This window comes from Lacerta agilis, chromosome 15 (genome assembly GCF_009819535.1).
Source record: "Lacerta agilis isolate rLacAgi1 chromosome 15, rLacAgi1.pri, whole genome shotgun sequence".
NCBI classification, from domain to species: Eukaryota; Metazoa; Chordata; class Lepidosauria; order Squamata; family Lacertidae; genus Lacerta; species Lacerta agilis.
The window spans coordinates 42,455,179-42,577,074 of record NC_046326.1 but is presented as its reverse complement, the minus strand read 5'-3'; the positions used below and the strand labels follow the sequence as shown (position 1 = coordinate 42,577,074).

Below are 121,896 nucleotides of genomic sequence, written 5' to 3'. Positions count from 1 at the left end.
GCTCTGCGAGGGGGCCTTTCCCCCCCCGAAACCCACCACCTAGGCTCGCCTTGGAAGGTCGTCGCTACAAACAGAAGCCAAGGGGCTGCCCCATATCCCAGCGATCCAATGCTGGCCCAGAATCCAAGGTTGGTGTAACGTTCCCGCTCCCCACCAGTTTCCAGAAGAAATTGAGCCAGCTTGGCAGAAAATGCATCGGGGACGTGGGGTGGAGACTGGCAACTCCCTGCTATTACTCCCCACCCCCCAGGTAAGAGGTAGGAAAGGAAAGGTGAGCTGGCTGTGCAAACGGAAGGTGCGCTAGCCACGTTCAAAGCGTTTGTGCCCAGGTCATTTTCCTTTCCTCATCCTTCCCCGTCCCTCTTTCCTTTTATGCTGCATCTATATATGTTGCACATAGACTCATAAGGTTGGGTGGGGTCCGAAGGATCATCTAGTTCAACCCCCTGCAATGTAGGTATCACGGCTATAATAAATTAAATTAAAATAAATTCTAATTAAATACATAAAAGCGCCATGCCAGCAGCAGAACTTGATGAGGGCTGGTGCATTGTGCCATGACAAGTGTGCGCGCATGTGTGCAATATCTAGGTTTCCCATGCAGAAGGGGAAAATAATTGGACTCTGGGCTTATGCGACGCTCTGTTTGGTGGGGAAACGGAATGAGCACAAACACTCCTGCAGGAAGGAATACTGTACCGTGGAAGCCGAGGGATACTTTGTGCTGACCTGCTGGACTTGGCAAGGGGCTAGTAGCCTTCAGTAGCCCTCTCCTCCTCCATGAATTTGTCCAGCCCTCTCTTAAAGCCATCCAGGTTGGTGGCCATCACTACTTCCAGTGGGAGGGAGTTCCACAGTTTAACCTTGTCCTGAATGTTCCAACATATATAGTGTGTAATGAAGCTGTGCACGGTTTGTGAGCTCCGTGTGGTGGCCTGCTCTGGATGCATTGGGACAGGTAAGGATCCGCCCCCTTGGGCCAAAAAAGAGGGGTATCTTTCTTCTGGATTTATGCGACACAGGAGGAGAACCGTTTCCCAGCCAGAGGGCAAATCTTCTTTTAAAACATCTGCACTGGTTGGCAGTTCATTTCTGGGCCCAATTCACGGTTCTCACATTGGTCTTTAAAGCCCTAAATGGCGCCTGCCCCAAGTAGCTGAAAGTCCACCTCCTTAGCCTACAGACCCTCTTGGGTGCTGAGATCAGCAGAGGAAACCCTCTGGGTGGCACCTTCGCCCTCAGAGGGTTGTGGGTGGCGGTGGCGGCGGCTCGGGGCAAGAGGGCCTTCTCTGTGGTGGCCCCTCAGGAACTCCCTCCCCGCAGAAGTGCAACTGGCACCTTACTTAGGCAGCTGTCGGCGACTGCTGAAGACGCACCTCTTTACCCTGGATTTTGACACCTGACGCCCATGTCTTTAGGACCCAGTTCTCCACATTTCCACGGCGGATTCCCCCCCCCTTTTAAAGTCCTCATGAAAATTCATCATGGTAGCCACATCTGGATATGCCATTTTGCCTCAAGCAAAACAGCTCCACAAAGCATCCCCCCCTTAACTCGATACAATGCCCATTTGCATGTTAATTTTTCTCATATATGCCCTGGCAGCTAGCATGCGGCCTTTGCCCAGGTGTGTACATCTATATATCTATATATGCATTTCTTGCACCCATTACTCATCTGATGGAACCGCCCTGTAAAATTCCGAGAAGTTTAAATTTTCGAAGGGCTGCTGTTGTTTTCCGTTCAAAAAGCATGAATTGTGTAGGTGTGCCCAGAGTCGAATTTCACCCCCCTCTGGAATAAACTGACTTTCTCCTTGTGCAGCCAGACACCTTTATCACCTACCTGGGCTCTGTTCCAGCCTTCTAGGGCGGGCTCCTCCTGGGCCACAATTGGCCCACCCTCCTCGTCCTCATTGACCTATAACCATCCCATAACCAGGCTTCTACAGCAGGTCTGGGAAACCTTTGCTTCCCCTCCCCAAGGCGCTGCCAAACTATAACTCCCATTTGCCCCCAGCAAGCACGGCTGATGGCCAGGGATTAAGGGAGTTGTAGTTCAGCAACATATGGGAAGCAAAGCTCCCCACACTTCCTGTAGGGCCTCCTTAGAGGGCAACATGGGAGGCAGAGTCTATGCCCCACTTGCTCAATCTCCCCCTCTGCCCCCCCAAAAGCGAAGACTCACAAGAAGACGTTGGTGGGCGTTAAACATCTCCCTCCCCTATTCATGTTACCTTCTCAATTTTTTAATTTTTTAAAAAAAGTCCTTGTAAAATTACTGTGTGATGTTTTGAACCTTGAGTTGCCGGTCCTACCATTTGGGGGCTTTTCATTTTTCACTTCTGGTAATCTCAGGGCCTGAAGCCAAATGGGTGGGCTAGCACCAGAGGCAAGAGGTTGGATCTGCAGTTCCTGCAAGGAGGGGGCAGGAAAATGCCCGCTCGGTGCAAACACCAGTCTGTGGAGGTGGAAGCACAGAGGAGGAAAGAGTTGGCATTTGAACGAAGTGAGGGCTTCAATGGCCACAGAGCCACCTCCAGTAAACCAAGGATGTGGAGTCGCCTCCAGTAAACCATGGCTGTGGAGCCACCTCCAGTAAACCATGGTAGTGGAGTCACCTCCAGTAAACCATGGCTGTGGAGCCGCTTCCAGTAAATTATGGTAGTGGAGCCCCCTCCAGTAAACCATGGCTGTGGAGACACTTCTAGTAAACCATGGCTGTGGCTGTGGAGTCACCTCCAGTAAACCATGGTAGTGGAGCTGCCTCCAGTAAACCATGGCTGCAGAGCCGCTTCCAGTAAACCATGGCTGTGGAGCCACCTCCAGTAAACCATGGCTGTGGAGCCACCTCCAGTAAACCATGGCTGTGGAGCCACCTCCAGTAAACCATGGCTGTGGAGCCCCCTCCAGTAAACCATGGCTGTGGAGCCACTTCCAGTAAACCATGGCTGCGGAGCCGCCTCCAGTAAACCATGGCTGCGGAGCCGCCTCCAGTAAACCATGGCTGCGGAGCCGCCTCCAGTAAACCATGGCCGTGGAGCCGCCTCCAGTAAACCATGGCTGTGGAGCCACTTCCAGTAAACCATGGCTGCGGAGCCGCCTCCAGTAAACCATGGCCGCGGAGCCGCCTCCAGTAAACCATGGCTGCGGAGCCGCCTCCAGTAAACCATGGCCGTGGAGCCACTTCCAGTAAACCATGGCTGCAGAGCCGCCTCCAGTAAACCATGGCTGTGGAGCCGCCTCCAGTAAACCATGGTTATAGCTAAGAATGAGACAGGGAGGTTCAAGAAAGTGGTGTTGAGGAAGGGATGGCATCCAATGCAGACTAGTTGGTGGCAGGATGTTTGGGGTGCAGCATGCTGCAGGGAGCACAGATTTTGCCCCTGTTCCAGTGCTAGGCTCTGAGGGTAGGGAAGCCTTGGAGTCGGGGAAGGGGGAAGGACAGAGAGAGAAAGTACGCCGGCTGCCAGGTCACACAGAACCCTGATGTTCCTCTCCCTCGGGAGGTCTGTCTGGAGGGCAGGGCGGGAGGTATTTACAAGTCCTTCTGGGTGTGGGTCAGCCAGCCACGGAGTCGGTCAGTCGTCGAAGGGAGGGCGGATCGTCGTAGGGCGGCTGCGGTGGTGGTTCCGGGAGCAGGGCCTGCCCCTCTGGCTTCCCCCTCTCGAGTGGCGCCTTCCCTAGATGGAGACTTCATACTCCCGGACCTCCTGGAGAGAAAGAAGCCTGCAAAGGGTTGGGCACTTGGATTGATGGCACAGAGGCAGGCCACCCACCCTTCCTCCCCGACACCAGGAAGTGGGACCCCAGGGCTGGGGGGGGGGGCAGAAAATCATAAGATGAATCCTGCAGGATCAGGCCAACACACTGTTCTCACAGTGGCCAACCAGGTGCCCCAATGGGAAGGCCAGCAGGTGGTATTGGAGCCCCAGAGCCCTCTCCCTTCCTGGGGTTTCCAGCAACTGGCATTCAGAAGCATTTCTGTCTCCGGAGTATATCTCCCCTTGTGGCTTGAATCCCTCCCCTCCTCCATGAATTTGCCTGACCCTCTTCCGGAGCCACCCAAGTCGGTGGCCATCCCTGCCTACTGTGGGAAGGAGTTCCGCCGGTTAACCCTGCCCCGCATGAAGAAGAGTTTCCGCATTTCTCCGCGCTCATCAAGGGAAGGGAGCTGGCACTTACTCCGGTCTCGTAGGTGGGGTTGTCGAAGGCCGAGTCCACCGTGATGTGGTCATAGGGCTGGGAGCCCGAGAGGGGCAGCTGCAGCGACGGCTTCCCTTGGTGCCTGGGGAGGCAGGGGGAGAGAGGCGTTCAGAACCAGGAAGGAGCCCCCTCCCACCCCGCGATGCAGCGTGTCCACACAGCCACAATAGCTCACCTGGAGATGAACAGGTAGACAGCGCCAAGGAGAAGTCCCACAGCGGCCACCGGCAGGAAGATGGCAAAAGCCACATTGCTGCCCTGCAGGGGGTCTCCGGCGGGGGCCACTTTGGCCACGGCTGGGGAGGGAAAGAGAAGTAGGCGGTCAGCGGGAGGGAATGGGGGCCAGCCGAGACTCTGTTCCCAGAGGGGGGAAAGGAGCATTGGTAGGTAGGGCCCTGATGGGACAGGTAAGGCAGAGAGCCCAATGGTAGGCGGAGCCAGAGCCCGTGATAGGCGGAGCCAGTTTTGTCCCCACCCTCTTCCTGTTCCTGGCTTATTTCTACAAGAGGCAACACTGAGACTGCAGAGGAGGATCAGGAAGCTGTCAGCCCCAGAGACTGGCAGGCAGCAAGAAGTCAGTTAGGTGGGAGATGCCTAGGGGTGGATATCGGATTAATTCATTTCTTTCTTTGCATTTTTCTTTTGTGTTCATACTGCAGCAGGTTAAGCTGAGACAGTGACTGGCCCAGGGTCACCCACAGTGTGCTTCACAGAAGAGCTTGGTCTCTCCCAGGTCCTCCTTTGACACTCTACTTACTGCCTCTTGGTGGGTTTTGCGCAAAGGGGCCAGCCTCTGCTGGCAAAGGAGCTGCGTAGGACCTGGGTGTAGGGAAGGGGCACAGGGGGCCAGCAAAGAGGTCTGTGGGCCGCTAAGAATATTGCCCTCGCTCTGGGGTGCAACGGTCTCCCTCCTTTCCCTTTGCAAAAAGAAGGCAACTCACCATCCAAGTTGCGATTGGTATAAAACTCATCGTAGGAGGCTGCAGAAGGAAGGCGGAGAGAGGGAGAGGGGTAAAGGGCAGAGTTAGGGGGCCATGTGCCACCCCTTTTCAACACCCACAACTGACTGCTAGACTACTGCAGGGAAGGGCAGCCCCAGCGACCCCCCTGCTCAGCTGCGCCACCCAGAGGGACTCACCTGCTTTGCAGAGTGGGGGGGAGCCGCTCCATTGGGAAGGGTGGCCGGGCACGCAGCGGAGGGTGGCGTCGCCCAGGAGGACGTAGCCCTTGGCACAGGAGAAGCGCAGGCTCGTCCCGGCCTGGTAGAGCCTTTTCTCGGGGTTCTGTGCCCCATGGTCAGGGCTTCCTGGGTTGTGGCAGGGCTCGTAGACCTCCGCTGAAAAGTGCAAAACTCCCGTTTGTTTCTTACATCCTCCGTGCCAGAAGAGCTCAAAGCATCTCTTCCCCTCCCCTCCCCTCCCCTCCCCCCCGGCCTTCCTGATTTTATCCTTCCAACAACCCTGCAAGGTAGGCTAGGCTGAGAGACCGCGATTGGCCCAAAGCCCACCCAGTGGGCTTTTGTGTGGCTGAGCAGGGATTCGAACCCTGGTCTCCCAGGTCCTAGTGTGACACCGAAACTATTACACCACATAATTGTAGCGTTGGAAGGGAGCCAAAGGGTCATCTAGTCCAACCCCCTACAATGCAGGAACTGCAGCTGAAGAACTGAAACACCACTGGCTTTCGGTGTGGGGACTTAGGACTTTGTACTGGGCTCCAGATTCTTTGAATAACGATAATTTAAAAAAAGATACTCCAAAACTGGTTACAAGGCGCCTATCCCCCTGGAAGCCAGATTAAAATGACAGAAATTTGCATATTATTATTTGCATAAATTAGCACGCCGGTCTATTCTCTTCCTTCCTTTCATTACGCAGGAGAGAAAGGGAAAAGAAAAGCGGAAATGGCACAGTGGAAGGAGATAACACATCCCACAGGTGCAGTGCCGGCGCAAAATTATTCACAAATTATATCCGGCGCTAGATACTCGAGGCTGCATTGTGGGTGAGCCTGTCTTTGCAACCAGATTAAAATGCACCCAGTGATATCTTCTGCACAGCAGTGGAAAGTTTCGTTGACAACAGCTGGTCCCAAATCTTGCTCGAGCCCTTGGGCCACATCCCCACCATGTCTTTAGACACTGTGATGCCACTTTAAACAACCATGGCTTCCCCCAAAGCATCCTGGGAATGGTAGCTTCTTCAGGGTGCTGAGAGTTGTTAGGAGGCCCCTAGTCCTCTCGCAGAACTACGGTTCCCGGAGTTCCCTGCGAACAGGGATTGGTTGTTTTAACCACTCTGGGAGCTGCAGCTCAGGGAGGAGAATAGGGGTCTCCTAACAACTCAGAGGGACCCAGGTGGTGCTGTGGGTTAAACCACAGAGCCTAGGACTTGCTGATCAGAAGGTCGGCGGTTCGAATCCCTGCCACGGGGTGAGCTCCCGTTGCTCGGTCGCAGCTCCTGCCCACATAGCAGTTTGAAAGCACGTCAAAGTGCAAGTAGATAAATAGGTACCGCTCCGGCGGGAAGGTAAATGGCGTTTCCGTGCTCTGCTCTGGTTCTCCAGAAGCGGCTTAGTCATGCTGGCCACATGACCCGGAAGCTGTACGCCGGCTCCCTCAGCCTATAGAGCGAGATGAGCGCCACAACCCCAGAGTTGTCCGCGACTGGACCTAACGGTCAAGGGATAACTCTCAGCACCTTTGGTTCCCAGGATTCTCTGGGAGAACCCATGACTCATTTTGCCTAAGCCATTGAAATGAATGGAGACGGTCTGCTACTAGCCCAGTGATGGAAGGAAGAAACAACCCCGACCAGAGAAGAATGGGGAACCAAGTTGACGGACTATGCCGAAAGAAGGGCAAAATGAACTGGGAAGCTTAGAAACCAAGAGGACAACAAGAAACTTTGAAAAAGAGTGGGGGAAAGTTTATGATCTCTTTACGAGAAAATTGTAAGCAGGCTAAAACATTAGCAGGATGCTTTAACCACACTTGTAAACTAACAGAAAGTATGGATAATTTGGAAGGATAAAACTTCGACAGTCTTGATATGCAGCTCTGAAGATTGCCATTAGGACCCATGGAAGGGATGGGGGGAAGTCAGGAGATTCAGAGTAATCTTGATATTTGTATTTTGTATTTTGTTGTTGTTGTATGTTTACATTTTAAAAAAAAATATCAAATACAAATATATATATATATATATATATATATATATATATATGTGTGTGTGTGTGTGTGTGTGTGTTTGATTTTTTTTTTAAATGTAAACATACAACATATATATATATATATATATATATATATATATATATATATATATATAAAGAGAGAGAGAAATTAATGGAGATGGCTGTTGTTGGTAGAGACAATGGAGTGTACCTCGAGGGTCTTTTAAGAGCCTATGAACATAAGATCCTATCAGATCAGGCAAAAAGGGTCCATTTAGTTCAGCATCCTATTCTCAAAGGGGCCAACCAGATGCCTCTTCTGGTAAACCCACAAGCAGGATCCGGGTGCAAGAGCAACTCTCCCCTCCTGGGGTTTCCAGCAACAGGGATCCAGAAGCATTTCTGCCTCCAACTGTGGAGGCAGAGCAGAGACACCCTGACTAGTGGCCATCGAGAGCCCTCTCCCCCTCTGTGAATTTGCCCAATCCTCACTTATAGCCATCTCATTGGTGGCTATTGCTGCCTCCTGTGGCAGGGAGTTCCACAGTTTGCACTGCATGAAGGACTTAGAATCATAGAATGGTAGCGTTGGAAGAGGCCGTGAGGGTCCTCTAGTCCAGCCTCCTGCGATTCAGGAATCTTTCACCCCTTGTGATGAAATTAATGGACCTTAAGTGAGTGATGCCTGCGAATTTCAGTGGCTCCAATTTTTTGCGGGGAGGGGAACCGAGCTGGGGGAGCCACGGAGACCCTGCACAGCTTACGAATGCACTTGGGGAGACGGTCGCTCCACTTCGGACCCCCAGCTTGCCGGTCGTGGCAGGTGATCTCGCCGCTGCCCGCCAGGATGTATCCCTTGTCGCAGATGAACTGGACGGTGGCGCCCACGGGGAACTTGTTCTCAGAAACCATGCGCCGGCTGTGGTCCACATCTCCTGGGTCCCGGCAGGTGGTCACTGGAGAGGGAGAGAATGGGGCACCGTGGTGGGTGGCGAAGGGGCGGGGTAGCTCAGCGGAGAGCTGCTGCTGGTTAGTGTCAGCAATGCGGAGCTCGAATGACCCATCTGATATAAGAGAATTTCCTGCTACAGGTGGGTAGCCGTGTTGGTCTGCCATAGTCGAAACAAAATAGAAAATTCTTTCCAGTAGCACCTTCGAGACCAACTGAGTTCGCACAAGAATGCTGATATCATCAAACTGGAAAGGGGAGAGAGTACCAAAAGTAAAAGAATGGCAATATAAATTTCAAGAGTATGTCGAGATGGCTCAGCTGACTAGTAGCTTGAGAGGAAATAATAGACAGGTATTTGTGAAAAAATGGGAGAGATATACAAAATACCTGCAAGGCATCCAAAATGGCATAAAGTCCGTGGTGGCTTTTGAATGATCCTGGAGGAAAATACTCTAAGTTAGAAAACGAAGCTGTGTTTGGGTTTGTAGAAGGTTTTGGAATTAAATAAAGGACAAATGAGAATGTTAAGTACTTTCACGAGCAGAAAAGGAATGCTTATCAGGAAAGACAGGAAGTCTATTTGTGTGTATATGTGTGTTTATTTAAGTATGAAATTAAGGTTTAGTTTAGGTTTATAACTTACGTTTAAGTCAAGAAGTAAAGAAGAATTGTAATGTTGGTGGGTGTGGGTGTGGGTGTGTATAAAATAACTGATCAGTTGTTTTATATAAGTTTTCATATGTTGTTAGGTGCTAATGTCTTCATTGGTGCTATTTTTGGTCGGTATTTCGTGTTATATCATTATTGTTTTGTTTTTTCTTTTCTGATTTTGTATTATTACTCTTTATATTCAGTATGACGAGTGTAAGTTTAAGTATTGTAAATAAAAAGTGGGGAAAAAAGAGTTCGCACACGAAAGCTCATACCAAGAACAAACTCAGTTGGTCTCTAAGGTGCTACTGGAAAGAATTTTCTATTTTGTTTCGAGAATTTCCTGCGTTTCTGTTTAAATCAGCCTTTGAACCACAAGGACTGGAATCGTGGCAGCATTTTGGGAGGGAGAACCATAGTTCAGGGCCAGAAGTTCCAAGGTCCGACAGCAGCATCTCAAGGTAGGGCTCGGGGGAACGGCTCCTTGCCCGAAACCCTCTTGGACAGCTGTTGCTGCCAGTCAGTGCGGACGCTACTGGGCTTGATGGAGCCACAACCTGACTCTGTATGAGGCAGCTTCCTTTGTCAACCATCAGCCAAAGCAAACTGGACCGAAACTATTTCGTTGCAAGGAGTCTTGTCGGCGTCAAGAAATGTCACTGGAAATTCGCAAAATTCAGCACCCCTGAAATCTCTTGCGCTTGGAAATAATTCCCAGGAGGGAGAGAAGGAATAGAATCCGCCAGGAAGCAGCAGCAGCATCACAAACTCCAGCAGGGGGAGCTCTTGCCTCAGCCAATTGCAAATTCCAATTCGGACACTTAAGAAGTCTTGTGTGCTCCTCCATAGCCAGGGGCATAGCAAGGTAAATTGGTACCCGGGGGCAAATTATTTTTTTTTGTCAACCCCCCCCCCCCCGGCATGGGAAGGTCAGGTGCAGAAAATTTCTTGTCAACCCTGACTGCCTCTCATGGATCACATCTCACACCAGCAAGCTTTGTGGCTGAGCAGGGATCTGAACCCTGGTTGTCCAGTTGCAGGATCTGGCCGCCCGCCTCCTTTGCACACACACACCCCCCGGCTCACCTTGCTGGCAGGAGGGCAGGTCCCCGCTCCACATCAGGTCCCAGTGGCACATCAGGAGCTCGGTGCCCACCAGCTCGTAGCCGGGGTAGCAGTGGTACGTGACCACGGTGCCGTGGACCAGCTCCGGGTGGGACATGGTCTTCCAGCCGTTGGGGATCTCGGGGAGCTCAGGGCAGGTGTCGTTCCGGGGAACCTCTGCAGGGAAAGAGGCCGGGAGCAGAGGTCAGGGGAAGATCCCAGAGCAGGGGGGCAGAGGGAGGGGGCCGAGGCCAGGCACTCTCCAGCCCACTCGGACCAGCGACAAGTGCAATGGCATCTTCATAGGAGTTGCATGTATGTATTTGCAGCAATTGTTTGTGTCCCTGTTGACCACAAAATATTTCCTTAACAAAAATGGAAATTTAGATATGATACTTACAGATTTTAAATGTATACACTTCCAACATGTTGTTTTTCTTAATTTTGTTTTTGATCTGAGGTGCATAATTTTGGTTTTGAGATTATTTAAGAAAAAAATATCTGCCATTTATTTATAGATACTCCCTGCACCCACTAATTTAATTGCATTTGATAACCTTTTAGCCAGAGATGTCTTAGTTACAGAAGATTGTGTGCTATACTATCCGACGTTTAGAAGACATATGAAGGCAGCCCTGTTTAGGGAAGTTTTAAATGACTGGTATTTTAATGTATTTTTCATCTTTTGTTGGAAGCTGCCCAGAGTGGCTGGGGAGGCCCAGCCAGATGGGAGGGGGAATGAATAAATAAATAAATAAATATTATTATTAAGTTGGAAGGGACCCCGAGGATCATCTAGTGACTAGTCCAACCCCGTGCAATGCAGGAATACACAGCTGTCCCTCACGGGGATCGAACCTGCAGCCTGGGCGTTATCAGCACCAAGCTCTAACCAAATGAGCTACATGCACCTCAACACATTCAGATTTATTGTTATTAATATTATTTTATATTTATTTATATCATTAAAAAAACAACTAAATAGCAAAAACATGAAAACAATCATCTATCTATCTATCTATCTATCTATCATCTATCTATCTATCGATCAAAAACATAATAGGAAGAACTTTCTGACAGTAGGGGCTATTTGACAGTGGGCCAAACTCCCTCAGGAGGTTGTGGAGGTTTCTAAGCAGAGGTTGGATGGCCACCTGCCGGGGATTTTTTAGCTGTGATTCCTGCATTTCAGGGGGGTTGGGCTAGATGACCCTTGAGTTCCCATCCAACTCTACAGATCTATGATTCTGTGAGAGCAAAGGCCTGTCTCAGGGGGGTGGCAAGGAGGAAGAACTTTGCCCACCTTGCCTCCTGCGGAAAGGTGGGGGGGGGCGAACACATGGTGGGCGGGGCCAGGTGTAAAAGTGGGTGGAGCAACGGACAGGATTCCTCCCTTTAGAATCACAGAATTGAGAGTTGGAGGGGACACCGAGAGTCATCTAGTCCAACCCCCAGCAATGCAGGAACCACAGCTAAGGTCCATTTGATATAGCTAAATTTTCTGGGAAGACTTCAACTTAGACAAGGTCTTGCAGCCTCCCTCAAGACAAGCTTTTGCTTTTCAACGGGCACCTCATTTATTGTGTATGCCAAGTTTTTATCCTTCTGCACGTTTCTGGTGCATATTTCATGCTTATATGATTCTGTAGTTGGTTGCCTTGTTAATAAATTTGAGTTTCTTAAATTGAGCGGCACACACAAGCCGAAGCGAATTGTATTTTCTCAATTTCTGAGGGTTATATCCAGAACAGACCAACTGGAATGAACGAACCTGGGAAACTCAGGTCCATTGGTTTCAGTGGGTCTACTCTGAGTAGGACCCAGTTGGATGCAATCCTGATTTCCATCTCCTTAATATGCCCCGTTCAAGAGAGAAACACACAGAGAGAAACAGAAGCCTGTTTTCCTTTTCTTTCCACAGCAGGGCAGCACCTCCCAAAATTTCAGGGGCTTCTGCACTTACCTGCGAAGTGGATGATGAAGCCGTGCTGATAGCCCAAGATGCTGCTCCCTGGATCTGACTGAAACTGGATGGTGACGTCAGCCATGGAGGTGTACAGCTTGAAGCGCCGGTGGGGGCCGGAATATTGGCCCAGGATCCGGGCCGTCAAGTCGTCCCCATCATAGAAAGTCAGCGCATCTCCTTTGCCAAGGCGTAACCTGAAAAAAAAATCGTACAATTGTAGGTTTGGAAGGGACCCTATAGGTCATCTAGTCCAACCCCCTACGATGCAGGAATTGCAAGATGGCGGGGGCAGCGGAGGGAGGTGCCGATTAAGAAAAGCGTGGCGGCTGCTCAATGACGGTGCAATCAGAACGCCAGATCTGCTGGAATGGGATCCGGCGGGCCTTATTTATATATTTACAGAAAAATTATATACTGCTTGATTGTGGAAAACTTCAACAATGATCAAAACATTCCAAAAAATCAAAATTAACCAAGAAGCGTACCAGCAAATGTCTGGGTAGGACTGCCTAACCAGAAAAGTTTTTAGCCAGCACCGAAAAGAGTACAGCAAAGACACTTCGCCTGATGTCAAGAGGCAGGGAGTTCCAAAGTTGTACTTGCCTCCACACTAAAAGAGTGAGTTCTTACAAATGCAGAACAGATGATAGGGCCGGCTAGTGATTGAGTATATGGGGTGAGGCAATCTCGCAGGTAAACGGCTCCCAAGTTATTAAGGCTTGGGGCGACCCAGTTGAGCCAATGCAACGTACAGAGGTACCTCGGTTTATGAACTTAATCCGTTCCGGAAGTCCGTTCTTAAACTGAAACCGTTCTTAAACCGAGGCACGCTTTCCCTAATGAGGCCTCCCACCGCCGATGCCCTTCCACCGTTCGCCTTCCATTCTTAGACCAAGGTAAAGTTTGCAAACCGGGACACTACTTCCGGTTTTGTGGAGTTCGTAAACTGAATCGTTCATAAACAGGACTGTTCTTAAAGCGAGGTACCAGTGTAGTGGTTAGAGCAGGGGTCAGCAAACATTTTCAGCTGTGGGCTGGTCCACTGTCCCTAAGACCTTGTGGGGGGCCGGACTATATTTTGAAAATAAAATAAAATGAAAGAATTCCTATGCCCCACAAATAACCCAGAGATGCATTTTAAATAAAAGCACACATTCTACTCATGTAAAAACATGCTGATTCCCTGAACGTCCGCGGGCCAGATTTAGAAGGGGACTGGGCCGCATCCAGCCCCTGGGCCTTAGTTTGAGACCCCTGGGTTAGAGTGTCAGACTAGGACCTGGGAGAGGCCAGGGTTCGAATCCCTGCTCCGCCAAGAAGCTCACTGTCTGACCTTGGCTCCCCTGGGCTCCCTTCCAGCTCGACAGCTCTAGGATTCCATGAAATGACGATCCTGACAGGGGCACAACTCACACTTGGACGTCTAGCATGATCCGCTTGTCCTCTTCCACATGGAGGCCCCAGATGCAGTCCTGGCCCTTCCCATAGGGCTCCGGCCAGTTGGGGGACAAAACCACGCCAGCGGCATCCGTGATCTCCCCACTGCACACGGCTGCAGGAAGAGGTGGGGAAAGAGATCAGTGGGCCGTGCCGGGGAGGGCAAACCATGAAGATGTCACGACTGCGGCCTTTGCAGGCTCGGGAGCTTCCTTGTGCCACTGATGCAAACAGGGCTTGCTATCGGTGCCAGACAGCAAGCAGGGGCATAGCAAAGGGGGGCGGGGGGCGGGCCGCCCTGGGTTCCATAATGGAGGGGGTGACAAATTATGAAGGATTTTTTTTTGAAAATGCCTGCTCCGAAGGTCTTATCTTACTATACTAGGGATTATATAGCTATATATGAAATTTCATGCATATCGGTTAATATCTTGACCCTCCTCCACCAAAATAGCTGTTCACTTGGCTGTTTTCCTATGTCGTGAAGGCTGAAATTTCAGTTCAGAGAACACTTACTGTTCCCAACCCTAACCCTGTGGAAAGCCATCTAATTAGACTTTAATTTGATTTTGAGATGTTTTTAGGAGGTAATTTAATTATTGTTTGATTTTATACCAATGTTATGTATCTGATGTTAGCCACCCTGAGCCCGACTTTGGCCGGGGAGGGCGGGATATAAATAAAAGTCTATTATTATTATTATTATTATTACTTGTTATTATTCCTTTGTAAGAAAATATGAAATAATGTAAAACCATTTTTTGCGGGGGGGGGGAATCAATGGGGGGGTTGACAAGAAATTTTCTGCACCAGGTACCACCTGATCTTCCCATGCCTGGGTGGGGGGGTGTGACAAATTTTTTTTTTGGCCCCCTGGTATCAATTTACCTTGCTACGCCCCTGACAGCAAGCCCTGCTTGGAAACGAACTACTAGGATTCCCCTTTAAGCCAGGGTTGCCATATTTCAAAAAGTGAAATTTTTGCTTTTTTGTGTGCAAAATTCTGTTTTTGAGCTACTTTTATGGAAATTCGCCAAAATATAGACATGAATTGAAAAATCGCAAAGAAGAGAGAAGTTTGTGATCTACTTTTAAGGAAAGTTGGCAAAAACTACACTCCCGACATGGGTTGCCATGCACCCGGATTTTCCCGGTCATTTTTGCCAATTTCCACCCGGACACTGCTTCCGACTGCAGTATCCCAGGTGTATCCAGGAAATTCCGGACCTATGGCAACCCTACTTTAAGCTCCTGGTTGTTCCTAACCCTTTGTAGGTTTCCAGTATGCCAGAGTAGGACAGGACGGAAATTTAGGGCATTTGTTTTATTTTACTGTTCTTTTGATTGATAAACCACTTAATTGCAACAGCCGCTAAGCGCTGTGACCTTGACCTCAACAATACAATAAAGGTCAAATATCGGTTTAGATTGATAAAGATCAGAAACAACATCAATATTGGTGGGCGCATTTTGTTCCGTTGCGTGTTTTGAAGCAAGGGTAGGAAAGCTTTCTAAGCTGGGGGCCGCATTCTCTTCTGAGCAGCCTCCCCAGGGCCGCGTGCCTGTTGTGGGAGGGGCCTGAGGCAAAAGGGGGTGGACCAAGAGAGGAAATACAGTCGTGACTTGGATCCTGAATGTCTTGGTACTCAGACGTTTTGGCTCCCAAACGCAACAAACCCGGAAGAGATTGTTCCGGTTTGCGAACGTCCTTTGGAACCCGAACGTCCGACGGGGCATCCACGGCTTCTGATTGGCTGCAGGGACTTCCTGCAGCCAATCAGAAGCTGTGCTTTGGTTTCCGAACATTTTGGAAGTTGAACGGACTTCCGGAACAGATTCTGTTCGACTTCCGAGGTACGTCCGTATTTACTTTCGTGTGGTAGGCTAGTTTCCGTGCTATTTATCCTGCATCCTCTGGGTCCACCCACGACTGGCCTGCGGCCCCCGGAAGCCGGCCAAAGCTTTCCAACACAGGGCACCCACCTCGGCAGGCCGGCTCTGTCTCGTTCCACTGGGGGTTGGTGGGGTCCACGCACTCGATGATGACGGAGCCTTGCTCCAGGGTGTACCCCGCCTCGCAGGCAAACTCCACGGTGGTGCCTACGGCGTACGTCCCATCGCTGGTGGTGAAGTTTCCGTACTTGACAAACGGCTCATAGCAGTGCCCGGGTTCAAAGGCTGGCATGGGGAAGAGCGGGAGCGAGGGCATCAGTTGGGGAGCCGGCGGCCCGGTTAAGATGACCGCAGCCAAATGGGCACCCCTGAGGTCTTCTGCAGGGACCCAGAAATCCTCCGCCCCTCCCCTCCCACTCGCTGCCCCCTTGGCCACGAGGCGCTGAGAGGGGTTGCCTTTCCCCTCCCCTGAAAAGCATATAGAGCTGAAGGAGGAAGTGGGAAAGAGCGGCTCTTTTTGCCACTTCCCCTTTCAGCCCTATGCGCATTTCTAGGCAGGGCCGTCTTGTCCATAGGGGCTGGTGGCGCGCCGTGCCAGGGCGCCGTGCCCCCCAGGGGTGCCCCCGTGAGCCCGGCGGCATACCGGGTGCCCCCTCCCCAACCTGTCCCCGCCCCCACGGGTGGGCAGGCGGGCTGAAAGCCAAACGCCCTCGCCTCCCGGAGCCCCAGCTGCAGCGCTGGAAGGGCGTGCAAAGCCCCGCTCCAGCGCCACGCCCCTCACCCCCTGTTCGCCCACCCCCCCTCCCGAGGAGCGGCCAGCACGGGAGGGAGGCGGACGGGGAGGTGGCACGCCGGGGGCGCAGAGGGATTGCCGCGCCACGGCAGCCAATCCCTCTAAAATGGCCCTGTTTCTAGGCTAAGATTAATTCTACCACGGCTGACTTTTACCCAAATCCCTCGGGAAAGCGAAGGGGTTGGGTGCCCTCTCTTGCTTTCTGTCTCTTGTGGGTGGGTGGGTGGGGGGAAGGGGACCGGCTGGAAATGTCGGTGCCCACAGCACTCCCCCCAAAAACCCTTGCGCCTAAAAAGTATGGCAGCCTAAAGCGGTGGTTCCCGATGCAGGTGTTAGCGTCCCCTGGGGGGCAGTGGGATTCCCTTACAGGGGCACTAAGAGGCAAGGGGGCAGCAGGGGGGGGGCACTGGAAGGTGCATAAGCCCACCGCCTGATACCACGGCCTCCAGTTATCCGCAAACCACTATTCTGAATAATGCATTTTTTTTTAATAGGGTGGGGGCACTGGGGGTGAGTTTATGGAATCCCTAAAAGTTTGGAAATAGCTGTCCTAAAGGAACGGGCCCAGTGCCTTGCCCCGTGTGCCCTCTGCCAACTCACCCTCGTAGCGCAGGGCCATGCCAGCTGCCACCCCGCTGCTGTCGGTGGTCAGCTCAATGAAGAAGCCCCTCGCGGTGCTGACCAGACCCTCGATGGGCAGGTACTCCACTTCGTACGAGTCGTACACGGGCGGAGCCTCAATATTGTTCCCGTTCCGGATTATTAGCCTGGGAGAGGGGAAAGGAAGTCTCTTAATCCCAGCACGCTTTTTAAAAAAAGGTCAGAATTGCAAAGTTTCATTAGCAAAGACCGACTAAACCAGGGGTCACCAAACTAAGGTCCAAGGGGCCGGATAAGGCCTGAGGGACTTGTTTATCTGGCCCGCGGCGACCCCCGCTGCCCACTCTTACTGGCATTGCGCTGCACAGCTGCCCACTTCTGGGTCGGAGGAGCACTGGAAATAGCTTCGGAGGAGGAGGCCTAGAAGTGCGCTGGAAATAGCGTGTGCGTACGTGTATGAGCGCACGCCCCCTGGCCTGGCGTGCAATTAGCGCTGGAGACACTGGCCCGAGGCGCGGTAAGTTTGCTGACCCCTGGACTAAAAACCTTAGGAAGAAGCGTCTGATGGGAAGAGCAGTTTGACGGCGGAAGGGTCTCCCTCGGAGAGTGGTAGACTCTCCTTCGCTGGAGGTTTTTAAGTTGAGAAGGCTGGCTGCCTGTGTGCCAGGGATCCTTTCGCTGTGTTTCTTGCATGACATGGGGTTGGACTAGATGACCCTTGGGGCAGGGGCAGACTTTGGACTTTCATAATTCTGTGGCACCCCGTGTCAGGCCAAAATTCAGTGTGTGTGTCCCCCCCCGCCACTCGCCTTCCGTTCTGCTCAACTGCGGCCATCACGCTGCCCTAAATCCACTTCTTTGTGGCATCCCTGCCCACTCTACAATCCTATTTTTCATCTGAGGTTCTTAAACAGAGATCAGATGGCCCCCTGCCAGCGATTCTTTAGGTGTGATTCCTGAATTCGCAGGGGGCTGGGCTAGATCAGTGGTTCCCAACCTTTTTTTGTCCATGCCCCACTTGGTAAAGTAAAGAGACCCCTGACTGTTAGGTCCAGTCACGGGCGACTCTTGGGTTGCGGCGCTCATCTCGCTTTACTGGCTGAGGGAGCCAGCATACAGCTTCCGGATCATGTGGCCAGCATGACTAAGCCGCTTCTGGCGAACCAGAGCAGCGCACGGAAATGCCATTTACCTTCCCGCCAAAGCGGTACCTATTTATCTACTTGCACTTTGACGTGCTTTTGAATTGCTAGGTTGGCAGGAGCAGGGACCGAGCAACGGGAGCTCACCCCGTCATTGCGGGAATTCGAACCAGCGACCTTCTGATCGGCAAGCCCTAAGCTCTGTGGTTTAACCCACAGCGCCACCTAAGCACCTCTAAAATCCTGATGCCCCACCCGACATATAATTCTTATTATTCAAAATGTGAACTCCTATTCACGTGGAGGAAGCCTAAAAAGACATTCACTGTTAATAACTCATTCTCGAACTGCCCCCCATAAAAATCAAATTGCCCCCCTGTGGGGTGTGTGCCCCATGTTGGGAACCACAGGGCTAGATGATCCTATATGAGCCTTTTCCTACTCTACAAGTTTATGAGTCCATAACCCCACCCAGGGTCAGGAACGGGGATTCAGCGTGAGATCAGCCCGGACGTCCTGGGAACAACTGCCCCATGACCCTGTCGCCCCCGAAAACTTGAGGTCACTCTCTTGCCAACCTGTCGTCATCCTCGGCCAAGGAGACCTTCTCAAAGTGGAGGTGCAGCCGCTGTCCCTGGGGGGCCTCCAGCAGCCAATGGCAGGTCAGGTTGTTGCTGTAGTTGGCAGGGTAGCCTGGCGAGATGATGCGCCCCGTCGTGGCATTCCGGATCACCCCGCCGCAAGACGCTGCGACGAGAAGGGACGTGTCAGTGGGGCGACAGGAAGGGCTATCAATTTATTTACTCACCCCCATCAACATTCCTTACCCGTCCTACACCGCAGGGTTGCAGGGCAGGTATGTAAAAATTGCAATATGAAAATTAACCAGAGGAGGCAGCCCTGAGCTAGAGGGTTCTGAGTCTCCTGCGGCGGCTGCCTCCATTTGCCCAACGGTAGGGAGAGGTGGGCTGGAGAAGCTTGCTGAGGTCAAATTCCCCTGCCAGTTCCCAAACCCACAAACTGCTCCCCCCCCTTCCTGTACCCTCTGGCGTTGCTCACCGACGCAGGTGGGCTCCCTGGCGCTCCAGAAGGGGTGGGTGGCATTGAGGCAGGTGAGGCAGTGCTGCCCCTGCAGCTGGTAGCCGGTGGCGCAGGAGAAGCAGGCGTGGCCGCCCGGGTGCACGCTGGTGACGGAGACCTCCCCGTAGGGTGGGCGCGTGGGGAACGCACAGCTGAGCAGGTAGGCTGGGGAAGGGAAAAGAGGCGAAGGGGAGAGTTGGGCTGTGTACATTTAAAACCCATTTAACACGTGCGCACATTCCCCAAGGACCCTGGGAACTATAGTTTGCTAAGGGAGCTTTGAAATGTAGCATTGTGAGAAGGCAAACTACAGTTCCCAGGATTCTTGGGCTGTGATTTAAATGTATGGCGGGTACGGAGTCACAGAGTGCAGATTACGGTGGATTTGCTACAAATTCCCCACTGAAAGAGAATCAGATTTGACAAGGGGCGGGTCTACATGTAGGGGGAAAAACACACTATAAATAAGTTGGAAATTAGATTATAACAAACGGGGGGGGGGGGAACCCTATGCAAAATTGCGTTTAAATATTTCCTGCTCTCTGGTGCCATCTGGTGTTGCATGTTTGTCGCACATTCAAATTGTTGTTCCTTGCTGAGTTCAAGGTGTGATGTCGTTTATTTATTAACTCAACTTATTTATTACAACTAATTTTTTACATTTGTATACCATCTTTCCCAAGGAACCTGAGGTGGTTTCCCCCTCCCCATTTCATCCCCTTAACAACCCTGCAAGGAAGGTTCAGCTGAGAGTTCAGCGGCTGGCCCCCAGAGTCACACCCAGGGAGCTTCCTGGCTGAGTGAGGATTCGAACCCTGGCCTCTTCCAGGTCCCCAGTTCTAACCACTATGCAACACTATTCATATAAATACTGTGTGCCTAAAAGGGCTCTCACACACCCCACCTCGGGAGGTGGTGGACTCTCCTTCCTTGGAGGTTTTTAAGCAGAGGTGGGATAGACACCTGACAGGGACCCTTTAGTTGCGATTCCTGTATTGCAGGGGGTTGGACTGGATGACCTTTGGGGGACCCCTCCCAACTCTATGAATTCTATGATTGGGGTGAACAAATGCAACATCCATACATCATGACAATAACTCCCAAAATACTAGACCGCTTTAAAACATAATATGAAATTATGTTGTGTGCGCGGGGAAATCCTTAAAGTGAAATTAAGAGGTAGAAGTCAGGGGAAAAGAGATCAGTGGTAAAAAGACAAGGTTTTTCTTTGCTAGCCAAATGGAGCAAAAGCTTAATCAGGAATTAGTCTGACACCTTTTTTATGCCCAGAGAATAAACAATAAATATATATTTTAAAAATACTGGGTGGTCTCTCAACCAAGTCCTCCTCAGAACAGGCCCATTGAGGTTCACAGATCCAAACTACTCGCGTCCATTCACTTCAATGGGTCTACTCTGAGTAAGGGTGGCATTGCATGTGACCCATTCCATTCATTCATACAGCTATTTAGAAAAGCATTTTTAGATGTTTATTTCTTTATCTACTTAAAAGTGATTTGCTGCAGATTGGCGCACAGGAAGGATTAAAGGAACAGATTTCTATTACACATATTTTCTACAGATTTTTTGGGGTAAAGGCTTTAAAAATTTAACTACTTAAAGTGATTTGCTGCTACAGATTTAAATATAAATCTATGTGTATTGGGAGGGGGGGCGTTGTTAAAGGAACATCATATTATATTTATACGTCTTTTTTTAAGGCTTTAAATATTTATTTCTAAATTCAAAGTGATTTAATGGAGATTTAAATGCAAAGCTATGTGTAATAGCACTAAGGAAATAAGCACATGAACACAGCCCTATCTGGGATCGATTTTGTCTCTGAATATGACGAACGGGTTCTATGTTGTGTGTCGGTTGTTCTTATTTATTCCACTTATTTATTACACCGATCTCCCATCTTTCATCTAAGGAACTCGCTGTTCTCATCTATTGCTTTTTAAAACAAATCTTCACAACAACCCTGCGAGGTAGGGTTGGCAGAGAGAAGGGGACAGGCCCAAGGTATTAGAAGGTGGAAATGCTCCTAACAGATTCCACTGGCCACATGTGCTGGAAGAAAGGGCACAGGCAGGGATCGATGCTAGCGGGGACGGTCTCAAATTTCAGCCCCGCGTGACCTCAAAATTCGGCTCCCGGCCACCAATCACCTTCCATCCGACATCACAGTGACATCACCCCCGAGGCTCTGCACCCGGGGCGGTTGAACCGGCCGCGCTCCCCGAAATCCGCCTCTGATGCCAATTGCGAGAAAGGGGGTTGTGTGTGTCTTGGGGGCTTCAGGTGTTGTGACGGGGTGTGTCAACATTGGCACCCTGTGGGGGGTGGGGGACAGGTATATATAAATATATATAATCTATCTTTCTCTCAATGCCAGCCCCCCTCCCCCGGTGCTCCTCGCAAATTACGTTAATTGCTGGGACCAATTATCTCCCCATTAAGCGAGTCTTTGGTGGGTGCCCGCTCTAACCTGCCAGCATCGGCGATTAGCTCCGACAGCGATTAGCGTGCTCCCAATTAGCTAATTGCGCTGCAGCTGCGAGGGGGGTGGGGAGGGAATCCTGGCGCTGCCACGGCACCCGGGCTGGTGGCGTGGGCGGGCTGGTGGAGCGGCCTGCGGATACACACGCGGGCGAGCATCGGGTGGTGGCAGAAGGCTCCCTGAATTTCCTCGTTTGCATCTGCCAACAGGGGGTGGGGGGCAGCAAGAAAGAGCACTCCAAGATTCCTGATGGGTATGTTTCCTGCTTCTCGTTCCCAGCATTTGCTGCTCAGGGAGGTAGACTGCCTCTTGGAATGGAGGCTCCATTGAAATTTATTTATTACCTTTCTGCACCACCTTGTCTTCCAAGGAGCTCAAGGTGGCACACGTGGCTCTCCTCCTCTCTATTTCATCCCCACAACAACCCTGCGAGGTAGGTTAGTGACTGGCCTGACGTCGAGCTTCATGGCCGAGTCGGGACTTGAACCCTGCCCTCCCAGGTCCTAGCCCAACACGTTAACCACGCAAGGCCGGGGAAAGTTCCCCCCTGCATTCATCTCTGGGGAAACCTTCCGGACAGGGCGGGGGCACATGCCAGGGGTGGGCGGGGCCAGAGGGGAAAGTGGGCGGGGCAATGCACATGTGTCTTTACCTCCAAAAATTCTGAGAGCCACTGGTTTAGAATAAAGCAGCTGCATGTCCCCCCCTAGTGGTAGGTGGGGGACCTGCGCACTCACCTTCGAACCGGAAATGAAAGGTCCCTGGGTTGGCGGGAGATGGGCTCTGGAAGCGCACCACGACCTGATTGGTTGGGCCGCGGATCACCTGCCCGCGCATCAGGAATGACTCGTTGGCCAGGGCAACGGGCTCTACGCCCCCCAGCGTCTCAACGTTGACTGTCTCTCCCTCTGCAAGGCTGATGTTCTGGACCTGCAGAGAAAGGGAGGGAGGGAGGAAGAGGGACTCTGAGGATGCACACACCCAGCTGCACTCACAGGGTACCACAGACTGAGCCACCTGTAAGGTCATCACAGAATCACCGAGTTGGAAGGGGGTCCCATGAGTCATCTAGTCCAACCCCCAGGAATTGCAGCGAGGGAAACCAGAGAACCTCTGCTTGGAAACCTCCGAGGAAGGAGAATCTACCACCTTCCCAAAGGGAGGCCATTCCGCTGTCCATCGGCTCTTTCCGCCAAATGATGTGGGTTCTTGTCTGCACGAGTCCCACCAGTGGTACGGTCAAACCTCGGTTTTCGCACGTCTCTCGGCTGCTGAACATTTCGGAAGCCGGATGCCGAAAACCCGGAAGTAAATGCTTCCGTTTTCAAACATGCCTCGGAAATCGAAGGGCTTCCCAGGCGTGTCTCTCAATTTCCCCCATTGAATTTGTTGACAGCCCTTTGATCCTCGGTTTTCAAACGTTTCAGAAGTCGAACGGACTTCCGGAATGGATTACGTGCGGAAACCGAGGTTCTGCTGCACAAAAAACAGGTGAACGGAGCCAGAACTGGGAAGTTGAGTATCCATTGAGTAGTAAATGCCTCTGAACAGCAGTAAGTGCAGAGAGTTTCTATTGTGCTCCTGCTTGTGGACAAGAGTTCCACAGTTTAACTACAGGCTGCTCTCTTTTTGTGTCCTGAATCCTTCCCACCCAACCTGGATATGCCATGAGAGATCGATCCTGGGACCTTCTGCATGCAAAACACTGAGCTGCAGCCCTTCTCATGAAAAGAAAGAGCCTAGTCCTCATGATTTTTTTTTAAAAGAAATGTTTTAAATAGGAATATAGGAAGCTGCCTTCTACCGACTGAGACCCATGGTCCATCTAACTCGATATTCCCTACACTGACTGGCAGCAGCTCCCCAAGATTTCAGACTGGGAGTATTTCCGAGCCCCGTCTGGAGATGCTGCCAGAGTTGAACCCGGGGCCTTTTGCATGCAAAGCATATTGTTCCCGGTTGCTGCCATGTCCTCCGGTGGCGACGGCTGCATAACTTATCTTGATAAACGAGTCACTGTTGCCGTCTCTCATTAAAGTGGTGATTGTATATTAATTACGGTAATTAAACGGAGCTGCTCGGTGATAAACGGCCAAAGTCAGGAGCCTCCTTGCACTAATTACACCAAAGGTGCCCAAGATGGATCGGCGGAAGAGCGAGTGTGCCGAGACGGAGAACGAGGGGCCAGATTGTAAGTGCCGGCTGGGCTGCGGCGGGACGGGAATCTCCCTCTCCATGAGGTCTAGCAGGATGCGGAGTGATTTATGGGAGGAGAGAGAAAGCCCTGGTGAGCACAGCTTGGATGTGGAGCAGGCAGTCGGCCACACACAAAGCAAAGAAATGTAGAATCAGAAGGAACCTAGAGGTCCTCTAGCCCACCCCAGCTAAACGCAGGATCTGTGAGGCAGATTGAGGAAAAAGGAATTTGGAGGAGTGGTTTTTTTAGGGGAAGAAGTGAGGTGATTAGAGCGCTGGACTTCTTCTTCTTCTTCTTCTTCTTCTTCTTCTTCTTCTTCTTCTTCTTCTTCTTCTTCTTCGTCTCCTTCGCTTTTATGTCCCACCTTTTCCTCGAAGGAGCTCTCCCTCTCCTCAAGGAATTTGCACAACAACCCTGTGAGGTAGTTACAGGTGGGTAGCCGTGTTGGTCTGCCATAGTCGAAACAAAATGTGCATTTTGAAGAAGTGTGCATGCACACGAAAGCTCATACCAAGAACAAACTCAGTTGGTCTCTAAGGTGCTACTGGAAAGAATTTTCTATTTTGTTTCGCCTGTGAGGTAGGTTAGGTCACACCCAGGAAGCTTCATGGCTGAGTGGGAAGGTCTGAGTTCTGGTCTCCCAGGAGAAATTAAAACCAAAAGGGCGATTAATTTCAAAAACCGTTTTTTGAAAAAAGTTTGCAAACTGATGGGAAGATGTGGAGAACTGTGAATATATATAGAGAGAGGGGGGGGGGCGGAGGAGGACCCAAGAAACTGAAATTGACCAATTCGCCTGTCCCTGGACATCACTGCTTTTGCTCTTTCTTTTTTAAAGCAACCCACCACAAGGGTCCCTCCCTCGCCAGGCCCAGGTCCTGGGTGCGGATTTCTCTTCCTACACTGCAAGACCGTTCCGTTCCCCAGAATGGCTCAAGGGGGTATAAGGGCAGTGTTTCAGGGAGTTGTTAATTTAGCTGCCAGGGAAGAAAAAGAGGGGAAAAAAGAAAATCTCACAGAGTCCCAATTTCACAGGTAGCTCCCCCTGCCCCCGGGGAATTTCAGAAGTCTTTTTTACACCTTGCTGAAGATGCTCGCGACACCCCCCCCCTGCCCTCCCCACCAGCTAATGCTACACTGGGGGACAGGCCCCCCCCAGTCCAGGCCGGAGGCAGTATCACGGCCGCAGGGCCCCCCGCCAGCACGTCCGCCCGAAAAACCTCCTTCCGCGTGGGCCTAATGAAGCCCCGGGGGACGAGACGCAGAGGGAGAAAGCAGGTATTGTCGAAATGTCGGCCAAATGCCACGTCTATCGATTTGACATTTGCTGCTGTTGCCTTTCGGGGCTGGCACGGCTGGCTGCATCCCTGAGACAAGATGTCTGTATTTGTAACGTGGCAGCCTGGGTCCCCTGTCTCTCCCCCCCCCCCCGTGTCCCCCCCCTCGCTTAATCCTGCAGGCAAGCAGAGAAGCTCCTCTGTCTGCCTGCCTCCTTCGTCGAGGGGATGAGGCTCTCTTACGGATGACGAAGGACAAAAATGTGGGGCTGAAGGAATCATCTAGTCCAACCCCTGCCATACCAGCCCCTTTGCTTGCCCGGATAGAGGCTGGTTTGTCTAAATATTGTGGAGAGGCAGAATTTACATTCGTCACTCCTAGTCCCACCTGCGTTGGGCATGTGGCCCCCCTAGAAGGGAATGCGGCCCCCAGGCTACAAAATGTTCCCCATCCTTGCTGGAGAATCTAAAAATATTCAAACACACCCTCCAAATCCATCCAGAATTTTGTCCTGAGTCTTGAGGACCAGTTTCTCCTAAAGGGTTCTCTGCAGACCGAAGTTTTCAGCCAGGAGCGGGTGTAATTCACACGGCATCGCTGAAGTTAACTCTTCATTCAAGGAAACAAGCCTAACAACTCATCCCAGTAAATCTCTCAGTTTTGGGGTCTGAAGGTCCCCGTCTTCCTACAGTTCCCAAAGTCTTTTCCTCCCCTGGGTCCTTCCCAAGAAATCTGAGACTATGCCTACATGCCACTCTCTGCTCTTCCCTCTTCACACCCCTTCTGGTCACAGGAGACCAGCGAAGAGGGGAGCTTGTCACAGTAAGAGGGGAGACCCCTTAATTTCTTCAGCACCCAGCCTCCACTCTTCCTCTTGGCTCCCCCCCTCCAGCCTCCGCTTCTGCCTCTGATTCTGCACTGCTCTCTGCCCCAGTTCTTCCTGCTTGCCAAACCCTGTTGCCTCTTCAGCTTCCGACACCTTCTCTTCCCAGTCCGCTCCCTCTTCTCCCTCTGACCACTCATTATCGTCCCACCACCCCTCCCCTGGCCCTTCTCCCCTTGGGGGTTCCCCGGCTGATGCCTTCCACCATTCCTCTGCATCCAACCAGGCCATGACAGCTACCAGGCTGGGTTTAACGACTCACCCGGATCTCGACGCCGTAACCAGGGTACACAGAGATGGTGTAGGTGCAGTCGAGGGTCCCCCCTTCGTACAGGATGCCAGAGGGGAGGGGAGAGGCCAGCGAGCCTTTGGGGCCAGTGAGGTTCCAGCTGCAAGGACCTATGGACAAAGAGGGCAAAATATTAATTAGATGACCTGAGTGCAAGAGAAACTCCCCCCTCCTGTGGTTTCTAGAAAATGGGTATTAAAAAGCATTGCTGCCTCCAGTCCTGGCTAGCAGCCCTTCATAGCCATCTCCTCCTCCTCCTCCTCCTCCTCCTCCTCCAGAAACTCGTCTCATCCTCTTTTGAAGCTATCTAGGTTGGCAACCAACACTGCCTCCAGTGGCAGGGAGTTCCACAGTCTAACTCTGTGCTACATGAAGGACCCAGCATTCGGTTTTATTGTCGGTCCATAAAACGTTGCAGGCTTTTTTTTTTTTTCATACGGCAGTTGCTCCATCCCCTTGATCATCTGAGGTGGGGGCAAAATCGTGCCCCCCTCCTCAACATAAACAGGCACCTGCTTCATACTGAGTCAATCCCACTGGTCCATTGAGCTCAGCACTACCCACACCGACTGGCAGCAACTCTCCAGGGTCTCAGGAAGAGAGGAGGGTCTCTTTCCCATCACCTGTGACCTGGTCGTTTTAACTGGAGATGCTTCTAGGTGGTTGCATAATCTGCCTTAATACTGAGTCAGACCCACTGGCCCGCCGAGATCAGTATTGTCCACACTGACCGGCAGCAGCTATCTCCAGCGTTTCAAGGCAGAGGGGTCTTATCCCAGCCCTGCATGGAGTTGTCAGTGGAGAATGAAGCTGGGAACTTCTGCATGTGAAGCAGTCACTCTCTCTACCAATCAGCTCCAGCTCCTCCATCTAAAGTTAAAAACAAGATTCCAGTCCTCAGGCTTCTGAATTAAGGGCTGCACACGAGGAGCACAGGAAGCTGCCATAAACTAGATCAGACCATTGTTCCATCTGGCTCAGTTGTCTACACTGACTGGCAGCAGCGGTTCTCCAGGGTTTCAGGCAGGGGACCGGGGATCTTTTGCAAAATAGATGCTCTAGCCACTGAGCTGCGCCCCGTCCTGATTTTCCAATCTCATTTCAACAGGAGTTGTGCAGGATAACTTTTCTGTAATAAGTTTTGTGTGTGTCTGTTTTGGGGTGTGAGTGCAGAATCCCATTTGCATTTCCTGCTTCAGGCCCCGAAACCTTCCTGGCCCAGCTCCAAGCAGGCCAGGCCACTTTTAACGTCAATCTCTCCCTGCTCCTTTCATTACAGAAAGAAAACGGGAAACCCAAGCCCTGCCTTCCGGCTATTTCCTACACTCCAATCCATAATTAATTCCATTGTTGTTCCCTAAACGGTTTCCCTGACAATTAAAACAGCATTCTTCCGGAGACCTGGGATGGCTGGGTCAAAGCCAAGCACTTTTAAAATTTAGGTAGCTCAGCTCCCCACAGCTCAGATCGAACGCCTGGCAGCATCGTAGATCTGAGCAACCTGGCCTCTCCGACTGAGCCAAAGCATCCGCTGGGGATATTTCAGGTCAAGGATCGGGGAACATTTGCAGCCCCATCGCCTCTCCCCATTGGCCATGCTGCTTCCTGGGAGCTGGGGTGTGTGTGTCTGGCAATATCTGGACCTGGGAGACCAGAGTTCGAATCTCTGCTTGGCCATGAGTGGGTGGGTGACCTTGGGCCAGCCTCTCCCTCCCTCCCTCCCTCATTTTCTTCTGCCCCAACCTACTTATTTGTGACACTTATTGTTAGGAGCGAGCCAGCAATAAATCACACGGAGTAAGTGAAGTTAACTCTTTACTACAAGAAACAGGATCTGCTCAGGAGTGCCAGGCCTAATGAGGGCAATGACTCTTCTTCAAATTGGAGACGGGGTCTGCATGAAGCCCTAAACGGCCTCGGCCCAGTATACCTGAAGGAACATCTCCACCCCCATCGTTCAACCAGGACACTGAGGTCCAGCTCCAAGGAGGGCCTTCTGAGGGTTCCCTCAATATGAGAGGTGAAGTTACAGGGAACCAGGCAGAGGGCCTTCTTGGTGGTGGCACCCGCCCTGTGGAACGCCCTCCCATCAGATGTCAAGGAAATAACTATCGGACTTTTAGAAGACACCGGAAGGCAGCCCTGTTTAGGGAAGTTTTTAATGTTTGACATTTTATCGTGTTTTTAATATACTGTTGGGAGCTGTCCAGAGTGGCTGGGGAAACCCAGACAGAGGGGCAGGATATAAATAATAAACTTAAAAAAAAAAACTTCCCTATACAGTCAAACCTCAGTAGCAGAATGTAATCCATTCCGGAAGCCTGTTCGACTTCCAAAACGTTTGGCAACCGAATCGCGGCTTCTGGTTGGTTGCAAGAGCTTCTTGCACTCAGTGAAAGCTGCGTCAGATGTTCGGCTTCTGAAAAACTTTCAAAAACTGGAGCATTTACTTCTGGGTTTTCGGCGTCCAGGAGCCGAATCATTTGAAAACGGAGCCATTCAGGAGCTGAGGTTTGACTGTACAGGATTGCTTTCAGACAGCTCAGGAGTCGAATAACTACAACATTTCTCCAACGAAAATAGGGGCATCCTAAGGAAAAGCGGGACATTCCGGCATCAAATCAGAAACCGGGACGGATTCTCTAAATCAGGGACGTCCCTGAAAAATAGGGTCGCTTGGAGGGTCTTCCTTTGGGGTTTCCCAGCTATTAACTCCCACCATTCCCCCGGGACCAACCAGTCTGTGACCCTTGCCCTCTTTGATTCCTCTCCTCCGCTGCGTCACCCACCTGCACCCAGAACGGACGTGATGACGGTGGTGGTCTTGATGGTGGTGGTGGAGGTCTCCTCCTCCTCGCCGGATACCCTCCTGGGCGTGGTCACTTCTGGTTGTGCGGTGGGGGCAGCCGCCGTGCCCGGGGTGCCGCTGGAAAACGCGTCAGTGGTGGCTGGGCCCGAGGCACCGAGACCGGTCTGGAAACCCAGCACAGGGGTGACCGGCGGCTGCGTGCGGCCGGATTTGGCCCACGGCACCAGCCGCCCCATGGCTGTGGTCAGGAGGTCTGTGGTGAAGGCCGGCTTGGCCATTTCGGGGGTCCTCTCCACGGCCTTCCCTTCGGCCTTCCCGCCCGCCAGGGTTGTGGGGGGCGGCGTGGTCATGGGCGGCGTGGTGGGCAGCCCAGTGGCGGCGTGGGAGAGAGCGGGGCGGCCGTCTTGGTCAGCCAGGTTGCTTGTGGGGGCTGGGCTGAGGTCTGCGTCCGGGAGGACGGGCCCAGGACCCATGAGGCCGGCAGCCAGGAAGGGAATCTGCCGGAGGTAATCTTTTTTGAGGAGGGGCTCGTGGAGAAAGTCGTCCAGGAGAGGGTGATGGTTGAGGAGCTTCAGGGTGGGCGCCGTGGTGACAAAGTGGGCCTCGCGCTCTGGCTCATCAGGGGTGGGGGGCACCGTGGGCTCCCCATCAGCCTCAGAGACCCCCGGCCTGTCGGGCTCCGCAGCAGAGAGTCCTGGGTGCGAGAGAGAGAGAGAGAGAGAGGAAGATCGCTGGTGAAGGTTACCCACTGCAATTGGCGCAAAAGCTACAGCTGTTGCTGACCTTGTTATTGTTATTGTTATTGTTACTGTTTCTGTTTATTTATATCCCGCCTTTCCCCCAAACAGGTAAGATACAAAACTATAAAGGAGAATGGTTAAAATGTGTAATAAAATCAAAACAAAATGAAAATCAAATCAATTGAAGTACAGATAGTAGAAACAGCACAGCACTATTAAAAGCCCTTTCCTTAAAAAACAACAACGGCCCATTCCCAAGGACCAGTTGGAATAAAGCCGATTTCACCAGCTAGCAGAAGAACGGCAAGGAGGGAGCCAGCCTGGCTTCTCTAGGCAGGGAGTTCCAAAGTTGCCTGGGAGCAGCCAACACCGAGACGTCTCTTGGTTACTTCAAAACTGGATTACTGCCATGGGATCTATGTGGATCTTTCCTTGCACCTGATTGGAACTCCCTGCCCAGAGGGGCCTCTTCTTCTTCTTCTTTTATCTATAGGCAAATTCAGTGCTTTTTCTGGGGGGAAGCAGGGGGACACATACCCCTAAACATTTTTGTGAATCTATGTTTGGCCTCATTTATGCTACCCGAGTTAGGAAGAGAGCAGAGAGAATTGTAGCAGATCCTTTACATCCCGGTCATCATCTGCTTGATTTACTTCCATCTGGACGTCGCTACAGGAGTTCATATACAAAATCGGCCAGGCACAAGAATAGTTTTTTCCCTTGTGCCATTAAATTGTTAAATTCATAGTTGTATAGCTGAAGGGGGGGGGGTAAATTATGGGTGGGGTTTCCTTGCTTCTTTGTATTGTGAGAGGAACAGTGTCTGTATGTTTACATTGCAATGTAGCTGAAACAAATTCCAAGTATGTTGGAAAATGTACTTGGCCAATAATAAATTATTCCTATTCCTATTCCTATTGAGGGGCAGTATTTCAATATGAGTAGTAAAATGAGAGTACGCCTAAACATTTTAAATTTTTTTTAAAAAAAGCACTGAGCAAATTTATACCCCTGCCTCTTCCCCTCTAAAAAAAAAAAACAGAGGCTGCAAAAGGGCAAAAAATGGGGGGGGGGAGACCCAGCAGCCATCTAATTATTTTGTGTGATTAGCAGAGCAGCAATTAAAAAAACCACATTGATTTTTAAAGCTAGGCCCAAAGGAAAAAAAAACTGACAGCAGAATCTCTCTTTCCGAAAAGCAGCAGGAATTATCAGCAAAAGTTTGCTGGGAAAAGTCGTACGGGTGTTTTTTATGGTGCCCCTTCAATCATCTTTCTTCCCAGGGAATATGAATAGCGAAGGAGGAGAAAGTCATTAAAAATGACAGCAGGGACCCCGATAGAGAGAGAGGGCAGCTTAAACACCCTGCAGAAGAGAAATCCACAGCTGGGTGGCACTGCAGCAATTGGCGGGGTGCGGGGTGGGGAGAACCTGAGGCCCAGGACTCAGATGCAGCCCCCCAGGACTCTCTCTCTCTGGTCTTGGGGACCCTCCCAAGGCCACAGCCCTCGCAAGGACCCTCTCCACCACCTCTTTGCATGTGTTTTTGCCAGGATAGACAGAGAGAAAGGAGGGATGTGCAAGAACCAGCTGGTGGTTTGGAAAGCAAACTGCTGCTCCGGCCATTTTTGCTCCTGGTTCCCCCCAAACCTGGCATGTGGTCCCCAAAAGGTCACTCAGAAGCAAATGGGGCCCTTGGGTGAAAAAGCCCCCCCCACCCCCAGCAGTGCAAAGGAAACCCCTCACCGACCACCTTTTGCAAGGCAGCAGTGGCGGGGGGAATGAAGGAGCCAATCTTATAGGGCGGGCCGACTCATATTCCGAAAACGACGTTCATATGTGGGTTGGTTTCTGAGGGAACGCAGGGGAAGAAGTCCTGGTTGTACAATGATGGGAGTTGTAGCATTGGGGCCTCTAGAGTCATCTAGTCCAACAATGCAGGAATCACAGCGAACAGAGACAGGTGGCATTTGCACTCTGCACATGCCCCCGGGCACACTTCTTCCAAGTCAAACTTATTATTGTTGTTGTTTAGTGTTTTTTTTTTTTAAGAAGTGGAGGGTGGGGTGTGTGGGAGCCACAAGCCAAGAATGTTATCTGCACGCTGCAGGCGTCAACCGGTTTAAGCAGGCAGGTCCCCCCGTGGGGCGCTTCGCCTCGGCACCCGCACATTATCTCCCCGCTAAGCCATGCACGCGGCGGCATTTAGGAGCTGTTAGGCTTATTGCTAGACTGCTTTCATTAGCCCGTAATGAGCCATCAAAAACGCCTCCCTGGTGGACTGGCCTCGTTCGGATGAATGGGGCAGGCGCCCGGGGAGAGCTGCGTGGCACCGTCACTCCAGACCGGAAGCCCCCCCCTTCTGCTGCAGATGGCGCAGTCGAGAAAGTTGGAGGGTACCCCCAGGGTCATCTAGTCCAACCCCCTGGAATCTCAGCACACGGTCCCTCCTCCAAGCTGAAACCGTAACAGACCCTGCTTAGCTTCACAAATGTGCCAGCAGTTTTATCGCGGCACCGTCAGTCTGTTCTCACAGTGGCTGACTGGATGCCCTTAATGGGAAACCGGCAAGCAGGATCCGGGCACAAGAGCCACACTCCCCTCCCTGTGATTTCCAGCAGATGGCCTTCGGAAGGATTGCTGCCTCCGACTGCGAACAGGGTGGTCTAGTGGTTAGAGTGTCAGTCTGGGACCTGTCACAGGTAGGTAGCCGTGTTGGTCTGCCATAGTCAAAACAAAATAAAATTAAAAAATTCCTTCCAGTAGCACCTTAGAGACCAACTAGAGACCAGGGTTCAAATCCCTCACTCGGTCATGAACCACATGGTGTGTAGTCATTCTCTCTCTCTCTATGTCTAACCTAACTCAGTGTGCATGCACACGGAAGCTCATACCAAGGTGTAGCTGAAGACTTGTGCATGCTTAGTTGGTCTCTAAGGTGCTACTGGAAGGAATTTTTTTTTTTTCTGTCTTGACTACCGAACAGAGGATTAAACGAGGAGGTTCAGAACCATGTGTGCTACCTCATGCTCCTTGGAGAAAAAGGTGGAATATGAATGAAATAAATCCATCCATCCAAGGACTCCATTCACCTCTGCAGCCTCCAGTTCTTCCTGTGTCAAAGTCTGGGCTGTAAAGGCCTCAAGAGCAGGGAGTTTTCTTCTTGGCAATTTATCAATTTTAAAGTGTTTTTTTGTTTTAACTTAGCCTACCCCAGGGTTAGGCAACCTAAGGCCCGTGGGCCAGATGCGGCCCAATCACCTTCTAAACCTGGCCCGTGGACAGTCCAGGAATCAGTGTGTTTTTACATGAGTAGAATGTGTCCTTTTATTTAAAATGCACCTCTGGGTTATTTGTGGAGCCTGCCTGGTGTTTTCACATGAGTAGAATGTGTCCTTTTATTTAAAATGCACCTCTGGGTTATTTGTGGGGCATAGGAATTCGTTCATTATTATTTTTTTCAAAATATAGTCCAGCCCACCACATGTTCTGAGGGATGGTGGACCGGCCCACGGCTGAAAAAGGTTCCTGACCCCTGGCCTACCCCATAATGGCCCAGGGCAGGTTAGGACAATGGAATCTACCACGATAAACCAAAACAAAAAAATTATAGTTATAAAACACACCCACCCACACCCAAAAACCCTCCTCCGAAATGGAACAGATTCAGCCAAGGAGATGGTTCCCACAAAACAAATTAGTTTAGCCATCAAAGGCTGGAGGACATAATGGTGTCTCCAGTAGATGCCGAAAGCTGTACAATGAAGGTGATCGATGCTCCTACGTTATGGAGAACATGCAGAGTGAAGGCGCTCTAAACATTATTATTAGTTCTGCTATTAACAACAACAATAATTACAATATAATTTTAGGGTGCAAATCTCAAGCTTCGCCTCTGTCACTCACCCGCTGCAAAATGGATCTCCTAAGTCTTGAGTTGTTGACTGACTGGAAAAAAAGCACCCAGCCTGCTCTTGTGCTTTTAAGGGTACCAGGATGGGCCTGAAGAATAATGGAATCACAGAATGGTAGAATTGGAAGGGACCTCTGAGGGTCATAGAATGATAGAGTTGGAAGAGACCCCAAGGGCCATCCAGTCCAACCCCCTGCCAAGCAGGAAACACCACCCAAGCATTCCTGACAGATGGCTGTCAAGCCTCTGCTTAAAGACCTCCAAAGAAGGAGACTCCACCACACTCCTTGGCAGCAAATCCCACTGTCAAACAGCTCTTACTGTCAGGAAGTTCTTCCTAATGTTTAGGTGGAATCTTCTTTCTTGTAGTTGGAATTCATTGCCCCGTGTCCGCTTCTCTGGAGCAGCAGAAAACAACCTTTCTCCCTCCTCTATATGACATCCTTTTATATATTTGAACATGGCTATCATATCCCCCCTTAACCTTCTCTTCTCCAGGCTAAACATAGCCAGCTCCCTAAGCCGTTCCTCATAAGGCATCGTTTCCAGGCCTTTGACCATTTTGGTTGCCCTCCTCTGGACCATCTAGTACAACCCTCTGCAATGCAAGGAACCGCAGCCAAAGAATCCCTGGCAGGTGGCCACCCAACCTCCCGTGAAGGAGAGGACGTCACCTTCCAAGGGACTCCCTTCCCTTGTCAAAAAGCTCAGAAGGTTCCTCCTAATGTTGTGCCAGCAACTCCTTCCTTGTACAGTGGCACCTTGGTTCTCAAACTTAATCCGTTCCAGAAGTCCGTTCCAAAACCAAAGCATTCCAAAACCAAGGCACGCTTTCCCATAGAAAGTAATGCAAAACGGATTAATCCGTTCCAGATTTTTAAAAACAACCCCTAAAATAGCAGTTTAACATGAATTTTACTATCTAACGAGACCAGTGATCCATAAAACGAAAGCAATAAACAATGTACTGCAGTCACACAATCAATCCATCAGTAGCTGAACTGGGTTCCACACAGTCACAAAAACAAAACGAAAAAGAGCCGCAAAAACAAAAAACGCAAAATAAACGGCAAAAATAGACGGGCCTCAGCGTAACACTCAAAACCGAAGTGCGGCACTCAAAACGGAGCACATTTGGCTTCTGGAAAAGGTTCGCAAACCGGAACACTTACTTCCAGGCAGTGCAGGATTTACGTATAAGCTAAACAAGCTATAGCTTAGGGCCCCACTCCCTTGGGGGCCCCAAAAAAATTTAAAGGGAAAAAAACTGGATGTACATTTCCAAAATATAAGATAAAAAACAAATAAAATAAAACCTACGTACAGCAACAGTGTTTGTGTGTTGTGTAGGCTCCTATGATGTAAGTCATGGGCCCCGCCTGCTAGCCTGCTCCCTGAAATATCACTGGTTTGCTCCTTTCTATATATAGGGTGCCGACATTCTGCATGGACTGGTTGCATGGCAACATGTGCAAATGGCTTTAGATACCTGTTAGGTCCATAAATTACCATATAGCATACATTCAACACAAAAAACAGCGACAATTTGTTGTTGACAAAGGACAGCTGGACCTATAAAGGGCCCCATTACCTTCAGGAGCTCCTTAGGGTCTCATCAAACCTAAAGTTTGCACCATCATCCATGTGACATCCTTCAGATATTTGAAGATTTGAAGATATTCTGAGTTAGGGATGGAATTGAAACTTGGTTTCAATTTGCACTGGGAGGGAAACCTACTTAATTAGCAACTTCTGAAGCGATAGGAATTGAAACTTCCCTCGCACTAAGTTAGGCAGGCAAAGATCTCTGAGAAATCGCTGGTCCCCTAACAAAGATGTGCAGCTTGTCCCTCACATCAGCCCCACTAACTGAGGACTGGAAGGTAGCAAACCAATTTTTAAAAAGAGATCTGGGGGGATCCAGGGAATTACAGACAGATTAGCTTAACGTCTATTCTGGGAAACTGATGGAAAGCCTTGTTAAGGATAAAATAATCACGCAAGAGGAAGAATAAGCCTTGCTAAAAAAGAAAAAGTAAAGTAAAGATAAAAAGAATTATCTATCTTTCTGAGATTTTAAATTCTTGAGATTTTAAATTTTGGAGGCTTAATTCATATTTTAAATTTGTATACTTAGAATCATAGAAGTGTAGGCTGGGAAGGGAACCAAGGGTCATCTAGTCCAACCCCCTGCAATGCATTTCAATTTTTGGGAGCCGCTTTGAGATCAACAGGGCAAAAAACGGGATATATATATAATATTTCAAAATTTGCACTTCTCCCGATTTTGAAATGCAGTTCTACAGCTGAGCAGTGTACAGAAATGCACATTCTACGGTTAAGGGTTCGTATAAATCCCCATATTAGTGTGTGTATTTCATATTAGTGAAAAACACACACAAAATGGCATCAAATTTGGGGAAATGTAAATATGAGGGGAAATATGCTTTGCAGATGCGGGCAGATCAGGCAAAAGTGGCTACAAAAATGTGTCTTATTGGGAGAAATCTGCGCCTAAATGCTGACGAATTTTCACGAGGACTTTTAAAAAAACAACGTATCACAAACTGATGCAGAGAGCCGACAACAGGCACCCAAAATGGGCAGGTTCGCTCATCTCTATTCAGAGTAGACCAATTGAAATTCATGGGGGTGGTGGTGGACTTTGCTCCATCCATTTGAATGGGCATGGCTCTGAGCCAAGCGTAGCTGCCTCCCGTCCAGCGTTTCTACCTGACAACCCCGTTTCCAAGAGAGACCCCCCCCCACAGCAGCCCCCGCAAGAGCCCAGTAAACCGCAGTCAGCTCTGAAGAGGCTTAATTGCCTCTTCAAAGGGGGAGCCGCAGTCGTAATTAATCCGCCTCGCATTAACTCTCGCTTTACATTCTAATTGGCAGTGGAATGCCATCTGGATCGGTGCCTGGATCCCTCACACCTGGGGAGGGACAGAGGAGGGAGATGACTCTAGTCTTGGGCAAGGAGGACAAAGGCACAGAGCAAAAAGTTCATTTAAGGGTCCCCCAGAGGCCATGGAGAGGGGTTTGCGGGCTGCCAGTAGGCCTGGCAAGAGTCCTGGTCTCCTTTGCGTCCAGCTGGCTTTTGAAGTGCATCTCATTCAGGGGTGCGGCCCTTTGGGTTTCTCTGCCAGGCCCTCGGCACATCTCCTGCCTAACCACACCCCCTCTCTCCAGGCCACGCCCTCACCACTCCTGCCTTGACGCCTCCTTATGTGTCGCTTGCCCAGCTGGCACCAGGGGCAAACGGGTCGACTGGGCATAATGCAACTTCTGATATTTCACAGTGGAACAGCCTGCCACAAGATGGCAGGGAGGCCGTTCAGTCACATCTGAGGGGCTGCAGCCCCCACCCCCCCAACCACAGCCAAACATTTATGGACCCTGAAACTCAGCGGCTACCACCGGCCAAGCGACTTTCCTTCCCTTCCTTGGAACCGAGGTCAGGGGGTCTCCTGGCAGCTGTGCTTCCTCCATTGCTGGGGGTTGGACTGGATGACCTTTGGGGATCCCCCTTCTGATTCCACAATTCTACGATTTCCCTCAGTGGAAGCTCCCCTGTTGCTAAATTTACGGGCGCCAGATTGCAGCTAAAGGAGCGACAGCAGGGTGGTTTAAAGCCGCAAAATTAAAGGGTGGGTGGAAACCGGCAACTTAGATTAGTGGCAGCCGCGATGTGGCACTGCCGTCACCCATGTTGGTGCCAGCCTTTGCCACGTGACGCCGGGTTGGGAGGGGGCCCCTCCGCCGCCGCTTAAAGAGGTTAACTTGCCCCCAGCATGGAGGGAATTATGTTTTAATAGAATCCATTTATTACACCATAAAAGTTAATGAGTTTATATGGAGAGGCACCAGGATTCCTTTTAAGGTTTTAATAGGGGATTAGCACGGCGTCCCAGACTCCAATGCCGCGTCGTTCGGCTCGTTAACCGTACACTCCCCACCCCCACCCCCTTTGATTCGTCAGCTCCAAAATACTTGTTTCTTTCCTCCGGGCACAGCACCCCACCAGCACCTCTGCCCACCCACCGGGGAAACCGAGGCACATGGCACAGGGTCAAAAAGGCTGCCCTCCAGATGTGGCTGGACTCCCAATGGCCACGGGTGGTGATGGACCGCAGGAACATCTGGAGAGACGCAGCCCTGCCTCATGCCTGGTCTAAAGCCGGAAAGCTGCAGCTTCTTGGTGAAAAGCCTGTCCCCACCCCACCCTGGATAGAATCCTTGAATCGTAGAGTTGGAAGGGACCCCCAAGGGTCATCGAGTCCAACCCCCTGCAATGCGGGAATCAAACCTAAGGTGTACACAAGAGCATATGTGTCAAATTCTGCACACCCCTCCCTTTAGAGACCATCTCCATTTAGTTGCTGTAGCAGATTACGTCAACCTGATTTCCTAACTATCCAGTCTGCGCTGTGGAGGCTGAGGCACTCTGCACATGCTCCTAAAGCACGCACTTTGCAAATTGGTTTGCAAATTCCCGCTCCTCCAGGGAGGAGCAGGGGAGCTTTTCCAGACCAAGGGCCACATTCCTTCCTGGTGGTGGGTGGTGGGGGGGGGGGGGCTCGAGGCAAAAATAGGCCGAGAAGCAAATGTAAAATTCGCCTTTCTACAGGTGGCTAGTTTATCCAGCCCCAATCCACCCTTCACCTAGGCAAGCAAAGAGGCAGAATTTAAGGCCCACTCCCAGTCCGGAAAGAACACTCAAGAAGGCAGGTGCAAATTAGGGTCAAATTAAGGGGGTGTGGCATGGGGAAGAGTCCCGAGGGCCAGACGGAGAGACCCCAAGAGCCACATTTGGCACATGGGTCTAAGGCTCTCCACCCCCTGGAATTCAAAAGCCTTCCTGGTTCAGACTCAGCTCTGGTTGTGGGCTTTGGGGACCCACAGACCTGCCCCCCCAGCTTTGCGAAAGGCTGATAGGAAGTGTGGGCATAAGCCCATGGGCAGGGGTCAGCTTCAGGGTTGGCAACCTTTCAAACCAGCCCATGTGCCCATGCCTAAAACTAGAACTTGCTGAATACAGGAAGATTCGGGACACATAACAGAAAGTTCTCCATGCAGTGCTGAGTTAAACCGTGGAACTCCCTCCCACTGGGGCAGTGATGGGCACCAACTGGGATGCCTTTTAAAGAGGGCTGGACCAATTCGTGGAGGAGGAGAGAGCTTTTAAGGTCTGCCAGCCACTGTGGCTCTGCCCTGCCCACACAGTTGGAGGCAGCAATGCTTCTGAATGCCAGTTTCTGGAAGCCATAGGAGTGGTGGGGGCTCCTCCTGTGCTCGCATCCTGCTTTCAGGTTTCCCTTTGGGGCATCTGGTCGGCCCCTGCGAGAACAGGATGCCGGACTAGACGGCCTGATCCAGCAGCCTGCTCTTACGTTCTTACGCCTTCAACGGCAGCTCCAATTTGCAGACACGGATTTGCAGCTCGATTCCCGCAGGTTGAATCCAGGGCACCAAAGGGTCTTCTGTTCCCTTGGCCAGCCCGCTTTCATTTCACACGCTGGATCCGGCTCTTCCCTGCAAGCTCCCCCACTCTGCAAACTCCCCGGCCCAGCCCTGCCATCTCTCTCCCCCCTCTCACCCTCCCGCCACCCTCTTTCTCGGATATAACTCTTTTCCTGCTGCTCTCTTGATGGCGCTGATAATGAGATGGAACTACCGAATGGGTACTTGCGTGCCGGCAAAACGGGTAAATAAATTGAAATACTAATAACGGCCCCATCAGGAGAGCGCAGCGCCGTGACCCAGATGAGTGTGGCAGAGGCGGCTGCGGAGGCTTCAAGGCCGCAGCGGGAATAAACACACACACACACACACACACATATAGATGCCAAACTCATGGCTTGCGAGACAGGCAATGCAGAAGGAGGGACAAGGCCAGGCTCGCTAGATCAAAGCAATATAAGAGAGGGAGAAAGAGGGGTTCGTTTGCCCCAGTCTCCTGCTTCCAACAGAGGACAGCCAGAACTCCTCCCTGCCTTCCCATTTGAGGAGGGCGCAAAATTTAGATACACTGCCTCTGAACATGGAGGCTTCGCTTATTTAGCCTCTGAGGTACACAGGGCGAGGGAAGGGCTCAGATCCACCAGCTGTTCATTGGGTTACTATGGTTAGGCCTTGCTAGACATGAGTTCCCTGCCTCTGCTCCGTTTGCCAGGAGAAGGACCCACCCGTAAGTTGCCACTGTAATCATTCTATTTCCCAACTGGATTAATACTGTCTGCTCTGATGGGCAGCTGCTCTCCAGGGTTTCAGGAAGAGAGTGGGAAGAACCTTTTAATTGCACGTGCCAAGAATTGAACCTGGGACCCTCTGCAGTGTAAAAAGCGTTTGCTGTATCACGGAACCGGAGCTCAAAAATAAAGAAAGATTCCGTTCCTCATGGTCCTGAATTAAGGGCTGTCTTAATCAGGAATCATAGAACCATCATTCTATGATTTCTGTTTAAGACAGCTCTTAATTCAGTGGGAAGGGACCGTGCGGGTCAACCCCCTGCAATAGGAACATAGGAATCTGCCTTATACTGAGGCAAACCATTGGGGTCCATCTAGCTCAGTACTGTCTGCCCTGACTGGCAGTGGCTGTCCAGGCAGGGAGTCCTTCCCAGCCCTGCCTGGGAGGTGCCAGTGATGGATTGAGCCCAGGATCTTCTGCATTCAAAACAGGGGCTTCACCACTGGTCTGTGGCCCTTCTCTCCTGGGGTTCCCAGAAACTGGTACTCAGAAGCTGGGCTGCCTCCAACCGTGGAGCCAGAGCTAAGTCATCCTGGCTGGTAGCCATCTCTCCCCCCCCCCCCCAGTGAATTTGTCTGATCGTGAAGAGTGCAGGATGGTTCTGCGTTGGGCTCTGCAGATCCCCCCATCGAGGTGTACATTAAGAAAGCAAACACGAGCTTCAGCGAGCTGGAATAATCATCTAGGTGCATTGTCTGTGGCTGGGGTGGGGTGGGGGGTGGGGGGTGAAAGCCTGGCAAAATGTGTGTGTGTGTTTGTGTGTGTGTGTGTGGAGAGAGAGAAGGGAGCCCTTCCGTGCAAAAAGAATCAATTTTGGCCAGAGGGATGAAGAAAGGAATGAATTAAAGAAACAGGCACAAGGAATCGATGAGGGAGAGGGCGGCGGGCCAGGGAGGAGGGGGGGAGGTATTATCCCACAGTCCTTGCGCCAAATTGGAACCAAAAAAATGCAAAACCCGCACACTAAATTGATGGTGACTTATCACGAGGAGTTATGAGAACAAATAGACGCCAAAACAGAGGCAGCTGAGCTTAAGATGTGCGAAATGTCTCTCTTTGGTCTAGATCCAAAGCTTTTGGCACCGGCAATTTCAGGGACTGCTTGGTGGTGGCTCATCCTCCTCTGACAGTTCCAAGGGTTCTTCATCAGCTATCCACCCAGAGGGCCCCTCCGTGCCAGATTTGGGGGTGCCCTGGCTGCCCCTTGGGGTCTCCGACCTGCAGGATGTGTGTGTTTCGTCTTCTGTGGGCCAGGTAAGGACTTGGTTTGACAGCTCTTCCCCCCCCCCCCCGCTGCTCTGCGCCCCTGTAGTTTTTTGCAGAGACGTCCCACAGCACTGAAGCAACCGTCGCGCCTGCAGGACAGCACGGAGGGAGCCAGCACCGCAGGGAGGTTAAATGAAAAGAGACATCTTCTCCGACAGGGTCATTAGTCATGTCAGGCGGCCCGGCACAGCCTTAGCAAAACAGTATTAGGTTTTAAATTGTGACACTAACAAACACCAGCTCAGGAGACAACGTTGCTCAGCATCTGTGCTCCCGGAAGGGCTGGAATCTGCTGCGAGGAGGAGACCGCTGTGTCTCTGCATGAGTGGCTGCTCCTTTAACCATGAGCAGAGGAAGCTGCCCCTAGCTGGGTCAAACGCTGGAGAGGCTGCCAGGAATTGAACCCAGGACCTTATGGAGGTGAAGCAGTTGCTCTAACACGTTGCTTCGGCCCTTTGCCCTGATCAATAAAGATTCTAGTCCTCATGGTTCTGGGAAAAAGAGATTGATTTCAATAGAAATATTGGAAGTTGCCTTATAATGAGTCAAACCACCGGTCCATCTAGCTCAATATTGTCTACACTGACTGGCAGCAGCTCTTCAGGGGCTCAGGCAGGGGACATTTCCGGCCCACAATAGAGGTGCTAGGGATTGAACCTGGGGGCTTCTGCATGCAAGGCAGATACATGCTCTGCCACTGAGCTACAGCCCTTCCCCTAAGAATAAGTTAAGATTCCAGACCTCATGGTTCTGAGTACAGAGTCAGGCCATTGGCCCATCTAGCTCAGTATTGTCTACATTGGCTCTGAGCTTTTTTACAGAAGGGCATAAGAAGACGCTGCTGGGTCAGGCCCATGGCCCATCTAGTCCAGCGTCCTGTTCTCAAAGAGTCATGAGGACTAGGAACTTGTTTCGTAGAAAACAAAAGTGAAGTTCTCTGAAAGCTGTAAAGGTAAAGGGACCCCTGACCGTTAGGTCCAGTCGCGGACGACTCTGGGGTTGCGGCGCTCATCTCGCGTTCCTGGCCGAGGGAGACGGCGTACAGCTTCCGGGTCATGTGGCCGGCATGACAATGCCACTTCTGGCGAACCAGAGCAGCGCACGGAAACACCGTTGACCTTCCCGCCAGAATTCTGTAGCTAGTGGCAAAGATAAGAATCTAAGCAGAGGCTGCTGGATCAGGCTAAAGGGGGCCTCTCTAGTTCAGCATCCTCTTCTTACAGTAACTGACCAGATGTCTATTTTGGGAAACCCACAAGCTTGAATTTTGAATGGTTGATTTTGAATTTTGAATGGTTGATTTTGAATTTTGAATTGCTGATTTTGAATTTTGAATGGTTGATTTTGAATTGTGAATTGTTGATTTTGAATTGTGAATTGCTGTGACCTGCCTTGAGACCTGCCGGCGAAGAGCAGACACTAATAGCAGTAGTAACCAATAATAAAAAATACCAGGTAGCAAACAATACCTGTGCGATGCCCGTGAGTTGCTGCCAGTCAGTGTAGACAATATTGGGGAGCAAAGTTTCCATTGCTCAAGTACATCCCCAAGGCTACCCTCCCTGGATGGTTGGGCTTTTGCTGGGTCAGGATCCTAGCTGTGCCCCCTCCCCAAATCAAGACACCCCCCCACAGCCCAGCTCCCTCCCTCTCCTTCCTCACTGTCGCTCTATAAGCCCCTCACTTATGGGGAAGGAGTTACAGCCAAGCGCCTTCCTGCTGGCATTTATGTGGCGCCTTTACACCCTGGAATTACGGCGGTTGTTGGCAGCTCCCGGGTACCCAAATGTGTGTGTGTGTGGGGGGGGGGGGAGGCAGCTCGTATATATTTTTTTATGACTTCGCGCTCTACTCAGCCAGCGCAGGAGATTAAATGTCACTTCAGCAGGCAAACAGCGCCGGTGTGGGCGAGGAACCGCGAGTTGTGCCAAGCGGGGATGTGGGCAAGCATGCCAAATCCATGCGCCAAAGGTCCTGGGCAGAGATGGGAAGCTGCAGAGAGGGTGCCTGAGCAGCCGAGATTGTCCCCCGCCCCACCTCCAGCCCCATCAGTGTGGGCAGCAGTTAACGCTTGGCATTGGTCGGGAAGGTCAGGCTAAAAATAAAAATAAATCACAATTACAGGATTGTGCCTGGTGCCGATTGGCAGCAGTAGGGCAGGAGGCAGGGAGCCCAACACTAGGTGGCGCCAGAGCCAATGGCAAGCAGAGCCAACACAGTCCAGCTTGGCTTGCTTGCTTGTTTTATATCCCACATAAGAAGAGCCAATGCTTCATTTAGTCCAGGATCTGCCAGGCTTTTGGCTTATTAAACAATCTATGGCCTTTTAAACTGGGAGGGGACTATGCCACTATGCTAAAAGATAAAACTTATCCATCCTTAAAGAAATCAGCCCTGAGTGCTCACTGGAAGGGCAGATCCTGAAGTTGAGGCTCCAGTACTTTGGCCACCTCATGAGAAGAGAAGACTCCCTGGAAAAGACCCTGATGTTGGGAAAGATGGAGGGCACAAGGAGAAGGGGACAACAGAGGGTGAGATGGTTGGACAGTGTTCTCGAAGCGACTGGCATGAGTTTGGCCAAACTGCGAGAGGCAGTGAAGGATAGGCGTGCCTGGCGTGCTCTGGTCCATGGGGTCACGAAGAGTCGGACACGACTGAACGACTGAACAACAACAAATGCTATGTATTTTGTGTGTTTTTATATTGTGAAGCGTCCTGTGATCCTCGGATGAAGTCTAGCACACACATTTAATTAATCATCGTCACCCCACCACCCTTTTCTCACAGTAGCTGACTATGCTGGCAAACCAGCAAGCAGGATTCTAGCCATCACAATCCCCCTCACCTCCTCCTTAAATTTGTCCACTCCTCTTTTAAAGACACCCAGGTTGGCGCCCATCGCTGCCTCCTGCGGCAGGGAGTTCCGCAGCTCCCCCCTTATATCTGTCCTGAATCGTTGAAGGTTCAGCAGCCTAGTTTGGTCTCCTTGCTCTGGGATGCCAAGGTGAGCCAGGAAGCCTCTCCGACACACGGGGAGGGGGGACCTTTGCCTGACAACCTCCCCCACCCAATCACCCATTTTTTTTTGCCTCGATTAATCCCAGCTTTGGCACTTTCATTTTTTTGGGGGGGGGGGAATTAAACAAACAAACAAACAAACACCCACATCTCCCGTTCCAGTGCAGGGGCATGTCAGGCGCCCGATTATGTGCCAACTTTGTTGAGGGGGCCTTTGTTAGTAACCCCCCACCCCACCCCTGGCGCCTGCAACCTTCCTTGTGCCTACTCATCACTGCCCAAACGAAGAGGCAAGAAGATGGGAGGGCCATGGGGGGATGAGGGGGAGAGAGAGAGAGAGAGAGAGAGGGAGCTTAATGGATTCTCAGCAACTGCCAACTCTATCAGTCTGCAGCCTGGCTCTCCCTGGATAGGCAGGCGTAGAAGGGGGATCGTTTGCATAAAGTTTAATTAGGGATTAGCGGGGGTGGGTGGGGTGGGGTGGCTTTTTGACTTTCTTTTTTTAAAAGATTAACACCTTGCCTTGGCATTAGGAGAGAGGATGGTGGGGGTGGTGGTGGAAAGAGCTGGATGTGGAGTGCACCCCCAGCTCCCCCCTCCAAAATAAATAATGCTACAGGGGGAGCAGAGGCCCGGCCAGCAAGGAGATGGGTCTCAAATGGATCCTTTCGATGCCCCTGATCCAAGAAGGTGTCTGCAGGGCTTAGGAACACCAGAAGAGTGCTGCAGCAGCTGGATCAGGCCAAAGACCCCATCTAAGACGCCTGCTTCTTGGGAGAAAAGCAATGACAAACCTAGACAGCATCTTAAAAAGCAAAGACATCACCTTGCCGACAAAGGTCCGCATAGTTAAAGCTATGGTTTTCCCAGTAGTAATGTACGGAAGTGAGAGCTGGACCATCAAGAAGGCTGATCGCCGAAGAATTGATGCCTTTGAATTATGGTGCTGGAGGAGACTCTTGAGAGTCCCATGGACTGCAAGAAGATCAAACTTATCCATCCTTAAAGAAATCAGCCCTCAGTGCTCACTGGAAGGACAGATCCTGAAGTTGAGGCTCCAGTACTTTGGCCACCTCATGAGAAGAGAAGACTCCCTGGAAAAGACCCTGATGTTGGGAAAGATGGAGGGCACAGGGAGAAGGGGACGACAGGGGATGAGATGGTTGGACAGTGTTCTCGAAGCTACCAACATGAGTTTGGCCAAACTGCGAGAGGCAGTGGAGGATAGGCGTGCCTGGCGTGCTCTGGTCCATGGGGTCACGAAGAGTCGGGCACGACTGAACGACTGAACAACAACAACAATCCAGCAACATGTTTTCACTGTAGCCAAATGTCCCAAAGCACCCAGGCTTGAGGATATCCTGATCAAGTTTGCAGATGACACCAAATTAGGAGGGGTGGCTAATACCCCTGAGGACAGGATCACACTTCAAAATGACTTTAACAGATTAGAGAACTGGGCCAAAGCAAACAAGATGAATTTTAACAGGGAGAAATGTAAAGTACTGCACTTGGGCAAAAAAAATGAAAGGCACAACTACAGGATGGGTGACACCTGGCTTGAGAGCAGTACATGTGAAAAGGATCTAGGAGTCTTGGTAGACCAGCAGCTTGACATGAGTCAACAGTGTGATGCAGCACGACTCTCGTCTACCTGCAGTGGGATGGCTCTCAGCCACTGGGAGTTCAGGTACTCCAACTCACAGCCCCCCAGGAGGGTGCGGAACAGGGCAGGTGAGGGGGTATGGCTGGAGGAGAGGGGGCATGGCCTGGGGAGAGTCCCGAGGGCCAGGTGGAGAGGTCTGAAGGGCCACTGCCATCTCCTGGGCCCGAGAGGCTGCCCACTTCCTGCCTCAGCTGAAAGGGAGCGCTACCTTTGTCATTCCTATCACACAAGGAAGCGGGTTTATGAGTTAAGCCTGCGATTCCAAGACAGGCGAAGCTGACAGCTCTCTGCCCCCGTTCCCTCAATCAACCAGGGTTTTTCAACCATGAATTTGAACACGCCAGCTTGTTAGCATCGGCAGAGTCAAAAGATGTACCTAGATAAAACAATCTTTCAAGGGAACAGGCAGATCAAGCAGGGGTGGTTTTATCACAGGGGTGGGGGAACCTACAATCCGCTTCCCCAGATGATGCTGGAGTGATGGGACATTTGGGGGGGGGGGTCCAGCATGGCTTGGAGGGCTACAGGACCCCCCCCCACTCTCCTGCAGTATGATGAGCCTCCATGTTCAGAAGCAGTCTGTTTGCAGTTGCAAGGGGGGGGGTGTCGTCTCTTGACTTTACCAGCTCGCAAGTAAGGCTGGCCCTATTATGTAGGGTGAGGTAGCCGCCTCAGGAGGCAGATGCGGAGGGGCAAGGATCCTCTGAATTTTTCAAAAATGGGATGCACTAAGGTTAAGTGTCTCCATAGAAATGTGTGTACAGTGGCACCTCGGGTTACAGACGCTTCAGGTTACAGACTCCGCTAACCCAGAAATAGTACCTCAGGTTAAGAGCTTTGCTTCAGGATGAGAACAGAAATCGGGCGGCGGCAGGAGGCCCCATTATCTAAAATGGTACCTCAGGTTAAGAACAGTTTCAGGTTAAGAACGGACCTCCAGAACGAATTAAGTTCTTAACCTGAGGTACCAATGTATTTTGGGGCAGGGAGGACTTTTTTAAAAAAAGAATGAATACATTTGCAAGCTGAATTTGAGATTTGGGGGGGAAATGGGAAATCACAATTGACAGGTTTGACCATCCTTACATGCTGCCTGCAGTTATCTTTTAAAAAGAAAGGAGAGAGAGAGAGAGAGAGAGAGAGAGAGAGAGAGGGACTTACCTACACTGAGGTTTCAGCAATATGCAAACGTGCTCAAGTCCAGCTGCCTGACCATCTGCCTCTATACTGACAAACCAATGGGCTAAGAATTTTTAAATCTGTGGGCAGCTGCTTCTAAAAATATACCCAGGAGCGTGGAAGGCTTCTTGGCTCCCAGGGGGGGGGGGCTGTGACCTGCCTGCTGCTCCTGTTGGACTACAACTCCCATCAGGAGCTCCCCCCCCCAACCCTGATCTCCTCTGCTTGCCCTGCAGCAGCTCTCTGGGGTTTCAGGGACTGAGAGAGAGGGATAATCTCTCCCCCATTACCTGCCTAGTGCTTTCAATTGGATATCATTGAATTGTAGAGTTGGAAGGGAACTCCAAGGGCCATCTAGTCCAGCCCCCCGCAATGCAGGAATCCTGCCCACAGCCATCCCAGGGTGGGCTCAAACCACCAACCTTCTGGTTCGCAGCTAAATGCCAGAGAGCGGAACTGGGAGCTTCTGCTGCAGGCAAAGCTGGCGCTCTGCTGCCGAGCTAGGAAACGTCCCAGTGAAAATAAAGTAAGGAGCTAGTCCTCATGATCCTGGATAAAAAAGGCTGGTTTGCAAAAGAAGCTGCCTTCGACGGTGACTCTCAGGGATTTGGACTGGAGTTTTTCCTCTCCCCCCCATTGAACCCGGGACCTTTTGCATGCAAAGCAGGTGTTCTGCCACTGACCCTTATGACCAGATACCATGCATAAAAGCAACAAGCAAAATCTATTCCCCAAAGCCCAAAGGCGTTGAATTTTTTTTTTTTTTAATGGCTGCGAATTCTGAACACAGAATCATAGAACTGTTGCGTTGGAAGGGAGCTGAAGTGTCATCTAGTCTGACCCCCTGCAAAATAATCAGTAACTGGGCCACAGCAGACAAGGCCACACAATTTCTGCTCTGACCTCCTCCATTTCCCCCATCTCTTGCTTATGTGAGCATCTCTCTTTCCATGCAACAGCAAACTCCCAGTTTAACAAGACAAATGCAGACCGGCTCAATGACTGCTCTTGTGCCCAGGTTTAAACGCCGCTCTGCTCAGCCTGCCAAATCCAATATCTGCCACCCAATTTGCATAATATATTCCACCATTATTAGCGTTCCGCATAATCTGTTTTGGCTTTGTTAATCAGCACCCCCCCTACCTGACAGGAACAGGGAATCAAATCTAGCTACCAGCCAGAGATTTTTCACTGAACATTTAAGGGCTAGAAATTTAAATTATTATTTTTTTTAAAAAAAGTTGAGATTCTCAGGACAATTAACTCCAGCGTGCAGTTCCACAGTTCCGACTAAAGGATTCTGTGCCGCTTCAGAATTACAGCACCTGTAATTACTGACTGTCATTGTCATCAAGGTTACATCCCTCACCAACCTTGCTTGACACCCTCCTTGAATGATTGCCTTGGCAAAAAAATCCTAGAATTGTAGAGTTGGAAGGGACCTTAAGGGTCATCTAGTCCAACCCCCTGCAATGCAGGAATCTTGCCCGCAGCTGTCCCTCAGTGGGCTCGAACCACCAACCTTCTGGTTAACACACTGACCCACTGCACCTTCAACAGCCCTCTCCTCCTCCACGAATTTGCCTCTTTTAAACCCATTCAGTTGGTGAGCCACCCCTGTCTCCTGTGGGAGAGAACAGTTTAACTATGCGCTGGAAAATTTGCATCCGCTCCTTTGCTCATTTCTACCCTTGGCATGCGGCCCTTGGGAGACTCCCTGGAATGTTGTGCGGCCCACAGTCTGGAAAAGGACAGAGGAAGGGCTGACCGGCACAGCACCCTCCAACCTGGTGGAGCAGGAACCGAGAAGGTCTCCCTCTCCTCCTCACTTCTCGGCATTCTCCGTCTCCCCCCCCCCCCACCCCTCCGGCGCGGCTCTCTCCCAGATTAATATTCATGCGGCACCTCTCTCGGATGCGTTTGACCTTGTATGTTGCGTGACTCTCCTTGAATCGAACAGCCGCTTACCCGCTGACACTTGTCACCAGCCGTCTCCATGCGCTCCCCGGAGCATCAGAGAGGAGACACATAAATGACACATGACGGATGGCAGATCAAATGCGGTGTTTTGAAATTACAGCCGTGTTGCCGTAATGGAGGCGCCTGCTGGCGGAGGGGGAGGCGCGCTGGGGGTGGGGAATGGGGGCCCAGAGAGGGGCGATGAGACTTTTTGTCAGTGGCGGTGGCGGAAGGGAAAGGCACCCAGGGAGAGTCAAAAGAGGGCCCCATATCCCGCGCCGCAAAAAGGAAGGTAATGTCAAGGCAGCAGAGGCTCTCAGGTGGGAGGGGGCGCCTGAACTACAACTCCCATCATGACCCCTGACTGCCGGCCACACTGGGAGTTGGAGTCAAACATCTGCAGATGTTCTCCAAGCCTGCTTTAAGAGGCAACCCTGCCCTCTCAGAAGCAAATGACTCTTCCTAAATAGTGGCATCCTTCCATTGCCATTCCCTTTGGGTCCCTTTCCCTTACATGAGGCACAGAATACTGCTTCTTAGGATGCGGGTGACGCTCTGGTCTAAACCACTGAGCCTCTTGGGCTTGCTGTTTGCAGTTCGAATCCCTGCGACGGGGTGATCTCCTGTTGCTCTGTCCCAGCTCCTGCCAACCTAGCAGTTCGAAAGCACACCAGTGCAAGTAGATAAATAGGTACTGCAGCGGCGGGAAGGTAAACGGCGTTTCCATGCGCTCTGGTTTCTGTCACAGTGTTCCATTGCACCAGAAGCCGTTTAGTCCTGCTGGCCACATGACCAGGAAAGCTGTCTGCAGACAAACGCCGGCTCCCTCGGCCTGAGAGCGAGATGAGCACCGCAACCCCATAGTCGCCTTTGACTGGACTTACCGTATTTTTTGCTCCATAAGACGCACTTTTTCCCTCCTGAAAAGTAAGGGGAAATGCCTGTGCGTCTTATGGAGCGAATGGTGGTCCCTGGAGCTGAATTGCCCAGGGGCCAAAAGCAGATTGTGCTTTTTATTTTACAAAGAGAAAGGGGAGTGTTGAAAGGACCCAGCTCAGCAGCTGATCAGCAAGAGATCGGGAGAGAGATAAGAGTCCCGGCTCCCTTTCAGCCCCGCCCTCCTTTGTTGAATGTGCTGCAGAGGGAGGTTGTTTGTTTCCCCAGGACATGTGACTGGCTGATTAGATTATCTGTCTGCAAACAGTAGAAATGGCTCCCTTTCCTTAAGATTTTTTCAGAAATGTGAGTTAAACCCCATAAAAATGGGGCTTTTCCTCTTTGCTTTTCCCCCTTTGCAAAAGGAGCTTTGCTTTTCCCCCTTTGCAAAAAAAGCTGCAAAACCTTTAGCTGATCCTAAAAAAAACAAAAAAACCAGGGCTTTTCCCTTTGCAAAAAAGCTGCAAAACCTTTAGCTGATCCTCAAAAAACAAAAAAACCCAGGGCTTTTCCCTTTGCAAAAAAGCTGCAAAACCTTTAGCTGATCCTAAAAAAAGGCCTTTTGCCTTTGCAAAAACAGCTGCAAAACTTTTAGCTGATCCTTAAAAAAACCCAAAAAAACCACCCAGGGCTTTTAGAGGAGGAAAACCAGAAATATATTTTTTTCCTTGTTTCCTCCTCTAAAAATGAGGTGCGCCCTATGGTCCGGTGCGTCCAATGGAGCGAAAAATACGGTAACTGTCCAGGGGTCCTTTACCTTTACCTTTGTGCCTTTCTTAGACCAGGGCTAGTGAACAGCTGAGGTGCTCCAGATATTTCAGGATTTCAGCACCCATAAACCCTACAGATGTTCCTCCACCCCTTTCCGTAGCAACCCTATCATATGTGAGCTAGTGGATCCAGCTCATCATACTCCACTGAATGGGCCAATGCCGCCTAATAGATGCGGTTGGACAAGCAACCCCCCCCCCCCAGTACAATGCCAGAATCTGGTTAAAACATAAGGACAAGCCTGCTGGATCAGGCCAAAGGGGGCTTCTAGAGTCTAGGATCCTGTTCTCACAGTGGCTGACCAGGTGCCTGTGAGGAATCATAGAATCCTAGAGTTGGAAGAGACCCCAAGGGCCATCCAGTCCAACCCCCTGCCAAGCAGGAAACACCATCAAAGCATTCCTGACAGATGGCTGCAAAGCCTCTGCTTAAAGACCTCCAAAGAAGGAGACTCCACCACACTCCTTGGCAGCAAACTCCACTGTCCAACAGCTCTCACTGTCAGGAAGTTCTTCCTAATGTTTAGGTGGAATCTTCTTTCTTGTAGTTTGAATCCATTGCCCCGTGTCCGCTTCTCTGGAGCAGCAGAAAACAACCTTTCTTCCTCCTCTAAATGACATCCTTTGATATATTTGAACATGGCTATCCTATCACCCCTTAACCTTCTCTTCTGCAGGCTAAACATACCCAGCTCCCTAAGCCGTTCCTCATAAGGCATCGTTTCCAGGCCTTGGACCATTTTGGTTGCCCTCCTCTGGACACCTTCCAGCTTGTCAGTATCCTTCTTGAACTGGGGTGCCCAGAACTGGACACAGTGCACTCAAAAATAATTTAAAAAACTGACCCCAGGAGACAGATAACTTGTGCACCTATCCAGAATGGGCCTCTGGTTCCCAGAAATTGGGGGAGCCTCGATTGGGGGGGGGGCAGGAGTGGCGCATAGCACTTCTTCTGGCATGGACAGGAAGCATCAAGATGGTGTTTGACTGAATGCGCTCATGAGCAGATGAACATATGCACTGGATTGCATTTGTAGCCCACTTCGTTCTCCGAGGAGCTCAAAGTGGCGTACAGGATACTCTCCCTCCTCCTTCGATCCATGTCGGGCAAATACATTCCTGCACTGTGGGGGGGTTGGACTAGATGGCCCTCGTGGTCCCTTCCAACTCCCCAATTCTATGATTCTATGAATCCCCACAACAACCCTGTGAGGTAGGTTAGGCTGAGAGAGAGGCAGCGACTGGCCCAAGGTCACAGCCAGGGAGCTTCCTGGGTGAGTGGGGATTCGAACCCGCATCTCCCAGGCCCTAGTCTACGACTCTAACCACTATACCACACTGCCTTTCAAAGCTTAATTGGGGGAAAATATCAGATCTGTACACAACCCAGCTGCTGTATTTGAGGGTCCCTTTGCCTCGTGTGTCCAGGCCCAATGTCCCTCTTGCTCCCCTCTGGTTAGCCCTCCCCCATCCACCCACAAGGCAACCAGTCAGGGAGGCCGCAGCTTCCCGTTCCCTCCAGCTGTCCATAATTCCAGCCAGGTGGCCGTGCCGTCGCTTGCGCATTAATTAAATGTTGTTGTTTTTTACAACCCATTGAACCTTGTTTATGGCCTTGGTGGGAATTCTACACATTAGCACGGTTAACAACCGGCAAGCGGATCCAGCCCTGCCTTCGCCCGGCCGTGATGGGGCCGGGAGAGCAAAGGAGGTGGAGGACATTGGAGGTGGCGGCGGAGGGAAGCCTGCTCCTCCCTCGCTCTGTCCTCGTACCTTCGCCCTCCTCTTGTGTCATTAACACACACACACCCCTCCAGGAAATTTAGTAGCGGGAGGAAAGGTTCTCCCTGTGATGGGGAGCGAACATTTGTTCTCTGCTCAATTTCGGGTCTGCTGTTGGGCTGATGCTGAAAACTGCACAGGAGCAGAAGTGGAGAGGAGAAGCTGGCCAGAGAGTTGGCACTGAGCTCCTGTTCTCACAGTGGCCTATTACGGAAAACCTGCAGGCAGGATCCGCACTCAGGATCCCTCTCCCCTTCCGTGGTTCCCAGCAACTGCTATTCAAAAGCCGAGCAGAGCCCTGTCCAACCTTCTTTTATAACTGCCTGATCTTTCAAGTGTCCCTATTTTCCAGGGAGAGTCGCGGCTCTACAGAAGCCGTCCCGGTTTCTGATTTGATCCCGGAATGTCCCGCTTTTCCTTAAAGGTAAAGGGACCCCTGACCATTAGGTCCAGTCGCGGACGACTCTGGGGTTGCAGCGCTCATCACGCTTTACTGGCCGAGGGAGCCAGCATACAGCTTCCAGGTCATGTGGCCAGCATGACTAAGCCGCTTCTGGCGAACCAGAGCAGCGCATGGAAACGCCGTTTCCCTTCCCACCGGAGCGGTACCTATTTATCTACTTGCACTGGCTTTCGAACTGCTAGGTGGGCAGGAGCTGGGATCGAGCAACGGGAGGTCACCCCGTCACGGGGATTCGAACTACCGAACGGAGAAATGTCGGAGGGTATGCAGCGCCAGAGGTTTAGAATAAATTGTTCCAGAAGGGAATCAATCGCCTGGCCTTTGAACCGCAGACTGATTGGGGAGAGTAAAATCAGGAAATATAGATTGCCTGGCTGGATCTGACTGAAGGAACAGCAGCACACATAAAACACCCCCCCCCCCCAGATGATGTCTTATTGCTGCATCCCAGTTGACTTTTTCAAGACACAGGGGACCCTGAAAGCAAAACAGTAAGAAATCCCATTGTGTTGGCTTTGATCTCGCTCTGTCTCAGTCTCCTTGTTCCCCAAAGCCCATTTTTGCACCCATTATTCAGCCAGAATAATTAACATCCCGCCTCAGGGTGGCTTACACCAATCCAAACGACACAAATAAAATACAAAAAAAGCTGAAAACTATATATATATATATATAATTACTAAAAAGTAATTAGACTCTAATCACATTAAAACAATATTAAAAGACAAATCTGTTGGAACTTCACTCAGTCACAGTCACGGTTACAGTTATGGCTTTTTCTCTGATTTGTACACTCGGCTGACTCTCCGCAGTCGCATTCTCAAAAATTAATAAAAACATATATTTTTTAAAAGCCACAGAGAATAAAAAAGCAGCGCAGCGCTATTAAAAGTCCTTTCCTTTTCGTAAAAACAAAACAAAACAAAACAAAACCCAACAGGGCGAATATCAAAGGAAGGCTGAGTTTCGGATCCTGCATCATTCCGAAAAGTGCAAATTTGTCTTTAAATGCAAACAGAATCGCATTTACATCCCTCTCCAACTCCCCTCCTGACAACCCAGCGTTGTCGTGGCGCAGGGCGCTCGGTTTTGCAAAGCTATACCGTGGCACTTTGCCAGTCGCTGGCCAGAGCTGTTGTATATGATGCACGTTATGCAAATAATAATAATTAAAAACAAAAAACCAGTAAGAGCCAGGCTGCAGCATGAGATGTGAAAGACTCCAGGCCTGCGCATAAATCATGCAAATGCGCTCGCATTTCCCTTTAATTGATTCTGTTTCTGTTAATCACCAGGAGGAGTTACGATGGCCAAAGCTGCCTGATGAAAAGTGCACAGAGCCAAGCGGGTTGGGGGGTGGGGGGGTGGGCTGTGGCCCTCCAGACGCTGCTGAACTAGAACTCCCAGGCACCCTGGTTGATGGTGGGAGAGGAGGGGAGCTGTAGCCCAGCAATTTCTCGAGGGCCCACACTTTATAGAGGTTTCAGCAGGCGATGCTGAACAACTTGCGACTCTCTCTGCCTCCATAAGGACTAGGAACTTGAAATCCAGCACAGGTGAGGGAATTCAAGCTTAAGATGCCGAGTTCCACACCCCAGGCCAAAATCGTGTACTGTTGTGGTCCCAGCAACCCAAATCCTGCCAATGAAAAGGGAAATCTTGTCTATATTGTGCAAATTGAATTAATGTGCATAATTCATCAGGGAATGGGCAGGGATGAAATAGCCGGTTGCAACTGGTGTTGCTCCCTTAATAATAATAAAATAATAATAATAATAATAATAATAATAATAATTATTTATTTATTTATTTATTTATTTATTTATTTACCCAGCCTTTCTGGGCGGCTCCCAATCGAGTGTTAAAAACAATACAGCATTAAATATTAAAAACTTCCCTAAACAGGGGCTGCTTTCAGATGTCTTTTAAAAATAGGGTAGCTGCTTATTTCCTTGACATCAGATGGAGGGTGTTCCACAGTGTGGGTGCCACCACCGAGAAGGCCCTCTGCCTGGTTCCCTGCAACCTCACTTCTCGCAGCGAGGGAACCGCCAGAAGGCCCTCGGAGCTGGACCTCAGTGTCCGGGTAGAACGATGGGGGTGGAGACGCTCCTTCAGGTCTACTGGGCTGAGGCCGTTTAGAGCTTTAAAGGTCAGCACAAACACTTTGAATTGTGCCCGGAAACGTACTGGGAGCCAATATAGGTCTTTCAGGACCGGTGTTATGGGGTCCCGGTGGCCACTCCCAGTCCCCAGTCTAGCTGCTGCATTCTGGATTAGTTGTAGTTTCCGGGTCACCTTCAAAGGTAGCCCCACATAGACCGCATTGCAGTAGTCCAAGCGAAAGATAACTAGAGCATGCACCACTTTGGCGAGACAGTCTGCGGGCAGGGAAGGTCTCATCCTGCATACCAGATGGAGCTGGTAGACAACTGCCCTGGACACAGAATTTACCTGCGCCTCCATGGACAGCTTTGAGTCCCAAATGACTTCCAGGCTGTGCACCTGGTCCTTAGTTACCCCATTCAGGAACAGGGAGTCCCCCACACCCGGCATAGGAAACTGCCTCACACAGAATCCGACCATTGGTTCCCCCTAGCTCAGTGCTGGCAGTGACTCTCCAGGGATTCAGACGGCTTTCTCCCCAACCCTCTCTCAAGATGCCAGTCAGCCGACCTGCTTTCCATATGCTGAGCATGTGCTCACCAACTGAGCTCTGGGCCCCTCCCTGCAAAGCTTCTCTTTGGATCCCTAAGGACTAGAAACTTGCCCTCTCCTTTTTGCTTCCAGACCAGAAAGCTGAATTCTGCACTCACAGCTCGGGATGAGGGAGAAATTTAATTCTGTTTGCATTTGTACGAGAAACTGCACCATTGTCACTTCTCACACCAAAACACAAGCCGAAACAAAAGTGATCCTTTGAAATTTGCGCAGCTCTGAATTTTGCAATGCAGATCTTCAACCAGTCTGTAAAAAAAAAAGTATCATGTTAGCAGAAATGGGTTTGCAAAAATATCAATATCGGTTAAAAACTGCATGCAAAAATGTGGATATCGGGACGGATTTGCATGCTGATAAATGCTCCTTCCAAGACAAATATATGTACAGGTCATCCATACAGCATTAAAACAAACATGTAGTGTAGCTGAAATTCCTGCATAGCAGGGGTTGGTGTGGATGACCTTTGGGGATCCCTCCTCCCAACTCTGCAATTCTATGATTCTGAGCTGACAGAAACCAGAGTGAATGGATTCCTCCATCCCTAACTCGGGGCCCCATTCTGCCCTTTGCCCTTCTGCAAAACTGCGGCCTTATTTAAGATGTGGGGGGGGGGGCAGGATGGCCTTCCCCCAGGTGCCGAGGGAAGGCGGCAGAACCTCGGCTCTGCAAATCCGATGCGCTTGCTGCAACCTTGATGCCTGCCTGCCCCCTCCCCACCACGCCACCCGCGAAATTCCAATTCAACGGCCCTCCCTGCGGAGCTAATGCATTTGTACAGCAATTTCCATGAGCGGCGCAGATGAGAGATTTCGTGCCGGCAGGTTCCCTCCCCGCCTCCTCGCTGCTTAGATAGTCTGGCGTGGGTGGAGGGTCGGTGTGGAAAGGGGGGGGGAGCTGCACAGAACACCAGAAACACCGGCAAACTCCCCTCTCGGGCCCCAGCAGAATTGGCACTGCGGGGCCTCGTTTGAGAGGCGGCGAGGAGGGAGGGAGCACAGAGTGCCACTGGGGAAAATGGTAAGCGGCAGAATTGCAAAAGAGCCAGACCTGGCAGTTGCCACATCAGGGGCCCAGTGGCGGTTAGAGTCTGGCTACAAGCAAATTTTGCAAGCTTTCAGCAAGCTAAACTGCTTGTTCATCTAGCCCAGCATCGCCCGCTCTGACCGGCAGCAGCTGCCCAGGGTCTTCGGCAACAGGTGTCTCCCAGCCCTGACGGGTAGCGTAGTCACTTGTGCATCGCTCCCAAAAAGAAGAAAAAAGTGAGGACACAGATTTGCGCATAAGAACATAAAAGAGCCTGCTGGATCAGAAACCCAGCCAGATAGGCAGGGTATGTACAATAATTCCAGTCCCAGGTAGGTAGCCGTGTTGGTCTGCCATAGTCAAAACAAAATAAAATAAAAAATTCCTTCCAGTAGCACCTTAGAGACCAACTAAGTTTGTTCTTGGTGTGAGCTTTTGTGTGCATGCACACTTCTTCAGATACCATGCACACGAAAGCTCATACCAAGAACAAACTTAGTTGGTCTAATTTTTTTTTCAACCCCCCCCCCCCCGGAAAATTGTTCCTTGATAATTTGTCACCCCTCCATTATGGAAGCCGGGGCGGCCCGCCCCCTGCCCCCCTTGCTACGCCCCTGATGTTAGGACATATGCAGAGATGCAAATGGTTAAATGGTGACCATGCACCCATTTAAGGCACACAGGTTCCACAAAGGATTCTGGCACCTGTAGTTTAAGGGTGCTGGAGGCTGCACTCCTGTGAGGAGTAAATTACAGTTCCCAGGATTCTTGGGGGGGGGGGGCGTTTTAAAGCCCTGTGCTTTAAACGCAAGGTGAGGATTTGAGATAAATAAAAACACATTTACAGAGGAGATGGCCACATACACCCCCTGCCTATCACAAGCAGATGGCTTCCCCCAAAGAATTCTGGGAGCTGTAGTTCAGGGGTGCTGGGAACTGTATTCTAGCAACCTGGGGGGGGGGGCACAGGTTCCATCCAGGGAACCAGGCAGAGGGCCTTCTTGGTAGTGGCGCCTGCCCTGTGGAACGCCCTCCCATCAGATGTCAAGGAAATAAGCAACTATCTTACTTTTAAAAAAAAACATCTGAAGGCAGCTCTGTTTAGGGAAGTTTTTTTTAAATGTTTATTGTGTTTTTAATATTCGGCTGGGATCCACCCAGAGTGGCTGAGGAAACCCAGCCAGGGTAGAAATAATAAATTATTATTATAATATCTCATTTATTTCACAAAATGCATATTCTGCTTGTTTGCAATTAAGAATCCTCAAAGCCGTTCCTATCGAAAGCAGCCCTCCATGAGGACTAGAAGGTGGACCCAGTGCGAACTGCCATTTCCTTTAACGGGGCTGTGGAGGAAACAGTCTTGGTAAATTGTACACTGCAGGCCAGATTGGTATTTCTCCTGCCCTTCTTGACCCCTATTTGCAAATCTCTCCCCCCAGGAGAGGAGACTTTCCTTCTCCAGGCCCTTTCTCCGTGAGCTGGGGCCTAGCCAGCCCCCCTCCCAGGAGAGCAGCTAATAGCTGGGTCTCAGCCGGCCTGCGCAGCAGAAATATCGACGGCGCGATCTCCCGGACGGATATAAATCCAGCTACTTGCACGATTCAGCCCTAAGCCAGGGATCACTTCTTAATTGTCCAAATGCCACCTAAGGACGCTGCCTTCAAATCTCTCTCGTCCGCAGCAGCATCTCAGAGCGCAGGGAAGCTGAAATGCTCTCGACGGGGAGAGAGAGAGAGATGGTCTCAGATAATGAAATGGTTTGGGGGGATTTACGGTGAGTTGTGGGGAGGAGATGCAAAGACAAGAGGGAACAGGAGAAAGTCAGCCCTCCATTGCACACAAAAAAAAGCTGCCTTGTACTGAGTCAGGCTGCAGCGAGAAGTGAGGTTGCAGGGAACCAGGCAGAGGGCCTTCTCGGTGGTGGCACCCACCCTGTGGAACGTCCTCCCATCAGATGCCAAGCAGATAAGGAACTATCTGACTTTTAGAAGACATCTGAAGGCAGCCCTGTATTGGGAGGTTTTTAATGTGCGACGTCTTATTATCTTTTTATATGTGCTGGAAGTCAGAATATTAAAAACACAATGAAACATCAGACATCAAAAGCTTCCCTAAACAGGGCTGCCTTCAGATGTCTTCTAAAAGTCAGATAGTTGTTTATTTGACACCTGACGGGAGGGCGTTCCACAGAATGTATTTTTAATAATAGAATACATTTTATTACATCTCCTTCATGGGAAGTTTCTCAACGGAGGCTGGACGGCCCTCTGCGAGGGGTTCTTGAGCTGCGAGTGCTGCGTTGCGGGGGGTTGGTCTAGATGACCCTTGGGTCCCTTCCAACCCTACGATTCTCTGATTCATTGGAGGGAACCCCCCCTAAGCCACCTTGAAAGCGATGCCTCTCCTTGGCCAGCTTGGCTCTCTTTTTTTTAAAAAAACACCCCTTTGTGTGCAGGCGCTAGAGAGAGGGAGAGAGGAAGAAAGCCAGCGAGAAAGAGATAAGGGAAAAAATAATTACAGCTCGCTCCTGAAACTGCAGGATCCTTTTGAAGCAAAATTACTCAGGAGTCTAAATTCCCCAGCCGGCTTGAAAGGGTCTTGTTCAAACAGCACAAGAGAGAGGGAGGGCCCCCCCCCAAAGCAGCCACCGTGCCAAGCAGACAGTCAGAAATCACCCATGGCGGGGGGGCTGGAATGACGAATCCTGGCTCGGCGCAGGCCTTTGCAATAGCTCATGGCGACAAACCCTCAAGCGCCTCCGTCTTGAAGGGACCCTTGCCCTTTCTGACATGGAAGACACATTGTTAAACTGGGGAACTCGTTGCTGCAGGAGGCAGCAGTGCCCACCAACTTGCTTTCAAAAGAGCATCGGAGGAGAGAGCTATTGATGGCTGCTATGGCACCAACTTAACTTATATGCAGAATTCATTATGCGAAAGGCTGGACTGGATGAATCCCAAACCGGAATTAAGATTGCCGGAAGAAATATCAACAACCTCAGATATGCTGATGATACTACCTTGATGGCAGAAAGTGAGGAGGAATTAAAGAACCTTTTAATGAGGGTGAAAGAGGAGAGCGCAAAATATGGTCTGAAGCTCAGCATAAAAAAACTAAGATCATGGCCACTGGTCCCATCACCTCCTGGCAAATAGAAGGGGAAGAAATGGAGGCAGTGAGAGATTTCACTTTCTTGGGTTCCATGATCACTGCAGATGGTGACAACAGTCACGAAATTAAAAGACGCCTGCTTCTTGGGAGAAAAGCAATGACAAACCTAGACAGCATCTTAAAAAGCAAAGACATCACCTTGCCGACAAAGGTCCGTATAGTTAAAGCTATGGTTTTCCCAGTAGTAATGTACGGAAGTGAGAGCTGGACAATAAAGAAGGCTGATCGCCGTAGAATTGATGCTTTTGAATTCTGGTGCTGGAGGAGACTCTTGAGAGTCCCATGGACTGCAAGAAGATCAAACCTATCCATTCTCAAAGAAATCAGCCCTGAGTGCTCACTAGAAGGACAGATCCTGAAGTTGAGGATCCAGTACTTTGGCCACCTCATGAGAAGAGAAGACTCCCTGGGAAAGACCCTGATGTTGGGAAAGATGGAGGGCGCAAGGAGAAGGGGATGACAGAGGATGAGATGGTTGGACGGTGTTCTCGAAGCTACTAACATGAGTTTGGCCAAACTGCGAGAGGCAGTGAAGGATAGGCGTGCCTGGCGTGCTCTGGTCCATGGGGTCACGAAGAGTCGGACACGACTGAACGACTGAACAACAACAACAACAATGGCACCAATGCTTCTGAATAGCAGTTGCTAGAAACCTCAGGAAGGGAGAGTGTTCTTGAGCTCAGGTCCTGCTACCTGGGCATATAGAAAGCCCAATGCGAACAGGATGCTGGACAAGATGGGCCATTGGCCTGATTGGTAGATGAAGGGAACACTGTGGATGTAGCCTATCTTGATTTCAGCAAGGCCTTTGACAAGGTGCCCCATGATATTCTTGTAAAGAAGCTGGTAAAATGCGGGCTAGACAATGCTACCATTCAGTGGATTTGTAACTGGCTGACTGACCGAACCCAAAGGGTGCTCATCAATGGCTCCTCTTCATCCTGGAGAGAAGTGACTAGTGGGGTGCCACAGGGTTCTGTCTTGGGCCCAGTCTTATTCAACATCTTCATCAATGACTTGGATGATGGGCTTGAGGGCATCCTGATCAAGTTTGCAGATGACACCAAATTGGGAGGGGTGGCTAATACCCCAGAGGACAGGATCACACTTCAAAATGAGCTTAACAGATTAGAGAACTGGGCCAGAGCAAACAAGATGAATTTTAACAGGGAGAAATGTAAAGTACTACACTTGGGCAAAAAAATATATATGAAAGGCACAAATACAGGATGGGTGACACCTGGCTTGAGAGCAGTACATGTGAAAAGGATCTAGGAGTCTTGGTAGACCACAAACTTGACATGAGTCAACAGTGTGATGCAGCAGCTAAAGAAGCCAATGCAATTCTGGGCTGCATCAATAGGAGTATAGCGTCTAGATCAAGGGAGGTAATGGTACCACTATATTCTGCTCTGGTCAGACCTCACCTGGAATACTGTGTCCAGTTCTGGGCACCACAGTTCAAGAAGGATACTGACAAGCTGGAACGTGTCCAGAAGAGGGCAACCAAGATGGTCCAAGGCCTGGAAACGATGCCTTATGAGGAACGGCTTAGGGAGCTGGGTATGTTTATCCTGGAGAAGAGAAGGTTGAGGGGTGATATGATAGCCATGTTTAAATATATAAAAGGATGTCATATAGAGGAGGGTGAAAGGTTGTTTTCTGCTGCTCCAGAGAAGCGGACACGGGGCAATGGATTCAAACTACAAGAAAGAAGATTCCACCTTAACATTAGGAAGAAGTTCCTGACAGTAAGAGCTGTTGGACAGTGGGATTTGCTGTCAGGAATGCTTTGATGGTGTTTCCTGCTTGGCAGGGGGTTGGACTGGATGGCCCTTGGGGTCTCTTCCAACTCTATAATTCTATGATTCTATAAGTTGTGTGGAGGTTCTAATCCATGGGTAGGCAAACTAAGGCCCGGGGGCCGGATCCAGCCCAATCACCTTCTAAATCCGGCCCACCGACGATCCAGGAATCAGTGTGTTTTTACATGAGTAGAATGTGTGCTTTTATTTAAAATGCATCTCTGGGTTATTTGTAGGGCACAGAAATTCGTTCATCCCCCCCCCCATACAGTCCGGCCCCCCATGAGGTCTGAGGGACAGTGGACCTGCCCCCTGCCGAAAAAGTTTGCTGACCCCTTGACTAGTGGCTTGACTGTGTATGAGGCAGCTTCCTATGCTGGGGGGAAGATCAGTACTGTATTTGAAATGAAGAGAAAGGAGGAGGAGAGGCGAAAACGTCCTTGTCTAAAACCAGTCGTTTATTCAGAAGAACCATGAGGGCTAGGCTCTTGACTTATTTTTAACACCAGAGCCCAGCTCCTCCTGACCTTTGCAAACATTGCACATAACCATTACCCTCTCCCTACCCTGCAAAACTACTGAGCTGTGCCTGGCTGTCTTCTCTATACTATATGCAACACTTCCTTCCCACATGCAATCTGCTTTTTTTTGCAAGCGGAGGCAGAGAAGAGGTGAATGGGATTCCTTCCCGCCCCCCGCCCCCCTTGGCTGGAGGAGGCGATGCCTGTGAGGTTAGCCGGGGAGTGGGATTGGGGGGGGAAGGGGGCGCAATGGCTTTTGCTCCTGGCATCAGAGGCTGCGTTCTGCCAGCTCTCCGGCAACAAAAGTCCCTGTGCGGTTATGTGTGCTTGAGATAAGCAAGCCATTCAGGACGGAGGAGGGAGATGGGAAAGGGGGGGGGGGGAGAAAGGAGAAAAAGCAATACAGTTTTGACCTTGTAAGCTAAAAGCGGGAACACGTGGTGGGCTGGAGAGAAGGGGAGCACACAAATATTCTGAGCGACTTCCGCCTTACCCACAGCGGAAGCGTTGTCATCCTCACCGAAAAGGAGATGGAATCAAAATTCTGCGTTCTGAATTCCGCGCCGGCAAAAAAACCCGGATTCTGCAGTGTTTTGCGGATCAAACCCAGAAGTTCTTACCTCTTCACTAGTTTTGTGATGAACAAGGATCCGAGGGCAACACTGCCTGCTGCCTGGCCTCAGCAGAGGAGACTCACCAAAGACACACAGAGTTCCACAGCGGTGCGGAGCCACCGTGGAAAAGGCCCTGTCATCAAAGCCATGGACAGACGACAATACTGATCTACGTTCTGGCTGCAGGCCCCAGGGCCGCATCCCAGCATAGGGGAACCTTCCAGGGGCCGCATGCCGGAGAGGGGTGTGGCCAAATTCTGAAGTGGGCGGGGCAACGGAGGCAACTCTTATTTTTGTACAGGAGGCTACCTGCTGGCCATGCAAAAACAGACAAACACTTGTGGCCCAGCAGGTGCAATCTGTGGGACAGCCCCCCAAGGGAGAAGACCCCGGAGGCCAAACGATAGTAGGATAAGGAAAGAAGAGTATGTACAGAAACAAGCCTCCTGTAGAAAGGCAAAAAATAAAAAATAAAAATAAGTCTTTTGCCTTCTCTACTAAGAACAAAAGGAGAGACTGCAGGATCAGGCCAATGGCTTCTCTAGTCCAGCCTCCTGTTCTCACAGTGGCCAAACAGATGCCCGTTATGGGAAATCTGCAAGCAGGATTCGAACACAAGAGCAACTCTTCTCTCTTGGTTTGCCCCCTTGGTGAGCATGTTGGAAGGTTCAGGGCACAGAAAGGAAAGTCCTTCTTCACGCAGCTCACAGTTAAAGTATGGAACTCACTCCTGCAAGAGGCAGTATCGCCCATTGGCCGGAATGCCTGTAAAGTATCTAAAGGACTGTCACACAGAAGACGGGGGCCGACTAGATTCCTGTGGGAAGACCACAAGCAGGACCCCCAGCAACTGGTGTTCAGAAAGATCCCTGACCACAGCCACCATCGATAGCCCTCTGCTCCTCCTCCTCCATGTATTTCCCCAATCTTCTTTTAAAGCCACCTGAGTTGGTGGCCATCGCTACATCCTGGGGAAGTGAGTTCCACAGTTTAACTCTGCGCAGCGTGAGCAAGTCCTTTTATCTGTACTGAAACGTCCAACGCTGCAATAAATAAAAGAATGATTTTTTTCAGTTAACGTGTTAAGTTTTCCTCCTCTGCCAGTCTACTCTCTTTCCATGTTGGTGTTTTGGGTTTGTATTTTTTTAATTTCCGGTCTGCCAGACATGGGGTATGTGGAGAAGCAGCACCCCCCCGTGGAGGGAACCCCCCCCTCATCTCCATGCCAGCCACCTCTCCCATCGCACGCCGGCTTGGCAAGCTTCCACCCTGGCAGCTGGGCCGTCTGTCAGCTGCACAGACGGGCAAGGCATGCCAGCTGCCAGGATCTGCCACATTCTCTTGGTGAAAGTAACAACTCTGTGTTTCAGAAATAAAAAGGAAGGGATTTCTCAATGGCATCCTGTGGCTGGGGGTGGCCCCCCCCCCCACAAACAACAAATTTAAATAACCAAAGCACGAATGTGAAGAACCCAATTTAACATGCTGAGTCCAGAGAAGGAGGCTAAATCCCAGTATCCAATACCCAGTGACCCCCACAACAACCCTGCGAGGTAGGCTAGGATGAGAGAGGTCGCACCCAGTGAACTTCATGGCTGAATGGGGTTTTGAACCCTGGTCTCTCAGGTTCCAGTCCCTCACTCTAACTACTATGCCACACAGGCTCTCACTGCACTGGTGCTCCGATACTGAATAAGTACAAGTGCACCCACTTTTTAGTGTGAATGGGGCCCTACCAACCTCGGTCTGCCCTCAGCCAGCCCCCAGCCAGCTGCCTTCTTGCTGCCTGCCGGTCTCTGGGGCTGCCAGCTTCCTCCTCCTCAGCCTCAGTGTTGCCACTTGGAGAACTCAGCAGGGAGGAGGAGGACAGGGACAAAGCAAGAGTAAGTTGGCTGTGGCGCCACCTGCTGTTGGTCTCCCTGCCTTCTGCCCTACCCGTCCCAAAGGGCACCAGTTGCCACTGCAGAAGTGTCATCAAAACAGGAATCTTGAACTTGGATCCTTGCTGGTCGATACTCTCCCACCTTCCTGATGTTTCAGCTTAAGAACATAAGAAGAGCTTTGCTGGATCAGGCCAGTGGCCCATCTACTTGTGAAACTCGAAAAATTAGAATATCATGTAAAGGTTCATTTCTTTCAGAAATTCAACTTAAAAGGTGAAACTAATATATGAGATAGACTCATGACAAGCAAAGCGAGATATGTCAAGCCTTTATTTGTTACAATTGTGATGATTATGGCGTACAGCTGATGAGAACCCCAAATTTACAAATTCAACTTTGGGGTTTTCATCAGCTGTACGCCATAATCATCACAATTATAACAAGCAAAGGCTTGACACATCTCACTTTGCATGTCACAAGTCTATCTCATATATTAAATTCCCGTAGCTAATGAAAACAATTGCTTACAGAAATGGACTTTTCCACGGTATTCTAATTTTTCGAGTTTCACCTGTAGTTCAGCACCGTGCCCTCACAGGGGCCAACCAGAAGTCATGTGGCAATGAGTAGATGGAGGGAAATGTTCTATTCCAGCTGGTGCTTTACTAAGCCCAGGGTCCCCGTCACAGGAGGTATTAGCTTCTTGCCAACTCAGGCAGGGTCCCTGACACTGTTGTTGTTCAGTCGTTCAGTCGTGTCCAACTCTTCGTGACCCCATGGACCAGAGCACGCCAGGCACGCCTATCCTTCACTGCCTCTTGCAGTTTGGCCAAACTCACATTAGTAGCTTCGAGAACACTGTCCAACCATCTCATCCTCTGTCGTCCCCTTCTCCTTGTGCCCTCCATCTTTCCCATCATCAGGAGTCTTTTCCAGGGAGTCTTCTCTTCTCATGAGGTGGCCAAAGTACTGGAGCCTCAGCTTCAGGATCTGCCCTTCTAGTGAGCATTCAGGGCTGATTTCTTTGAGAATGGATAGGTTTGATCTTCTTGCAGTCCATGGGACTCTCAAGAGTCTCCTCCAGCACCAGAATTCAAAAGCATCAATTCTACGGCGATCAGCCTTCTTTATGCTGTGTCCCTGACACAGCACAGCGCAAACAAACCAAGGTGAAACCACAAGGAATCAGGATGGCTCTGAACACAACCCAGAAGCAAGGTCGACATTGCAGAAGGAGCAACAGAGCAAGGAGGTGAGACTAGAGCCAGAGACCTGCCTTGCTTCCAGCAACTGCATTGGGGAGAAGGGGGTTGGACTAGATGACACTGGGGGAACCCCTTCCAACTCTACAATTCTAACTGGCAGACTCAAGAGGAAGCCTTTATGCACTTTGGTGTCCTGCAACACACCCTGACCACTGCCAGGGCTTGCTTACTCATGAGTAAGCCCCTTCCTTGCATGTAGCCTGATTGTTTTGGGTTCGTGGGTGCATACTATGACGTCGCTCTTCAACCTTTGGGTATTTTCGGGGAGTGTGGGGTGGTTTGACTTCTTCCTCTGACCGCTCCAGGGATCCTCCAGCAAAACTCCTCCTCAAGGGGGTCCTCAGTACTGATTTTAGGGGTGCCTGCCTCACACCGTGGGGTGTCTGATTCATCCTTGGAGCAGGTACCAGGTGAGGGTTAGGGGTGAGAGGCTGGTGGTGGGAGAGGGTGGAGGTTCAGGAGGAAGAGCCAAGACTGGCGGTAGCTGCCTCTGCAACCTGAAGCGACCATCCCTCTCTGTCTAATGGCAGGTCTTTTTTTTGCAGAGACCAGTTTTGCAGAAGTTGCAGCGGGCCCACTCCCTCCACTGAAAAACAACAACAAATCTTCCAAAACGTGATGTGTGTCTGTTAAATAAAATGGGGCAAATTGTTCCAAATCATTAAGACCAGAAAAAAGCTCTGGATTATTAACTCAGCGGCTCCTCTGATGGAAAAGTAATGAAAGAGGCATTTATCATTTTGCAAACACACGTGGATAAAATTGTCGGCATGCTACGACCCCCACTGCCAACGCATTTAGACGAGTAAAAGGCCTAGTAATGGAATATATTTTGCTGGGTGCCTTTTGGCTAGAGGGTCTTTCCGGTGGTGGCAACTTGGAAATGTTCGTGAAATGAGCTCTGAAGGAGCCGGTCTTCTGTTACCAAATTCAAGAGGTATCATTAAGGGAAAGTGCCCTCTCCCTTGAACCCGTTTCTAACTGCCCTGAGTGGGCGAGAAATTAAGCAGAATCAGGCTTTTCTTCTTCTTCTTCTTCTTGCAATCTGGGTTTATTACTAAACAGAATGCTAATTTTCTGGACGAAATTAATATAATTACTTGGGGGGCAAAGGAATTTGGGGTGTGGCAGGTGGAGTTCTGGGCTGGGATGTGGGAGATCCAGGTTTGAATTCTCTGCTCAGCCAGGAAGCTCACGGTCGGAGTAACCTTGGGGTCAGTCACTGCCTGGTCTGCCTCACAGGGTTGTTGTGAGCAGTAAAATGGGGAGGGAGGAACCATGGATGCCACCTTCAGCTCTTTGGAGGAATAATTGCATATAAACAACAACAATAATGACAGTACTAGTCATAATAGTGTGCGTCCAATGTTAGCCATACGCAGAGTAAACCCATTGAAATGAATGGCCATCACTAACACAGGTCCACTAATCTCAGAGGATTTGCTCTATTTAAATCTTAGTTAGATATAACCCAACGATAAAAAGAATTTAGAGGTGGAATTACTTGCCCTCTGCAACATTTCAAACCCCAAATCTGCACCTATGCTCATAAAAGAACACGTGCAAATGTGTCTCTGGAGGCCCGTGCTCCTAAATTCCTTCTGCTCAGGGCCATGATCCGGGGTGGGGGTGGGGGTGGAATGCATATAGTTACCCCCCTCCACCCCATAATAATATTGGAGACATATTCTGCCAAAGAGACACCTTCCTTCGCACAATTGCCCCCTCCTCCCGGAGCAAGTCGTCTCGACTCAAGCAGGGCTCCGTTTCCCCGAACGCGTCTCTGCGTTTGCTATTTATTGTTCAGCCTGCAGAAAACAAAGGTGCACAACATTGCTTGCCTGTAAGGAAATCTTCATTATGAAGCACGTCGCCTAACACACTTTTCCTCGAGGGGAACACAACCCCCCCCAATGCCATTGTTGTGTCCTCTCTCCCGCTCGACGCCTCGCCCCATATTTCACCCCCTCCTTAAGCTTCTCCGCAAGACGTGCGCGTCGCAACATGTCCAGCGATTTGCAATCCTGATTATTTTCGGGTATAAACACGTCGGCGGGGGGAGGCGCGCGCCAATTTTCCCCGCTCGCTCGTGTTTGCAAAAGAACAATCGATGCGCGTTCCATGTCGTCTCTCCATCCGTGGAGCGCCGAGTTAATAACCCAAAGCTGCTCCTCTATTAATGGTACGGAGAGGCATGGTTATTTAATCAACATTGCACAATTTAAAGCTTCTTTAAATATATATACAGATAAGGCTTTGAATCAACCTGTCCTTTAGCATTTTCCTGACCTAAGTCTTGAAAGAACACATATTATTATTACTGCGGGGGTGGGGGTGGGGGTCAGAGTTTATTTTTCCCAAAACAGGCATACATAAAGTTTATTTGTTTGGTGCATATTTGTAGTGTGACCGTGTCTTGCGCGAGGTTTATAGTCCAGGGAGAGCACGTATATGCAAAAACGTGTATATTCAACAACCACTCACATTCTTACCTTCAAAGCAAGGCCTTTGAGCTCTCAGACTTACTCCCTGGGCTCTGGGATGCGCTGTGAGAGGAAAACCAGGCGAAAAAAGCAGCTTTTAAGCTCTCTGCCTTATGTGCAATTGATTTGTGCCGTTTCGATCTACTGTATCCTACCTTTTTCTCCAAGGAGTTCAAGGCGGCATGTGCATGGTTCCAGTCCTCATTTAATCCTCACAACGACCCTGCGAGGTAGGTAAGGCTGAGAGGCAGTGACTTGGCCCCCAAGGTCAAGCAGGGAGGATCACGAGAGGCTGAGCTTTGCATGCAGAGGTATTGCCAGGTCCAGCCCTCGCAGGAATCTGCATAGGACTTCAAAGTTCCCTGCCCGTGGAAATCCCACCAAGAGAGGCAGTGGTGGTGCAGTGGTTAGAGCGCTGGACTAGGAGCTGGGAGACCAGGGTTCAAATCCCCACCTGGCCAGGAAGCTTTCTCCAGGGGACTTTGGGGCCAGGCAGTCACCAACTTTATCAGCCTAGCCTACTTCATAGGGTTGTTGTGAGGATAAAACGGAAGCGGGGGGGGAATCTTTGGAGGAAAGGTGGGAAAATAATATCATGAACAAGTAAGTAAATTGCTAGTCCTATGTGGCCACATAATGATGTTTTTGGGGCCATAAGTATTTTTGCAGAGTAAGAGAAATGGATGTAATATTTATGAATTTTATACAGTTTTTTTTTTAATGTTTTATTGATGCAGCTCACCCAGGGATCCCTTGTTTGATGAAGAGCAGAATGCGAATGAAATGAAGCAAAATAAATAAACAGCAACGAAAAGGATTTATGGGGTGGGGCGTGAGATGCAAAGTTGCCTATGCGAATAGACGGACAGGTTGCTTTTTCTCCAACTGGCGGTCAAGTTCTTCCCCTTCCTCAATTAATCCCCCCAACAACCCTTCAAGGTAGGTTGAGAGAAGACTGGCCCAAGGTCACCCAGTGAACTTCATGGCCAAGTGTGGGTTCGAACCCTAGTCTCTCCCAGGGTCTGACCACTAGGCCACTGTGGCTCTCAGGTAGGCATGTGAGAGACTCCTGACTGAAATCCTGGAGAGCAGCTCCCAGTCAGCGCAGACAATAATGACCTGACTCAGGATGAGGCAGCTTTCTGTGTTCCTATTTCAAACGTTTATTTAGAACCATGAGGACTAGAATCTTACTTTATTTTCCAGGGAAGGGAGGTTAGGCTGAGAGGCAGTTTGACTGGCCCAAGATCCACCCAGTGGTGGAATGGGGATGTGAACCCTGGTCTCCCAGATCTGATACTCTAGTCCGGGGGTAGGGAACCTGCGGCTCTGGAGCCGCATGCGGCTCTTTCGCGGCCCTGCCGTGGCTCCGGGGCGGCTGCCTGGGGCGCGGAGGTGGCGCGGAGTGGTGGGGGCACTGCGCCTGAGAACTCCTCGGCCGGAGGGAAGACGCGCCAGCCCTGCCAGCGATGGAAGGGCGGTTTGCAGGGGGGAGAGAGAGAGGGAGGGAGGGGGCAGCTGGGGGGAGGCGCGGGGGGCGGGGCCTGGTGCGACGGCGGCAGCGCAGTTGGCGGAGCGGAGCGGGGCCGTCCCCGCCGCGGCCCGCCACTGTGAGCGCGCAACAGGCGCTCCTCCTTCGGCTCCGGGGCGGCTGCCTGGGGCGCGGAGGTGGCGCGGATTGGTGGGGGCACTGCGCTGCGCTCCTGGCCCGCCTGGGCTGCGCCCGCCGCGCCATCCTCCTGACCCGCCGCGCCTGCCCGCTTCCCTCCTTGGAGTGTCGGGCCCGGCGGGCGGCTGGGGTGTCCTTGTGGGGCTTGGCTCCGTTGCGCCTTCCCCGCTCCCCGGAGAGGCGGGCGGGCGGGGGACCTTCCCGGCGTCGGTCGCCGGATGGTGCTGCTGCCGCCTCCGCCTGGCTTTGCTGCTCCGCCTCGCCGTCCGGCGCCTCTTTGGCAGCGGGATCCGGGGGGCGCCCGGGGGCCCGGCCGGGACTCGGAGCCTTCCTGCGCCGCTGTGCAACAGGAAGGCCGGGCGGCGGCGGCGAAAACGTCCGGGCTGCTTCTGAAACCTCCGCCAACCGGTGCTTCGCCAGCGCTCGCTGCGGGCGGTGTACATGCTCAACGATGGCCCCAAGGGCGGCTCGGGGGCCCGGAGCCCCGAGGCCGGCGCGCTGCAGAGCCTGGCGCGATTCCCCCCCCAAAAAAACCTGTTTTTTGCTTTTTGGCTTTTTGCCTTGCTCTCCCACCCCCCCTCTCTTTTTTTTCCTCCCCTCCTTTTTTAATCCAAGGGGAGAAACCCCATTTTTAAAACAAACAAACAAACGAAAAATAAACAAACACCCCCCACAGCTGCTGCAGCCACTCTATTTGAATTTTTATTATTACCCTTTTCTCCCTCTATCCCCCCTTTTTCTTTTCTCTTCCCCTTTTGTTTTTGTTTTCAAAAAAAGGAAAAAGAAGAAAAAGATTTCCCTTTATTTTTATTTTTTAAACTACTACATATTTTTAATAGATATTCTCCCCACCCCACCCCACCCCCAATTTATATTTTTTCCACCCCACTTTTCCATTCCCACCCCCCTTTTTCTTTCTTTCTTAGTTCGCTTGCCAACCTATCTTAGAGGGGGAAGCCCTCTCTCCCACCCACCACACCCCCCCAAAACAACTTTGAGCTGAACCCCAAAAAACGGGGGTAGATCACTGCTGAAAGTAGATCACAGTTTCTTGGGAGTTGGCCACCCCTGGCATAAGACATGTAACTAGAATAAAAATTTTAAAAAACCAAGCAAATAATTGTAATAACTACTGTAATAAAGCACTGCTATAATTATATATAATTTCCCTAAAATTTTGGTTTCATTCGCCTTTCCGTGCTGAAATGTCACAACCTGAAGGACCATGGCTTGCCCCCCCCCCCCAGTTTTGATCCTGGGTACGCCCCTGAGTCAATGCAAAAAAGTAAGAACTTATTCTTGTTGTTTTTACTAATTATACTTTGCATTGGCTCCTATACGTTATTTATTATTATTGCATTAAGGTAAGAAACAATATATGCAGCGTTATATTTGTTTTAAATGTCGCAATGGTTTTGCGGCTCCCAGGTTTTTTTTTTTCCCTTTGGAAACGGGTCCAAGTGGCTCTTTGTGTCTTAAAGGTTGCAGACCCCTGCTCTAGTCACTACACCACACTGCCTGCAGGAGGGTGTCAGCAGTGACTCTCGGTGCTCCCATGCTTTGCAGCACACCCAGTGACCAGGAATATCTGCCCTCTGCCTGTTGTAGAATTATCAGAATAATAATAATAATAATAATAATATTTATTATTTGTACCCCGCCCAACTGGCTGGATTTCCCCAGCCACTCTGGGCGGCTTCCAACAGAAATCAAATACAAAAATATCACACATTAAAAACTTCCCTAATAAAGGTTCTGGCCCGGAGCAGCAAATCAGGCAGGGAAGCAACGGGCAGCCTCCTCTGCCAACAAGCACCATGGGCTCGCGGGAGCTCTTTTTGCTTATTCAATTAATGTTTTCTCCCCCAAGCCCCTGGAAAGCCAGCAGGGTAGTGGAATACGGCTTAGGAATAATTCGCCTTGTCGTGCGCTAAAGGGTGAGAGATCATTTGCGGCCAGGCTGAGCCGCAGCTGCTGATCAAGACTCCTCATTTCCTCAAGGAGGCTCTTCCCCATTTTCCCCACCTGGAAAAGCTCAGCGCAAAGTCAGGCGAGGAACCGGACGACGCGGCAGGCGGGGAGGGCAAAGCGCGGCTTCGATCGCCCGAGCAACAGCCGGCCTTGAATTTTCAAGCACTTGTTCCATTCCCCCCCCCCCATCCTCCCATTGGGTCAGAGCGCCGTTCTCGGAGCTGATTAATATTTTAACCCTCCGGCACATCTTGTTACCGGATTTGAATTATAGATGCTATGGCAGCCGCCAAGATTCGGAGCACAGGAAGCAGCTCCGTTATGGCTTTTCAGCGCATTCAGGAAGATTCAATGCGAGCGCTCATCACATAACAAGCGAAAGATGTTTTCTGCAGCGGCAAGAGGCCACGGGCATGGCAGGGGACCTGGAGGCAGTCTTGCTCTGTGGCCCTGAGCCACACAAGGGCATGCGTCCGTCTGCACGGCACGGTAACTCTTCTATCATTTGCCGGCGCATGATTTGCATGGAGGAATATTGATGCAGATAAACACACGGCACACATAAATGCACCATGCGCTTTTGTCGTCTCCACCTAGCTGCGTTGAACAGAGACAGTGTGTGCCTTGGCAGCCCCATGCTCTCGAGGCTAAGAGCATGTCACTTTGAGCAGGGAACTGGGCATGAAAAACCCTCAAACCAGATTCTGAATTATCTGCAAACACTGAGTGGCATCAGATGCAGGTCAAAGGTCTGTGCAGCCTGGTGCCCTGTTCCCAACAGAGGTCAGCCATTTTTATTTACAGCCTGCCCTTCAAATAAGGCTTGCCAGGGTGGTTTACGTAACTTCTTCTAAAGTAGCGTTATCATCTCCCGCCCACTACCTTTGTAAAGCTTTTCCATCGAGGAAGCGGCACATAATGGTTTGTTAAATAAAACAGAGACAAATGTAACAGAACAGAATGAAACAACCTAAAGTCAGATATTAAAAACCAGGAAGTCTTCCCCTGGTGCTCAGAAAGGTACACTGCACTTGAATCAGGAGGTTCCATTTAGCTGTGATAGGCCTGAAATTAAAGAGGGGGGAGGGATTTATACTAGGCCTGGCCAATCCACAGAGGGGAGCCTGCTGTGACACAATCACAGGGACCAGTGTCCTGCACACACTCCTTATCTCCCTCCCTTTTCTTTTTTTGCCTTAAGAGGGCACTGAAGCAGACCATGCAATAGCCAAGAGGCCAGAGCTGAACCCCAGAGTCCCTCCCTGAGACATCAAGGAGTATTGGAACTTTCACTCTGTGCATGCTCAAATGTACCTCCTCACTTTTTCATGAGCCCAAAGATAAACACTTGGGGCTAAAATCAGACACTGGGACCAAGTGTCCCCCCCTTGCCCCATCACCATCTTGATCCACCTGGTATCCTCACCCCCAAATCACACCCAGTGTGCCACTGCCGCCTCCCTTTACCCAGGCCCTGCTTCTTTTGGCCTGGCAATTCTGAAATCTTCAGGGGAGAGAGAAAGATGCAAAATATTTGTGCAGGTGAGAGGTCCATCAGCAGGCAAATGGACCCCCCAACTGCATCGCCACTGTGGGGGGTGGATTTGAGACCCTTGTTGGAGAATAGTTAAAGCTATGGTTTTCCCAGTAGTGATGTATGGAAGTGAGAGCTGGACCATCAAGGAGGCTGATCGCCGAAGAATTGATGCTTTTGAATTATGGTGCTGGAGGAGACTCTTGAGAGTCCCATGGACTGCAAAAAGATCAAACTTATCCATCCTTAAAGAAATCAGCCCCGAGTGCTCACTGGAAGGGCAGATCCTGAAGTTGAGGCTCCAGTACTTTGGCCACCTCATGAGAAGAGAAGACTCCCTGGGAAAGACCCTGATGTTGGGAAAGATGGAGGGCACAAGGAGAAGGGGACGACAGAGGATGAGATGGTGGGACAGTGTTCTCGAAGCGACTGGCATGAGTTTGGCCAAACTGCAGGAGGCAGTGGAAGACAGGGGTGCCTGGCGTGCTCTGCTCTGGTCCATGGGGTCACAAAGAGTCGGACACGACTGAACAACAACAACTTGGAGAATGGACACACAAGAAACTGCATCCCTCTCTCTGCCTATGCCTCTTTTTTATGCCTCCTCCTATTCCCCCTCCGTTCCGCAAACGGAGGACCGCCAGGGAGCCCTGCCATGTAGGTTTATTCCTCCTGCTGCTTATTTCCAGAGCTGAACCCATTACTGCGCTGTTTATGGGCAGCGTTTCAAAAGGCAATCTTTCAATCGGGCGTGTTTAAAGAATTGATTGGAGGCCAAATTACCCTCTCCCGGAGTGTGCGGAGAAACAGCGCATTATCTCCAGTGTTTAAGGGCCTCTCCCTCTCCCTCCCTCTCTCCAGCTGCTGGAGGGGCAGCCCCTGTTCTCCTTGGGGCTCCCAGTTTCCTTGAGGGGTGTCATTAGGCGGGTCCAGGGTCCACCTCTTTTACAGATGAGTGCCACCGGATTTGAGGCTTGGAGTGCTCCCAGCTGAGCACCCAGAAGGCCAGCAGTTTGAACTGGAGCAGTGTTGTCCAGTGGTTAGAGCAGGAGCACCCAGCACGCCACCCTCCTGATGTAACTGATTGACTGATTTTATTGTACTTAAAGCCCGCCTTCCCAAACACATAGAGTGAACTGTCCGCAGTCCTGACTCCACATATAGAGTGAGCTATCCATGGTGCTGATAATCTGCGGCTGCTCCTGAACTTCTGTTGTGTCTGGGTTAGAGCTTCGGACGAGGACTGGGAGAGGACAGGGTTCAAATCCCCACACTCAGCCATGAGGCCAGTTACTGCTTCTCAGCCTAGCCTACCTCACAGGGTTGTTGTGGAGATTAAATGGGGAGAGGGGAGAACCATGAATGACACCTTAGGCTCCTTGGAGAAATAAGTGGACTATATATGCAATAGACAGACAGACAGATAAACAATATAGACAGATGGATATGTATCAGACAGACAGACAGACAGACAGCCTGGCTTGAAAAGCAGTGAGGAGGTAGAAGGGTGAGATAACCGCAGGACAGAGAGCTGTGTGGGGTCATTCTCTGGGCACACAAACCCTTTCTCTCCCAGGATCCTCAAGGCATGATTGTCCATCAACAGCCAATAAATTTCCTACAGATTGAAGGCTGTCCAAGTCCCTTGGGAGACTTTATTCCCCCCCTTCCTTTCTCTTTCTCTCATTTCAGGGAATTAAATGCACTTAACACCAGCTCTTTAAAATAAAACAGCTTAGCATTTTCCACATCCTTGCTAATGGCTGGAGACGGAGGCGGCAGTGGCGGTTGAGAGGGGGAGGAGGGGAGAGGAGGGGACCCAGCGTTACTCCTGCTGCAGCAGCAGCCTCCTTGGAGGACTTCGCCTGACAATTCATTTGCATCTGTGCAAAATCCCCAAACTGTCCCATGGGTAAGCCACGTGCAGAACATTCAGCTTCCCAGAGCGGGTGGTCGTAAATGGGTACGAGGAACCATTGCCTTGGTGACTGCTGCTGGTGGTGGTTTGAGGTGGTGCCGAGTCCCCCCCCTATCTTCAGCTACCTGCTATTCTCAATGCACCCCAAAGCCTTCTTTCAGGGCCTGAGCATCTGCTTGGCATGCAGAAGGCCCCATATTCAACCCTCCCATCTCTGGGCGCTGGTCGGTGTAGACAATTCTGAGGTAGGTGGACACCTGGCCTGATCTGGTATAGAAAGCCCCAGGTCCAACCTTCACATCTCCAGGTCGGGGTGCCTGAAATCCCAGAGAGCTGCTGCCAGTCAGTGCAGGCAACACTGAGCCATATGCACCAGTGTGTTGATTCAATATAAGGAACTTCCTCTGTCCGTGACCTGCTACGTCATTCCTTTAAGCAGGAGATGCCAAGGATCAAATGTGGGACCTTCCGCATGCCAAGTCTGGGCTCGGATGCCCAGCTGTTGTCTTTGCCCACATTACATCCACTGTATCATCCTCTCGGGCCGACAGCAGCTCTGTGGGATCTCAGGCATTACCCCCCATCTTGGACTGGCAGTCCCTTTTTAACGGGAGCTTTTCAGGGACTGGCTAGCAGATGCGTTCTGCATGCCACGCAGGTACTCTCTGCCCCTCAGTGACAGACAGGGCAGGCTTCCTCATCAAATGACACAAAGGGGGGACACACAGCCTAAAGCCTGAAGGCATGTTTTGTCTTAGCCTTTCAGCGTGTGTGCGTGTGCACGTGTTCCTCCACAGCGCCGAGTCTTTGAAGCGTGGTGCCATCTTCCTTTCCGAGAGAAGTGCCAGCTTTTAACCGGAGGGCAGAGCTGGAACTCAAAGCCGACCTTGGCTTAGGAGGTCCCGGGGTCAACTGCAGCTTCTGATCACCCAGGCCCTCCAGGCCAGCAACTCAGAGGGGTGTGTGATGTGTTTCACTGCACCAGGAGAATCCTGGTGGGGGGGGGGAACCCTTGCAGCCTCTGACGCACAGGTGAGGCCAGGTAGCTAGGTAGCCACAAAGACCTCCTGCGCCATCACAATTTCCTTATACGATGCTTCCAGATTTCCTTACAGATATTTTCTCTTCTAGCAGGCGGGACATAGACAAGCAGATTCTGCTGGATCGGTCCCAGTGGCCATCTAGTCCAGCATCCTGTCTTCACAGGAGCCAAGCAGATGCCTGTAGGAAACTGGCAAACAGGATCCGAGCCCAAAGGCCCTCTCCCCTCCTGGGGTCTCCAGCAACTGGCATTCAGAGGCATCATGTCGCCTCCATGAATTTATCCAGTCCTCTTTAGACCCTCTTCTCTCCCTGCCATTACCCACAAGCCGGTTTTATCTCCCACGCCGAATCTTTCTCCGGCCTCACATTCATCAAAGCCCTCTCCCCCCGTACTCCGCCAGTCTCCCCAGAAAGCCTTGCCTACCTTTAATCCATCGCCGGCACCCGAGAATGACACATGCCGCGTTTAATTAACTTTATTGATATTCAGAAATTAAGAGAATGACTAAAGGTAATTGCTCATTAAAAATCATTAAACTGACGCAGCAGGCATCAAGCAGCCTACCTCCCTGGTTTTTCCAATTAAGGCAACCTCCACTCTCCTGCCCCTCCGCGCTTTTCGCCCCAAAGCTCTGTCGCAGGAAGTGGGGACGTCCTGCCTCTACCCCACGCGGGGCGGCTGCAGACACAACCCTCGGGTAGCAGAGGCATCCGGCTGGATGAAGTCAGAGATGCCGGGGGAATGAAACGCACGGCAGGTCTGCGTTGGCGCCTGGAAGGACACAGATTGCTTCATGTCACTGCATTCCACAGCTCGGAGGCTGGCAGGTGAATGCGTGCCCTTCTCTCTTGTTTTATTTAATGTGCATTTTAGAAGCGTGTGGAAATATCCAGCCCCACCAACCACTTTGTGGAAAGTGTGTCTCTGTGTGTGTTTATTTGTGTGTGTGTGTGTTTGGGGCTGGATTTCATGCATGCATAATTATTATTTTTTAAAATTCTCTGCCTGCTGCATCCACATTCACCCCCAGAAAGGCCAAATTCTGCATGCTGAATAAATTCTGCAACGCAAACAGCACGAGGTGCCAATGCATTGGGGCTGTGGAATTTATTCCGCTTGCAGAATTCTGCAACTCAACCGCGTTTGCATCTCACGTCATTAGAGCCGCAGTCGAGCGGCCGGGAGTGGGGTGCTCTCCGTGAATGCCGAAAGGTAAAAGACTCATTGCTCCACCCACTTTTGCCTCTGGTCCCGCCCACCACAGACATGAAGGTTTCCCAGAAAGGAAGGGGGGGCACTCAGGCCCAAAAAGCTTTCCTGCATGAGACAGAAGCCATGAAGGATCACTCTGCCTATTAAGAAGGAAGACGGTGAAGGAAATCTGGGGAAACCTCACACAGGTCTAGAAACTTGAGTCAGTTGTGGCAGGCAGGAGACCAGGGGGTGAAAAGGAAAGGAAGAAGGAAGAAGAACATGGGAAGAGGGAGGTAAGGGGGAGATGGGGAGCCTGTTGTAGGGACAGGGGGCAGGAAAGTCCTGCTGACTGGAGGGTATGGAGAGGCTGCCGAAGATGGGAGCAGGAGGAGGAGGAGGAGAGACAGAGGCCACTGACAGCAGCCTATGCCCAATACAACCCAAATTGAAATGGAACAGACTCTGCCCCAGTGCATCCCTCGCAAATTAATCTCCAGATTAAGCTAATGCGGCGTTTGCTGTTCCGCCTTATCTGGTCCCAGCCAGAGAGCCGGAGAACTGAACCCTCCTGCTTCGCGCACACACACATACGCACACACGTTGCTGCATTCCAATTTTTTCTTAAAGCAGCCGCGAAAGTGGCAGGCGCATGCGATTCCTTGGGGCTGCTGTTGGAGTGGGGGGGGGGGAGAGAACCCACATCCCTGCTACGGAACCGGCACTCGCCAATCAACACCCCACCATGGCCTTGCCTGGATACACAAACCTGCTCCCTTTGGCTATTTTTTTACAAAAAAATTATTCCGTTGAAAACACCTGAGACTTAGGGTCTGTAAAAGGATTGGGCAAATTCACGGAGGAGGAGGAGGAGGAGGAGGAGGAGGAGAGGAGGGTTACTGATGGCTACTAGCCATAATGGGTATGCTCTGCCTGCACAGTCGGAAGCAGAAATGCTTCTGAATGCCAGCTGCTGGAAACCGCAGGAGGGGAGATGGATCTTGCGTTCAAGTCCTGCTTGCAGGTTTCCCACATGGGCATCTGGTTGGCCACTGTGAGAACAGGATGCTGGACCAGATGGGTCACTGGCCTGATCCAGCAGGGCCCTTCTTATTTTCTGATGTGGGAACAGGTTCCTTGATGACACATTTAAACTACCAGCTGGGCCCCCCCCCCGCCCCAATCACATAAGCAGATCCTGATTCAGAGCAACTGTCCTGTCTAGTTTATTACAGCAATGCCCACAAAACAGGTCTCTCCTGCCACAGACTGAGCCGGCGCTACAGCCTTCCGACAGCTTGGCCTTGCTCCCAAAGGCACATTCCTCCATTGTCTCCAAAGACAGATGGATGCCAGCCTGTATGTTTCACTTCTACCCAAAGGCGTTCTGCATACGCTCAGAGATGCCGTGAGCTACCAGTTCACATGGGACGGAGCTGGCCCACTCAGCTCTCCCACGCCCTCAGCCCTGATGGCATGAACATGGCATTGTGAGACAGTATGCCAGCTCCCAAGGCACTTAGGAACCCAGGAAGCAGCCTTTTTCCAAGTCAGACCACGGGTCCATCTAGCTCAGTATTGTCTACACTGACTGGCAGCAGCTCCCAGCCCTTCTTGGAGATGCCACTCAGCTACAACCCTCCTTCGCTTGGTGAAAACTCCGCCTTTTGCAAGCCTTTGAGAGTGGCAGTTACCCCACGTCACCTTTGTTATGTGTGTGTGTGTGGGGCCTCCCTCTTCCCCCCTTAAAGCCCTGGGAGCCACCTTGAAAGCCATTCCCTGAGACCCGCCAGCACTAGTTGCGAGGAGGAGCTGCAGTCAAGATCCTGTTACATAAAGGAGCCATATGCTGCCTGCGCTAATCCCAGGGTTGGGATCAACGCTAAAGACGTCAACGTATCCCTCCTGAGTCCAAAGTCAACACAACACCTGTGCTGCCCCCTCTCCAAGGTTGGGTGGGGGAATCTGTAGGATTTTTTGGGGGGGCCCCCTCTGTCGCCATGTAGGGGGCCAGCAACCCTGTGTGGCTTCTGAGGCAGGTAGGCATTTAAAAGGGAAGTTGATCCATTCACAGCCAGTTTGCTCTCTGAAAAAAGCATTGCACAGAATTTGGTCACGTCCAAACCATCGCTCTCATAGAACCGTAGAATTGTGGTGTTGGAAGGGACCCCCAAGGGTCATCTAGTCCAACCCCCTGCAGTGGAGGAATCACAGCTAAAGCATCCCTGCGCTTCAGCCCAGCAATGCTCCTATAAACAGTCACGGCTTCCCCCCGAAGGATTCTGGGAGCTGGGCATTAAGGGTGCTGAGTGCTGTTAAAAGATGACGCCTGGCATTACAGTTCCCAGAGCTGGAATATTTTGTTTTTTGTTTTTTGTTTCATAAAATTTATGCATTGCTTGATTGTTAAAACAAAAAAAACCTTAAAGTAGTTTACAAAAAGGAAAAAAGGGGAAAAAAGAAAATCAATTTACAACAATACTTTAAAATGCTGAAACAGATTAAAATTCACCTCAGGTTTCTAAGCGCCAATGACAGCCTTGCCGAAACAAGAATGTTTTTATCAGGTGCCCAAAAGAGTGCAGGGTGAACTGGCAAGAAACATGGTTTCTCCCTAAGGATTCTCGGAGCTGTGCTGTGTTAAGGGTGCCGAGAGTCTTTTGGAGACGCCGCACAGCGCTACAGTTCCCAGAGTGGTTTCTCAACCATCCTCCCATCACAGGGAACTCTGGGGATTGTAGCTCCGGCAGTGGAGTGTGTGTGTGTGTGTGTGTGTGTGTGTGTCCTAACAACTCTCAGCACCTTTAAAAAACTACACTTCCCAGAATTCTTTGGTGGGAGCCATGACTGTTCGAAGTCGGCGCTTTAAATGGATGGTGGCCTTTAAGAGAGGGGGAAAGAGATGGGGGAAGCATAGGCCAGGGTCCGCAAAGCCCACGCCCTGAATGAATGAAGCCGTTTTTAGCCTCACAGCAAACCACTAGGCCACCTTGCCTAGCGTTGCTTGGACTTAAGGTAGAAGCTTTCTGTGCAGAAGGTCCCAGATTCAGTCCCCCAAGAGCATCTTCAGGAAGGGCTGGGAAAGACTCCTGACCTGAAACCCTAGATAGCTGCTGCCGGTCAGTGCAGACAACACTGAGCTAAAGGCACCAAGGGTATGACTTAGTACACCTGGTCTTCAGGGTCTCAAACAAGGAAGTCTCCCCCCAGCCCTACCTGGAGATACCCTTGGGAACTGTATACAAAGCAGGGGCGCTACCAAAGTGCTGTGGCGAATAAGTGAGGCTCCAGTCCTCATGGTTCTGAACTCAAGGCTGATTTGAACAGGAACACAGAATACTGCCTTTCACCCTTGGTTCATGCCGTGGGTTTTCTGCAGTTATGATTATGGGATGTAAACACAGAGCAGCCAAACCCAACACTGCTAGAGTGGACATGAAGGTAACTCAGTCCTCCAGGCTTAACTTCCTGTTTACCTGGACTGAGTTACAGGAACCAGAAGTAGGTGCGGTCTTACCTGGGAACAAGATCCCAAAGAAGATTTTCCATTTTGCCTCATCTTTTGAACAAGCAGGATGCTCTCTCTCAGCTTGCAGCTGAGAGAAGCAGAGGTGAAGCCTGTTCCCCTATGGAATCAGCTTCACCACATGTAAATATATTTATCTAAGCTTATCTGCCTCTTTGAGCCTGTACTGTATCTCATGGATGAGTGTAAGTAAACTCTTTTATATTTTATAATCAGTACAGTGTTGTGTCTTTACTTTTAAGAGGGAAGAAGGGCAATATACCAGGAATACATATTTCTTATAGAGGCTTTAGCAAGCCTATGCCACCGTTTTCTGCTGTGTATTAAAAGGGAATGTAACTCTGCTAAGTTTGGAGTTTGCTCACACAAGCTGGGATAGAGATATATAAATAATATATACTCATCCACACTCCTAAACATTCCCACAATGATATGCAATCATATGTATGCATACTTCAGTATATTTATTTGCCACATCCATCTATCCCTAACGAGAAAGTAAGATTCCCGTCCTCAGCAGACAACCGAGACACCTCACCCAGTTTTCAGATGGAGAATGCTCCCAGCCCAACCTGGAGATGCCAGTGGGGCCTTTTGCATGCAAGGAAGGTGCCCCCCCCCCCGTGCACCATGGAGCTCCTTTACAGAGGGGGGGGGGTCAGCAGTGAGAAAGAGCAGGGTGGATTTTGGAAACTCACCGCAGCGAGAAGTGGAACAGAAAAGCTTTCTAAGCAAATGGGGGAGAGGTGGGTAGCGGGAGCTGGAGTACCTGCCAATGTACTGGAGGAAATGAGCCCCCCCACACTCCCCGCTCCCCCCCCCCCAGGATTCCAGCCTGCCTGACCTCTATTAACCAGGGTTAGCTTTCTTTCAGTTGCCTGCCTCCGTGGGGAAGCTGCAGCACTGATGTCCTTGACCGCCCTCGCCAAGCAGAGCGAGGAAGGGAGGGAGGGAGGGGTGTCCCTGGCCACATATCTGCAGAGACAAAAAGGCTTTGGCGATGGACGGAGGGGCAATGGAAACAAGAGGCCAAAGAAAGGCCGCCTCCGGTTCCAGATAAGGTTGGAGAGGGGGAATTGCATCCAGGTCTCCTTCTGTTATCAGAAATCCCCCAGTTGGCTCTTCCTCAAACAATGCATGAAATGAAACTCAGGTTATCCTCTGAGATTCACACGGCTCCACAGCTGAGCTAGGTTCATTATCCTGAAAACAAAGCAAGGCTTCCACTCCTCCTGGTTCTACGGCTCCAACTCAAATACGGTAGAAAAATGTGTCTCTTAAGGATAACTGTACCTATGAATGCATCTGTCTATCTATTTATATCTATCTATCTATCTATCTATCTATCATCTATCTATCTATCTATCATCTATCTATCTAAAAAGCAGAGACATCACCATGCCGACAAAGGTCCGTATAGTTAAAGCTATGGTTTTCCCAGTAGTGATGTATGGAAGTGAGAGCTGGACCATAAAGAAGGCTGATCACCGAAGAATGGATGCTTTTGAATTCTGGTGCTGGAGGAGACTCTTGAGAGTCCCATGGACTGCAAAAAGATCAAACTTATCCATCCTTAAAGAAATCAGCCCCGAGTGCTCACTGGAAGGACAGATCCTGAAGTTGAGGCTCCAGTACTTTGGCCACCTCATGAGAAGAGAAGACTTCCTGGAAAAGACCCTGATGATGGGGAAGATGGAGGGCACAAGGAGAAGGGGACGACAGAGGATGAGATGGTGGGACAGTGTTCTCGAAGCGACTGGCATGAGTTTGGCCAAACTGCGGGAGGCAGTGGAAGACAGGGGTGCCTGGCGTGCTCTGCTCTGGTCCATGGGGTCACGAAGAGTCGGACACGACTGAACAACTGAACAACAACATCTATCTATCCAGTGTAGCACACTGTTAAACTGTGGAACTCCCTTCCACAGGAGGCAGGAGTGACCACCAACCTAGATGGCTTTAAAAGAGGGTTAGACAAATTCACGGAGGAGGAGTGGGCGACCGATGGCTACTAGCCAGGATGGCTCTGCTCTGCCTCCACAGCTGGAGGCAGCGATGCTTCTGAATCCCAGTTGCTGGAAGAAGGCACAGGAGGGGAGAGTTACTCTTGTGCTCAAATCATAGAATTGTAGAGTTGGAAGAGGCCTTGAGGGTCACCTGGTCCAATCCCCTGCAATGCAGGAATCTCATCTGAAGTATGCATGCCAGGGGGCCAGCCAACATCTGCTTGAAAACCTCCAAGGAAGGCGATTCCACCACCTTCCAAGGAAGTCTGTTCCACTGCTGACCAGCTCTTACTCTCAGAAAGTTCTTCCTAATGTTGAATAGGAATCTCCTTTCTTGTAACTCGAAGCCATATAGGCATCTGGCTGGTCCCTGTGAGAACAGCAGGATGTTGGACTTGATGGGCCACTGACCTGAACCAGCAGATTACATATATTTTTTGAAAGTATCATTCAGCAAGCAATTATGGTAGGGGAAATAGCTTTCAAAGGTGTGTGTCCACAAAATTAGCACAAAAATACTGGTGAATTTTCACGAGGACTCTGGGCAGGGGGAGAGATGGGTTTGCAAACGGATGCAGAAATGCAGAGAACTTGTGTGAAGATGGAAAAAACCAGGGAGCATAGAGGAACCAAGATTCGTCTGACATTAGTTAGAGAAGAGAGATTGTTCCCATAGTTTCATCTTCTCTCCCCACCGAGTGTGGACAAGCTAAAATCTCGACTTCTACAACATCTTTGCAGGAGGCACCCAAGCAAATCAGTATTGGCATCCTGCCGGCTTTTTAGGAAGCACCTGTTTACCCGGGCATTCCCTTGATCTCTCGACCCAAGCCTCCTGTTTTAATTGCCGTGCTGTTTGATTGCCTGCTTCAATTACGCTCGTTTATCTCAGTGTTTTAGCAGGGATCGTTTCGTCATGTGCTTTCGTGATTCACCTTTTAATATTTCTGTACCTGCTTTGCACACCTTGCAAGCTGCTTTGACAGGTATGTTGGCGTTAAGCAGTAAATAAATCCAATAACCGCCTTCCGAACCTTCACAGGGGGCGGCCAACCAGAAGCTCCAAAGGGAAGCCAGTAACACTCCCCACCCCCTCCTGCAGTTTCCAGCAACTGGGATTCAGAAACATTGGAGTGGAGGCACAGCATAGCCAACCTGGCTAACACAGGTGCCAATTCCCAGGGCCCCTGGGTGCCCGAGCACCCACAAAATTCCCCATGAAGGCGCCAGGCACCCACAAATTTCAGTGCCAGGGCCATGCACACTGCATGACACCCATGACCTCAGGCACTCCTGCTGGCTAATAGGCAATGATAGCCCATGCCTCCCCCCAGCACCCATACCTGTTCCTCCCCTCCTCTCAGGATCTCCTGCCTCCCTTGGCTTCATGGCAGAGCTGGTCCTCTAGCAACCTCTGGGAAGCTCATAATGAGACAATCCATATTCTCCCCCCTCTTCGGGTTTTTTTTTTGGGGGGGGGAGGGGAGACCACACCCCTCCCCCACAACCACCCCCTCCCCCACTCCAAGGAGCTGCCTGTCAGAAAGCCACGCCACTCCTGCGCTCTCAAGGAGAAAGATGTAACACGCTCCCCATATCCCCTTAGCCAGATTAATTACGAGGCGCCCGGCCCTGGCTAAAAATACAGATATCTCTGGAAAGCTGTAATTTTCCTGCACTCAGAGCAGAAAGAGAAACGCAGACCTGCCAGCGCATCGCATTCCCTCGCCGCCTCTTCCACCGCCTCCACGCAGAGAAAAAGCTGCTTGCTGGGTTGCCTGGGCCGATTCCCCAAAGGGGCCTCCTCAGACCAGAATCTGGTCTCCTCAGGTGATCTCCCCATCTGTCCCAGGTGAACACAGTGGCACGCTGTTATGCACCCCAATTCTGATGCCTGGGATGGCAATGCGAACTCCTTGACTGACGCCTCCTTCTCAGCCAGCACATCACTTGCTAAGTTGCCGCTTATAGAAGCTCACTGAACAACAGACCCACAGACCCTCTCCTGGGGGGGAAAGATTACCGGTATCTCTTTCTTGCTCTCAAAGACATATTTATGCACCCACACAGCAAACTTTGCTCTGGCAGCTACGAAAAGGGGAGATGGTTTGCCAAAAGTTTTGACATGGCAGGTGGAATTTTAATGTATTTTATTGTATGTTTTGCTGTAGAGGAACAAGGCATGGTTTGCCATGTGGAAACACAAGATCCCATGGAGCTCTGATGAAGTTGAAGGGTGGAAGATTCAAGACAGGTAAAAGGACACGCACGCGCGCACACACACACACACACACACACACACACCCTTTATGCAGCACGTAGTTAGACCACGGAACTCTCCCACAGGAGGCAGTGATGGCCACCAGACTACATGGCTTTAGAAGAGGGAGAGACAAATTCATGGTGGAGGAGGGGGCTATGGATGGCTACTTGTTGCCAGGGTGGCTGTGCTCTGCCAGCAGCCTTCTGGTCAATAATCCTGTTCTTCCAGTGGCCAACCAGCAAGCAGGATTTGGGTGCAAGAGGAATCTCCCCTCCTATGGTTCCCAGCAGCTGGTATTCAGAAGCCTGCATTACGTATCATCTTTAGGCACGAGGGGAAAACTTTTCAAGCTTTATGAGGAATGGTTGAAGGAGTTGGGGATGTCAACCTGGAAAACAGGAGACTGAGAGGATATATTTTGGAGCCTACATTGGCTCCCAGGACATTTCCGAGCACAATGCAAAGTGTTGGTGGTGCCGACCTTTCAAGCCCTAAACAGCCTCGGCCCAGCAGACCTGAAGGAGCGTCTCCACCCCCATCAAAACAAAATAAAATAAACAATTCCTTCCAGTAGCACCTTAGAGACCAACTAAGTTTGTTCTTGGTATGAGCTTTCGTGTGCATGCACAACCCCAACATTCAGCCTGGACACTGAGGTCCAGCTCCGAGGGCCTTCTGGCGGTTCCCTTGCTGCGAGAAGTGAGGTTACAGGGAACCAGACAGAGGGCCTTCTCGGTGGTGGCACCCGCCCTGTGGAACGCCCTCCCACCAGATGTCAAGGAAATGAACTACTACCTGCCTTTTCGAAACAAAATAGGAAATTCTTTCCAGTAGCACCTTAGAGACCAACTGAGTTTGTTCTTGGTATGAGCTTTCGTGTGCATGCACACTTCTTCAGAGGATGGACATTAAAAAATGCCTTTTAGAAGACATCTGTATCAGGAATTTTTAAATGTCTAATATTTTACAAGTTTTTATGTGCTGTAAGCCACCCAGAGTGACTAGGGAAACCCAGCCAGATGGGCGGGGTATAAATATTATTATTATTATTATTATTATTATTATTATTATTATTATTATTATTATTGCTATTATATGGTGGCTCCTAGTTACAAGAAAGGAGATTCCGACTAAACATCAAGAAGAACTTTCTGACAATAAGAGCTGTTTGACCGTGGAACGGACTCCCTCAGGAGGTTGTGGACTCTCCTTCCTTGGAGGTTTTTAAGCAGAGGCTGGATGGCCGCCCGTCATGGGTGCTTCAGCTGAGATTCCTGCATTGCAGGGGGTTGGACTGGATGACCCCTGGGGGTCCCTTCCCACTCTGCAGTGCTATGATTCAACCAGGCATTTGGCGCCCTGCCTTTCTGCCCCCCCCCCTCAAAAGCAGCCCCCTGCCAGCAAGATTTCTCTCCCTCCATTCCAAGTCACCCATAGAAGAGTTCAAGATGTGGGACACCAGTTTCGCTTTTAAAACACACACCACACACACCACACACACACACACACACACAACCTGCGATTTCGACGCTTAGCGGTTCATGTTCCTTTCGCCTCTCGGCCCCAGGAGACGCCGGGTGGCGCTCAGTTCCCCTCTGGCTCCATCCCAGGAGCCGGGAGTTTGCTAAAAGGTTAGCCCACCGTCCTCGCTCCCCCGAGGGCGCGCTTCTGGTGCCCTGAGGCGTCCGCTGAGAGCCAGCTGCTACACACACACACACACACACACACACGGGGAGAGAGAGAGAGAGAGAGAGAGCGCGCGAACAGAGCGCACCAAGCCCAGGAACTACGAGGGAAAGCGAGCGCCAGCTGCCCGCCACGCGTGGCTTCCAAGACGACCCCCCCCCCCATCCTCCCTATTATATGCAAAGCGGCTAATGTCAGCTAATCGCCCCCAAAATGAACGCGAAGGCGGGTGGGCGTGGGAGAGAGGATCGAGTCAGGGGTTCGGGGCGGCCGACACAACTCGTGCCAAGCTCGTCATTAGTTTAGGAACGTGCGAAGACGCCTTAGACCGAGTCAGACCGTCGCCTCCACTTAGCCGGTGCCGGGTTGAACCCTGCGGAGGCCCATAGGCAATCGGAATCTCGCGCCCCGCTCGCAAATGATCTCCTAATACGTTTGCTATTTTACCAACCCACAATTTGAATAAGCCAATTTTATTTCAAAATCAAAGCAAAATTATTTCGATCTTTTGTCGCGCCCCCCCCCCCAAAGGCAGTATTGCATTTAGCCCAGTACTGTTGGCACTGTCATGGGTTGCAGGCATTCCCAAAAGGAGGTGCAAAGTGTGGGAATGTTTTGGGATGCAGGAGAGGGTATATTGTTTAAGATATCTTATTCCAACTTGTGTTTACAAGTCCCAGAAATTAGCAGAGTTCTCATTCCCCTTTTTAAACACACACACAGCAGATAGCTTGCTCAGGTTTGTTAAAACCTCTGTAATAAATGTCCTGGTATTTCCCCATTAATCCCTCTCAAAATAAAACAATATGCAGTCTTCCATAAAAGTATAAAACGTTTACTCACGAGAAATCATCTGTTCACAATTGGATCCCAGACAGCAGGCTTAAATTTAGTAAAAGTAATATTTACCCAGGAGACTGTTCCATAAGGGAAAAACATCTCCTTTGTGTTCTCTTGGCTGGAAGTCAAGAGAACATCTCAGTGGTGCTTGTTCTTTGAGAGCGTGGTCAAAGAGAGGAAGATGGAGTGTGGTCCCTGTGGTTTTGTGTTAACCTGCCCAGGTGAGACCACACCCATCTCCTGTTACACAGAGGAAGTCATCCCAGCCCAGGGGAAACAGCGAGTTCTGACTGGCTGGCCTAGAGTTCCCTTTCTATGTCCACTCTAGCGCTGTTGTGTTTGCTCCCACACAAAGGGGATTGAAGCTGGGGTCCCCTGCATGAAAAGCAAGGGCTCTACGCCTTCCCTAAGGCACTTCCTTTAATTATAAAGTAAGACGCTGGTCCTCATGATTCTGAATTAAGTGCTGGTTCAAAAGGGCATGTGGGAAGATGCTTGATACTGAGCCAGGCCATTGGTTGGTCCAGCTACTCCAGTAAACATGGTGCCCTCCAGATGTTTGGGCTCCGACTCCCAATCCTTCACTGCCATTGGCTACATTGACTAGGGCTGATGGGAGCTGGAGTCCAACAATATCAGCAGGCAACATGGGACTGTTCCTAGTCCTGGCCAGGAGTCTTTCCTAGCACTGCCTAGATATTTGGTCCGATTTATTACATTTGTAGGTCATTTTACTATTTTAAAAAATGCATCCAAGTAAAACATCTCAGAGCAGACCCATTGAAAATAATGCGCCTGTTAGTCATGCTCATTATTTTCAAAGGGTCTCCTCTGAGTAGGGCTGGCACTGAACAGAAGAAGAGCCTAGCTGGATCAGGCCAGCATCCTGTTTTAGAATACATATCATACCAGGACTGAGCTGTGATTCCTGCACTGCAGGGGGTGGACTAGATGGCCCCTGGGGGTACCCTCCAACACTACAATTCTATGATTCTGTGGACCTGGGCGCACCTTCTGCACACATATCAGAGGAATGGACAGTTCCCAGAATTTGATGAACATCCACTGCTGCATCTTGCCTACAGCGGTTTTCCTAATTATGGTTTAGATGAAGCAGTACCTGCATTTCAGGCCGATGCGGGCCAACTGCCAATCATTTTCATTGGATCACCTCAATTTCTGGCATTTCTGAGTGAGTGAGAGAACAATCATTCATTCTCTCCCCAGTATCTTGCTTATGGATCAATCCTTGCGGGTGGGGGTGGAATCCATCCCAGCAAATATTTATGAAGTACGTGTTCCTCCTTAAAATTCATGCCAAAGGCATTTCCCCTGAAGGGACTGCGTTTTGTTGGAACACGTCCAACACTGGGTATCTATCTATTGGGAGCAAAGATCTCCACGATGGTGCCCAAGAGAAATCCCGCGGCAGGGTTCTGAAGACCGGCCCTATCATTAGGCAGAGTGAGAAAGCTGCCCCAGTGGCATGACTCTCGATAAATTACTCTGCACCAGCACTTAACAACTGCTATGCTAGTCTATTGTTAGTCTGTTGTTATGGAGGAAACTGTTTCATCAAGTAAGTTCCAATGGCCAGTCGTGGAACTGGATCCTGTATGCATGTGAACTCATATGTGTGCCTGTGTGTGTGTGTGTGTGTGTACACCATTTTCTTCCTCGCCTCTGGTGGAAAAATGCCTTGAGCTGGCCCTGCAAGCAGTGTCAGGAAATGCTGGGCCCTGGGTGTGCTGCTGCCCCTTGTGGGGAGCCGCTGAACTGCAGGCGGCATACTATGGACTGGCTCGACCCACCCAGGGTGACAATTGGCTGTTTCTGGGCAGGATGGAATACCGGAGGGCTTCCTGCTCCGGCTTGGCTGTGCTCAGGTGACAAGGTCTTCCTGCAGCCTGGTGACTCTGACTTTGGCCCTGGCTGTTGGCAGGCAACCGTTTAAGAATTGGTGCTCATGGGAGCCCCTCCCACCATTGCTTATCATCCCCACCTGCTTTCTCCACTCTCCCCCCCCCACCTGCACTTTCCACACACAGGAGGGAAGCTGAGGCCTACAAAATGGCTCCCTCTGCTAAACCAGCCTTCATTTCATGTAGCTCGACCCTCATCCTTGCCCGCAAAGAAGGGAACCAGCTGCTGCGATGTGGTGGGCCAGCTTCTCCAGCCCCTTCCCCTGTCCCAGTCAGCCCTCGGCACTTCCCCTCCCTCCCCAAGTGCCACTCTCCGAGCGGGGTGTAATACGCATGTGTTAATTACAAATTTTTTCCATAATAAAAGTTTATAGATGCAGCACCTTCTTTAACTGATTGAATTAAAGAATGTTATTGACTGTAAAAAAAAAAAAAAAAAAAAGAATTGGTGCCTGCGTTAATTTTTTTCCTCTTCCCTCCCTGTCCCTTCTCCCTTGTGTGTCGTGTTCTTTCGGACAGAGAGCCTATGGGCAGAGGCTGCCTTGTTTTAATTGACTGTGTGTATGCCACTCTGGGAACCTTTTTGGCTGAAGAGTGGGCTGCGGATACTCCAGAGAAACAAACCAACCCGAGGTCTCAGTCATGCTAAGGTGTTATCAGCTATCTCCCACTACACAGGTTCACAGAAGACTCTGCAGGTGATTTCTGTAATATATCTATTTAGGTGCTTTACAGTTTTTATAAAACACACACACACACACACACACACACACACACAGTATATATGAATTGTGGGAATTGTATGTATGATACAAAATGTAAAATTAGTCCCAGCTGGAAAAGGAGGAAGTAGAAAAGGAGACATTCCAAAATTGAGCAAACCCTGATGGCTCTGCCTGCACACACACACACACACACACACACACACACACACACACACCTGTCTTAATTAAGCTGCCCTCCTCATGGAAACAGAGAAAACTGTTGCTGGTGCAGCTAGTAAGACCATTAGACTAGAGCCTGGCTGCTGGATTAGGCCAAAGAGGCAACATCTAGCATCCTGTTATCATGGTGGCCAACAAAATGTCCAGTATGGGAAGCCTGCAAGCAGGACCTGAGCACAACATCAACAATCCAGTGGTTCCCCATCATGTGGTATTTAGAGGTAGGCTGCCCCTGGGCATGGAGGTTCTGCTACCACAGTAGACCTCTGTAAGAAGAGCCCTGGTGGATCAGGCTGAAGTCCTAACTAGCCCAACATCCTGTTCTCACAGTAGCCAGCCAGATTCCCATGATGCAAAGCCAGCAAGCATGACCTGAGCGCAACAGCATCACTCTCTCCACTTGCGATTTTCAGAAGCTGGAACTCAAAGGCAGGTTGTCTCTGAATTCTTTATCAACAGGGGCCATCAAAAATGGGATGGCCCGGTAGATGATGGTATACTTACCTTAGGAATTGTCTGCGGACATGCATAACCAAACAAACACTATCCCAGGTGTCCCCATGTGGCACCCTTTGGTGCTGGGGCACTCTTAAGGCCTTCCTTTCGCACTCATGAACCCTCATATTAATATAAGAAGGGCCTCCTGGATCAGGTCAAGGCTCCATTACTGCCTTCTGACAGTTGTGTGTGTGTGTGGGGGGGGTTCCCATCCCTTTGTGCCTCTCTCAGAGCCGCTGGATTCTGAGCGCACACCTGATTTAATTGGAGATTAAAAAAAAGGAAGTAAGCGAAATTAGCCTCAGCCAGCATGTCTCTGGAAAAGACCCTGATGTTGGGAAAGATGGAGTGCACCAGGAGAAGGGGAAGACAGAGGATGAGATGGTTGGACAGTGTTCTCGAAGCGACTGGCATGAGTTTGGCCAAACTGCGGGAGGCAGTGGAGGATAAGCGTGCCTGGTGTGCTCTGGTCCATGGGGTCACGAAGAGTCGGACACGACTGAACGACTGAACAACAACAACAAAAGCATGCCTCTGGATGCCCCCCAAAACCAAGTCCTCCTCTTTCTGCTGTTGCAAAAGACAGAGAGGGGGTGGGCCGTGCCCACCACTGGGCAAAGCCACCAAGGGAAGCTCACATGAGGATTAACACCTTCCCCAGAGCCCCCCCCTGCCTCTGCGAAGAGGATAGTTCACCGATCTCTGGCTCAATCAGGCATGTGGTGTGACCAGCCCCAGTAAGGGAAGTTAATATCGGAGTGATTCGCTAGGATCAAATCGGGGATTTGTTACAAATCTGAAAGTCTGATTTCTCCCAACCGACAATCCGTCTGTCCATCCTCAATTAATAGCCAAGAAGGGAGATCAAGGCCTGAAGCAGCAGCTAAGCCAAGAAGCTTTCCCAATTTGGCGCAGGCTCAGGAACTCAGCCTGGCTGCCAGGATGCGGCCTGCCTCTTCAAACCGGGCCAACAAGGAGGGGCGGTGTGTGTTCAGGGGCACCTATGGGTGACTAAGGACCAAGGAGCTTATGGCCAAGACCTTGTCGTGGTTTTGCTGTCATTCCAAAAGATGAGGGGGCATGCAGGGGGGAGGAGAGAAAGACTCAGAAAGCAGCCAGGCGGCTCTCAGGGAAACAGGCCTGTGAAGCAGCTAGAATTATAAAGTGGGAAGGGACCCCCAGAGTCATCTAGTCCAACCCCCTGCAAAGCAGAAATCGTAGCTAAAGAATCCCTGGCAGGTGGCCATCCAGCCTCTGTTTTAAAAAACCCAGTGAAAAGAGGTAGTTCCTCTCTTTCTGGGGAAGAAGGCAAAAAGGTCAAAGGCATTTTTCATTTTAAGTGTTCACGTGATGATATCTCAGTCACAGGAGAGGGAGCCCAGTTGCCAAGAGCATAAATCGATCATGAAATAAACTGGCCATCTTCAACCTGGTGCCCTCCAGATGTTCTGGACTGCCACTCCTTTGGCCAAGAAAAGCTCAACAACTTTTTGTGTCTGGGTTTTCACGTTTTGAAATATGGCAGCCCTAACTAAACGATGGAACTCCCTCCCACAGGAGGCAGTGATGATCACCAACCAGGATTGCTTTGAAAGAGGAGTGAACAAATTCGGGGAGGAGGAGAGGGCTGTCGATGGCTCCTAGCCAAGATGGCTACTCTCTGCCTCCGCGGTCTGAGGCATTGATGCTTCTGAATGCCAGTTGCTTGGAACTTCAGGAGGGGAGAGAGGGCTCTTGTGCTCGGATCCTGCTTGCAGGTTTCCCACAATGGGTATCTGGTGGGCCACTGCGAGAACAGGATGCTGGAGCAGGTGGACCATTGGCCTGATCCAGCAGTCTCTTCTTATAGAATCCTAGAATCCTAGAATTGGAAGAGACCACAAGGGCCATCCAGTCCAACCCCCTGCCAAGCAGGAAACACCATCCAAGCATTCATGACAGATGGCTGTCAAGCCTCCGCTTAAAGACCTCCAAAGAAGGAGACTCCACCACACTCCTTTGCAGCAAATTCCACTGCCGAACAGCTCTTACTGTCAGGAAGTTCTTCCTAATGTTTAGGTGGAATCTTCTTTCCTGTAGTTTGAATCCATTGCCCCGTGTCCGCTTCTCTGGAGCAGCAGAAAACAACCTTTCTCCCTCCTCTATATGACATCCTTTGATATATTTGAACATGGCTATCATATCCCCCCTTAACCTTCTCTTCTCCAGGCTAAACATACCCAGCTCCCTAAGCCGTTCCTCATAAGGCATCGTTTCCAGGCCTTTGACCATTTTGGTTGCCCTCTTCTGGACACGTTCCAGCCTGTCAGTATCCTTCTTGAACTGGGGTGCCCAGAACTGGACACAGTATTCCAGGTGAGGTCTGACCAGAGCAGAATACAGTGGTACTATTACTTCCCTTGATCTAGATGCTATATTCTTATGCAATCTGCTTTGGCATGGAAGGTTGAAGAGCCCCTCATTAGTGGTGGACTTTGGGCTTTCAAATTTCAGCAGAGCCCTGGGCAATGCCAAAATTTTGTGCCCCCTGTGGCTCCCTCTCCTCTTGGCGCCCAGAGCAGGTGAACCGGCCGCACTCCCCTAAATCTGCCTCTGCCCCCCCTCCTTTGCACAAATAGAGCGACTTTTTTGGCCCTGTCTTCTAAGGCGAGGCCCCCTTTTCCACCTGAGAGTCCTCCCCCCACAACACGCACACAAATAAATGCTCACCTTGCCCCACCTTCCTAAACTCCAAGGTCCGTCTGGACTTTGATTTCCTTGGGAGACGCTGGTGAGGAACTACTCGAGATTGCTCTGCCTGGATCGGTCTCTCTTCAATACCCGTTGACACACCCCTGTCCCCAGTCACACAGTTCAGGGCCCCCAAAACCGGGCTTCTCCCTCACTGCCATCGCATCCTTGGCGTGGTGGGGAACCTATACGACTTCAGTGTCTGCGATTACAAAACCAGGATTACATCCTTAATGCAGAGCACCTAGGTGTAACGTTGTGTATTTTTCAGAAACTACACAGGTTCTCAAAGCTCACCCACCCTAGAAGTCAAGTTTCCACCTTGGTCTGGACAACAACACCCCCAAACCGTGTATTAAAATCCGGGGGGGGGGGGAAACCATGCAGCTGTGCGTTTACCAAAAGGACATCATTTGGGAAGGGTGGCAAGTGTGGATCATCCCCTCCCTTACTACACAGAGGAGCATCTGTCCATACAGACCTGGTTACCATTATATATGGAATAACGATTACAGTGAATGTCCTTATAATAGGCCATATTCCCTTGATTTCAATCTCGGTCGCACCCAGGAGCAGGGCCTTTCATGTGCGGTGCAGAGCTTTTTCACCCCCTGCCTTAAAATGGCATCTCAGCATCCTTTTGAAAAATTGCACTTCAAAATGCACAAGAGCAAATATAAATCAGGAACAAGGGGAGTTGTTAACTTATTGTTACAATAAAGGTATTGTGCCTCTTCTCTTGGTTGTGACACAGGCAGACAGATGGGAGGGGGGAGCATTAATGATTCATCCATTATTTGGAATAAATCCAAGGGAACAATTTAAAACAAAAAATTCAAAAGGCTTCACATTTATTCATGGAGCAATCCTAATCACAGGGCAGTGTGTGCGTGCATACATGTCTGTGTGTGTGAGAGAGAGAGAGAGTGAGAGAGCCATCAACCCAACTTTGGAAATACTTTTAAAAAAAGATATAGGTCCAATTTGACTTTTTGCTGTTGGCGGTGACACCACCCACCCCCTCGCAACCCAATTTTAAAAGTCCTAGAGTAGATTCAGGACTTTTTGTGCTGAGGTTAGATGGCCATCTGTCATGGAAAAATTAGTTGAGATTCCTGCATTGCAGGGGGTTGGACTAGATGACCCTCGGGGTCCCTTCCAACTCCACAATTCAATGATTCTATGAAGGGGGCACCTTGTCCTCAGTGCCTGAAACAGCACAATCCTCTATAAGCCCCACTGGGAAGGGAGAGGCAGGAAATTGAATCACAGCCTTAGCAGTTCAGAATCTCTTGGAGGGGAAGAAGAGGCGTTGAAAGGGGCTCTGTCCCTGTAAATGATGCACTGGCCCACTTTCACAAGACCCCTTCCAAATCCCCCATATAAGTCTGAGAACACAGACCTTCCTTTTAAACATTTATTTTTAAAAGAAGAGGGGATCAGGCATTCTCCCCAAGCTGTTTCTGCTATTTTTATGTATAGAATATTTTTGATATCTGTACATGTTTTTCACTGCTTTAAAGATAAGTAAATAAAAAAAAATTGTCCAGAGTTTACTGGTGGCACCTAGGTCCCTGTCCAATAGTAAACACCCGAAAGTTGCTTTGTAGAGCCTTGAATAAAAGGCTGTCTAATTACGGAAAAAGAGAACCCACCACCAGGTAACTATGTTCACTAAGTAAAAACACACTCAGAAATTAAGAATCATAAATAATATCCCTTGGGACAAGGATCCACCCCCCCACACATCAGTGGAGTGTTGCTCTAACAATTCAGTGCTTCAGGATCCCCTAAGGCACCCCCCCTTTCCCTACAGATGAGCTAAATTAACCCCAGGGGAGTAAGTGGGCGCTTAGCCCTGCTTGATCTGGGATTAAAAACAGGTTCAGACCTTGGCCGGTCAAGGAGAGTCTGTGCATACAGGAGTACGATTAAAGGACAGAGGTCAGGTTGACCCACTTTAGGAAACCCGGGGGGGTCCCTGGGGGTATCTCAAAAGAGGGGCTTGCAGATTCTAGAAGGCTTCCTTTTTGGGGAACCTTCTTCTCTCCTCCTCCTCCTCCTCCTAAAAAAAAAAGTATTGGCGAGAGGAACTTGGAGAAGTTTCATACGAGGAGCGTCTCTGGATTGTTATTATTGTTATTATTTTAAATCCAATCCAGGAGAGTCAAAACGGCCGTATGGGCTGAGGTTGGGGGGGGGGGGCGGTGGCTGGGGAAGGGGGCTGAGTTGCCTGAGGCGCCTGGCGAGACCCTCATTTGCAACACAGAGCAGCCTCCTGTAACCTAATTATATCAGCCGCTGGGCTCTTTTCCTTCTCGCCTGCGCGTACAGATTTGGGGTGTGTGTCAATTCTTCTCCAAGGGGCTCGAACACGATTGTACGCTGTTTCCCCCTTGTTTTCCTCGCTCCGTCAAATAATAACATTCCCCCCCTTTAAAACAACAACAAGATTAGCACGCACGGTGGGGTAATTACAAAGGGAACCCCCGAAGCTATTGGCTCGCAATCTGCTAAGAAAAATAGAACGGGCGGGGGGACGACGAGAGAAGAGGAGGCGAGATAAACAGGGGGGTATTAAGAACGCAATTTATAGCGAAACGGGTTTTGGGGAGTGAGGCTTCGATGCTAGGCAAAGCACTTTGTTATTTTCCCACAGTCAACCCCCCGCCCCCCAAATCTCACATCCCTAATAATGAAAGAGATGGAGGGGGCTTGCCCACCACCCCCACCCCGAAGCGATCGCCTACCTTGCGCCCGGACCCCGAGGAGGGCTGCTAAGAGGAGACAGGTCGCTGGAGCCGGAGACCCCTTCATCGCCCGTCCAGGGGGGCTTCACGAGCGGAGAGGCGGAGAGGCTTCCACCGCGCCCCCAAGCAAGCGCTTTGGGGTGCTCCCCTCCAGGGCTGGCCGACCGGCCGGGCTGCTGTCCCCCTTCGGCGATCTGCTCGGTCGAGGCTGGGACTTCTCCTCTTCCTCCTCCTCTTCTACACATCCGAGCTCCGCGACCAGCCCCCGAAGCTGTCGGCTCCGCGCGATGTACAGCTGGCGAGCGAGCGAGCGAGCAAGCGAGCGCCGCTTTCAGCACGGCGGACAGCGCCCAGCAGCGCCGGCGCCGGGGATCGCCGCCCGCCGGGTGCTGAAGGACAGCTCCTTACCGTAACGCTCCGAGTACGGCGACGCCGACAAATCCTGTAGAGCGAATCGCATTGACTAACATCGGCCTAGCCTCGGGGGAGGGGGCCCCACCGCTTTCAGTGGGGGAGGGGGGCCAGGAAGAAAGAAACGCAACCTGCTCACCCCCTCTCTCTTTCTCCCTTCCTCCTTGCCTGGAGGGTGGGATTCTAGCCAGCAAAGCAGTCTCCTAAGTTCTGGAAGGAGAGAGTGTTCAATCCCTTCATATCTTCCACTAATCTTTTTTTGTAGGTTGAGATCCCCTCTGGAGAGTTTCCATTCCCCACCTACCTCCCCCCTCCAATAATAATAATAATAATAATAATAATAATAATAAAATCCCCACACAGGTGGAAAATGGGCTATCAAAGTAGGAGTGGGGGATCTAAGCTCAGAAAGGGTTTGTTGAGTTAGGGAAAGGGGGTTCTTAATCAAGGAAGGACTTCAACAGAGTGTGCCCTTTTCTGATGTCAGCTTCCAGGAACCCCCCTTTCCTCTCTCTCTCTCTCTCTCTCTCTCTCTCTCTCTCTCTCTCTCTCCCTCTCTCCACCCACCTCCCCTCCTTATCAACCCATCATCACCCCTCAAAAATGCTGATCTAAATACTCCCATCTACTTGCTCGGCGTTTTCAAATTCACGGGATAATGAAGATGGCTTTTGAGCATACAAAGGACAATAAATTATTACTTTGCGCTCAATAAATGCCAAGGCTGCAGGCAGCTGCATCAGCAGCAAACTGTGCTCACAGGAGAAGTGGGGAGGGGGTGTGGGGAGGGGGGAGGAGAGGGAGCGAGAGAAAGAACTTAATTATCATTATATTATATAGTTAAAAGCCAATGGCATTTTGAGCCAAGCTCTGCAGAACAACCAGAGGCGGATGTGGAGGGAAAGATCACCCCCTGCAACCCCCCCCCTTCTGCCAGTCAGCTCAAACCCTGGCCACTGAGGGGATTGATAAAGTTCCCCCACCAATTGGCTCATGAATTTATGTCCTCTGGGCTTAGAGTAACTTGATCGGTCTGGACTCAGATGAGATGTATGGCTAAATCCCCACTGTGCTAAGTCTCTGTTTGGGCCAGGCCTGGCACAGAAACTCTCCTGCTGCTGTCGACAAAAGCCATCATAAGAATGCAAGGAGAGCCCTGCTGGATCAGGCCAATGGCCCACCTAGTCCAGTATCCTGTTGTCACAGTGGCCAACCAGATGCCCAATGTGGGAAACCCATAAGGGGGACCTGAGCACATCTCTCACCTTGTGGTATCCAACAATTGGTTTTTGTTTTTTTTATAAAGTTTTTATTATTTTCCAATAAGACAAAGAAAAACACTACATATACACAATAAGAAAACACAATACATAATAAACAATAAACAAATCAACAATAATAACAACAATAAACATGAGAAAAAAACATATACATACCTAAACACACACTTATCTTTGTACCTTTCTTGTTTCTATCTTCTCTGTGTAGGGGCTTCCCCTGTTCCCTCCACTGCATTCAAAATCATTTATATTTTGGGTAGCTTTATATCTTTTTCTATCGACATTTACCATATCTCTTAATAATCTTTAGATTAATTAATCAAATATAAATCATCACTTAAACTCAATATCTTAAGATATTCTTAAACCATTAAATCATTTGCAACAAAACTTCTTCTGAACAGTTTTATCTCACATTAACAAGCTAAAGCCAATTCTGTTAACTAATTCTGCTCAAATGTTCAATTTTACATTATTTACTAAATAATCCTTAAATTTCTTCCAATCCTGTGACACCTTCTCCTCCCTCTGGTCTCGGATTCTCACGGTCAGCTCGGCGAGTTCCATGTATTCCATTCACTTCATCTGCCACTCTTCCACTGACGGGTTCTCTTCACCTTTCCAGTTTCTTGCAAGTAGAATTCTAGCAGCTGTTGTGGCATACATAAAAAACACTCTATCCTGCCTGGGTATCTCTTCGTTGGTCATGCTCAAGAGAAATGCCTCTGGTTTCTTACTAAAGGTAATTTTCATTACCTTCTTAAGTTCATTATAGATCTTGTCCCAGAAAGCATTTACCCTTGGACATGACCACCACATATGATAAAAGGTACCTTCCATAGATTTACATTTCCAACACATATTTGTCATTTTAGGATTCATTTTAGCTATCTTAACTGGTGTCAGATACCATCTAGAAATCATTTTCATAATGTTTTCTCTTAAACTATTGCATGCCGTAAATTTGATACCTTCTTTCCACAATCTCTCCCAGTCATCCAACATAATGTTATGGTATTGGTATTGGCAAGCATCACTGCCTCCAACAGTGGAGGGCACAACATCGTCATAATGGCTCAAAACCATTGGCAGCCTTCTTCTTTTAAAGCTTTCTGGGTTAGTGGCCATCGCTGCCTCCTGTGGGACAGAGCTCCACGGTTTAACTAATTGCTGCATGAAGAAGGACTTGCTTTTATCTCTTCTAAATCTTCCAACATCCAGGTTCACTGGATGTCCACAAGTTCTACTGCTGTGGGACAGAGAGGAAAATTTCCTCTCTCCACTTTCTCTATGCCACACATCATTTCTGTCACGGTGCCTCTTGCTCACCTTTTCTCTAAACTAAAAAGTCCCAAATGCTGCAACCTTTCTTCACAGGGGAGTCGCTCCACCCCCTTGATCATTTTGGCTGCCCTTTTCTGAACCTTTCCCAGTTCTTCAATATCCTTTTTGAGGGAAGGTGACCAGGACTGTCCACAATACTCCAAATTCAGCCACTCCATCTGCCTGTGTGGAGCAAAAGCTGGAAAGGGTGTGTGTGACTTGAAGTCTTGGGGGAGAGGCTCTTCTTACATTCTGATGGATCTGGGGAGGGAATATTGTGTCCCCCTAGATAAGATGTGGTGCAGAACCCCAGGCCTGTGTGGCTTTTGAAGAGGATTAGGCTCAGCTCTGCCTCTGTGGTTGGAGGAAGCATGCTTCTCCTCTGGCTGAGAGGCTCCTCAGGCAAAGGGCAGGCCTAAATGGCACCCACAGGTGCTGGAGGGGAGAGGGGGCTCTGGTGCTCAGGTCCTGCTTACGAGAGTCCCATGAGAACAGGATTCTGACTTACATGGGTCATTGGCCTGATCCAGCAGGCTCTTCCTATATTGGGCTATGACCTGAGAGACCAAGGTTTGAATCCCCACTGAGCCACAAAACTCCGCTGGGTGACCTTGGGCTGGTCGCTGCCTCTCAGTCTAACCTACCTCACAGGGTTGTTGTGAGGACAGAATGGGCAGGAGAACCACGTACACCACCCTCAAGCTCCTTGAAGAAGGAGGTGGTATATCAATGTAGCAACAACAACAAAAGTATTCTTGCGTCTGTGTGCGTAGATAGAATCCTGAAACTTTTACAGAGTTGAAATCCAGCCCATTGTACAAAGTGAGGAGTTCCAACCTTTGCCCCGCCCACTTTTTTGCACCTGCCTCAGCCCACTTTCTTGCACATGGCCCCATGGAAAGCTGCCCTTTAGGAACTGTAACCACTGGGCTGGGGAAAGGTTCTTCACCCCAGACCAATAGAATTCTCCTGCCCTAAAATTCTGCTTGCCCCACTTCCCGCACCTCCGCTGTCTTTCCCGGTGCTTTCCAGAGCAAGAGAATCTCTATTGACTATCTTCAATCCTGCCGTATTTCTTGGCCTGACATCCTTCTGGGGCAGATATCATGCGCAATTAAATCCGAGCGGCGATCCTTTTTATTTAATACACTTAATGGATTGCAACATATCTCAGCTTCCAGAAGTCTGCTCCTGTGCCCTGACTGTTTTTTTAAAACCTTTTTCTATTTTAAAAAAATTGCTTTAAATTGAATTTTAACCTCCTACCGAGGCTGAGAGATTTGATGTAAGCATGGAGACTTTTCTCCGAGCAGGCAGATGGCATTTGGAAAGATCTCACAGAGAAATTGCTGCAAGCTGATTTCTGGACATTTATTTTGATGTTGGGGATGTGTGCGTGTGTATGTTTGTGTGTGTGTGTGTGTGTCGGGTGGTGGCGGGGAGAGGTGGAATTTAGCTGTTTATTTAAAAATATACAATAATAAAAATCCAAATGGGTTCCCCCCCCCCGTTGTTAGGAATGAAGAAGAGAAACTGACACAGGGAGTTACTGCCTCTGAAATGTTAATTTTGGCTGCATGGATGCAGTAGGGCCTCTTGTCCAAATCTGCCCAAAGAGGTTTGAATTTACAGAAGCAGCTGAGCCAGAGGGATAGAGAGGGACGGTCAGCAAATTCATAGTTGCTGATGCTGGAGATTTTAGTCTGGACACCACCAGAGACTGAAGCTGGCAACGAAGACACACGTGTGCGTGCACAAATACTCACTCACACAGAGTGCTGGAAGGAGATTGGTGGCAAGGAGGACAGAATTGGCCGGAGAGTGTTAAGTAAAAGCCAGGCTAGGGCATGGGCGGCTAGAGTGGTCTCAACACTTGCCAAGCCCACAGTGTGTGAGTGCTCTCAAATCAGGGGGGATTTAGCAGAAATCCAGAACACAGTAGGCAGAAGGCCCCATTCTGACAAATAGCCAAAAAACCACAGAGAGATCACAAGCTCATGATACAGTCTCCACCTAGTTCAGTGCACTGACTGGCAGCTGCTCTCCAAGATTTCAGGCAGCCTTGTGCACCAGCCCCACTTGCAGTTGTCTTTGGGGGTTGAGTCTGGGGGCCTTATGCATGCAAAGCACGTGCTCTATCTCTGAGCTCTGGCCCTTTCCATAAAACGGAAGGATCTGGTTTAAATGGGAGCATAGGGAGCTGCCTTAGAACAAAGCAGGCTCATTGGTCCACAGGAGATGGTGGGCACTGTTTGGCATTGTCCCAGCCCCACCTGGAGATGGTGTCGGGGACTGAACCTGGGACCTCCAGTGTGCAAAGCAGATTGCTCTACCAGAACACAGCCACTATTCCCTCACACTGGTTCCTGGTATTTGTAGGAAGCGGAGCCAACACAAGGTTTCATGCTGTCTGTTACAGTATTTGCTCATTGCTTACTTCCTTCTGTGTGCCAACTGAGGGCTCTGAGGCTGCAGTGCACACAGCTCAGGATATTGTTGTTGTTGTTGTTGTTGTTGTTGTTGTTGTTGTTGTTGTTGTATAATAACCTATCCATTCTTAAAGAAATCAGCCCCGAGTGCTCACTGGAAGGGCAGATCCTGAAGCTGAGGCTCCAGTACTTTGGCCACCTCATGAGAAGAGAAGACTCCCTGGAAAAGACCCTGATGTTGGGAAAGATGGAGGGCACAAGGAGAAGGGGACGACAGAGGATGAGATGGTTGGACAGTGTTCTCGAAGCTACTGGCATGAGTTTCGCCAAACTGTGGGAGGCAGTGGAGGATAGGGGTGCCTGGCGTGCTCTGGTCCATGGGGTCACAAAGAGTCGGACACGACTGAACGACTGAACAACAACAACAACAACTATTATTATTATTATTATTATTTATAAAACACCCTATACTGTGAGGTCTCAGGGCGGTTCACAGAAAATATCAACATAAAAACTGTAATATATATAATCAAAATTAAAACAACAACCCAATAACACGCCCCCCCCCAAAATAGGGTAGCTTTGAACACATTAAGTTGCCTTATAGTAAGCCAGACTCCTGCTCTTCCTAGCCATTATTGTTTATTTTAAGAGCAAAAGAATAGCCTGTTGGATCAGGCCAATTGCCCGTCCAGTCCAGCACCCTCTTCTCACAGTGGCCAACCAGATGCCCCACTGTGAAAACCACAAAGGGATCCGAGTGCAAGAGCCGCCCTCTCCCCTCCTGTGGTTTCCAGAGACTGGCATTCAGAAGCACACTGCTGCCTCCAACCAGGAAGGCAGAGCAGAGCCACCGTGGATAGTGGCCATTGACAGCCGTCTCCTCCATGAAACTCTCCAACTCTCTTTTCCAGCCATGTAAGCTGGTTGCCATCACTGCCTCCTGCTGGAGCAAGTTGCATACTTTAAAACCCTGTGATGGAAGGTTGTCTTTTCTCTGCCCTGAATCTTCCAACATTCAGATTCATGGGATGCCCACCATGAGTTGTAGTGTTGTAAAAGCTTATTCTTTAGCATTAGTAGCAATGGTATTCATAGTAGTGGTAGTATTATTATTATTATTAGTAGTAGTAATAATAATAATAATAATAATAATAATAATAATAATAATAGCATTATTAGTCACTCTATGAGTATTAGTAGAGTATTTGTAGCATTAGCATTGTTAGTAGTGCTATGAGTATTAGCAGAGTATTAGTGGTGGTAGAATTCACAGCATTGTTAGCAATACTATGAGTTCTTAGTCTGAGTATTGGTAGTATTGGAGATCTCTCCTCCCCCATCCTTGACTAAGCCCCCCCCCCCCGCCTCTCTCTCTCTATCAAAGCAGCCCAGGCTCCCGCCAGGCTGAAAACCAAGCCGGTCTGGTCACAGCAGTTGCCGGCCGCAAAGGTAGCCCAAGCAGCAACATCCTAAATTGTACAGAGGGGCTCTTCTGTGAGCGAAAAGGCCCCCTCGCAGGCCTGGCCTGAGGCAGAAACAATTAGGCCAACCTCTCCAAAAGAGCTCCAGGCTGGGGGTGGGACTGGGCTCTTTGATAATCCGGTCCCAATTGGGGGTGCCGAGCGAGGCGAGGGTGGTGGAGGATCACAGCTTACGCTCATCTACAAAGCGCTGTCAGGATGCTCCAACCAAAGAGGCTTGCTGGAAAACACAGCTGTTGTTTTCTTTTAATTCTTCTTTTTATTTTTTTAACTACGAAGGTATTACCTGCCTTGGTTACGCATCTCTCCTCTCTTGCTCAGAGTTGGGTAGAAATTCTCTCTCTTTATCTTTGCTTTCTCTCATTTTGCTGGTCCGTTTTTAGTTAGATTACTTTGTTTATTATTTTGTATGTTGAAAAGTTTCAGTTAAAAACGACAGACAGACAGACAGACAGATAGATAGATGATAGATAGATAGATAGATAGATAGATAGATAGATAGATGATAGATGATAGATAGATAATATATATACCCGGTAATTAGATAGATAGATAGATGATAGATAGAGATAGATAGATAGATAGATAGATAGATAGATAGATAGATAGATAGATATAGACAGATAGAGATAGATAGATGATAGATTATAGATAGATGATATATAGATAGATAGATAGATATAGATAGATAGATGATAGATGATAGATGATAGATAGATAGATAGATAGATAGATAGGAGAGAGAGGCAAAGCTCCCATGTTGAGAAGCAGGATACCTTTGGGCAACAAATGGCAGGCATTCTCAATCAGGAATGGCTGCTGCATTCATGCCCTGCTTGTGAGCAGGAGGCCGGACTAAATGCCCCCCCCCCGTGGCCTGATCCAGCAGGGCTACCTACCTACCTACCTATCTTTCTATCATCTCTATCATCTACCTACATTTCTCAATCACAGGACATGAACCATTACAGTGGTACCTCAGGTTACAGACGCTTCAGGTTACAGACTCCACTAACCCAGAAATAGTACCTTGGGTTAAGAACTTTGCTTCAGGATGAGAACAGAAATTGTGCGGCGGCAGCAGCAGGAGGCCCCATTAGCTAAAGTGGTGCTTCAGGTTAAGAACGGACCTCCAGAACGAATTAAGTTCTTAACCCGAGGTACCACTGTACTATTATTAATATTATTCTCTCACAATTCCAGAGCATACAGCCCCAAATATAAGCTAGTGCAAATGCCATACTTAACCAAAACATAAGAGACCCGATAACTTTTTTTTTAAAATAAGAAAGTCAATTAAAAGGGAACCAGACTCCTGCAGGTGGTTGTGACACATGGCCTTCTGCAAGGGTGCTCAGCGCTGGCTGGTGTCAATCACTTTACAAAGAGAGCCACTGGAGAGCAGTAACGATCGCTGGACGCACCAAAATCAACAAGATCGATTTGGGAACTTTGGGCTTGATGATGGATCAGTTGGGCTCCAGCTGGGAAACCGGCGGCGGTGGCGGCAGCCCTCTGCATACAGCTGGGCTCCAACTTCCTGGGAACCCCAGCAGCCAGCAGGACTAGTGGTTAGGGATTACAGGGGTGTCAGAGACCAGCAATGTCTGGAGGGCCCCAGGTCCCCCACAGGAAACCGCAAGGGGGCAGTTTGCTTGTGCTCAAATCCTGCTTGTGGGTTTCTCCTTAAGGACATCTGGTTTGCCACTGTGACAACAGGGTGCTGGACTAGTTGGGCCATTGGCCTCACCCAGCAGCATCTTCTCAGGTCTGTGCCAGTTCTTGGTACAACCCTATGCACAGTCTACTCAGAAGTAAGCCCGGCTGAGTTCGCTGAGTTCATAGGGACCACAGCCAACATTCCTTTGTTGTTGTGTCAGCAGTTGTTGCTTTGTTGCAATAGGCAACTTAAGGAAACACACAGGCTTATTTTCCTTCATTGCCAAAGGGGACTCTGGGCACTGAGCACCCATTTACTGCAGCAGGATAGGGCCACGCCTAGGGCCAAGCTGGTTGAGAAATCTGAAGCTACAGAGTCTTTATCTGAGCAGTGTAAGTGTATATTAGCAGGGCGATGCTCCTCTGGCTTAAAAAGAATCAAAACATGTCCCAAACTGCTTCCTTATCTGCAAGAGGGAAGATGCCCCTCTGCCCCTATAGACGGGATGCTAAGAACATCTGAGCAGCCCTGCTGGATCAGGCCCAAAGCCCATCTGATCCAGCCCACTGTGGCCAAGCAGATGCTTCCAGGAAGCCTTCAAGCAATAGCCCACTTCTGCTGCGGCTCCCTACCTTGACACTCAGTGTATGGGCAGCTGAGCCATGAAACTCACTGGGTGGGCCTTGGGTCAGTCATGCTCTCTCAGCCCAGGCCCTGCCTACCTTGCAGGGCTGTTGGGAGGATAAAATGGGGAAGAGGGAGAACCGCACCTGCAACCTTGTGCTTCTTCGTAGGGCCTTTTCAGTGGCTGCTCCCAAACTTTAGACTGGCTTCCTCCTTCCTGTCCTTCCACCAGCAGGTGAAGGCTCTTTAATCTGACAGGCTTTGGGGCCTTTGGTTTTTCTTTAAGGAAAGGGCTTGTAACAGTGCTGTTTTTATTATCTGTATTCGAGTAGATTTGTTTTTATGTTGTTTTAATTCTGTTGCAGTTTTTAAAACGATAATCTTTTATATGTTTTTAGCTTTCCGCATTTTATCCGCCTTGTTTTAATTTGTGCAAGTCGGCTTATGCCCCAGTCTGCAGAGAAGGTGGGATACAAATAAGTAAACAAACAAACAAACAAACACTAGCTATGGGGAGTCAGGGACTGCCACTTTCTACAGCAGGCAAAGCTGCAAACCTTGTTCCAACCAAGACTCCCCCGAACGCTCGCACAATGGTGAGGCTCCTTCTGCGTGCTAAATTTGGTGCCTTTAGTCCTCGGCTGTTCCATAAATGTTTAATGCAATAAAGCAACGTAAAGTTGGAGAGGTGGTCGGGGGTGGGGTGGGGGGGGTGGGTTGCAGGGAGAGTCAGAGGGAGAGAAACGGAGCCGTTTTGTAGGCAAAATGGAACCTTCTAATATCATAATATTCAAATGGGCTTTAATCGCATCGGCTGCTTCAGAAGCCTGTACTGAGACTCCTAATGAACAGGCGAGGGAGACAAAGGGAAAGCCCAGAAGGGGAGAGAGAAAAGAACCAGGGAAGAGAGAGGTGGGTGGGTGGGTGTGTGAGAGAGAGAGAGAGATAAAGAAAGAAAGAGGAGAGAACCTCTCTGCAAACAGATTTTGGATCTTTTAAAAAATAAACAATAGATTGGCAAGATCAGGCTAGCAACTCCCTACAGGAAAGCCAAGAGTGATCCAAGGGGAGCGGAAAAGGGAGAGAGAATATATACATGAGAAGGGAAGACTCCCTGGAAAAGACCCTGATGTTGGGAAAGATGGAGGGCACAAGGAGAAGGGGACGACAGAGGATGAGATGGTTGGACAGTGTTCTCGAAGCGACTGGCATGAGTTTGGCCAAACTGCGGGAGGCAGTGGAGGATAGGGGTGCCTGGCATGCTCTGGTCCATGGGGTCACGAAGAGGCAGACACGACTGAACGACTGAACAACAACAACACACACACACATATATATATATAGGCCCAGGCAGAAATTAGCAGGCTTCAGGAAGGCTTGCATCATCTCTGGTGCACACACAAGTGTGCGCTTTGCACTGTGACATGCTGTGGTGCATCGGTGCGAGGATCTGAAGTGGATGACAGGCTGACAAGAGGATTTAATTGGAAAGCTCATCGCTTCTCCCAGGGTGCATTGCCAACAGATGCTTAAATCCAGGCCGGCACAGCTTTCCCCGGAGTGTCTACATCCTCGTTCCCCGCCCTCCCCACACACACACACCCGCCCCTCTCCTGCTCTCACACACACGTACACCAGGCAGATACTTTTAATCCGTCGGAAGCATTAGGAAGCATGTCGTGGAACTGGGGAAGATGCAGGGAAATGGCAGCCAGAATGAACAAGGTTTGGGGTATTTGGGTTTAGAAGAAGGTGAATGGGGTGGGGGAGGGGGAGAGACATGATAGAGGGGGACAAACCATGCCCGTTGTCCCTCTCTTGCACCCAGTTATGAAGTCGACTGTTGGAAGATTCCTGACAGACAAAAGAAAACCCTCCTTCACACAGCGCAGAGTTAGCCTGTGGAACTCCCTCTCACAGGAGGCAGGGATGGTCACCAACTTGGAAGACTTTTAGAGAGGATTGGACACCTTCCAGGAGGAGAGGGCTCTCTACGGCTTCTAACCCCGATGGCTGTGGTCTGCCTCCACTCCAGAAGTCTGCCTGCCTCTCAATACAAGTTGCTAGGAATCCCAGGCAGGTCCTGTTTGAGGGCTGCACCTGGGGGCACCTGGTTGGCTACGGTGAGAACAGGAGGCTGGCTGCATTTGATGGGCCCTCTTTGGCATGGCCCAGCAGCCAGGCTCTTCTTCAGCTCTTAGATACTGGAGTAAAAAATACTCTCAGGTTTTGTTCCTGTCAAATGCATCTCATTTTAAAAAAATAATAATTACTGGTACTCTAATTTAATGTAACAAAAAACAAAGTCTTAAGGGTGAAGTGATACTGTTATGTACTGAGCTGAATCCTAGAACAATAGGATCCAGAATGCAGCAGTCTGATTGGTCCACAGGAGCCACCCAATCCAGCTCCTGGATGAAGTGAATCAGCAACCTGATTGGCCTACAGGAGCAGCCAATCAGGCTCCTGCATGAAGTGAATCAGCAACCTGATTGGCCTGCAGGAGCAGCCTATCAGGCTTCTGGAGGAAGTGAATCCACAAACTGACTGGCCTACAGAAGCAGCCTGGAACCAGCCAATCATGTGAGGCCCATTGTGTAAAGAATGTATATATAGCAGACGTTTTGGGGAAAGATTCATTCTTTGCTACTACGAGCTGAATAAAGAGCATGAAATTCACACTCGACTCTGAGTATATTTCACTGGCGATGAAGGTGGGATACCGCTGAGCTGATCGCCACACACAGCACCACAGCACCGCCACCTGCCGCACCGCTGCATCACACCGCGCATCCAGGCTTCAGCTCCGGGACCCAAGGAACTCAGAATGGCAACAGACAGCAGCTTCCCGCCGTTCAAGCCAGCATCAGGAGACTGGGAAGGGTACACCACCTGTTTCAACTTCCTCCTAGAAGCTAAAGAGGTCAGCAACAATGCCAAGAAGAGGGCGACATTCTTCAGCGTCTGCGGAGAGGAGACGTTCAAAATTGCCTGGGCTCTCCTTGTGCCTGAAGACGTCGCTAGTCGCTACCGTTTCTTACAAAACAATAATGGAACAGCTTGAGGGGAACTTCTCCCCGCAGCCTTCGGTGGTAGCTTGTGGAAATGCCTTCTATGCAAAATGGCAAGCCCCGGGGAAACCATAACGGGGTTTGTGACCTCCCTCCGCCAAGCCACCCGGTTATGCAACTTCTCAGAGTTGGAGAACATGTTTCGTGACCGCCTCGTCAGTGGCCTGAGGGACGAGAAGCTGCAACGATGCCTACGCCAAGAAGGACCTAACGTTCCAGGTTGCTCTGGAGGAGGCCCTGGCAACAGAAGCCGCCGAGAGGTCGATGCAAGAGGCTCGAACTCAGTCTTGGCACACTTTGATGAGAGGCTGCCGGTGGTGCTGGCATGCGACGCCTTGCCCCATGGTATCGGCGCTGTCCTGGGACACCAACTCCCGGTCGGAAGAGAGGTGCCGGTGGCATATTTTTCCCATCCGCAGCCGAGCGGAGGGTCTGGCAATCGTGAAGGGAGTAAAAAAATTCCACGATTTCTTCTCCGGGCAGCCCTTTACCATGGTGACTGACCACAAGCCGTTGCTTTGCCTGTTTGGCCCTGAGAAGCAGACCGCCCCCCAAGTGTTGTCTCCCCACGTCCTCAGGTGGTCAATTTTCCTCGCCGGCTACCAGTATGCACTGATCCACTGCCCTGGGAAGGCGATAGGCCATGCAGACGCCCTCAGCAAGCTACCACTACCAGAAACAGGCCCCGACCCAGCGCCTGTGCAAGAGGTTATGAGCCTGGAGCTGCTTCCCAACCGCCCCATTCAGGCACAAGAAGTGGCACACCATTCCACAAAAGATAGGGTCATCTCCCGGGTCCTCGACTGGGTGTGGAGGGGATGGCCCAGCAGCAGCCCCAGGCCAGAATTTGCTGTCTACACAACGTGCAAACATGAACTGTCGACCCACAAGGGGTGCCTGTTATGGGGAAGCAGGGTCGTCATTCCCCAGCCCCTCCTAAAAAGGGTCCTCACAGCCCTACACGAGACACACCCAAGGGAGAATGAAGGCCCTTGCCAGGAGTTACCGGTATGTGTTGTGGCCAGGGATTGACGGAGAGATAGAGGTCTGGGTCAAACACTGCCAAACCTGCCAAGAATCCCGCCTGGATCCCCCAAGGGCCCCAGTCCAGCCCTGGGAGTCCGCCCGAGCATCATGGTCACGCCTGAGCGTGGACTTTGCTGGCCCCTTCCAGGGAAAAAACATTCTTCATAGTGGTGGACTCCTACACCAAATGGCTGGAGGTCACACTGGTACCGTCCACTTCCACGTCCGCAGTCATCCGGGTACTACGCAGGTACTACCTGATGGGTTTGTCACGAATCCTTGTCTGAAATCCTGAAGGGCTGCTGCCATTCAGTGGAGACAATACTGAGCTAGATGGACCAGTGGTCTGACACAGCTTCCTCTGTTCCTCTTGCAACCAGCCCTTTATTGAGAACCAGGAGGACTGGATTCTAGTTTTATTTTCAGTGCAAGGGCTGTAGCTCAGGGTAGAGCCCCCGCTTTGCCCGCAGAAGGCCCCAGGTTCAATCCCCAGCAGGCAGCACTGTGAATGCTTCCTATTTGAAAATCTGGAGGAGCTGCTGCCAGCCAGTGTAAGCAACACTGACCTCGATGGCCTGTTGTCCTCACTCAGTTATCTCTGCCATTTTCTCATTAGTTCATCGCTCTCCTGGATTCATTGCACCATGTTTATTTTGCTGTCAGCTGAAGACTGTGGGGTATAAATTTTTGCAAAACAAATAAAAGCCTCTCCAAAATTCTTCGGCATCTTGCGAAGGGAAGGGGGGGTCAGTCTCACCCACGCAGCTAACACTTTAGGAGGTTCCACAAAAATTCACACCCCAAACCTTCGATTTTGGATGCGGATCAGGCGGCCCGCGCCGCCCCTTCGGGAACCTTGTCGGGTGTGTGTGTGTGTGTGTGTGTGTGTGTGTGTGTGTGCTTGTGCAAGGAAAACCTCCCAAGCCAACCCTAAATGTGTCGCTGCTCAAAATGCCCAGCTGGCAAGTGGGAGGGTTCTCCTGCTTATCGCTAGGCAACCTGCCCTTGAACATTCATGTCAATATCAACACATCAGTCACCCTGGTAAATATGGGAGGCGGCAGAGACTGCGAAAGCAGGGCTTGGCAAGGATTCTTTCCTGCTGGTGGTCCTGGTGGGGGGGGGGACGCACACACACCCCCCCAGTGCCAAATGGAGATGGAGGAAAAGGAGGAGGACTCAGTCTAAGCGGGTCAGGGAGGTTCTGCTTCCCCACGGAAGGAAACAGGGCTTGTGTGTGCACAGCAAGGCTGAAGAACCAGCTAAGCAGATTTGGCTGGGGGGGGGAGAGAGGTGGGTGTGGGGGTGTTGGAAGGAGTGAGGAGGGTGGGGAGTCAAAATGCATCTAGCAGAGAGGAAGGGGGTGGAATGATAATCCATGCATGGGTGGCAATGAGCTAAAAAAAAAAGGACTGCAATGGAGGAAAGGTTCTCGATGGAGAGAGGGGGATAAGAGGAGAGTTACGATTCGCAGAGTTGAAGGTTTTAGGGATAAATGGAGCCAAGCAGAGACAGCAACAGCCTTGGCATGTGGAGGTTTCAAAGATGAGGTTCAGATCTGTACCCCTCAATTAAATCACAGTCATGGCTTCCCCTGGGGAATCCCAGGACCTGTAGTTTAAGGGTGCTGGAAGAAGAAGAAGAAGAGTTTGGATTTGATATCCTGCTTTATCACTACCCAAAGGAGTCTCAAAGCGGCTAACATTCTCCTTTCCCTTCCTCCCCTGCAACAAACACTCTTTGAGGTGAGTGGGGCGGAGAGACTTCAAAGAAGTGTGACTAGCCCAAGGCAGCTGCACGTGGAAGAGCGGGGACGCGAACCCGATTCCCCAGATTATGAGTCCACCGCTCTTAACCACTACACCACACTGGCTCTCAGTAGTTAAGCTCCCCCCCCCCCCCAATTTGGATCACTTCTAAAGAAGATTAGACAAATTTGTGGAGGAAGATAAAGCTGCCGGTGGCTGCTAGCTGTGATGGCTCTGCTCGGCCTGCACAGTCGGAGGCAGTAACACTTCTGAATCCCAGTTGCTGGAAACCTCAGGAGGGGAGAGGGCTCCTGGGTTCGGATCCTGCTTGTGGGTTTCACTGGTCGGCCACTGTGAGAGCAGGAGGCTGGACTAGACGGGGCCATTGGCCTGGTCCACCCAGCTCTTCTTATGTGATAAAGATTTTTGCATTAAAGGCTGTCAGGAGATATTGTGGGGACGGAAAGCGGTTAACATGTCCAAATATGCAAACTGAGTGATAAACCCGGATCCTGATCAATGCCTCGCTGTCACGCTGCAGAGGAACGGAAAGGGGGGTGAAGTTGAGAGCAAGAGGATATAGATTTAAGTGTCAGGATGCATTTCCTGGGCATAACAAGAGGCAGGTGGTGGAAGGAGCCACAGAAGAAAGTGATGACCCCCCTCTTTGTTTTGGGGGAGGAGAACCTCAAGACTCAATAATTGCAATGTGCTCTGTGCGGTGCTATCCTCGTGGGGCCTGGTCTGGGGCAAAATGCTGTGGCTAGGCGGCTTGGTGAACCAGATCCCATATCACCAGGGCTCACAGATGCTGTGGGACTCCTTGACCAGCACAGCCAATGAAGAGGAATGGTGGGAGCTCAGAAACTTCCAGAGGGCACCATGTTGCTTACCTGTGGTTTAGCATTCAGCCACCAGGGCCCCTTGTCTGGCAAGGCCCAGCGGGGAATGATGCATTTGTAGTTGTTGGGTTGGAAGAAAACGTCAGGGCTTGGGTAAGTACATATGAAGAACCTGCTGGATCAGGCCCATGGCCCATCTAATACAGCTTCCTGTTCTCACAGTGGCCAACCAGATGCCCCAATGAGAAACCCGCAAGCGGAATTCGCACACGAGAGCAACTCTCCCCTCCTGCGGTTTCCAGCAGCTGGGACTCAGAAGCATTGCGAGACATTGATAGTTTGCTCCTCCCCCAAGGATTTGTCCAATCCTCTTTTCAAGCCTGTGGAGGGGAGTTCCATAGTTTAACACGCTTTAAAGAGAGGCCTGGCTTGCAGCCTTGGATGGCGTCAGTGGCACCAAAGCTACACTGCACCATTGTTATATGAAAATTTGGGGTTGGCTCTTTGCAGCCCAACTCCCCCAAGGGACCCCCAAGTCCATTATCAGTCAGAGAAGAATGGATGGAAGCAAGAACCAGTAGGAGAAAGCAAGGAAGATCTTTATTTTCTGTCTCAATAGAGATTCCTCCCACCCTGCAAGGAGGTGAGGACTCAGCACAAAAGTGTGTAACAACTTTTAAAGACTATTTGTTGTTGTTGTTGTTGTTGTTGTTGTTGTTGTTGTTGTTGTTGTTGTTCAGTTGTTCAGTCGTGTCCGACTCTTCATGACCCCATGGACCAGAGCACGCCAGGCACGCATATCCTTCACTGCCTCCCGCAGTTTGGCCAAACTCATGCCAGTCACTTCGAGAACACTGTCCAACCATCTCGTCCTCTGTTGTCCCCTTCTCCTTGTGCCCTCCATCTTTCCCAACACCAGGGTCTTTTCTAGGGAGTCAAGTCTTCTCACGAGGTGGAGCCTCAACTTCAGGATCTGCCCTTCCAGTGAGCACTCAGGGCTGATTTCTTTGAGGATGGATAAGTTTGATCTTCTTGCAGTCCAAGAGTCTCCTCCAGCATCCATTCTTTGGCGATCAGCCTTCTTTATGGTCCAGCTCTCACTTCCATACATTACTACTGGGAAAACCATAGCTTTAACTATACGGACCTTTGTTGGCAAGGTGATGTTTTAAAGACTATAGAAATTGCCCAACCCCTTAGCCGGAGACCACCCAAAAGCATCATACGAGCATCACAGAAAGAGGTGGCCTACAGAAGAATTTTGTCTCCTCGCCTGCCTGCCAAGATACCTGACAATCCTTGCTGATTGCCTTTTCCTGGCTAGTCTGGGCCATTCTTTTGAAATGGTAAATACCTAAGTTCTTAAATCCATTGTCCCAGACCTCCTCAATTCATGTGAGAATTTTATCTCTTTACAGAGTTTGAAGGATTTTGCAAGTGAAAAGAACTATTGGGAGAGGGCGAGAGAAAAAACCAAAAGGGGGCACGGCTGGGCGGCTCCACCGCTTTTACCTGACCCTTGACCCCACCCCGGCCACTGTCCTTTTGTCCATCCTGGCGGGGGGGGGGGGTCAGGCCCAAGGGCCCACCTGAGTTGGGGGGGAGGAACCTGCCCAGGTGATCCTGCCCAGTGCCGCAAACCCCGCCCACCTGGGGAAGGGAGGGCGGAAATTCCAAGGTACCTCCTACTACAGAGAAAATATTTGGGGTCCTTAGGAGAGTCAAGTTGGCTTCGGGATTGCTCTGTGAACTCAAAGTGCCATTTTTTCCAGGGAATATTTCCTAATTTTTGAAGGGTGAAGGAAGAACTTTCTGACAGTAAGAGCTGTTTGACTGTGGAGCGGACTTCCTTCGGGAGGCTGTGGACTCTCCTCCCTTGGAGAGGTTGTATGGCCACCTGCCATGGATGCTTCAGTTGAGATTCCTGCATTGCTGGGGGTTCGACTGGATGACCCTTGGGGGGCCCTTGATTCCATGATTCTGTGGAGCGTGTCCCCCGCTATGCGTGTGGCTCAACATCTGTGTAACACCATCTCTCTGCGCTACCATTCCGAAAAGGCAATTGACAGGGCCATCAAGTTGTGAAGAGCACCCAGTTCTTGTGTGGGGGGTGGGGGAAGAAGATGTGAAATGCAGGCCCTCCCCCCCTCCCCTCTCGTGCACTCAGATGAAGAGCTTCTCCAGCAAAGAGCCATGCCTCTGATCATCAGAGCCATCCCCGGAGCCTCAAAGGCGCCCGATTTGGCACCGATGCTCAAGTGGATGAGAGGAGGCCTGTTGTGGCGCCTGCCCTTTCCCCAGACATTTGCTTTGAGATTGTCAGCGCAGCTTCTGTTATCCTCCCCCCTGTCCCCCGTCTTCCACCGTCGCCTTCTCTCCCCCCCCCCCCACAGCTTTTTACACAGACCATTTTCTCTGGCTCAGATGAGAAGGATATTGCCAGAGAGTCTCCGCGTGCTGACCTCAATCCCAGCCTCATCCGCAAAAGCTATCTGCCGTAATTCTCATTACCGGGCCAGCGCGGAGACGGGGGAGAAATCGCGACCCCACCAGAAAAAGGAGAAAGACCCCAACCGACACCCTTCCTCCCCCAGCCTTTCAAGACCAGACTAGAGACCCTGTGGGTTTAATTCCCTCCTTCCCCTGCCTCGAGCTCTCATCCAAGCCCTTTAAAATAATATCCTGAAAGTCAGCTCCCTTGCCTCGAAATGTGGGAGGAAACCAAGGCATAGAAATGGGATTACCGAAAAAATTGAAGACTCGGCATTTTGTTGCGGGATGGAATTTGGCATCGCTTTCTCTCGCCACCCCCGGATGAAACAACAATACCGTATAACGCTAGAACTAGTGGACATCGAATGAAGCTGAATGTTGGAAGATTTGGGACAGAGAAATGAAAGTACGTCTCCGCGCAGAGTTAAACTGTGGAACTCCCTGCCACAGGAGGCAATGAAAACCACCAACTTGGATGGCTTTAAAAGAGGATGGGACAATTTCATGGAGGAGCAGAGGGCTATTGATGGCCACGGGGGTTGTGCTCTGCCTTCGGAGCTGGAGGCCAAGGACACATCGCTAGCCAGGCAAAACTACCGTATTTTTCGCTCCATAGAACGCACCGGACCATAGGGCGCACCTCATTTTTAGAGGAGGAAACAAGGAAAAAAATATTTTTCTGGTTTTCCTCCTCTAAAAGCCCTTTCTTGTGTTTTTTTTTTTTTTTTTTTTTTTTTTGAGGATCAGCTAAAAGTTTTGCAGCTTTTTTTGCAAAGGGAAAAGCCCTGGCTTTTTTGAGGATCAGCTAAAAGTTTTGCAGCTGTTTTTGCAAAGGCAAAAGGCTTTTTTTAGGATCAGCTAAAAGTTTTGCAGCTTTTTTTGCAAAGGGAAAAGCCCTGTGTTTTCCCCCCCGAGGATCAGCTAGGTTTTGCAGCTTTTTTTGCAAAGGGGGAAAAGCAAAGAGGAAAAGCCCCATTTTTATGAGGTTTAACTCACATTTCTGAAAAATCTTAAGGAAAGGGAGCCATTTCTACAGTTTCCAGACAGATAATCTAATCAGCCAGTCACATGTCCTGGGGAAACAAACAACCTCCCTCTGCAGCACATTCAACAAAGGAGGGCAGGGCTGAAAGGGAGCCGGGACTCTTATCTCCCTCCCGATCTCTTGCTGATCAGCTGCTGAGCTGGGTCCTTTCAACACTCCCTTTTCTCTTTGTAAAATAAAAAGCATGATCCTCTTTTGGCCCCTGGGCAATTCAGCTCCAGGGACCACCATTCGCTCCATAAGACGCACAGGCATTTCCCCTTACTTTTTAGGAGGAAAAAAGTGCGTCTTATGGAGCAAAAAATACGGTACTCAAGGAGGGTGCATAGCAGGGGTCTCTGAGGTCTGTGGCCTGTGGAGAGTTCTGAGGGCCACACAGACTGGTCTTGAGGGCCACATTTGCCAGCTGGGCTGAGGTTCCCCACCACTGCTCTTTGCCTTGGCAGCCTGCTACTTGCTTTCTTCCCATATCACCCCCACCTAGGAGGGAGAGCGATGCTGTGGCGCTCAGGCCGTGATTTTGGGCTTCCTATTGGGGCATCCACCTGACCACAGTGAGAACAGGATGCGGAATCAGGTGGGCTGTTGGCTTCATCCATCGCCCGGACTCTTCCAATGTCCTCCTTCACCTTCCTCATTACACTCTTGTTTTATTGAGCACTCTGTTAATGGCTTCAGGAAGTTTGTGGAGGGAGATTCACCTCCATGGGCGTACCCGGGAGGGGCAGGGGGGCAGCTGCTCCCCCCCCCAGAAGCAATAAATAAATAAATTAAATGGTTATCGGCAGCCTAAAAGGAAAAAAAAAAAGCTCTCCTAAAAAAGCTCAACTACTGGTCTTTCTCCCCCTCCCAAAATCTCAACAACAATTGAGCTCTTGGCCGACACTGTGTGTGTGTGTGTTGCGCCGGCTTGATCGTTGCAAGGGAGCTTTGGAAACTGACTTCCCTTGCATGGTGAGTAGTTCCTTTGTGAGGGCTGAGGATCCTGGGAAACTGAGTTTTTCAGCCATTTGGGGCTTTCTGTTTGGGGGGGGAAGGTTTTTCTGTTTTTCGAAGCTGTTTTTGTTTGCTGTTTACATAATGTGGTCAGTAATCTAAAAACGAAACGAACCCCTAAAAAACGGGGCATTCCTCATCCCCCAAAAAGGTCAACAACTTTGAGCTGAACCCCAACAAACGGGGGTAGATCACTGCTGAAAGTAGATCACAGTCTCTTGGGAGTTGGCCACCCCTGATATAAGACATGTAACTAGAATAATTTTTTTAAAAAAACAATTCAAGCAAATAATTGTATTAACTACTGTAATAAAGCACTGCTATAATTATATATAATTTTCCTAAAATTTTGGTTTCATTCGCCTTTCCGTGCTGAAATGTCACAACCTGAACGACCGTGGCTTGCCCCGCCCCCCTAGTTTTGATCCTGGGTATGCCCCTGTTCACCTCTTTTATAAGGTGTGTGTTTTTAAAAAGTGGGTGGCCCGATACGAACCTGACCCCCGTCCCCCAGCTGCTCTTGGCTCTGTCTGCTTTGACATCTGGGCGCACATCCATCCTGCCTCCTCTCCCAGATGCTGAGGCCCACAGCTGCTTCTCCTCCTGCCCGTGGAAGAACCTGGTGTTTTCGAGGACAGAGGCATCACTGCCACCCTGCAGAACCAGCTGTGCCTCTTGTCCCAGGCTGCGTCTGGCTCAAGGATAAGCCTGGGACGGGCGTGGAGAGAGCTGGCAGCGGAGTCATGCTCACTTGCGCTCAAGCATCAGGATTCCATGTTCGACAGGCGGCGAGAAGAGGGGGGAATGACGTCGGGATTTGCTGGAGGCGCCGGGCCGCAGCTGCGCTCTCGCCGTGTCCCTTCCGGCTGTTCGGGGAGTTGAGTTAATGAGCCCCAGCAGGGGCTCTGCTCCACGTCAAGAGCAAAGCAAATCAGGCCACAGGTAAAAACAACACAACACGGTCCTACAAACCCAGCCCGAGTCGCTCGCCCGGCACCATTCATTCCCGTGTGACCTGCCGCAGTCTTCTGCCTGAGGACGCCAGTTGGATCAGGTCAAAATCTCAGCTCATGGGGCTGCAGAAAGGGATCTTCGAGGTCATCCAGTCCAACCCCGTTGTCAGTGGGCCAGAGCTCAGTGGCAGAGCAGCTGCTTGGCATGCAGACGGTCCTGAGCAAAGCCACCAGAAACAATTAGTTCTTGCCTCATTAAGGGGACGGGAACCTCCGCACCCCAAGTTGAAAGTGCGTGTCATTGGCCCAGCCTAATGGATGCACCACTTCCGCTCGCCCCGGTAGCCTGGAGAAATCTGCCGCCAACTTTTGAGCTTGCTGTGTGCTTCTAACGACGCGCTTTCCTCTGGAAAGAGGCACACTTGCCATGCAACAGACCACTGTCCTCCCAAACTGGCATAATAATAATAATAATAATAATAATAATAATAATAATAATAATTTATTTGTACCCTGCCCATCTGGCTGAGCTTCCCCAGCCACTCTGGGCAGCTCCCATACAAATGTTAAAACAATACATCGTTAGATATTAAAAACGTCCCTAAACAGGGCTGCCTTCAGATGTCTCTTAAAAATAGGATAGCTGCTTATTTCCTTGACATCTGATGGAAGGGTGTTCCACAGGGAGGGCGCCACTACCGAAAAGGCCTATGTCTGGTTCCCTGTAACCTCACCTCTCGCAGCGAGGGAACCGCCAGAAGGCCCTCGGCGCTGGATCTCAGTGTCCGGGCTGAACGATGGGGGTGGAGACGCTCCTTCAGGTATACAGGACCGTTTAGGGCTTTTAAAGGTCTCCACCAACACTTTGAATTGTGCTCGGAAACGTACTGGGAGCCAATGTAGATCTCTCAGGACCGGTGTTATGTGGTGCCCGCTTTTGCTTGATAATGGCCCTCAGGCTTGGGGGCCTGCTGGCTGGCACCGGCAGTTATTTGGCTAAACTGCCGCCTTGCTGCGTTTGGGGCCTTTTAGCGGGGGTTTGTTTCTCCCCCTCCGTCTCAGATCGACCTGCGACGAAAGTAAATCCCTAGTGGATAGTCTCCCTCCCGTCCTTTGCTTAGGAGGAGAAGGAAATAACAGGCCTGGCAATAAGGAGAGGGAGAGGGAGAGAGAGAGAGAGAGAGAGAGAGAGAGAGAGAGAGAGAGAGAGAGTCTGATGATGCCTGGCAGTTTGGGCATGGGGAGGAATTGCCACCCCACCTCCAGCAGAGCACCGAAGCGGCTTTGAGGACCCGCCAGTCCCGCGGAGATGCCTTGCCGGTCCAGCGGCTGATGCAAAACAGAAAAATAGCCCCACACAAAAGAGGATGGTGGTGTTGTCTCTCGCGGCGATAATAAGCGCCTGCCCAAAAGACTCCCTGACAGGCCTTTTTAGATGCTCGCCCCCCTCCTAGGTAATTATAAGATGGAGTCGCAGACCGTGTACTTTGCAAAACTGCCTCCCCTGCCAACAACGTCGTCATGGCTCATCCCAACAGCTCCTCGCCTCTCCCCTGGCAGCCAGACGCTTTTCTCCTCAGATAAATGAACCTAGGAAGCCGCCTTATCCCAGCTCAGGTGCTTTGGGCATCCAGCCCAGTATTGGCGGCTCTAGCCGGCAGCAGCTCTCTGCAGTCTCCCAGGCAGAGAAAGGTCTTCCTCGTCATCTGCTACCAGACCAAAGAAAGACTCCAGTCCTCACGAGACTAAAAAAGAGATGTTTTAAATAGGAACATAGGAAGCTGCCTTATAGAGAAACCAGTGTTTGTCTACACTGACTGGCAGCAGCAGCTCACCAGGTTTTCAGTGCTGCCTGGAGATGCTGGGAATTGAACCTTTGCGTGAAAAGCCATAAATCTATCACTCTGCTATAGTGCTTTCTTTCTTTCTTTTTAAAAAAGAGTAAGATTATGGTCCTCATGGTTACGCATGAAGGGATGGTTAAAATAGGAAACTGTGTTATCCCAGTATTAGCAACACGGGTTGGCAGCAGCTCTCCAGAGTCTCCCAGGCAGAGGAAGGTCCTTCTGCTACTGAAAATGTTTTAGGAATTCAGCCATCCTTCTAAACTGAGTGCCATTCCTAGGTCTCGTGTGTGTGTGTGTGTGTGTGATTTTAATTGGAGTTTCTATTTTGGTGCCTAATTATTGCTGTGCTGCCCCACCCCAGAAACCCCCCCCCACTCCTTTCTCCCTGCTGTCACAATCTGTGTTGGTTCACCCCTTCGATCCTCCTCACCAACCATCTCGTGGGAATTTCCAGCCCCACCGGCGCTAGGGTTCCCGGGGTTCCTGGTGCACCAATGTTACACCTCCCAGCCAGAGGCTTTCACCCACAGCCAAGACAACCTCCCGGGAAGCTTTCGAGGGGTTAACAGGAGGAGACCAGGGCCCTGCCAGCAAGACTCTTCCTGTTGTTGTTGTTGTTGTTGTTGTTGTTGTTGTTGTTCAGTCGTTCAGTCGTGTCCGACTCTTCGTGACCAAGGACCAGAGCACGCCAGGCACGCCTATCCTTCACTGCCTCTCGCAGTTTGGCCAAACTCATGTTAGTAGCTTCGAGAACACTGTCCAACCATCTCCTCCTCTGTCGTCCCCTTCTCCTTGTGCCCTCCATCTTTCCCAACATCAGGGTCTTTTCTAGGGAGTCTTCTCTTCTCATGAGGTGACCAAAGTACTGGAGCCTCAACTTCAGGATCTGTCCTTCTAGCGAGCACTCAGGGCTGATTTCTTTGAGAATGGATAGGTTTGATCTTCTTGCAGTCCATGGGACTCTCAAGAGTCTCCTCCAGCACCAGAATTCAAAAGCATCCATTCTTCGGCTCTTCCTAGGCAGGATAATTGAGATACAAGCAGCTCCCGTACCTGCCAATTTCGGGGTTCTCTCGCTCGCTCTTCATTGAGCCGGCCGGTTCCCAGATACGTCTTTATTCTGGCAACCCGGCCTTGCCCATCTCGGAGAGAGACCTCGTGTCATCTCCAATCAACTCTCCCATCCACCAGAAGGATGAACTTCCAAAGAAACTTATTAGATGCGAAAACATCATCAACAAACGGACCCGGCACCAAAAAAACAAGGCCCTAATTGATTCGTCTGCTACCGCTAGACCTTGAAGGTTTCACCGCTGCTGCCCTAGCGCCTAAAACTAAGCAAATTCTTTTTAAGGCTACAGCTTTATTGCGTTCAGACACACTGCCTGGGGCTGGTTCAGGGCTGTGGGTGGAACTTGGCTTTCAGTTTTGTTTTTTTTTAACAGCTTAAGATGAGCGTGCTGGATCAGGCCAGTGGCCCTTCTGGTCCAGCATCCTGTTCCCACAGTGGCAGGCCAGATGCCTATGGGAAACCCTTAAGCAGGACTTGAGTGCAAGAGCGTTTGTCCCCTCCGGTGACTTCCAGCCACTGGTATTCAGAAGCACTGCCATCTCCAGCCATGGAGGCAGAGGATAGTTATTGTGGCTGGAAGAAGAAGAAGAAGAGTTTGGATTTGATATCCCACTTTATCACTACCCGAAGGAGTCTCAAAGCGGCCAACATTCTCCTTTCCCTTCTTCCTCCCCCACAACAAACACTCTGTGAGGTGAGTGGGGCTGAGAGACTTC

The 121,896-nt window shown here is 50.4% G+C and overlaps 1 protein-coding gene across 1 annotated transcript; it reads right to left on the bottom strand.

Moving 5' to 3' along the window:
- Window positions 1–3,668: 3,668 nt before the first annotated feature.
- SEZ6 (seizure related 6 homolog) lies at window positions 3,669–97,108 on the bottom strand. The gene is made up of 17 exons (XM_033172567.1): window positions 96,877–97,108; window positions 28,934–29,647; window positions 26,118–26,254; window positions 22,235–22,427; window positions 18,974–19,159; window positions 18,493–18,661; window positions 16,773–16,939; window positions 15,470–15,664; window positions 13,463–13,601; window positions 12,047–12,243; window positions 10,066–10,260; window positions 8,141–8,332; window positions 5,344–5,541; window positions 5,147–5,185; window positions 4,381–4,501; window positions 4,185–4,287; window positions 3,669–3,712 (listed from the first exon to the last, which is right to left on the bottom strand). Exons 1-17 carry the CDS (start codon window positions 96,941–96,943, stop codon window positions 3,683–3,685), a joined length of 3,042 nt encoding a protein of 1,013 aa, XP_033028458.1. The 5' UTR covers window positions 96,944–97,108; the 3' UTR covers window positions 3,669–3,682.
- Window positions 97,109–121,896: the final 24,788 nt, after the last annotated feature.

Excerpts from the sequence above, each read along its gene's own strand:
- SEZ6 (XM_033172567.1), bottom strand. The coding sequence starts at position 96,943 with ATGAAGGGGTCTCCGGCTCCAGCGACCTGTCTCCTCTTAGCAGCCCTC. Across the intron at positions 8,333-10,065 it reads CCTGCCCTCCTGCCAGCAAG|TGACCACCTGCCGGGACCCA; the intron begins GTGAGCCGGGGG and ends CTCCCTCTCCAG. Across the intron at positions 5,542-8,140 it reads CCGTCTCCCCAAGTGCATTC|CGGAGGTCTACGAGCCCTGC; the intron begins GTAAGCTGTGCA and ends TGCACTTTTCAG.